General features: G+C 39.8%; 2 protein-coding genes across 2 annotated transcripts; one reads left to right on the plus strand and one right to left on the minus strand.

Moving 5' to 3' along the window:
• Positions 1 to 415: 415 nt before the first annotated feature.
• zanl (zonadhesin, like) lies at positions 416 to 69,937 on the plus strand. Its single transcript, XM_055156233.1, is given in 57 exon segments — positions 416 to 436; positions 1,273 to 1,463; positions 1,831 to 1,856; positions 5,314 to 5,463; positions 7,077 to 7,342; positions 9,703 to 9,787; positions 9,895 to 10,044; positions 11,010 to 11,035; positions 11,037 to 11,178; positions 11,252 to 11,349; positions 11,436 to 11,514; positions 11,616 to 11,796; positions 12,091 to 12,437; positions 12,581 to 12,730; positions 12,814 to 13,007; positions 14,173 to 14,314; positions 14,858 to 15,099; positions 15,780 to 15,928; positions 17,020 to 17,148; positions 18,116 to 18,251; positions 20,725 to 20,866; positions 22,145 to 22,338; positions 23,565 to 23,703; positions 25,664 to 25,780; positions 27,015 to 27,139; positions 27,857 to 28,002; positions 29,024 to 29,167; positions 30,078 to 30,185; positions 32,105 to 32,274; positions 32,775 to 32,977; positions 35,154 to 35,298; positions 37,325 to 37,572; positions 38,630 to 38,804; positions 38,974 to 39,082; positions 39,159 to 39,253; positions 39,346 to 39,522; positions 40,523 to 40,731; positions 40,808 to 40,952; positions 41,567 to 41,664; positions 41,744 to 41,890; positions 42,339 to 42,503; positions 42,922 to 43,049; positions 43,159 to 43,430; positions 45,448 to 45,656; positions 45,880 to 46,024; positions 47,732 to 47,979; positions 48,821 to 48,950; positions 51,017 to 51,218; positions 55,810 to 55,971; positions 56,635 to 56,765; positions 58,324 to 58,526; positions 59,959 to 60,094; positions 61,362 to 61,490; positions 65,500 to 65,593; positions 67,131 to 67,175; positions 68,697 to 68,737; positions 69,824 to 69,937. Coding segments are annotated over 57 exon segments (8,442 nt in total). The 3' UTR covers positions 69,886 to 69,937.
• Positions 69,938 to 80,871: 10,934 nt separating this feature from the next.
• Positions 80,872 to 96,456, minus strand: gal3st4 (galactose-3-O-sulfotransferase 4). Its single transcript, XM_055156234.1, has 4 exons — positions 96,218 to 96,456; positions 94,973 to 95,089; positions 82,888 to 83,182; positions 80,872 to 81,837 (listed from the first exon to the last, which is right to left on the minus strand). The coding sequence occupies exons 1-4, from the start codon at positions 96,238 to 96,240 to the stop codon at positions 80,872 to 80,874; spliced, it is 1,401 nt and encodes a 466-aa protein (XP_055012209.1). The 5' UTR covers positions 96,241 to 96,456.
• Between the last annotated feature and the right edge of the window lie 10,362 nt (positions 96,457 to 106,818).

A 106,818-nucleotide genomic window follows, 5' to 3' on the forward strand; every position in this document is an offset into this window, starting at 1 on the left:
TGTGTTTTTAATGCAATGAATAAACATGCTTTTGTAATAAATGTTTTTTTTTTTTTTTTGAAAGATTATTAAAATTGAAATGGAAGATGACATAATATATTCATTTAAAGAACATTTAAAGAAGTGGAAGTTCTGCCACCTGCTTCTCTCCTGACCTCTCACTGGTCTTGGTGGTTATCACGGGCTCATCTCCATGGAGACAGGTAAAGTTAGTGTTGTAGTACTCGAGACCGGTCTTGTTCTCGAGACATTTTTTTTTGCAGTCTTGGACTCATCTCGGACTTGAAGGCGTTTGGACTCGTCTTGTCTCGGTGTCGAGGTCTGACACTTGATGAGTGATAAAATGGAGATAGATATATATAAACATTGATATATATAAACACACACACATATATAGCATGGTATATGTAGCAGGATGGCGACAAAGAGAGGGAAGGTAGTCCACACAGAGGTGGTCTCACTCCCAGAGGGAACAATAGCAGATGTAGACAGTTACAAGTACCTTGGTATCCCACAAGCAAATGGCAACCATGGAAAGGAAAGCGGCTACGGCCAAATACCTGCAAAGAGTGAGACAAGTCCTAAGAAGCAGCTCAATGGAAGAACAAGGTGCAGACAATCAACAGCTCCGACCTGCCAGTGATCAGATCCCAGCAGGACTCATGCACTGGCCAAAGGAGGAGTTACAGACCACAGATGTTAAGACACGAAAGCTCCTGACCTGCATGGAGAGTTCCATCTCAAATCCAGCACCTTGAGACTGTACACAAGCCGGAAGGAAGGAGGCCGAGGACTAGTGAGTGTGGGAACCACTGTCCAGGATGAAACATCCAAGCAGATGAAACATCACAATACCAAGCGATGGTAATATCAGGAAAAAGGAACACGAGAATCTAGAGAAATACCAGGGGCTCAAGGAGGAGCTGGAGAGAGCCTGGAAAGTGAAGGCATTAAAGTCAATATTCTTGCAATTGCCTTCCTAATTTTTCACATTTGTCTGATGATTCATTTACCTTTGTATATAACCATCATGAGGCTCAATTATCAGTAAATTACTCAGTCATATTTTATCAAGTTATAAAAATTAATAACAGTAAGCGTGACTGCTATTTGCCACGGATATACCATAAGACGTGATACATTTAGAATAATAAAAATAAATTACAAAATGTTACAAAATGTGCTGAAAATCTACATAAACGATGACATCAAATAGTACAGAAACCAAGTCAAAGTCAAACTGTCGTGTCTGTGGAAATTTAATTTCCATAGACACCTCAGCATAACCTTCAGGTTTTCATCCACCCTTTCTCCACCCCGCCCACTGTCGCCTTTATAAGGGCCCTGGGTCTGAACCTTGGTCCTCTCATGCTAGCACGACCAGCGCTGGCCGTGATGGATGGATTATTGCGAATTTTAAGTGTGGTGTTTGTTCTGAGCACCTGTACAACACAAGGGCATGGGTGAGTCTGATTTTTTTTGTCATTTTATTTATGATTTGTCATAATATATAATTTTACATTATTATTATTATTATTATTATTATTGTGTTCACTTGTGCTTTTGTGTAACTCTTAAAGTTTTTTGATTTGTAACAAGTCAATATAACAAAATCAATATACTTTTTGAATACTGAAAAAGTGTATCAAGTATCAAGTGTCAGTATCAAGTGTCTTTTTTTTTTTTTTTTTTTGATTTCATTATATATAAATTATCATGGTTTTTTTGTATTTTATATATTTTAAAAAATATTTTCATTTATTTATTTTGTATTTTTTCTGTTCCAAACCACATATCCCTGGCTAACTTTTGTGTCCTTTTCTTTTCCAGCCTCCAGGACACACTTGCAGATGGAGGTAGGCTGTGTTTTCCATTGAACAGAAAGTGTTATGTTTGAGTGGGTTTTTGTTTATAGTGATAAAGGATGTGCTGATCTGATTGAGTGGACTTTAGCGGCTCGAGCTGTACACCTATACACCATAAACATAAACATAAATTATTAACTCAGAGTCATTCAGCACGTGTGGATATGGATTTTCAGTAAACACCCATTATTTATATAACGTAGATTATCATAATGTCTTATTAGGTTCATATCAGCCTCGTATCAGCGTCTTATCAGCGGCACTGGGGTGATACTACACTTCAACAGTAGTTAGAGGTGATCTGATACACCTTACTCACCTCAGATACTAATATCAAGAATATGACTCCTTCACTGCAAAAAACTAAATCCAGCCAAGTTAAGATGACTTGAATTAAGAAAGTTTGATCATGATTTGAGTACATTTCACTTGACAAATAAAATGATCTGCCAGTAGAATAAGACTTTCTGTACTTAAAATATGAAAATACATCTTGCTGCATGTAAAATAAGAAAAACAACAACTTTTTGCACTTAAAATAAGAAACTAAATCAAATGTTGCTTGAGTTAAGAGAAACAGACTTATTCCATTGGTCGATCATTTTACTCATCGAGTTGAATCGACTCAAATGAAGTCAAATGTTCTTAATTTAAGTCATTTTAACTTCATTTTAACTTACCTAGATATTGTTTTTTTTTTCCCAGTGTTGGCCTTTCTGTGTGAGTTTGCATGTTCTCTCTGTGTCTGAGTGTCTGTGTTCCTCTGGGCACTACAGTTTTCCCCATCAACCCAAAACATGCATCACAGCAAAGGTTGTCCCAGTGGCGCTGGATAATAAATGGGTCAAATGTAGAGAATGAATTTCCCTCTCAGGAGATTTTAAAAAGTATACCATAACAACACTGGAAAAAAAAAATCTAGTTAAATTACAATGAATTAAATTATGAACATTTGACTTTATTTGAGTCGATTCAACTTGACAAGTGCAGCTGTCTAACAATGGAACAAGTGTGTTACAAAGAGTTGTTTTTCTTCTTTAAAGTGTAGTAAGATGTATTTTCATATTTTAAGTACAAAAAGTCTTGTTCCACTGGCAGAAAATTGTATTTGTCAAGTGAAATTTGCTCAAATTATGATCAAACTTTTTTAATTTAAGTCATCTTAAACTGGTTAGATTTTGTTTTTTGCAGTGTAGTGATGCACCGGTTCGATACTGGATATCAGCACCGATAATGAAATACTTGCTCGATTGGATATTAGCTTCCATATGTCTGCCGATATTGTGGTTGGACAGATAAATGGATGTAATTAGACTAATTACTGGGTGGAGTTGGCCTTGAAAGTCTTATAATGTTTGAACTTTTATTCATAGAATGTTACTTGAGATAAATAACAGATACAAAACACTTTTATTAATTAAATACAGTTTTCCGTCTCTGACCAAATGACAGTCGGTATCGAGTATCAGCAGATAGTTGGAGTATAGTCACAGGTGGCACTACCATTAGGCAAAAGTAAGTGACTGCCTAGGGCCCCATCCAACTGCCATCAGTGAGTGCGTATACATGCACATCAATAACCCGGTTATTAGCCATACCCCGGTTATGTCAGTATTCGGGTTACTGTGTATTACATGCGCACTGAGAAACCGGGATACTCATATTCGCGTATACATGATCAAATGGAGTATCCCGGTTTCTTGACATAATCTTACAAATGCGCAGGCGCAAAAATGAACTTAAATCAATTTCATAAACCAGGAAAAACACAAACCGTGAGCTCCTTTAGCATAAGATGCTAAGGAGTTACGAGATCTCCCACAATCCACTGCGCAGATTCTTCATTAAAATCTTCTGCATAAATAAACTCAACTTTACAACATATAAACCATAAAGACTATAGAGCTACATCAGCCAGTTTGATCATATAATTCAGCTGTGATCACATTTGTTTACGTTTTACAGAAACGAAACTTAAGACCGTAGGCTAATTAGCATAAACTGTTAGCGGCGATAAAAACAACTTGCTCCTTGCGCCGCTGATGCGATCAGTTTCTTTGGGACTAAATGACACGACTCTGTGGATTATGTGTGTTATTTCTGTGACAGAAGAGGTGCTAATGATGGTAAGTGTGTTCCGTGCGTATACAGTATAGGAGATAGTTCATGTTTTAGCTTTTCAGCGTCACACGAGTGCAGGTAGTACGAGTGCAGATTGTACGTGTGCAGGTTTAGCGCAGCTCTTTATTTTACAGTCATTTCACTCGTTTGGTCACTTTATTTATGTTGGTCAATTTATTTATGTGACTACTGTTGTGGTGAAAGGCTGGAAAGTGTCTTTTGGACGCATGCGCACTCAACTTTATGTTGCAGTAACCGGGGTACTGCGTATACATGCCACAAGTATCCCGGTTACTATCGGAATAAACCAGCTACAGTAACCCGGTTTCTAATAACCGGGATACTGCCATAACCGGGTTACTGAAACCGGGTTACTGCGTATACATGCACCATCAAGAAACCGGGATACTCAAAAAACCCGATCATAACCGGGTTATTGATGTGCATGTATACGCACTCAGTGTGACTAATGGCCGAGGCTTCAGAGCAATTTGATTTTGTCTCAATACATGACATTAAATAAGAGTGCAACAATAATCATAAGAAAAAAAATTATAATCATGTGTAATGGATGTAAACAAAAAAGTAATTGTACTAGCAAAAAAATAAAACTTCTTTCAGTTCTGGTTATCTAATAGGCTTCCTAACTAATAAGTTTCCAATCCACCATAATTCAAAATAAATAAAGATGTGCAGGTTTCAAGAACAATGGAGCAAAACAGACAATAAATATAAAAAAAAGAAAGAAAACAAAACTGAAAAACGGTGCTTTATAGTGAGGGCCCCAAAGTCAAGATCGCTCAGGGCCTCCAAATCACTGACTCTGCCACTGGCTATAGTATCAAAAACAGTATCTGTGCAACTCTAATAACCTAATAATAACCTTAAGTGCCAGTTATAAAACAGTTTAGCTTTATAAACCATTTACCATTTGTTTGCTGTCACGATACTGTAAAAGAGATTTCACTTGCTGCTCAAATTTTCTTGAATGTTTTTAAAAGAATTTTGATTTGAAAAGAAAATAGGTTATGTAATTGTTTTTGTCTGAGTTGTGCTTTATGGTTACTCCATAAAGTGGTTACTTCATAAACTTAAGTTTCCTCCTCCCTGTAACCTTATCAAACATTATGGCCGTTATGCTATATTCACTTGTTAATCATTGTTTTTTCCATTTTATTTTGAATTGTCTTATGTTTGCTATAAAATGACAAACCCAAATCTATTAAAATGGAAGCCAGTTGTGCAAGACTTAAATCAAATTTCAAACTCTTCAGATAGGCTAATATAAAATGTCCTAACCTGAGTTGGTTTTTGATCGTCTGTTCAGGAGCAGAGCTGACCTCCTGTGACTTTAACCAGGACAGCACCCCCTTCTGTCAGTTCACCCAGGACACCACCGATGAGGGAACCTGGATTCGACACAAAGGAGAGACCCCCACCCCCGGGACAGGGCCCAGCGGGGACTACCCAGACGGAAGTGAGTACCCGTATCACACAAGAGGCTTTGGAGAGCAGAGCCTGAACCTGCACACAGAACATACAGTATATCTTATCTCTGTTTTCATTTAGTTTTATCATCACAAACAGAGCTGGAGTTGTGTTTTTGTTTCATTCACACATGTTAAACTCACAAACTCTGAAGATTTAGGCTTTATTTTCTCAAACATAAAACACTCTGTCATGTCATGTGGTAATACAGAAAGTGATCCACTGTGTTTTTAAACTCCATACACCTTCTCTAGAGTCATATGGATAATTTCAGCTCTGGAATTGCCAGTCTTTACTGAACGAAAGGTATCAATTAATGTGAAAACTACCACTTCATGACATCACAAGTTGGAACAGAGCATTTTGAGCTTTGGAAATGTAAACAGACTAATCCAGATTACTCAAAAATGAGTGAATGAATTAAAAAACACAACTCCAGGTCTGTTTTTGAGGAACATGATTCTAACATGACTGAGGTGTTAATCTGCGGAACAGTCTGGATGAAACATTAAAAGGCTCTTAAACTATTTACACATTTAAAAATATGTATAAGACCAGAATTATAGAGAAATACAGTAAGTCATATTTTACCTCATGGAATTTACAGATTAACTATAACACTAAATTGTATGAAAAGTATTTTTAAACCAATAGGTATAAATATTAACATGTACATGGTCAGTGTGTGTGTGTGTGTGTGTGTTGTTTGTGTGTGTATGAACATCAATGTATATTGGTTTGTGTTCTGAATGTGACAGTCTTTTGTGATGTCACTAACTTCTGGAAATTGCAGAGGCCACTGGAAGCAGAAGAAACTTAGATTTAGGCTTTTTGACCTGAAATCTTCAAATTTGTCTATGGTAGTTTGCACTAAATTTGCCAAAATAACCAAGAACAGTAGATAAAGCTATTCAAACACCATATTCCACTTTGATTTGCCCAACAGTTCCAAAATGGTTCTGCATGCCATTTTCACGACTTATCTCTTTTTGAAAATGAGGAGAAAAGTGAATAATCTTCTTGCTTATAGGGGGATACTACATCTACCATGAATGTGACAGTCTTTTGTGATGTCACCAACTACTGGAAATTGCAGAGTGTACTGGAGGGCAGACTTAGATTTAGGCATTTTAACCTGAAGTCTTCTCATGTACCTACAGTAGTTTGCACAAAAGTAGCCAGTAGATAATGCTATTAAAACATCATATTTTACTTTGATTTGTCCAGTGTTTCCAAAATGGTTCTGCACACCTCTTTCACGACTTATCTAGTTTTGAAAATTAAGAGAAAATTTTATGAAACTTCTTACTTATAGTGGGGTACTACATCCACCATGAATGTGACAGTCTTTTGTGATGTCACCAACTACTGGAAATTTCAGAGGCCACTGGAAGCAGGAGTTAGATAAAAGTTAGATTTAGGCGTTTTGACCTGAAATCTGCAAATTTACCTGCGGTAGTTTGCCCAACATTTTACAAAATGGTTCCGCGTGCCTCTTTCACTAGTTTAGTTTAGTTTTGACCTGAAATCTGCAAATGTACCTTGTTTGCACTAAAATTGTCAGCAAATGAAATCAATGAAAATCAATCTCCTTGCTTGTAGAGGGGTACTACATCTACCATGAATGTGACAACGTGCCAAACAAAGGGAAAGCGCGAGTCCTGAGCCCCGACCTGTCGCCGACGGCTCCCCAGTACTGTATCCAGTTCCGGTACTACATGTACGGCAGTGACAGCGAGAATGCTCTCAGAGTTTTGGTGAAACAGGGCAGCAGTGAGACAGAGGTGTGGAAGAAGACGGGCTTCCAGAGTCCCTCCTGGCTCAAGGGTGCGATCACTGTGGCCTCACCCGGCAGTGGGAGTGTCAAGGTAAGTGTAAACTTGTTTTTCTCATTTGTCTTTATTCATACATACAATGAGAGTACTAGTCTTTTTTATGACCTCTGTCGATTTCCCATTCATTTTTCCCATAGACTCTTTGTAAATTTCTAATATTATGCTGTGTAACGTTTCTGGAGAAGGCCCACAGCTTATTTGTAATACTGCTCATGTTATATATCGTCTTTCTTGTCTTTGTCCAGAAAGTTTTTTTCTACAGTGGCCAAATTAAAAGGCGCATGAGAGATTGTTTAGTTGAGCACTAATATGCAACCAGAGTAAAAAACCGGGGCTACCCAATGCAGAGTCCTGCACCTGTCTGCACCTGCGCAGTACAGCAGCACATCCGCCCTTTAACTCGTGATTATATCAAAGTTAAATCCTCACCCGCCCAGACTCGTTAACATTCCATCTGTGCCTATGATAAATTACCACTCGGCAACTTAACTTTTTTCTTGTTTGTCAGGCTCATGCTCCTCAAACCATGAATGCCGGGGAAAATTGCCACATATAAGTGACGTAGGCTTTAGTTGAAATATTGTAGCCCCCTGCAGACGACTGAACGCAATTACTACAATTTGTACATGCACTCTAATACAATGTTTCCCAAACTTTTTTTTTTTTTTTCTGGGGAGCCATATTTTAAAAGTCACAAACCTTCAATAGACATTTTTCATAAATCACAAAATAAAGGTGGATTTGACCATTACCAGTGTTGGGAAGGTTACTTTTTAAATGTATTCCCCTACAGATTACATATTACATACCTCAAAATGTAGTTTGTAACATAATCCATTAAATTACTTAAAGTGAGTAATGTAATCTGAATACTTTGGATTACTTGATTTGCTGTCGAGAAGCAAAGACGAGGAAATCTTCACATAAGATGTTTTGTTTGCTAAAAGAAAATAAAAAGCCCAGACTTTACTCAACCAAATTAAAAAATATTACTGGTTTTAGACCTGGTTTTAGACCTGGTTTTAGTCCTGGTTTTAGACCTGGTTTAGTCCTGGTTTAGACCTGGATTTGATCTAGTTTAGACCTGGTTTTAGTCCCGGAGTAGTCCTGGTTTATTTCAACAAAGTAATCCAATTACCTCTCTTTGAAACAGTAACTGTAACTGAATACAGTTACTCATAATTTGTACTCTGATTACGTAACTCCGGTACATGTAATCTGTTACTCCCCAACACTGAGCATTACTGAACATTCATGAGGATACTTTCTTGTGGATTGAGTGTCTCTGAACAATTAGTATCACTCAAGTTATAAACTATGAAAAACAGTCACTGAAGCAGCAATAAAAGGTCACAGAAGTCATGTATTTGGACTTTAAATGCAGAACATTTCATTTTCTTTTCAACATTCAATTGAACCAGCAATATTGGAACAAAATAGTCACTCACTCTCTCATGTGTCAGAACTGTATATTACAGACTTGCATACAGATAGAGACAAGGCGACCCCCAAAAAAATCTCTTGCGACCCACCTGATCGTTGCAACCCAGTCTTTGGGAAACAGTGGTCTATATATTTGTATAATATATATTTGATTCACTTGACCTGCCCATGTGTAATCACTACCCGCCCATAAAATTCCAGAATGTTAAAACCCGCCCGTTTAATTAAGCAACTATGGTGCAGGACTCTGACCCAGTGGCTCGACATTTTTGTGAAAATCATAATAGCACTGACCCTCTGCTTCACATATTGAACACGTGAAAGCACTGGTAAGAGGTGGAGAGGCTTCAAAAACTGAATCAAAGAGAAGCTGGATTCATAAATTAAGAGTATGTGAACCCTGGTCTGAATGAGTACTGTGATTTGTTTGATTTGTTGCATGTCTTGTACCTGCCTTCTTTACCTCTACTTATCATCTGTCCTGACCATTGGCTGGTGTGTATTTAAAGGCCACACCCATGCTTCAGATTTTGACCTAAGCCCTCATGAAGACCAATCATGGTTGGTTTAAATAAAGGCTTTTCAACTGCACTTTTCCTCGTGTGACGTTTACTTTTTTGAGTGCCTGGATTTCGTTGAGTCTAAAGTTTTGATCCTTCTTCCAAGATCGAGAAGCAGGAAACAGCCACTTTTTTCTTCAAGGTCCACAACCTATTTGTCTCCACGGAGATTCTGTGTGGAGTTTACATGTTCTCCGTGTGTTCTTTGGGTTCCCGCGCTAATAAAAGCATGAATGTATTGTGTTCATAAATTGTGTAGTGGTTGATACCAGCGCAGCACTGTGGGTTCGCTTCCCTCAAGAATTTAAGTGGGGCTTTCCTGTTGACAAAATGAGAGTTTAAAAAGTTGATTGAGTGGTTAATAAACATGTCTTTTTATCTCCGTTCCAGGTGGTTTTCGAGGCTGAGAGAGGCTTTAGTGATTCCTGCGACTCTGCATTAGACAACATCGTGATCTCAGAGGGAGCGTGTCCTTGTGAGTCAGCGTTCTATAGCTGGATTATTGTACACAGATAACATGAGATAAGATAATCCCCCCTTATTGCCCCAGCGCTCTGTTCTAACATGTGTTTTTCTCTGCAGCGTGCCTGGCCGGTTGTGATTTTGACATTTTTGATAATCTTTGTGGATGGCACGTAACATCACATGTCGACATATTTGGATTTGAACAATGGACTGGGCCAACTGAAACTCCAGACACTGGACCTGAGGATGACTACTCTAAACCTGGGTGTAAGATTTTAGATCAGGGGTGTCAAACATACCGCCCGGGGGCCGGATCCAGCCCGCCAAGACTGTCTTCTGGCCCTCGGCTGATTTTCTACTAAAATATTTTAATTATATTTTCTATAAAAATATTGGTAATTTTCTGTGCCACTTAGCATAGCAGCGTCTCCAGTGGCCCCTCCCACCAAAAATAACAAAAGTGGACGCTGGGTGCAGGATTTTCCAAGAAAAATTTACTTCCTATTTGCATACTTACAATTGCATTTTTATTAAGTTTCAGGTTGTTCATAATATTATAATATTTTGTGAAAGAAAGAGTTCATCAATTAAAAAGTATTTCTGTAATAGATTTGTGTTTCTCTGCACAGATATTTGAACTCATTGTTATTTTTGGGGTTTATATGCCATGAGTTTTCTGATCCGCCCCCTTTGGGATACGGCCCCTGGACCAAAATGTGTTTGACACCCCTGATTTAGATACTTCCTGTACTTTTAAGGCAAGACATTTCAGGTGACTGGTAAAAAAAATATAAGGGACAACTTAAATGTAAGTATCATATTTTGCAGAACTGAAATATGAAGAGCCAGGTAAAAATCTTTTGGCAATTTTTATGCAATGTCAGGTTCTAGGGTTATAATGATGTTTTGGATACCATATTTAGTCTTTGATTAAATTGAAATGGTCATTAGATGGGTTAAGTCTCAGAGTGTAAGAAACAATAGTTACAATTGGCTTCGCAGGGAATCAGTCAGTGCTTTCTACACCGCCCTTTGGCAGTCATGTGGGAATAGAACATGTTTCTGCATTTTGACAAACTTTAAAATGACACATGAATGTAAAAAGAGAAAACTGGCAAACCAAAATTTAAAAAAAAGAAAATGTTGCCTGTAGTATCTTGCCTTTTTATGTATATTTTATTTGTAGAAAACATTCACATGGTAGGTTGACATCTGACCTTTCCTATCTCCAGTTGGCCACTATATGCTGATGGATTCTGGCGATGACCATACCTGGAGCTCAATCCCAGTTACAAAGCCCAGTCCTGACCCCCACCACTGGGTGCCTGGAGCTCTCCTTCTTCTACTATCTGTACGGCACCAGCACCCAAATGCAGATTAGTGTCCACGCCATGTCCACAGGTAGAAGACTAGCCCAACTATGACTATATAATGTATGGTATAACTTTATAATGAATGGTACTGGACATTTCAGCTGGAGTTCTTGGGCCTGCTCTCTTCACTTTGAGAGGAAACCGGGGTCAGGGGTGGAAACCAGCAGAAGTCCAGTATGTAGGTTCTGCACCTATAAAGGTAAAAACAAACAAAACAAAACAAAAAAAATCAGATAATGTGTCTCCGTGGTTACCTGCTTCTTCATACTCCTAATCATGTTTCAGTTTGTGATCGTGGGCACATATGGAGAAACTCCTGAGACCGATATTGCCATTGATGCCGTATGTGTCTTGAGCTGCCAACGTAAGAAATAGTCCAAAATTTTACTTAGTTAATAATACTCTGTATGATGGAAACTGTCTGACGCAAATTATCATTTTTACTTTTTTTTTTTTACTTCACAGCACCTTCTCCAACACCCAGCACGCCAAAACCACCTACACCAGGACCTTCTACACCAAAACCACCTACACCAGGACCTTCTACACCAAAACCACCTACTCCTGGACCTTCTACACCAAAACCACCTACTCCTGGACCTTCTACACCAAAACCACCTACACCAGGACCTTCTACACCAAAACCACCTACACCAGGACCTTCTACACCAAAAACCACCTACTCCAGGACCTTCTACACCAAAACCACCTACACCAGGACCTTCTACACCAAAACACCTACACCCAGGACCTTCTACACCAAAACCACCTACTCCTGGACCTTCTACACAAAACCACCTACCCAGGACCTTCTACACCAAAACCACCTACGCCAGGACCTTCTACACCAAAACCACCTACGCCAGGACCTTCTACACCAAAACCACCTACGCCAGGACCTTCTACACCAAAACCACCTACGCCAGGACCTTCTACACAAAACCACCTACCCACCTTCTACACCAAAACCACCTACGCCAGGACCTTCTACACCAAAACCACCTACGCCAGGACCTTCTACACCAAAACCACCTACGCCAGGACCTTCTACACCAAAACCACCTACGCCAGGACCTTCTACACCAAAACCACCTACGCCAGGACCTTCTACACCAAAACCACCTACGCCAGGACCTTCTACACCAAAACCACCTACGCCAGGACCTTCTACACCAAAACCACCTACACCAGGACCTTCTACACCAAAACCACCTACACCAGGACCTTCTACACCAAAACCACCTACACCAGGACCTTCTACACCAAAACCACCTACACCAAATCCTACTCCTGGACCTTCTACACCAAAACCACCTACACCAAAACCTACTCCTGGACCTTCTACACCTAAACCACCTACTCCTGGACCTTCTACACCAAAACCACCTACTCCTGGACCTTCTACACCAAAACCACCTACACAGGACCTTCTACACCAAAACCACCTACACCAGGACCTTCTACACCAAAACCACCTACACCAAAACCTACTCCTGGGCCTTCTACACCAAAACCACCTACACCAAAACCAACCACACCAAAACCAACCACACCTAAACCAACCACACCCAAACCCCCAAGTGAGTACCCCTATCAACCACACTGGTCAGCATTGTTAGAAATTAAAATGACGTTTTATTTCGATTCTTCTTCTGGCCCACAGTCACTTGCCCACCTAATGCTGAGTACATCGAGTGTGGTCCAGCTTGTATCCCCACCTGTCAGGATCCCTCCACAAACTGCACGGGCTCCTGCATCACTGGCTGCTTCTGTAAACCTGGATACGTGTTTAAGGGACGTCGGTGCGTGCTTCTGGAACAATGTGGATGCCTGGACGATAAGAACAACTACTATGAGGTAGTGGTTACTCTATGTTGTCATCTAGACATTCTAAATTTTAAGTTAAGTTTAAGTTTTGCTTCTTAATTCTAACAAGCTTCTAAGTGTACAAAAAAATCCTCTTTATATTTGCATACACACAATAGGCTACGGCAAGTGCACTCATGATTCAATTATCTACGGAACTACAACATGTTCAGGGACGTCTAGTAATTTAGCACTAGCGGTAAAGCTTTGTAACATACCCCTAGCACAACTTAACACATCACAACATTGGCAATATTTATCTATTTCTACAGAGAGAAGCAGTAAAAGCAGCAAAGTTGGTAACAATGCATTGCACTTCCCAAATAAAATCACCTGTTCTTGAATACATGCAAGATGAAAAAGTTTAATGTCATACTATGGAACATTCCAGGCAAAACAATAACTCCACCAGAGAGGTTACGGTTCCATGCTGCTATTTCGACATGCCACTATTTAGATATTGACGTGTAATTGTCAGAGTAGCGGCATGAACATTATTTTTCAAATGTCACACCATTTCAACGTTTTTTTGCATTGTCGGAGTAGCAGTGCTTTACTATTTTTCAAACATTCTGCTTTTCCGACATGAATAATGTGATAGTCTATTATACTTGGCGCAATCAAAAAGCATTTGATCAGAGGATACTTCAGGCACATAAGATATCAGACAATGGAAAGATGTCCTAACTGATAGTCGTAGGAAACAGTCATGCATAATAAAAAGGGGCATAGGCCAGCCTTCAGGAAACTATCTTATCTAAAACAGAGGCTGCATGGGCCCTTCGTGCTTCATTCATTTCGTCATGTAGGCGGCCTGCGAAGAACATGACGTGTTGGAATAGTGATACTAAAAAGTGTTGGGAAACTGGCACATCTAAATAGAGTCATGTCATCATACCGTCATGTATAAATAGAAACATGACATAATGAAGGGATGTCGGGATAGGCGGCAGACCCCAGGGGTTTACCTTGCACCTTTAAAATTTGTGTTTTGTGGCCTTAATTAGCAATTGTACTGCAGACTGTGAACCACTGCTGTTACATCCGCTTTTGAGGTTTTGAGGCTAGTCCAACATGACACATTTTTCATCAAATAGTTATGTTAAATCATATAATTATGTTAAGTATTTCTTTGTGGTGTCCATTTCAACCGTAGCCCGGTGAAATTGTGTTTGGCGATGGCTGCTCTAAGCTCTGCCGCTGTGCTGGGAACTACACACTGACATGTGTGGACAACTCCTGTGACCCAACAGAAGAGTGTCGGGAGGTCAACGGTGTGGCAGGATGCTATCCTAAAGGTACATTAAAGGACACATGCCAATTTTACAGTGGCGTGAGGGGGGAGGAGGGACGGGGTCTTATAAAGAACAGTCACAGACACTTCAAACTCCGCCTCTGCAGCCAGGAATTTGTAATCTGAAACACTTGGCTGTTATCAGGACAGTCCTGAGTGATGTCACATAGTACTTTAAATTGCAGTGACCCTTGGAGGAAGCACATTGTGAGTAGTTTGATTTAGTGTTTAGTCTCACTTTAAGGTTTCGCTTTTACAATGATAAGCTTAGTTTCATTTCGATTTTTTTTTTTTTTAAAAAGGGATTTTATTTTATGTTTTCAAATGGTTATACAGAATGAAATGCTGAATGAAAAGACTTTTTTTTTTTTTTAATTTATTCACACTTTTGCTATAATAGTCCTATCAACCTCCATTGGCCCTATGGTTCTCCCACAGTGACTTCAAATTTGTCTTGACGCTTTAATGTAAATGTAAATTATACTACGTAGCCTAGGACGTCACATTAGCTTAACTGTAATATGTGCAACATTTGTCATTTTCCTAGATACTTCCACCTGCATTGCTTCCGGAGACCCCCACTACACCACGTTCGACAAACTCAAGTACAACTTCATGGGTAACTGCAGTTATCTGATGTCTGCTCCCTGCAATTCAACTGGTCCATACTATGAGGTCCACACTGACAACGAAAAGCGCTGGAACAATCCCTCCATCTCCTACGTCAAAGCTGTCCACACTCATGTATACGGGATGAAGATCTCGATCCTAAAAGGAGGCACTGTACAGGTAAAAGAGCCTGTTAACATGCATCAGTAAAGTCTATAACCGTGTTTCAGCTGGTTTCATCTGGAAAGTAAATTGTACCCGCCCATTTGAGGATTCCAAAGTCAATGGCCATGGGGGGTACTAGCCTCCAAAAAGATCTGGCTCTAACTTAAAGAGTAGCTGTTTTTTTTTTTAAGGTTCTCCAGATGCATTTGGTTCAAGACACATGAAAATTTCCACCCAATAGGGTCTATACTATAACATAGTGAACCAAATAAATAAGGCGTATTCAAGTAATTTGTCATTTTATACTGCAAACACAAACTCAAACTTGCATAAAAATGACTTAGAAAGTCCATAAAAAGTGACTTAGAAAGTCCATCTCCACTGTGTGTTTGTTGGCATCACTAAAGATGTGCCTGTGTCTTTGACACCTGCAGTAGATCCTGTTTCTGATCTTCATTCTTTTTTTGCGAAGGCAACTTCTATGTTGGCTACCACTCGTCTTAAGCTTCATTGCTCTTCCATTTCTGTGTTCCTGTTTTGTGATTAATAAAACATGTTTCATAATGCAGTGTAGATTTTTAAATTTTTTCTACAACAAATTACTGCTTTTACAATATACTATTTTCCACTATTGGTTTACTAAAAGTTCAGATATTGTTGGGTAAAAGTTGATTATATGTGTGCTTGCTCACCAGATCAACGGGACCAATGTGAATGTGCCTGTGAACCCTGCGCCTGGTGTGTCCGTGTTTAAATCGGGGAAGTACTACACCGTGACGCTGGACTTCGGTGTCACTGTGAGATATGATGGCAACCACTACATGGACATCAAGGTCACCAAAGAGTAAGACCACACTGCACGATGCCAGTCCAAGTAGCCTCTCTTGAAGTCCTCAGAGTCATTGTTTTATATGAAGAAGCACAACCAGTGACCTTGTCCTCTTGTGCAGGTTTGATTGGTTGGTACTAAAAGGGAATGGTTAGTCATTCATAAAGGTAAAGAGATTAAATTGTCTGGCACAGCATTTAAACCAAGGATTGTTACTGGTAAATCCAGCTGAAGTACAAAAGTAGAGCTCTAAGATCATCAGGAAAGTGTGAATAACCAACATGGAAAAGAACTTTTGCATGTTCTAAAGAATTATGATTTTGAAGTGTTTTCAATATTATCAATGTATTTGGAACGCATTACTAGGAAAATTGTGAATCAAGATGAAAGAAATTGCTGATAGCCTGCCAAATGTCATTACAAAAAAATGGTGAAAAACTTGAACTTTGTACAATCTGACGAAGAGAAGTTTTGGACGGTGGTCTGGATTGTGGTCTGAATGGTGGTTTCGTTCTGGGTGGGAAGTGAAATGCCTTGATCGGGGAAAAACAGTGTTCAGATGACTACCGTTGAAACCTTCTCTACATCACATTGTAGAAAGTTCAAGTTTGCACCATTTTTTTGTAATGGCATTTGGCAGGCTCTCAGCAATATTGGTCATCTTGAGTCACAACTTCCCCAATGATGCGTTCCAAATACATTGATAATACTGAAAACATGTTGCTCCAAAACCATAATTCTTAGAACAATGCTGTAATTCTTTTCTATGTTGGTTATTCATGCATTTGTGATGATCCTAGAGCTCTATGTTTTGTCCTTCAGCTGGACTTGTCAGTAACAATCCTTAGTTTAAATGCTGTGCGACGCAATTTCATCTTTTTACCTTTAGGACTGACTAACCACCCTCTTTTAGTACCAACCAATCAAATCTGCACATGAGGACAAGATCATTGGTTGACTCATCACATTGTATCATTGCCATTTCTACAATATGATCAATGTTGATATAATGATGAACAGTCCTTGTGAATCCGAACAAGGACACAATTACTATTATTAATTTGATTTTAAGCAAAAACAGTTGAAATTCTCCCCGTCATGTGCAGCTTCAAGAGCAAACTGTGTGGCCTGTGTGCGGACTACGATGGAGACGCTTCTGACGACTTCAGGAAACCGGACGGCTCTCTGACCAAAGACCCCAACGAGTTTGGGGACAGTTGGAACACCGACCCACTGTGAGTCCAATAAACTTTTGAAAATATTTTCTTGGAGCCAAATAACCATTCAGAGTTGATCACAATTTGTGTTCATTGTATTTTTCTTTTGTTTGGCATCTGTAATAGCTTCTTCTGAAAGTTCACACTTACCTGCATTGATGGGAAGAATACTTTGATAATGTATTTAGTTACAGAATACTTAATACCTGCTTTAAAGAAGGTATTTTATATTTTGTATTTTTGTAACATATTTTGATATATGGTCCAATCAGAGTACTGTATTCTGAATACTTGGAATACTTTCACGTAGAGTTGCATTTAAATTATCGTGTAAAAAACACAACATAGTATTATTTTTTTTTTAAACTTTATATTTGGTTTTCCATTTGTTGTGCATTTTATATCACTAACTGGAGAAGGAAACTACATGCACACGCTATAAGAGTATTGTTTTCTATTTTTTTCTCCCTAATTCTGTGCAGTTTAAAGCCTAAATTATGATATAAGTACAGGCAAACATTTCTTAGATTGATTGCTGGATGTATTCTAAATACCACCAAATGAAAAAGTAACTGTACCAGTGATTCAGAATTAGTATTCTGAATATGTATTCTAGGTACATGTATTCAGTTACTTCAGTTACTACAGTACTGAATCACAATCTGACCAAAACAGTAGCCCAGTCTGAATGCAATCTAAATTTATGACCTTTAGTTTTAGTTTAGTTTATTGTACTCATTTAGTGTCATACACCATTTAGTTGGTGCTCGCTTGGGCTTATAAGACACATAAAACAATAAGCAGACAGATCACACATTAAACATAAAGTGTCCTTTTATGGAGGTCCCAGGCTTTCAACACAAACTGAGCCAACTTGAAAACATTACATTTAAACAGATACTTCAGTCTCTCCTCATCAGACATAGCAAACCAACAGTAAGACACGTTATGACCAGTTTTCAATGTTTTCATGTTTTGTTCACAGCTGTAATCTCAAACCGAACGTCACCGAAGAATGTACCGATGACGAGAAGGATTTGTACGAGTCTTCTGGATTCTGTGGAATTCTGCTCGACAAAGACGGTCCTTTCGCTAAATGCCATGGCAAAGTCAATCCTAATGTAAGATTTCACACGCAAGCATCTACAATTAGAAGAAACCTCAACAAACAGTACATCATACCCTTTAATGCGTTTTCTATGGAGGAATTGGCATGCACAAACCAACAGAGAAATATGGCTTTAAAGGTTGTATAGAGGATGTTTTTGTTTTTGTTTCAATGAAAGTTCCAAATAGCATTATAGAGTTGCAGTAATTACTGTACTGCAACTGTAATTATGATGACCAAAAAAAAAGAATGAAAATCCATGAACCGTGGACGTGGTGGGGCCAGATAAACTTCAGTCAATAGATAACAATTCTACCTCATTATCTATTGGCTGTTGGGTTGTCAGTCAGACTCCCTATGTTTCTAGTGTAATTGACTCGGGGTCTAAAGACTGACATGTTGGCCGTTGAATGATTTCTGGCCTGGAAACTTCAACAGCAATTCGTTCTGAACTCGCACCGGCTGTAAACAAATATGATTTCTAGTGTAAGGAGGAGGTGGGAGGAGGCGTTTCTACATAGAAAGCTGTGAAGGAGGGGAAAAGGACAGTCCCTGTATCTCACTTTCCTTTGAAAATCCTCTAAACAACCTTTAATAGTTAACTTGAGCAAGGTTTGATTCATTACTTTAGACTGTACTTAATTGTGCAGTAGCTTTAATTATTAGCCAACTAATCATAAACATTACAACTAGAAGTCTATTAATTAGTGATGGGCGAATGGAGCCTCGTGAAGCATTGACACCTCAGTCGCAATATTGTCTCAAATGGTTGGACATGTCTGAGGCCTCAGAGAAACACTGACCTCTAGTGGACAAATTTAACCATTGGCACACAGGTGTCTCAGCATCGATGAAGTATTGTTAGTGTAAGACAATACTTGTGTGCAGAGCGACACCGTACCTAACAACAACAATAATAATGACGATTTCAAATAATATGTAAAGAGCAACATAAATAACATGCTGTAAATAAGAAAATAGGTGTTACCTTGTTAGGTGGAATTAGATCAAAGTGATCCCAAACCATGGATCGCTTTTTTCCGCTTGTAGATGCCATCGAAAATGAAACCAATGCCAAAAGTCGCCAAAAGTCACCAAAATCACCACTAACGTCACACAATACTCCTCACTACCCAACATGTTTAAGAAATATTGGTGCATCTTTTATACTGTAGCAGTTTAGCGCTTGTCAAACCACAGAAGTGCACTGAACACTCTGAAGTAGTGATGTGACGTTCCGTATCAAGGCTTCGAAGCATGTGTCGAGTAGGGGGGCGTTTCCGCGATGCGCGTATTGAGGCTCGCTTCATGTAGGGGAGGGGCTGAAAATGATGACGTCCGAAGCCTCGCTGCCCGGCTGTACCATGTGACTGATTCAGGAAGTGGTTCGGATTTTGCTGCGATTTCCATTTTTATCATTTTCAAATAATAATTTTCCATACTGCCAGTATATAGATACACACTACACTGCCATCACTACAATATGCATGTTTTGCATACTTCTTTATTTTGCTGACAGTTTTATTCACAGGTTTTCTTCCAAAATGTCACACAATTCAAATCCATGTCAACTGATATTTTTGTGTCCAGTAGATGTCCTGTTAGAGCAAATGAAGCTTCAAGAAGCTTTGTGCTAGAGCAGGGTTGTCCAAACTTTTTTCATCAAGGGCCACATAGCTAAACACAGACGAAGCAGAGGGCCAATTGTAGGGCTCAGTACAAGGAATAATTGAAATGTGTGCATGTTTAATACATTAGAATGAGCCATCAGTCTTTATTCATGCTAAAATCCTTAAAACCACACACTAAATATTAAATATTAGCTTTATCAAGGTAGATTTTCAAAAAACTTGCAGTAAAAATAATTTTTCAATTGATGCAAGGTAATTTGGGCCAATTCACCTGGAAGTCTGAGGGCCAAGAAAAACTTGTCTGAGGGCCACATTTGGCCCCCAGGCCATAGTTTGGACATGTCTGTGCTAGAGTGAACCAATTTAATGAAAGGCTTCAATGCGTCACGAAGCTTCATTTGCCCATCACTACTCTGAAGCACTCTGAACCAATCGCAGAGCGGAACATTCGCTGAGCCAATGAAACGCTTCGATACACTGAAGAGATTGACACGCAGAGCGAAGCAGTAGGGGGAGGGACCCACACTTCCACACTTTGGTCACGTGAGCGGCTGCTGCGAGACGAGCTCAGAGGCAGTGCTTCAGAGCAATTTGTTTCAGAAAGAACGAGACGTGCTCCAGAGCTCCGACTCATTTGCCCGTCACTACTATTAATCCTCATCCTCCCTATCTGCTTTAACTTGGTTTGGTCTCCGTGAAGGTCAAAATTGAATAGCAAACTGTAATAACATCTCCATGAAGAAAAAGGTTTGACAGGCCCTCCACCGGAAAAGTGACACAACGCAGCTGTAATTCTCCATAAAGTATTAAGTAAAAGTAAAGTGTGCCTTAACCTTACCCATTCTCTTTCTCCAGAACTACTTTAAGGACTGTGTGTTCGACTTGTGTGAGCTGGACGGAGCCAAGCCTGTGCTGTGTGAGGCTATCGAGGCCTATGCCAACGAGTGCCAGGACCGCGGCGTGGAGATCGGAACCTGGAGGAACGAAACCTTCTGCCGTGAGAAGCATTTTTATCATCAACAAAACTCTCCAAATGTTTGTCGGGTGGTTTACTGAGGGTTGGTTAGGTTTGTTTGTGAGTTAACTTGTTTGTGTATGTATTAGTTGTAGTTGGTCAGTCGTTTGGTTAGTTACAAAGTTCAAGTTGGTTGTTGATTATTTGATTATTTGTATTGGAGTTACCGGTGGTCTTAAAAAAAAAAAAAAAAAAAAAAAAGCTATAGCCTTTATATTGTACCTTTTGTCAAAAAAGCAGCAAATAATTTACAAATAAAAGAAAACAATCTTAAATGAATTAGTTAGAGTTAGACTAGTTGGGTAGTTTGTTGGTTAGCTGGTTGGTTAGTATGTTGGTTAGTTACTTGGGTAGTTTGCTGTGTGGATGTTTGGTTCATGGCTAGTTTTGTGAGTTGCATTTGCTGAATAAAGAGTTAGTTGGCAATACTGACAAAAATGAATATACAGGGTGCTCCAAAAAAATTTACATAATTTCGCAGGTCAATTATTTTAGCAATTCTTGTTGAAATAACCTCAAATTTTCACAGAATGTACAGACACAGATCAAGATTTTATATTTAATGTTTTATTTTTGTTTGCTCACACACACTCACCCAAGATTGTGCAGCCTTTGGACAAACTTCACCAACCAGCAAACAAATTTGGACTTGGACTTTGGACCAAAAATGTAAAGAGTTGGTAGACCAACATCAAAAGAGAATGTCGAGCAAGTTTGTGAAACCCAGATTCCTCGAGGGACGGTTTGGCGTACCAGATCCTTTGGCCCGACATAAACAGCCTTTCTCTTTACCTTTTTGGTAACAAGTCCAAATTTGCTTGCCAGTTAGTGAAGTTTTTCTAAATGTTTCATTGAAAGCTGCACAGTCTTAGGTCAGTGTGTGCAGCAGATTCCAAAACACAAAATGACTTCTCTTTGGGACTGAATGGCTCAACCTGAAAACAGAACAAAAAGAAAACATTAAATATAAAATCTTGATCTGTTTCTGTATATTTTGTGAAAATATAAGATTATTTGAACAAGAACTGACAAAATTATTGCCCTGCAAAATTATGTCAAATTTTTTGGGACACACTTTATATTTAACAGTGTTCCAAGAATGGGCAAAAATGTACTTAATATTCTAACTTAGTATACCTTCACAACAATTGCAATTCATCCATTTCTAAATATATCTTTCACCTCTATAAGATTGTAAGTGTGTCTTCTGTTAGCTCTGTGAGTTAGTTTAATAACTTATTTCTTTTTCTGTCCCCTCAGCCTTGAAGTGCCCACCGAACAGCCACTACGTCCCGTGCGCCAACCCCTGTCAGGAGACGTGCTCAGGCACCCCCACAGGCTGCAGCGGCCCGTGCACCGAGGGCTGCGTGTGTGACCCCGGGTACGTCCTCAGCGCCGGCAAGTGCGTGAAGAAGAGCTCCTGCGGCTGCCAGCACAACGGCCAGTACTACGAGGTGAGGAACGGCCTTACACCGCCCCCTACTGACCACATCGCTCTGTGCAGGAGTAGGCAGGCTGTGTCTCTATGGTGGAATGTTCAGCAGTTACTATGGTGACACAATACAAACAGTACCAAAAAAACTAAAGAAAAAGTGTTCACGCTGCAGGTGGGGTGTGATACTGAGGAGAGTCAGTAAGGTGTTTGTAACCAGAAATTCCTGGCTATAATCAGGGCAGTCCTGTGTGATGTCATGTAGTACTTGAAATTGCAGTGGCCAGATCTTTCACACTTAATTATGAATTTTCTCTGCTCTAAAAATGCAAGCTAAAGGTCCTATATTATGCAAAACTGACTTGTAAGCATTAAAGCATGTCAGAATGTTGTGAGTAATCCTTTTATTATTAGTCTGCCTACATTTCCAAAGCTCAAAATGCTCTCTTCCACCTTGTGATGTCACGAAGAGGTAGTTTGGTAGGTTTTAAGTTAACCTCTACCTTTTATCTTTAGTTCAGTAGAGAATGGCAATTCTAGATCTGAAATTATTAGAGGTGGGACTTGATATAAAAAAAGCAACATTTATTTTATGTGAAGTAATTTTAGTGGATGACTTTAAATAATCCACACAGACACTTTTAAACTCGAGCGCTTTTAATGTCTGTAAAAATGGAAAAAGCAAATTGCATTTCATGTCAAAATAGTAGACAAAGGTAAAGTCCATGTTCAAAGCTGAAGAGACTAAACTTAAAGTCCCATTTTTCTTTAAGTTGTTTTCTTCTGAGCGTAGTGTACATCTTGCAAACTCTTTTCGCCTTTGTCAATACTTCCATCGGGTCGGTTTTTTTAACAGATTTACCGATACACTTACCGTCCAGCAAACCTAGAGCTTTTTCATGCTCCATTGTTGTAGTCAGAACTGTGTGCGTAATTGCTTAATCATAATTAACGTGTTAATATCTCATGTCTACAAATTATCTGAATGATTCTATTGAAGGTGTTTGGAGTTTGAAATCATAGTGGAGCACTTTCTGTGGGTGGAACAGTTTTGAGTTTGAGAGAAAAACCTAGAAGAACTTAAATGTGCAGGGTTTGTGTGTTAAACATGTGTAAATAAAACAAAATACAACTCCAGGTCTGTTTGTGACGAGGAAACAACATTAGAACATTGATCAGAAAATTGCATCATATGTAAACAATCGTAGTAATTGTTGCGTCTTGGAATAACTCTGTGATGTGTTGCAGCCTGGAGACGAGTTCTATGTGGAGAACTGTGAGCTCAAGTGCACATGCAACCCTCCGTTTGTCTCCTGTAAAGCCACTGAATGTCCACCCGCTACAGAGTGCAAAGTACAAGAGGGAGACCTGGGCTGCTACCCCACCGGTCAGTTTACACCAAATATACCAAATATTACACTAAATATCACATCTGACATGTTTTTAACCCTCATACGCTCATAGTACATTTTTGTACATCACAACTTTTCTTTTCTGCATAACTTTGGCTATATTACACCAAACAACACCAAAATTGGCCAGTTTATATATTTTGTGATGTATTTTTAATTTCTGTGTGTGTTTTTTTTTTTTTTCCCAAGATCACATTAATTAATTATTATTAATTATTAATTAACCCTCTCAGGCTCAAATTCAATTTTAGTAAAAGGAAAAAATCTGATATTTGGGAAAATGATCATATAGGGTAGTAATATACAATCCTGACTTTTTTTTTGAGAGACCTTCACATCCAGTGTGTTCTGGGATGTTGCAGATTTGCAACATTGGTCTGGTGTGGTAAATTAACACTGAAGACTGAAAATGATATGAACACTAACTTTATTTGTAAACCACTTTTCATAACAATGAAAACATAAAGCAGAGTGTAACAGCTTTACAGTGGCAGAACAACATCACTTTTTCGTGTGGTTCTCCAAGAAACAATTTTTATCCTTTGTAAACAACAAAAGTACTTTGCACTTCTGGCAGGTCGTTTGTGTGTAGTCATTCTTGCACAGTCTGCATCATCCATGTTTATCAGCATGGATGGGAAAAAAGGCTCCTGAGTAAAAAAAGCTCATAAAATATGGATTTGGAGTAAGTAGGTAACTGGCATTCAGCTGTTGCAAATCTTCAACGCCTGCCTGGAGAGGGTTAACAGTCTATAATCAAAATATTTAGACGCATTTTTGTCCCATTTACTTTTTTTTACTGGCATAACTTACTTACTTACTTTTTTATTTATTTATTTTTTTTATTATTATTATTATTTTTTTTTTACTGTCTTTTTGATATTGATATTGATATTGATATTTATATAATGTGATTTTTTAAATATTTTTTCTTTTTACTGTGTATCTTCCATTGCAAGGTCATATCAAAAGAAAGACATTTGTACATATGAGTCCACACTGAAGGCCTGTTACGTAGATATTTGAGGTTAAAACGATCTGGGTGTGTTCTAGAGGAGCCCCAGAGTGCACTGAGTGTGTTTGTTTGAGACTGTGTGTGAGTTTGTGCGTGCCTGTGCGTGTGTATTATTTATTATTTCATATGTATGATTAGGACAGAAGTAAATGAAAACACTGATATAAAAAAAATTGACAAAAATCTGTATTGTGTAAAAATATTGTGATATTACTTTCCTGTGTATATTTTTGTCATGAATTACCACAGGTGTGATTATTTAAAGGGGTGGACGAGGGTTTAATCGATACATTTGAAGATGTAACATTATTGGAAACACTGTGATATCAAAACGTTCACAATATTACAAAGCTGGAGGCGTAGTTTGGAGATGGTGATAAATACTGGAGAGCATTGACATTTTTAGGTCTTATACATTTATATCTACTCAAGAAAACCATCTGTTGTTGCTTTGTTTGTTTTAAAGTCCGCCAGAAATGCCCCAGAAAAGTATGTGGTCTAAAAGTTAGTCCAGTGAGGTTCATTTGGTCTTCTGATAATTATAAACAGATTCTTTAATAAAAAGGCTTAAAAGTGATTCTCAAGTTGTTAACAGTAGGTATCGTTACATCTGTTATAGTGTGCCGCATCAGTAGGAGCATAGTGCCGTTTAGTGGACAAATGTGTGTACTACATCTTTTTCAGTGATCATCTAAACACAAACAGGTGGGCAGTTCAAATACCACTCAAACAAATATACTGTCAGTGAAGTGTCTGTGGGCAAGACACTTTACCCACCATTATCCACCATGACAGGGAGTCATTACACACGTCCTCCATGTTTTTAATACCGTAATAGTAATGTACTATGAGATTAGAATATTCCTAAACATTTGTTCAGTAAAATATTGGTCACATTTCTGTTCCCCACTGTCCTGTAGGCTCTGAGGACTGCATCATCTCCGGAGACCCTCATTACAACACATTTGATAAGAAGTTCTTCAGCTTCATGGGCACGTGCACGTACACTCTGGCCCGCACCTGCAAGAACGACACTGGTAAGAGGGACTGTTTTCTCTCTATGTCAGAAATGTGGGAGTGAGAGCATCTTGTTTTGCCCTTCTCCCATATTTAACTATTTTGACGCATTAAGTCAAAAATGTGTGAAGAATCCCTCAGTCGTCCAGGTAGAATCCATGGTGAGGAGAAAATTCAGTTTGTCAACTGGACAAAAGTTAGTTGGTTGAAGATGTTTCGCAGTTCATCCAAGCTGCTTCTTCAGTTCTGGTCAGACGCTGGTGGACACTTCCTTATATCTGCAGGGAGGAGCTAACTACACTGAATGTATATTATTTTTAAAAGTTTAACTCATTCATTCCATACCTGATGACATAAACAGTATGTGAGTGCATGATGGGACATGTCCAGACATATTCTTGGACTCTTGGGCCACACAGCTCTTTGGTTGACTCTGACCGGCCCATTTAAGTTCATTTGGAATTACAAAATAAACATATTTTATAATTTGACCTCATGCATGGACTAAAGCTGCATTGCTTTTATTTTAGAGGTGTTTTTTTTTTTTTTTTTTTTTAATTACACTTTTTGTTCGGCAGCCTCACTTTTTCATTGTTTAGTCATAACATAAATTCTCCCCAGTCTGACCAGCTTGTCAAAACAATCATATTTACTGCTTTTTTTTTTGTTTTTGTTTTTTTCTAATAAAGAAATACAGTTAATAGTATGCAGAACTGAGTTAAGCATTTTGGCCTCCACAATATGTTCTGTTTCTCATGTGGTTCCATGGAAAAAAATAATTACCCACCCCTGGTTTATGGTCTGGTTTGGGTTTGAAAAGTGGAACTTGGACCTATATCCCCTTCTATCTATACTTTATTCAGCAAAAATGTGTAATTTCAGTGAACAAACATGTGCTTTTATGTGGGACAACATGTACCACGACCTGGCCCCAGATAAGAGGAAGAAAATGGATGGAAACATGACATATCAATATTTCAATATTTTTACACACCCCTAATCTCTACAGGGAAAATTATACTATTATATAATGACAATAAAGGCTATTCTATTCTATTCTATTCTATTCCTTTGTGCTTTCAGTCATAATTTAAATAAACGAAAATGTAATTTTAGCATAGTCTTAATGATTACTGTTTATTTCAGTTCTTTATTTTGTCAGTTAAAAAAAATGTCATTAACAAAAACAATGATGAAATATTTTAGCTGATAAAATGAATGGTGGTTTTAATGACTTGACTGTGTCTGGTGCAGGACACTGGTTCTCAGTGGAGGGGAAGAACGAGGAGAGAGGCATTCCAGGACTGTCCTACCTCAGGAAACTCTACGTGACAGTGGACGGCGTCACCATCACTCTGATGAAGAGCCGACGAACGCTGGTCAGTGAACGCAACACAGCAAAAACTCAAAATGTAGATGGTGACAGAAATATATCGCACAAATTTGATGAGAGTTTGGCTTCAGATGTCTACATATATCATAAAAAAGTTCAGCATGTTTTGTCACTCCTTTCAGAAAGACAAACCTGTATTTATTTAGACTTATTATATACAGAGTGAAGCTTTCAAGCCTTTATTTCTTGACATTTTTTTGAATGTGCCTACAAATAATGAAAATTCAGTGTCTCAGAAAAGTAGAAAATGATCATTTAACTATTCTTTAACTAGTTTTCATTAATTTACTTTATTTAAACAACTTAATTACACTTTTTATTAGTTGTTGCCTTAGTCCAATTTCTATTAAAGGTCAGTAAAAGTGATGAAGCTCATTTAAAAAAGTATGATGAACAGTACCAGTACATTTTTAATCTCAAATATAGTTTTCCTTTCATAGGGCACTTACTACTTTAAACATACAAAATACAAATACAAGACAGATATTTAACTGTCAACATGCAATGGTGTATATAGGTCTGTTTCGATGTAGTTTGTCTGTGAATGTGTTGCCATAGTCTAGACCCCATGTCTGGTTAAGATTAGGCACAAATCTTTAGTCGAAACTGGTCAAAAAGCAGTAAGGAAACACGTCCTATTCTCCTCAACACACAACTGGACTGATACAAATATAACCCACAGTATTTGTTTTCTGTTGTCCAGGTGAACGGCCGTCGCGTGGCGCTCCCTCACTCGCTGCCCCCTCAGGTGACCATCAGTCTGGCCGGACAGTACGTCACTCTGCAGACGCGCTTCGGTCTGGTGGTACGCTGGGACGGCAACCACTACGCCCAGATCACCGTGCCCAGGTGGGTCAAAAACACACTCTTTCCCCTTTAATAGAGGAGCTTATGGTTCCCTCGATATATTCATTTTTTCTTCCCCCTTAGTCTAACAAAAAAAGTGTAAATTGATAGTACAAATGAATGATACTTCATGATGGTAGTATTGTCATAAACGTGTAGAAGTAACTGTATTCAATGTATGTATAACAGTGATTTTGAACAGTAGAGAATATGGTGCAAAATCAAATCAACATCAAAATCGGCATCAAAATCACAACACAATCAATTTCAAAAACAAATTAAATCAAATCAACATCAAATCATAATCAACATCAAATCAAAATCAAATTAAAATCTAATAAAAATCAACATCAACCACAAAATCAAATCAGAATCAAATCAACATCAACATCAACCGTAAAATCTAATCAAAATCAAATCAACATCAAAATCATCATCAACATCAACCACTTTATCAAATCAAATTCAAATCAAATACAAATCAACATCATAATCAAATATGGGTTGATTTTGCTACTATATGAACTTTTGGGAAACAAATCAAAATCTTATAAATCTCATTTTTGTTTTTTTATTTTATTTTGTGATATTATGTTATCACCAAGGACATCTCCAATTACACCAACAGATTTATAGACAGACAAGGTTGATAAAGTGTCTCGCCCAAGGACACAATAACAGTACAATGATAATGGGCACTGAACCAACAACCTGCAGGTTAAACATGTCCACAAGCTTTAGTGCATTACACCAGATCATGAAGAATAGTTTTTTTCTTTAACTGCGTATTAAAAATTTAACAATTTCTGGTCAAACATTTTTTATTCCTATGCTTTTTTGTTATTTTTCTTGTATATAACATTCCAAAATAATGATTAAAATAAGATACTATGAAATATAACATAAGATTTGATCAGATTTTTCATCAAAACTGAAATTATGAATTCAAAGTTTGAACATACATTAGACTTAGAACATATGTTTATCTTTTGACTCCTAAAAGTACATGATTCTCTGTCTTCAGCTCGTTCCAGGACCAGATGTGTGGTCTGTGTGGAGACTACGATGGAAACCCCAACAACGACTTCACCAAACCGGACGGCTCTCTCACCCCCAGCGTCAACGACTTCGGCAACAGCTGGCAGACCGACAAGGACGAAGACAAAGTGTAGGTTCTCCTCGTCTTCACTGCCTTTACAATCTGACTAAACCATGTAAGGGACAGTTTGTGCAAAAATGTGATATTATTTAAAGGTGCACCCTGTAACTTTTTGTTTGGGGGTTTGTCACCTTTTTGTTTCTATGGAGATGTCATTGCTTTGCCTGGAATGTTCCACAGTATGACACTAAACACATCTACCTTACATTTATTCAATTACAGATGGTTTTATAGCTCAAAAATACCTAGAAAAACAGGCATTCTGACTGATCGACCGCTTCCTCAGATTTGACCTATAACTTGGTCTGTTTTGGTCTTCATGAAGATAAAAAAGGTTTAATGCCATACTGTGGAACATTCCAGCTAAAGTAATAACATCTCTACAGGGAAAAGCACATAATGCACCTTTGAATGATGATGAAAATGCTCTGTTCCACATTGTGATGTCATGAAGAGGTAGCGATCAGTTACCTTTTAGCTTTAGTTTAGTATAAATTCCTTAAAATTCTAGGTCTGAGCACTTCCCGTATTACCCCGTGAACAAAAAGCTCGCTCCTTGTGCTTATGCGGTTCAGCTTCTGTCAGACTTACTCCAGGAGGCTCCTGACTCCGGTAGCCATAATGTTCTGACAATCCATCAAGCAGTGCGGTCAACTTACCAAAGTCGTACCAAAACATTTTGACAGATTTTTGAGCGGCGTGTACCACATAAAATTTGTTTGAGGTCAGTAAGCACAACTAGACTGAATACATAAGGCGCACTGTCCATTTTTGAGAAAATTAAAGGATTTTAAATGCGCCTTATAGTCCAAAAAATACGGTACAAATAAAGTAAATACAAGAGCTTGAAGTAAAAACAGTGCAAAGATGATATAATGATAGACGTTGTGATTGATGCTGATGTTGTGTTGTGTTCCAGCTGTACTCCCGGGACTGGGCCTGATCCAGACTGTGACCCGTCTCTGGAATCCGAGGTGGTTAAACCAGAAAAGTGCGGAAAGCTCAAGGACCCCGCCGGACCCTTCAGGTGAGACAGAGGAGCAGGCTTTTTATAATACATATCTACTCACAAACCTACTTGGAATTTTTTCCCACTCAGTCCTTGTGAAGAGATATAAAACATAATACATACAACTTTTAAGAGCTTTTAAAGGTCCTATATTACACAAAATTGACTCTTGTGAGCTTTAAGACATGTTAAAATGCTGTTGCCTTGTGTGTTAAACTTGTGAATGAAACAAAACACAACTCCAGGTCTGTTTGTGACGAGGAAACAACATTAGAACAGAGATAAGAAAATAACGTCATGTGGAACCTTTAACCGTGATATAAACTTCCTCTTGGTTGGAATGTTTTTGGTCTCACTCTAACTCTTATGAGATGTCATTTAGATAAGACAGTTTACAGACAGCTGGGTTGTGATGGCTGTGCGTTTGCTGTTTGTGCTTTAGGATGTGCGAGTGTTATGTAACAGTTCGCTGTGTTCCTCGTGAGTGTGTCATGATCCTGCAGTAAACATGAGTCACAGGGGAACTCCTCCACAGCCTGCTCGCCTCAGCACCTGTTTATCTGCTGTGCGTGTCAGGACAAAGGACATCCACCAACACTCTCCATCACACTTATAAACAAACAGCCTTTCCATAGTTACGACTGCTCATATTACCATTAGCTCTTTTTTTTAAGAGTTAAAACGTTAGGTGTTAACTTGGATGTGCGATGTCAGCTTCTTCATTCCAATTCGGTTCCAATTAATTTCAAGGCTGGAATTAACAAAACCAAAACTGATTCCAAATATCAATCATACATATATTATACAGGTATATGTCTCATTATTTCCTCCTGTGCACTGTAAACCTGAATAAGTTATCAGAACTCAAAAAGTTTAATCAATCGATTGCCTCGGTTATTTTAAGTTGATGAACATAGAAGTCACAATCTTCCCGAACTTAAAAGATTGGACAGCTACTTGTACCTTTTGAAAACATCTGAATTAAAAGTGTTAATTTAACTCAACTCAAATATTTATAGTTAGAGTTTTCAAACCACTGGAATAATTTAATACATTTTCAGTTTTGTATATAGTTCATGATTTTGTACACACATTGTACACACAATCAAATACATCCAGCTGTAGTACTCACATTATAGTACACATATAGACACATCATAGTATACACACATTATACACACCCTAGGAGCGGGATTTGAACCCAGGTCTCCCATGTGAAAGATTTACTAATCTAATCAATATGATATAATATGCATATAGTTTAAAACACATACATAGTTACATATATTACACTTTATACTATACACATAGTACATTATACACACATTACATATTATTTTTAACTACTTATTTCTACTAAGTTGTACCTCATCTATGTTTTTAAGTTACCCTCACATATACCCACAGGAAATATTAGTTAAAATTACTCAAAAAGAAGAACACGTTAAAGCAGCTTAACATAATTAATGACATAATTTGTAGGACTATTTCTAAAATTATATATATATATATATATATATATATATATATATATATATATATACATATACACAACTAAATTACTTTGAACACTCAGGTTACAAAGTTAAAAACTCTTAACAAACTTAACAACTAAATTTACTTTTTGTTTACTAGAGATTGGCAATTCCTGGTCTGAATTATTCAAATGATTTAAGTGAAGGTGTGTGAAACACAGTGAAGTACAATGGAATGCTTTTAGTTTGGGAGAAAAGAAGAAGAACTCAGTCTAAATGTGCAGAGTTTGTGTGCGTTAAACATTAAACGTGTGAATGAAACAAAACACAACTCCAGGTCTGTCTGCGATGAGGAAACATTATAACATAGATCAGAAAATGGCCTATCATTACTCTTGTTTCCATGACAAAAGCTTCATTTTGACAATCTAAATGATCTTTTTGTGTCTGTGTGTATTCTAGGGAGTGCATAGGTGTGGTGGACCCAACCCCGTTCTTCCAGAGCTGCGTGTACGACATGTGTCAGTTCAACGGTCAGCAGCATGTGCTGTGTGACCAGCTGCAGGCCTACACCGACGCCTGCCTCAGCGCCGGAGCCAAGGTCCACCAGTGGAGGGCGCCAGACTTCTGCCGTAAGCACACACAGAATCTTACGATATATCAAGAGGAGAGGGTCAGAGGAGCAGAGGAGAGGGTCAGATTTATCAGAGGAGCAGAGGAGAGAGTCCGATGGAACAGAGGATGTAGAGGACAATGTCAGATTTATCAGAGGAGTAGAAGAGAGGGTCAGAGGAGCAGAGGATGTAGAGGGGAGGGTCAGATGGAGCAGAAGATACAGAGGAGAGGGTCAGATGAAGCAGAGGAGAGGGTCAAAGGGTCAGAGGAGCAGAGGAGAGGGTCAGATGAAGTAGAAGATGCAAAGGAGAGGGTCCAGTGGAGCTGAGGATGCAGAGATGGTCAGTGGGAGGAGAGGAGATGGTCAGAGGAGCAGAGGAGAGAGTCAGATGAGCAGAGGAGAGAGAGTCAGATGAGCAGAGGAGAGGGTCAGAGGAGCAGAGGAGATGGTCAGATGGAGCAGAAGATGCACAGGAGAGGGTTAGAATCATAATTATGTCATTGTGGTGTGTTCCAGCGCTGGCCTGCCCTCCCAACAGCTCTTACTCCCTGTGCGTGAGCTCGTGTCCGGAGACCTGCCTGGGCATGGTGGGGCCCCCCGGCTGTGAGGACAAGTGCGTGGAGGGGTGCGAGTGCAACCCCGGCTTCATCCTCAGCAACGACCAGTGCGTGTCGGCGAAGGACTGCGGCTGCGTGGACCCCAACGGAAGCTACCATCCCGTGAGTACAAAGAGGACACCCGGAAGAAAATATGAGCTGTCAATGAGCACACAAAATATTCCAAAGTAAGTTTAAAATCTGAGTAAAACAGGCTACAAGATCAGGAATCAATGAGCAATTCCTTTGTCGTCATTGTCATATAAAATAACAACGGAATTACAGTTAGAGCATCAGACAGACTGCAGTGTTTTAAAATGTGCAGTGTAGTGTGGAGCGCCCCCTTATGACATGACCACGTAAACATGACACCCACTGTGTGAACATTAGAACACAGCACGAGAGATAATCTCAGAGCAGCAGAAAAGACGCAGATCAACATCACAACAAAACAACCAAAAGAGCTGGGACATCAGGGACACGTGTACCGTATTTTCCGCATTGTAGGTCGCGCTCTTAAGCCTCTAACCCCATCAAAAAATGACAATCCAGAGCACCCTTTACACGAATCCACTCGGGTGTCCCAGCACGACTTCAGTAAACTACAAAGCCGCACCACCCTCAGCGCACACAAACACACACGGAGCAAAAACACACCCACAGACACACTCATCACTCCACGCCGACGAGGAACGGAACAGAGGAACGAACCGAAAAAGCGAGTGCAATGTGCCGCTTCTAGACACAACTGAACAACTGAGTCACTGCGAACACGACAACAATCCAGTGGTCCCAGACAGCACCCTCCCTACACGCCACAACTGAACAAAGCCCAGAGTCACCGTGAACGCCACAAACAAACAAAACCACTGACACATCCAACTGTTGTGTTTCGTTTAAAGTCCGGTGCGGTTTATTTGTGAAAAAAGTTTGAAAATAGACCATTAATGACACCTTATTGAATGCACCTTATAATCCAGAGCACCTAATAGTGCGGAAAATACGGTATTTAAATGTTTTCAAATGTCCAAAGCAAAAGTCCAGTTCACAGTTCTTGTACTGGGTGGAGGTGGTACAACAGGGGTGTCAAACATACTCCGGATCCGCCCCTCCACGACCTTTAATCTGTCCCTTGGCTGATTTTCTACTAAAATATTTCAATTATATTTTAAAACCTGAAGACAGATTTTGCAATTTTTCGCACACCATTCACAGTCAGAACCTGTGATGTGCCCGCAGACATGCAACTAGAAATTATAGATGTACAGTGACTACCTTTCTCACTAATGAACATTAATAAAACAAAGCTGCACTCAAAGCTGAACATAACACACAAGCACCTGAATGAATTTGAATTTATTTGAATTTATTTGTGTGGAGGATAAGCCCCTTGAGATGTGTCACCATCTCGTTTTCAAGGGGGTCCTCAATGACATTCTGAAAACAGTAGCTACTAGGGGTGTGCAAAAATATTGACATATCAATATATTGTATGGTTTAATGTGATTATACAGTATCAATATCATGGGCTGCTGTATCGATATAATGGGGTATATTTTCAGTAATTATTTTGTTACAGCTACAGTTTTGTTGCTTGTTCAGAGGAAGGAATCTTTTTTATGTGACACATTTGACATTTTCACTGTTTTGATGATTAAAATTGGCATTTTCCAGATGAACTTTGCACAAGAAATGGTTTAACAAACACTTTTATTATCAGAGCCATGATTTAGCTTTTGTTTTTTTATTGAACCGTATCGAATCGATTTGAAATATATCGTATCGAACCAAAAGTGCAGTGTATCGAGATATGTATCGTATCGTGGTCTGTGTATCGAAGTATGTATCATATTGGCAACTTCTTAATGATTCCCATTCCTAGTAGCTCCTCAGGACATGGTGCCTGATACTGATGCACTTGTGCAGAATAAAAGATGCCAAGTTTCAGGAACAAAAAGAAAACATGACTAAATTCTATGAAATGCAAACAAGTTCATGTTAAAACATTGTGTTGAAATTGCATTTTGCTTAAAGTTTCAGGTTGTTCATAATATTATAATATTTTGTAAAAGAAAGAGTTCATCAATTAAAAAAGATTTCTGTAATAGATTTGTGTTTCTCTGCACAAATATTTGAATTTATTGTTATTTCTTGGGTATATATGACATGAGTTTTCTGATCCGGCCACTTTGGGATGAAAGTAGGTTGGATACAGCCCCTGGACCAAAATGAGTTTGACACCCCTGGTCTAGATGAATGTCCCTCTGGTTGTCCTCACCCTGGTGTCTGTGTCCCTCAGGCTGGAGACAAGTGGCTGGTGCCGGGCTGTGAGCAGAGCTGTCAGTGTCTGAGTGGAGGGCTGATCCAGTGTCAGAACACCAGCTGTAAACCCACCACCGAGAGCTGCCAGCTGCACGATGGGGAGTACCAGTGCAGGCCTCTAGGTACAGTCTACTACCACAGACATGTCCCCACACTCACTGTTTGTCACGCCGTTAAGAATGTGGTCCCTAAAAAGCTGAAGAAGATAATACTATTTCTCTCTTAACTTCATTACCTGACCAGCCAGAATATCACGCTTTGACTTTGAGGGCATGATTTCAAAATTACTTTCTGAAAATAAACTGTACAGACTTTCAATAATTTAACAAATTTGACACGAATTTGTTGAATTTATACTATACTTCTTGATACTAAAACTAGTACTGAAACTAGATACTAATTTTTCATAGGTATCGATACTAAAATTAAATTTTAATGTCTTTAGAATCATGTTGATCTGTATCAGAACAAGTAGAAGAGCACATAGACTATTATACACACATGAACCAACATGAACCTACTGCACCACTGAGGATTACACACATATAAGACACATGGGGATACAAAAGAAAGTACTACCATTTAAGGCTGAAAATCGCATTCTATTGTCTAAAGAAAGTGTTTTTTGTTATCATTGTGATATTGGAATCAGTATTTAGTATCGAGACTTGTTCCTTAATTGAAAAAGCCGCTCTAAGTGCAGCTATTGACTCATTTATTCAATTTATTATTGCTCAAATAAATGGCAAATTACACATCTTGGTGTGTGCAATTGTGCACCCCTTGCTATTTTTATTTGAGAGGTTTATTTCATTCCAATTGTCCAAATCCAAATGTAATAAACCCCATGGAAATGCAGGGAGTGATGTGGCTCTGTGTTCTGGGCACCAGCTGTTTCCACGACTGACACCAGTCAAGTCATGGGGACATCGCACTTTTGTTTTGAGACAATAAGGATATTTAGAGTTTACTTACAGACTTGATATTTTGTACTTTTGAAGCTAAGATAACATTTTTTATGTCCAAAATGTTGTTTATACATGTTTGCCGTGTGTTTTATATAAAGAGTGTATTTATTTTCCTTTTTTTTTTCATTTGTATTTCTGGTCCTGTAGTTTTTATTGCAGCCATATGACAGAATTACAGCAGCAGATTGTGAAATAACAGGCTGTACTGAAAAAAAGGATGTATATCACTTCATTAGGGGGCAAAAGGGCGAGTTTTAAATGCAAGTTAAGAAACAAGTCAGTTGAGAAAAAATATACTAAAACTGCCCTTAGGTCTTGAAGAGTTCATTTCAAAATGTCAGTATAACAATATAAGACAGAATATTTATTTAATTTAATTTTTTTTTTTTTTTTTGAGACAGGGACAGCGCACAATTTTCGCATTAACCTTGACGGGAGAGATGCATTGTACATCAGGTTGTAGCATCAGTGCTAATTTCCACCTGTCGTCCCTGGACAGGTTCATTGATTGATTGTATTTAACTGACCTTGAATATCAACTGTTCTGGAGACCTGTAACATGTTTTGGGTTGATGGGGGAAACCGGAGCGCCCGGAGGAAACCCATCCAGACACGGGGAGAAACATGCAAACTCCACACAGAAAGGCCCTGGGCGACCTGGGGATCGAACCCAGTTTTGAATTCTTAATTTCTATAGCAAATGTGCCCTTTTTGTATCACTCTGAAATGTTAAAGTTGAAAAGATGTATTTCATGACATCATCTTGTTTGATTTGTTGTGACTGTCAGTCTTCCCCCATTGAGTTCAACATACTTCCTCTTTACATAGAAAAGGACAAAACATCCAAACTGTTTATTGTTCACTCAGGCCATGGACTGTATAAAGAAGGAACTAAGAGAGTGTGACATCATCCAGTCAAGTGAAGCTCACCAAGGCTGGCAGTTAAAGGAGAAAATTTGAGCAGAGTTCCATATTAGGAATAACAACTGATTTACAGGCAAAATAGCAAAATAAAAATGGTGATCATGTAGAGAGGGCTAATAGATACAAAACATTTTCAGATCAAAATGATGAGGCTCACTGCAGTCTATGTGCATGCTTCGTATTTATATATTCATAGACCGTTCATTCATTCAATTATTTAACCTTTCCTGCATGTATTTATCTATTTCTTATGAAGGAACTGGCATCTGCTCAGTATCTGGCGACCCCCACTACACCACGTATGACAAGAGGACCCACCACTACATGGGGGCGTGCTCGTACACTCTGACCGAGCCATGTAACGTCACCTCCGGGCTCCCGTACTTCAGCGTGTACACCCAGAATGAACACCGGGGAAGCAACCGCAAAGTGTCCTACGTCCGAGCTGTGGGCATCACCGTCAACAACATCACCGTGGTGCTGGGCAAGAGCCGGACTGTGCAGGTGAGAGCTTAGACTGAACTTTATTAAAGAGTAATCCTTCATGCTGTGACTGTTTAGAGCTGGAACTATACAACCTGTTCTGCGTCATCCCTACTGTCCACCAGAGGGCACCATTTACACAGATTTTCAGAGAACCATAGTTACATTTGTGACTTTGATTTTCTGTGTCAGGGTTCTCCAACCTTTTTCGTCCGGTGAGCTACCTTTACAAAACAAAAATGCCAGTGAGCTACTAGTTTTAGTGGTCACAATAAATTTAGTATATAAAAGAACTACAGCAAAGATAAAGTACAGTTAGATTAGAGTGATTGGATGTCCCTATTTATTCGGGACAGTCCCAGTTTTGAGCCCTGTGTCCCCTGTCCCAGCAGATTTATTCAAAACTAGTGATTTGTCCCAGTTTTATACAAGAGATGTCCCAGGTGTCCCTATTTTTGACCAAACTGATGCCCGCCAACAGTAAAGCGAGGAATAAATAGTCTTTTGTTTAGGTAAAATACAGAAAAGCTGCTTAAAAACAACCAAAACACAAAGAAAATGTGACTAGTCATGAATGGGCTGAGTGCAGAAACGTTTTCCTTAATTGCGCACTCATTTCAGAATTGTATTATTACCAACCACCCAAACCAGGGATGTCCCAGTTTTGATTTTGAAAATCTGGTCCCCCTAAGTTAGACGCCTATAAAATATAAACCATTATTCATTTATTAGTGTACAAAGTAAGGCATCAAAATGATACATGTACAATGGTAAAGGCATTTAATGAATTAAATTTTACTTATTCAACACAATACATATAATTCAGAAATCCCTTGGTGAGCTACTTGGAAGGGAATGGAGAGCTACTGGTTAGAGACTTCTGTATTATATATTTAAATCAGCTGTGTCTTTTTTTTTTAGGTCAAAGAAACCAATTCTGACATGTCTAATGAAACACTTCAAATATGTTTCTAATAAATTAATGATTAAAAACTAATCAAACAAGTCAGATGTGTACTCAAGTAGCAGTAATAAGTATTATTGTCAAGTATTCCTCAGTGTGTCTTCTTCCTCACAGGTGAATGGGCGTGTTGTCATCCCTCCTGTCTCAGTGGATGGGATCCAAATTTATCTCAGTGGAAAGTTTGTGGTTCTGGAGACCTCCTTTGGTTTAAGAGTGCGCTTTGATGGAAACCACCACGCTGACGTCACCGTGCCCACCTCCTACAACGGCCTGCTCTGCGGCCTGTGTGGTACGTACCGCAGCTGGACTTCTGATGATGGAAGTTTTAGAAGAAGGTCACTGTGGTTGATTGTGTGTATGAATTTCCATCACTTTTTGTGTTTGTGTGTGTGCTTGTGAAAACAAAACACACAAAAAGATAGTGCAGGTAAAATATTGTTACTGCTGACTCCTTACAGGAAACTTCAATGGAGACCCCAAAGACGACAACCTAAAGCCAGACAAAACTCCTGCCGCTAACACCAACGAGCTGGGAGACAGCTGGGAGGTGCCCGACCCTCGGCCTGAGTAAGTCTAATGCTCCTCATACTGTCACAGCTGGGGGGCGCTGTGCTCTTCTTCATGAACCACTCTGTTCTTTCAGCTGCACCAATGGAGGAGGACAGGAAGACTGCGATCCAAAGGTGGAGGAGGAGGCCAAGAAGCCCACCAGCTGTGGCATGATCACTGACCCCACTGGTAATAGAGGGAAAAGCAGAGGAGCACTGAGCAAGGCAGGACACTGGGCTAAATAAACCTGGGTGTTTTTTTTTTGTTTGTTTGTTTTTCAGGCATTTTCAGTCCCTGTCACTCTGTGATTCCTCCCGGCCCATTCTTTGAAAACTGTGTGTACGACATGTGTGCCACTGGGGGCCAGACGGTGGCGCTGTGCCAGGCCATAGAGAGTTACGCAGACATGTGTGCTGCTGCTGGAGTGCCCATCGCCTGGAGGAACAGCACCTTCTGCCGTGAGTCTGTCCACTGTTTGAACTCATGTAGTGTCCACAGCGGTCTACACCTGTCCTGTGTTATCCAAAAGGAAATACATGAATGCTTTAACAGCTGTCTTAAGTAGGCCTGTCACGGTAAAAAAAAAAAAAAAAAAAAGTGATGAAGTAAATATAGCTCAGATACATTCAAAATGAGCTACAATAAATAAATGTCAGATATGAAACACTACTGTATCTATGTGTCATAGAAGATAATCATTCAACATTTTTAGCTCAAACATCATCATAATACAGAAAAATAATACAAATTTCCCCACAAGTACAGTGATGAAGTACCCGCTTATAGGGCTGTAACGATATTCAAGTCTCAGGAAATGATATCGTCAAAGCTCATGATATGGTGGAGAGGCTCAGGATGAGAGATGTTAGAATATCCAAATCTCTCTGTACAATATTTTCATGATATACATCTCACGGTACGATATTTATTGTGATATTTTGCGGAGATTAACAAAATTGATAATGTGCTACTTTTTCCTCTTAAAATGCCTTGACTTAAACCAAAGAACTAAGACTTAAAAGTGTTAGAACTGTTATTTCTTCTTGTCGTCTTCACTGAAAGAGAGCAAAGGTTTATGGTCTATGTAGTTCCTTCTGTCTTTTTTTTAGCTATTGCTGCACTATAAATCTTCATTTAAACAAAGAGACTTGTGATTCGATATATTGTGATGATCCATGATATTGTTGTGAGAACTCTGACGATACGATATCACGATATTTCGGTTATTGTTACATCTCTACCCGCATGTAAATATTGACCCTCAAAAATTATTATTCCAACTATTATTTATTGTACAATAAGTCGATATAGTAATGATAGTGACAGGCCTAGTCTTAAGATGGTAGACCTACACATATGAACTAACAGTTTGCAGCCTCAGAATGCCAAAACTGGTCATTATTTGAATGAGTACAATAATAATATCCACTAATGTGCTATTTCTCTCTGTGCACACAGCTCTGAAGTGCCCCTCTGGCAGTGAGTACAGCCACTGCACCTCAGCCTGTGCCCAGCCCAGCTGTCAAGATCCCGCGGGCACCGGGGGCCCCTGTCATCTGCCCTGTGTGGAGGGCTGTGTGTGTGCCCCTGGCCTGGTGCTCAGTGGAAGCAAGTGTGTGCCCCTCACTGAGTGCGGCTGCACAGACGACGACGGCAAGTACAGACCGGTATGTGACATTTTCACCTTTAATCACCTTGTTACTGAAACATAATCGTGACACAGTGACACTGCGCCCCCTGCAGGTGGGAGACAGCTGGTTCAGTGAGTTGGACTGCTCGGAGCGCTGTAAATGCGTCGGTAACAACAACGTGACGTGTGAGCCGTGGCAGTGCAGCCCGGCTCAGGAGTGCAGCGTGCAGGAGGGCGTGCTGGACTGCCACTCCACAGGTGAGCTCCACTACACTTGGAACTCTGGATCTGTGTTGAATATGGACTCAGGGATCAAAGCATATATATCATTGTGCTAAAATGTGACATCACAGCAGTTTAAAAGGTTAAAAGTTGTTTTTAAAAGGAGATGGAAAACTTGACAAGAAATGTGAAATGAATAGTGGTTCTATTTAGGCACTGTGCTCTGGTGGTCAGTAGGGGTTTACAGAATCATAGTTTTATTTGTAACTCTTGATTTATTTTGTTGTAATTACCGAACGTATGAACTGTGTACATTTCAGTCAGTTAACCCTGATATAGTAAGACTGTTGTGACCCACAAAAGACTGAACTCTGATGCATTTTCAGTTTGGAGATTTCTTTTAAAATTTGACTCATCATCATGTGCAATAACATGGACATGGTTATTACACTGTTGAGCTGTTAGTGTTGCGCTGGCACAGCATTGCAGTGTAATCAATAGCAGCGTAATCAATTAAGTTGTGCTGCTGTGCTGTGCCAGGCCGACACTGCCAGCTCACCAGTGTAATGTCTTTATCAAACATAAGTTAAGCAGTTTTCCTGTGACTCTGTTCCCCTGGTTCACTGTTGCTCTGGTGCTTGTCCCCTCAGGTAAAGGCGTGTGCCACGTGGCTGGTGACCCTCACTACTACACCTTTGATGGGGTCATGCACACCTTCATGGGCACGTGCACCTACACTCTGGTGGAGGTGGGTACTGTGTCTTGTCGTTTCAATAAGACTTCTTATCTTTATGCTTCCTGCACATCACACTGTCTCCATCTCTCAGGTGTGTAATACCACTAAGGTCACTCCCTTTAAAATCGTGGCTAAAAACGAGGAGCGCGGGCAGCCTGGGGCATCGTACGTGCGCTCAGTAAAGGTCTACCTGCCCCATGACACAGTGGTGGAGCTGCAGAAGAGCCGCAGGGTTATGGTAAGTCCACAGAATTATTAATGACAGATAATACAAGAATCCCACGCTTTTGTTTAGATGTCTAAACTACAGACATAACCAGAGTTTTGTTTACAGAGGACATTTTATTATCTAAACAAGTGCGCTGCTTGTGTTTTGATAATTACACCAACTGAAATAGCAATTTAGTAGCAAAAGTTACCACCGCAGTAAATCATTTATTAATGTGGACTGGATGAATCCTGACTACAGTGTGCACTTTGAGAGCCTTGTCAAACTTTTACAGATTTAAAGTTTGAATTGAAGTACTACAATATACAATTATACATGATCATAATTATTATTAGAGACAAAGAAAACATGTTAATAATTCTGCTTTTTCAAGCGTATAGTACATATTTTGTAACTGAAAGAAGAAGTGATGGAGTTTGAGACAGTGCTCCCCCTGACTCTGTCCTCTGTGCTGTAGCTGAACGGGCGTCGCGTGAGGACCCCTCTGACCATCGCCTCCGAGGGGGCCCGGGTGATCACCAGTGGCTCCTACAGCCTGCTCGACACAGACTTTGGGCTGCAGGTCAAGTTTGATGGAGTGCACCACCTGGAGATCACAGTGCCCGGAGACTACTTCAACAAGGTACTGCAGGTTTACAGTACTTTAACTCTTTGTATAAGACACAGCCATAACAGATTCCACCATTCAGGCCAGACAATAGAGATGAGAAGGATTTTCTTTACAGTGAATTATAACTATGATATCAATCAGGGAAATGGGTTTGCATGTAATTAATACGTACTTCTAATATCAATATAATGTTATGTTAAAAAAATACTATTTTTCAATATCATTGTGATTATTTATTATTCCACATTTAGAAGTTCTTGCTGTTTTGGTTCGATGATATGATTTTTTACATATACACATATATACATATATATAGATATAGCTATAGATATAGATATAGAGATAGATAGATATAGTTTTAAATGTAGTGCCTGCCTGTGCTTTTCTGCTCTCTGTGCATCAGTCAAGTGTATCTGTAATTTTGGTGTAGCTCTGTGGCATGTGTGGGAACTACAATCACAACTCTTCTGATGACAACCTGATGCCCAACAAGAAGCCTGCCAAAGATGTGATCGAGCTGGGCAACAGCTGGAAGTCTGATGGGGACAGCGACCCAGGGTCAGTGAGGAAATCACTCTATAATCACATGTCCATACTGGCCTTTACACATTTACTTTTTCATAGAACCCGAGTCACACTAGCAACTTCTGTTTTTCCTCTCTTCCAGCTGCCAGCCTGACACGCGTCCAGACATCCACCCGAACTGCACCGCCACGGAGGAGACGCAGTACGAAGCCCAGTGCTCTGGAGCCATTCTGTCCGACCGCTTTAAGCCCTGTCATGCTCTGGTGCCCCCAGAGGCCTTCATTGGGAACTGCATCTACGACATGTGCGAGTACGATGGCATGCAGCGGACCCTGTGTGATAATGTGGAGGCGTACGCTCAGGCCTGCCAGAGCGCCGGGGTCACCATCAGCTGGAGGAACAGCACCTTCTGTCGTAAGTCTGCTCTATCAGATGTCAACATCCAATCCCAGGATTTTTTTTAATTTTTTTTTTTTTTTTTGGGGGGGGTGTCGCATAGACAGATTGGTGACAGACCCTCCACTCTGTCTGCACACTTACACCTGATGCACTTACACCTGATGCACTTACACCTGATGCACCAGACACACAGGGTTTTGGAGTCTGTGTCTCTCTTTTCTCTCGACCTCCTCGTCTTCATCTGATGTCTGCAGTGTTTCATTCAGTTTCCCAAAGAGCTCAGTTCAGTGACTGAATAAGTTTATGTCATGTTCTCAGTTCTCACGTTGTTTAGGATTTCCCACTCTATGCACACTGATTTAAAACATCTGATTACAGAGAACATTAACTGAGATGAGTGACAGGAGAGACAGACATAGACAGGTTATTGGTTGTGCATGCTGGGCTTGCTCGTTTGAGTCCAGTGCTGACCCAGTGCCAGAGAAGAACAAGTGTGAATAGTTTTACAGCCCTTGCATCACTTGGGACTTCCACGTATAGTCAATGGGAACATTCCAGGTACTCACAATGCACAATGCACAATAAAGACGTAACCCGCATGAACATAACCTGCTTAAAATAATAATGGTGCACAGTAAAGACGTCAGAAATAATTAATTTGAAGTGAAGCAGTTGATAAGGTGGAACAGGGCATTTTTGGCGAGTGAAAAGTGTGATTGTTCCAAATGCGACTCCAGACATGTTTTTCATATATGATTATTATTATTTACTATTAGTATATTATTAGTATTTATTAATGTAAACATATATAATTTAAGAAGCCTAAAAGAAGCATACTGTATTTTCCACACTATAGGACACTCTGGATTATAAGGCGTACTGTCATTGAATGGTCTATTTTTGAACTATTTTCACATATAAACCGCACCAGACTATAAGGCGCATTAAACGAAACACAACAGTTAGATAAGTCAGTCAAACTTTATTTAACATGTTCACGATAATTCTCAACTTTGTTCAATTGTAACACGTAAAAAAAATACTGTCTTGGTGAAAGCTCGGACCACAATTTATACTGATCCTTAGTCCAGGCGTCTACGATCCCTTGGCAGATCTCTGTCTTGGTGAATGTGTGTTCTCCTTCTCTCATCCACTGCTCCCACGCAGCTCACACTTTCACTTTATAACAGCCTTGAGTTTAAAGTGGGCGTTGTAAGCGTGTCTCTTGACAGGTGCATTTTGATATTAAAAGGAATCACAGTCTGTATTACTCTTGATTCTCCTGTCTACAGGAGCCGTAATGCTGCAAGTGAAGCTTTGTAGTTTACTAAAGTCGTACTAAGGCACCCCAATAAATTCATATATGTCACTCTGGATTATAAGGTACGCACTCGTTTTTTGATTAAATTAAAGGCTTTTAAGTGCGCCCTATAGTGCGGAAAATATGGTAATATGTTTCATTTAACTATAGAACACTTAGACTTTAAATTTATTGATCCACAAGGGAAATGATTTGGACACAGTAGCTCACACATCACAATATAATATAATAACAATGAGCAAAAATTTAAATGGTAATAATAAATTCTAAATAAGTAGCATAAAGAGCAAGAGACAGATGTCAAATAAGACATAATAATATAACTGTAAACGTAGAAGTCCAAATAAAATAGAAAGATATGTAATAAATATAAAATCTCAGAAAAATACAACAGGTCATAGGACAGTGCAACAATGATATGATGACAACAACTCATCCGTTACAAAAGGTGAGTGGTTGTACAGTTGTAGGGAGTATTATCTGTTACATAAAGTTAGAGTATGTATGGATTATGGTATGAATGTAGTTCTGTATCCATTCTAGGTAAAATCCTGTAGTCCAGATCAAGATTAGCTCAAGATCTGGAGGTGGGTCTGTAGGGAGGGATGGGTCTAATGCAGAGGACCGTTTTACGTGATTCGCTTCAGATGCGTTGCAAATCACAAATACATTACAGTGCTTCTAATCCCTCTTGTTGTCTGGCCCCCACAGCCAAACCCTGCCCCGTGAACAGCCATTACTCAGACTGCACCGCCCCCTGCCCCCCCACCTGCTCGGACCTGTTCCCCCTGCTGTGTCACCTGCCCCCCAGCGCCTGTGTGGAGGGCTGCCAGTGCGACGCCGGCTACGTGCTCAGCGACAACAAGTGTGTGCGCCTGGACCAGTGCGGCTGCATGGACTCCAACGGGGAGTACCACGACGTGAGTACCACCACCACTGCACCACTATGCTCAAGGGACACCATCTGCTTTTGAGTCTTGGTCGCAGTTGTTATGTTCTTTTGGACAGCATGTGGATTGTGTTGAATCTAGACTAAATACCGTATTTTCTGCACTACTACGCGCTCTGGATTAAAAGGCTAACCAAGCTAAAAGGGGAACTGATGCGTTTTACTCAAACCAACATTACTGTATTCTTGTGCAGGTCGGAGACTCGTGGCTCACAGACAAGTGCACTGAGTCGTGTCAGTGCCTCGTGGGGGGTACGGTCACCTGTAAACCGCACAGTTGTGGAGACAACACTCTGTGTGATCTGGACAAGTACGGAGACCTGTACTGCAAGCCCGCCAGTAAGACCCTCACAACACTGGATCAAACCAGACACATGGCTACTTCTAATACTTCTGTTTCTATTGTTACTGTCACTGATTCTGACTCGCTGATTCACTGCAAAGATAGGTATAAATGGTCTTCAGTTATTGTGCTTTTGAGGGGGTCGGCTGGTATGGGCTCCCTCTCATCTCCTGATTTAAGTACAAAACTGAATCAAAATGTTGGTAATATCCAACTGAACTGGTAGTGGCTGTAGCAATAGTAGTTCCAATAGTAGGAGTATTAGTGGTAGCAGTAGAAGTAGTTCTAATACCACCATTTGACCTCTGCTAATGGTAATGAAAGATTAAACGCAATCGAAACAGTATCGTCATTTCAATGAACGTGATTAGCAAATCGCATATAGGTCTGTACAAATGTGTTCTCAGATGTGATTCTTGTATTCGTTTGTCAGTTAGTATTTGCGTGTTTTTGTCAGTACTTCCTGACGCATTTAAAATGTGAAGTTTGAATAGAATAAGAACAAAAACAGACCTGGAGTTGTGTTTTGTTTCATTGATGCATGATGTGATATGGGAATACAGGAAGTGCTTCATTGTGTTTTTAAACTCCATACACCTTCACTAGAATCTGGAGGTGGGGACTTGCACATTGTGACTTGAACTTGACTTGAGTCACTATTTTTAGGACTTGAGACTTGACTTGATGAAATGGACTAAGACTTATGACTCGACTTGGACTTGAAGGTCAGTGACTTGGGACTTGACTCAGACTTGAGGCCTGTGACTTGAGACGACTTGATGCTTCTGCTAAAAACATATGTTTTTAGAAAATACTTTTCTCTTTACAGTTGTGGTGCTGAATTTTAAAGGAACAAACTGGAACATGTCCCTCCCACTTTTCTGTTTACTTTGGATGTAACTGAAGTACTGTGATGTGGTATGCTCAAATGTACTACAGTAATACACAGTACAATACAGTAAAACAGAGGGAACTACATAGAACTACTTGGCAAAATAAGTGTTATTAAGCACATTTAAATCTGAATTCTTTCTGTTCTGACTGTAATGATTCACACTAACATCTTGTCAAGACATTTAAAAAGGAAAAAATAGTATTTCTACAACTCTTATAGAAATACTCATATATAAATATACCATGACTTTAAGTATAGTGTAGTTTAAAATTCATATAAATTGCAAAAATCAAAGATGTATATGGTACTTTGATTTAAAGACATGAAATGACTTATAGCTCAAAGCAAATGACTTGGACTTGGCTCGGACTTGAGCTCAAAGACTTGAGACTTACTTGAGACAAAACAAAACAACAACTTGGTCCCACTGCTAGAAACATTTCAAATCTAGAATTGCCAATCTCTACGCAACTAAAGGTACAGCACCTGTTAACTTGAAAGTGGAACATTGTGTGTGGAGCATTTTGAGCTTTGGAGATGTAGACAGACTAATCATGCAGGATTACTCAATTGTGTGAATGAAACAAAACAACTCCAGGTCTGTTTTTGAGGACGTAACAACATTATAACATGGCATAAAGTTCACAAGAGTTAGTTTTGTGTAACATAGGACCTTGAAGCATAAATCGCAATTCCAATCACAATCACAGGGCTTGTCAGAAAAATGTATTTGATATTTTCCCCAAACTGTTCAGCCCTAACACACATCTAGTTCTGTATTATAGCCTACACTTGTATGTTTTTGCAGAGTTCGACAAGTGCAGTATCTCTGGAGACCCTCACTACCGCACGTTCGATGGCTTCGCCCACCACTTCCAGGGCGCCTACACGTACGTGCTGGCCCAGAGCCACAACGCTCCACAGGCCCTGGAGGAGATGGTCATCAGGGGCAAGAACATCCGCAGAGGAGGCAACCGCAGGGTCTCCTTCCTCGACGAGGTTTACATCGACGTCTACAGGGTCAACGTGCGCTTCCTGCAGAAGAAAGTCGTCCTGGTAGGTGCTTTTTGTGTGTATTGATATTTTTGCAGCTGGGAGTTTAAAAAAAGTGTTGAAAGTGTCTGTACAGTTGTAGGGAGTATTATCTGTTACATAAGGGTGAGTTGTTGTACAGTTGTAGGGAGTATTATCTGTTGCATAAGGGTGAGTTGTACAGTTGTAGGGAGTATTATCTGTTACATAAGGGTGAGTTGTTGTACAGTTGTAGGGAGTATTATCTGTTACATAAGGGTGAGTTGTACAGTTGTAGGGAGTATTATCTGTTACATAAGGGTGAGTTGTTGTACAGTTGTAGGGAGTATTATCTGTTACATAAGGGTGAGTTGTTGTACAGTTGTAGGGAGTATTATCTGTTCCATAAGGGTGAGTTGTTGTACAGTTGTAGGGAGTATTATCTGTTACATAAGGGCAAGATGAGCAGTTGTAGGGAGTATTATCTGTTGTATAGTGGTGAGTTGTTGTACAGTTGTAGGGAGTATTATCTGTTACATAAGGGTAAGATGTACAGTTGTAGGGAGTATTATCTGTTACATAAGGGTGAGTTGTTGTACAGTTGTAGGGAGTATTATCTGTTCCATAAGGGTGAGTTGTTGTACAGTTGTAGGGAGTATTATCTGTTACATAAGGGCGAGTTGAGCAGTTGTAGGGAGTATTATCTGTTGTATAGTGGTGAGTTGTTGTACAGTTGTAGGGAGTATTATCTGTTGTATAGTGGTGAGTTGTTGTACAGTTGTAGGGAGTATTATCTGTTACATAAGGGTAAGATGTACAGTTGTAGGGAGTATTATCTGTATCTAGTCATCTGTAATAGTCACTTGATCTTGTTGTGGTTGTCCAGGTGAACGGAGAGCGCGTGGCCCCTCCCCTCAGCCCAGCCGACGGCGTCACCATCACCATGAACTCCAGACAGGTGCAGCTCACCACAGACTTCGGCCTCACCGTCAGGTTCGACGGCAACCACCGCGGAGGTCAGTCACGCCGCGTTTTACAAGTTTATGTCACTTTGAAAACCGCAAAGGTTCTGGAAGTACAGTTTTCATTCATTTTTTTCCATCAGCTTTTCAGAAAATTCAAATATTAAGATTTTGAAGGTGGGTTGGGGCTTGTTTCTGTAGAGATGTCATTGCTCTGCCTGGGTTGTTTCACAGTATGGCATTACTGTAGAATCGATTACATTTATTTAATTACAAGTGGTTTTATTGCTCAAAAAAGACTGTGAGCGGGGTCGCCTCTCAACTGATTGATTGTAACTTGGTTTGGTTTAATCTCCATGAAGATAGAAAGGTTTAATGCCATACTGTGAAACATTCCAGACAACGCAATAACATCTTCACGGAGAAAAGCTTTTGACGGACCCCCCACCAGAAAAGTTACACAATGCACTTTTAAAGACGCGACGAAAGCGATACACCTATGTTCTAACTTGTGTCTGTAATGAGGTCGTTTTAAGATCAAAATCTGACTCTTCACCAGAAAAGTTACACGATGAAAACCATGAAAACACCTGCAAACGAAAAACGCTGCATAAAGAGTCACCACAACGGAAGAGCTCCAAACCTGCAGGGGGCGCTCTCAGTGGAGACACACTGGGTGGAGAGAGAGAAAACCATGGCTCTTTTAAAATAACTGGAGGGTGTTGCTGCTTGTATCTACCTCCAGTTGACGTAGTGACACTGGAACTTCAGCGAAAAAATCCCATGGGCTGAGAAAGGATTTTTCTCACAGAGCGAATGTAATCACAAACTGCTTGTGTTTGGCTGACAGGCACCTACAACTTTCAAAAATATCGGATTTGTTGGCGATTTTTACCTACTTTTAGATCATAAACTTTTTCTTAGCTCAGCAGTCTTACAAAACGCTTTATAATCGTTCGCTCCGGCTCCGCTCTACTCCGCTCTAGCTCCTCTCGCTCTGACTGCACATGCTCGGAAGTACCTCGCTGGGCTAAACACTAATCTAGAATTATGCGCCATTAAGCTCGGCCCACTGACTTGAATGGGCGGCCGTTTTGAAACCCTGGTTCTTGGAGAAAACGACCAACTGACGATAAACTACAGCGGGAATAAATGATTGTTACGGCTCATCGACGTGCAAATGTGTCTGTGTAAAGTCTGGAGTCAAATACAATCAAACAAACATCACGTGATGTACGAGGTTCTACAGAGATATTTTTATTATTTTTAAGCACAGTATATAAATATAATTAAATAAAAGCCACATTACTGTTACAAACATTGAGCTGTTCCACTGAGAGCGCCCCCTGCAGGTTTGTACAGTTGTAGGGAGTATTATCTGTTATAAAAGGGCGAGTTGCACAGTTGTAGGGAGTATTATCTGTCACAAACGTGTGAGTTGCACTGTTGTAGGGAGTATTATCTGTCACAAACGTGTGAGTTGCACTGTTGTAGAGAGTATTATCTGTTACAAAAGTGTGAGTTGCACAGTTGACATAAGGGCAAGATGAGCAGTTGTAGGGAGTATTATCTGTTACAAAAGGGGGAGTTGCACAGTTGAGAGGGAATAAATGATTGTTATGGCTCATCGACGTGCAAATGTGTCTCCATAAAGTCTGGAGTCAAATACAATCAAATAAATTTCACGTGATGTAGGAGATTCTACAGCTATATTCATATAATTTTTTAAAAAACAGTATATGAATATAATCAAATAAAAGCCACATTACTGTTACAAACATTGAGCTGTTACACTGAGAGCGCCCCCTGCAGGTTTGGAGCACTTCTGTTTTTTGTTTGCAGGTGTTTTCTTAGTTTTCATTGTTTTGTGTTTTGCGTCATTTCTCTATTTGCGGCACATTTGATGATGACACATTTATCTTTGTTTTTGTTTTTTTCATTTGCACCATGTTCTTTGTTTGTACCTTGTTTAAACTTGTGTTTGAGTTTGTGAATTTGCATCGTTTCTTTGCTTGAAGCTGTTTTCTGTAACTGAGACGCACTGGGCCGTTGCATCATTATATTATCACTGAAGCGCTGTTTATTTATTTTGGCTTGTAACTTTTGGTGTCTCTTTTCAGAAATCATCCTCCCGAGCACTTACAAGAACCATGTGCGGGGACTCTGCGGAAACTACGACGGAATCACCAGGAATGAGTACATGAAGCCGGACGGCACCACCACGTCCAACCTCAACGTGTTCGGAGAGAGCTGGAGAGTGAGCGACAGACAGGGAGGGCTGAGGAGCTACGATGCGCCCCCTGCTGTCCACCATGTGCGCAGGTATGAGAGGACCACTGTGCGAAGGGTCCATATTCTGCTGCCCTTTTTTTTTTTCCACAAATATACTTAGAGTTGCAGTTTGTATTTAAAGGTTGTATAGAGGATTTTCCAAGGAACGAGAAATCCAGCGACTGTTTTTCAAATGTTGCGCATGCGTGAAACCACCCCCCCTCCCCTACAGCTCCCTACGTAGAAACGTCTCCTCCCGCCTCCTCCTTACGCCAGAAACAGGTTTGTTTACAGCCGGTGCGCTGCACATGACTTGTAAACAACTAACTACAGTGTTGGTTAGGCAAGGTGGAGAAGTGAGGAGCACCTTTGCCTTGAAAATAACGTTTTCAGACATAGGATATCACATCCGTGTCCTGAAAAACGTTTGTCTAGCTCTTGGAAATAAAGTACGTTTTCATAATAAGCAGAAGTTTCCTGCCCAGGAGTAATTTGGCGACCAGTGCGTCAGTCTTTAGACCCTGCGTCTGCTTCAGTTGCGCCATCGCTGGAATGAATCTCCAAGAATCACCTTAGTTTGGCTTCGCTGCTTTTCCCCTTGTCTTCTTCTTTCAGCGAGCTCAAAAAAGGACTTTCTTTTGCAGCAAACTTCTTGTAGATTCTTGTCGCCATTGCAACAAACTTTGTGCGAACTGCAAGGAAAATATAGGTCAAAAAAGCCGCTAAGAACTGTTGCGTTGGTGGAGTAAACAGCGTCTGTCCGTCTTGCGTCTGTGGACTGCGTGACAGACGTACGTAAACCACGTAATGGCAGTGCGCAGGCAAGTCAGTTATGCTAGAAACGTAGGGAGATTGATTGACAGCCTGTCAGCTCACAGATAACGAGGCAGTGTCGTTATCTATTGGCAAATGTTTAGCCCCACCACGTCCAGAGTTGATGAATTTTTATTCTCTTTTTTTTGGTCATCATAATTACAAGGCTACTGCACCTCTATAATGCTATCATTGACAAATTGAAACAAAAAAAATCCTCCATACAACCTTTAAAGGCTTAAATGCAGGAAAAATATTATCTAATCCACTTAATTCTATAGCACATTTTATAAACATGACAGTTTCCAAAGTGTTGCACAGACAATCCCAAATAAAAACAATAAATAAAAAGCATTAAAATACATAAAGCTAAAAATTAAAACTATAAAAGTAATAAAAAGTTAATTCAAATTAAATTAAAATAAATAAAATACACAAATTGCCGTATTTTCTGTACTATAGGGGCTCTGGATTATAAAGTGCACTGTCATTGAATGGTCTATTTTTGAACTTTTTTCACTTATAAACTGCACCAGATTATAAGATGCATTAAACGAAACACAACAGTTAGATAAGTCAGTCAAACTTTATTTAACACGTTCACAATAACTCTTAACTTTGTCCAATTGTAACGTGTAAAAAAATACAATAAATACGAGACGCTAAATTGTTGGTGTATTCACAATAAGTCATAATAGTTCAAACAGTTGGGCGATTCCGGCGTCCAGCACGTCCACATCCCTCTCATCATTATCCGAGTCAGTGTGGTTACTGTTACCTGGCAGTTCAGTGATTCAGATTCAGTTCAGTCTTGGTGAAAGCTCGGACCACAGTTGATACTGATCCTTAGTCCAGGCCTCCATGATCCATTGGCAGATCGTGGTAAGTGGCTCGGCGCTGTCTCTCTGTCTTGGTGAATGTGTGTTCTCCTTCTCTCATCCACTGCTTCCACACAGCTCACACTTTCACTTTATAACAGCCTTGAGTTTAAAGTGGGCGTTGTAAGCGTGTCTCTTGACAAGTTTGATATTAAAAGGAATCACATTATGTATGTTGTCGTACAGTTTTAGGGAGTATTATCTGTTACAAAAGGGCGAGTTGCGCAGTTGAGAGGGAATAAATGATTGTTACGGCTCATCGACGTGCAAATAAAACACAGTATATGAATATAATCAAATAAAAGCCACATTACTGTTACCAACATTGAGCTGTTCCACTGAGAGCGCCCCCTGCAGGTTTGTGTTACTCCAAGATGCTCCTGATTACGGTAGCCATAATGCTGCAAGTGGAGGCTTTGTAGTTTACTAAAGCCATATTAAGACACCCCAATAAATTCATATATAAGGCTCTCTGGATTATAAGGCGCGCAGTCCTTTTTTGATTAAATTAAAGGCTTTTAAGCAGCACCTATAGTGCGGAAAATACAGTGCATAATTTAACAGCAGAAACTAAGAATGTCCTGATGTGCCTGATGATATACTGAATAAATAAAGCTGCTAAAACCTTGAGGAATGAAAGAGATTAAATTTATTTGGCCTCTGCGGACCATTTGAGAGAACGAGGAATTTAAGCTAAATCGGGCAGTGTTTATGTTCATGGGACAGTGCACATTACTAAACATGTGTTAGTGCAGCATGTGACATGCCAGAGTTTGTCATGCAGGCACATTTTCATTCGTAGTCCCACAGACGGGATGATGGCAAGATAAAAAACAAGACAGAAGCACAAAACATTCAGTCCATCACACATGACAAAGACATTAAAGCGACAGTCTGGAATTTTAGACATAGGGCCTCATTTCCTAGTGAACCAGAGTGTTGGCGACGTGTGGAGACACTTTTTTGAAATATTCATGCACTAGCCTAGCTGGTGCTAGCTAGTGCATGTCAATGTCTTACCCACTCCACAAAACACCCGAAACAAATCTATTATTACACCAGACTGTCCATGTGAATGTCTGTGTTGATAGAATAATGTTTGAAATAAAAGTAACCTTGCATCACATGAATCGTCGCATGTTGAGGGACTATTTTCCCAGCAGCTGCAGAATTTTTCTTTGCCAGTAAGACAGGTGCTAGGTGATATCAGTCGCTGCCAAACTTTCTATCAGGAAGTACAACTCACTGCTGCTGCTCAGACAGAAATCCTTCAAATGTAAGGTTGGTTTTACTTCTGAAAGTTATTCCATAGATTCTTTATAGCTTTTCTTCGGGTGTTTTGTGGAGTGGGTAAGACTGTTTTTAGTGGCAGGATAACTATGGCCATGACTTGCGCTAGTCTAGCACCAGCGATCTCTGCAAATACAAGGACTGAATGGAATATTATATTATATATTATATAAAAAGTGTCTCCACATATCTACAGTATTCTGGCTCACTAGGAAATGAGGCCCTATATCCAAAATTGTGAACTGTCCCTTTTAAGTTCTGTTGTGTGGACAGATGTGATTGTCCAATAGTCACGATTTAAGTTGGGCAGAGGAGCTGAGTGTAGCAGCTCACGTACAGTGTCTGTGATGGTGTTTCAGGTTTGAGAGGCGCGGAGAGAAAACACAGTCTGTCCAAAGACACTTTTCCTTGATGGTTTTATACATTCCCTCTGGAGCTGCTCTTGTTGATTTGTTCAGATTTTTTTTAACAAATACTTGCAGTGGGACACGGGTCAGAAATCTGTGTATCATTTGTTCATTTGTTTTTTTAAATATAAAACCAAAAATAAGAAAATGAAAAACCAACAATTTCTTCATTATTTGTCTCCAAAACCAAAATGAAAAAACAGATAAGTTCAGTTTACGGCCGTTTCCCGTTTACATGACTTCCTCAACTGCGATGCCGGAGTTTTGTGCTGCATACGGACTGACCAGAACCAGACCTGGACTGAGACCTGGACTGAGACCGGGACTGAGACCGGGACTGAGACCGGGACTGAGACCGGGATTGAGACCGGGACGGAGACCGGGACCAGAGCGGGACCAGAGTGGACTCCAAGTTTTGACTCCGGCCTCCGCGGGGTCCGAGCCTCAGCTTCGAGCTCCGGTCCTGCAGTGGGCTCTGAACCTCTGGTCTGGTCCCGGTAAACGGGAAGCGGCCGTTATCCATTTTTTCCATTCTTCATTTAAACACAAAATTGAAAACTGAAAAAATGAACTATTATCCATTTTTTCATTTTGTTTTTCGAGACAAATAATGAAGAAAACTGTTGTTTTTTCGTTTTCTTATTTTTGGTTTTATATTGAAAAACAAATGAACAAATGATACACGGATTTCAGACCATGTCATATTTTGTACACGAGAACAGTCTCCAAATTTGATCATGTTATCCCAGCCTAATATGATGTGTTTTTTCAAAATAATGCAGTGATGGTGAGTCTTTGGCTTTTTGTCTAGAGTGAGTTTCAGTTGGTTTCAGAGTGGTGTGCATGCTGAGGCCCAGCTTGTCCTGCAGTATGTCATGTGAGAAACAATTATCGCATTGAAATATTGCTTAGCTGCTTCCAATGTTTGGTGGTCTTTTACTTATGACCTTTTATACTTCCATGGTCACTGGAAAGATGTTGTTGCCAGGTTATAGCTCCGTAACTATAGCTCCATAATTTACACCTGTAGTCCCTGAGTAGGTTGGTGCACTGGAAATATTAGTACAGTACAATACAGAAGAGTACAAAAACACTAAACAGATCCTTTGGGAGATGCTGTTGTCACTCCAGTCGTCTCCATACACACTACAAACTCTTCATATATTACACAGAGTTACATCATCCAAATATTATTCTGAAATTTATGCCCACACACATAAACACCATCATTCTCCTCTCCCTTGTGTGCCGTAGGCGTGCGACAGAATCTGATCCGGATTCCGGCTTCGAGACCTCGGACTGCTCCAAGGCCCAGCTGGATCTCTACAGCAGCGCCAGCCAGTGTGGAGCCATATCGGACTCCCTGGGGCCCTTCGCTGCCTGCCACGGCCTGCTGAACCCCAAGACCTTTCAGGAGTGAGTGTGCACCACCAGGGTATAACATGTACATGACTAAAATGAAGGGTGGACGTTCAGCTCTCACTTTTGGTATCATGTCCTTGGGCAAGACACTTCCCCCACCTTTTATGTATGAGGGTGAAGGAATATTGTCCGTATGGAATGGTTTAGACCTGGTTTAGACCTGGTTTAGACCTGCTGTTATATATAGACCTAGTCTGGACCTGGTTTAAACCTCTTATAGACCTGGTTTAAACCTGGTATAGTTCTGCTGTTTTAGACCTGGTTTAGATCTAGTTTAGACCTGGTTTTGACCTGTTTTAGACCTGCTTTAGACCTGTTATAGGTTTGTTATAGGTCTGTTATAGACCAGGTTTAGACCTGGTTTTGACCTGGTTTAGATCTGCTTTAGACCTGTTATAGGCCTGTTATAGACCTGGTATAGACCTGGTATAGCCCAGAGAGCAGAGTGGTCACATTTTATGCAGAACTTAAGTAGACTTTTTGTCATTTGTTTAATCAGGTGAGGAGCCAAACAAAATATCAGCCTGTGCAGGAGATTGAAAGTCCATACGCTAAAAAGTGCAAATATCAGCCACTCAGTACTGAATATATGTACATGATTAGAGATATACTAGCACACAGTTCACAGTCCTCGTGTGTGTGTGTGTATGTGTGCAGTGACTGCGTGTTCGACCTGTGTGCGGAGGAGGGCAGTGACGCTCTGCGCTGTGCCAGTTATGAGGCGTACGCCGTTTCCTGTCAGGAGGCAGGGGGCGAGCCAGGACCCTGGAGGAAGAACCTGGGCTGTGGTAAGAACTCGAATCTCATGAGGAATATTATGACAAATCACATGTACTGTTAGAGCAATGGCAGTATGGAATGGTTTAGACCTGCTTTAGATCTAGTTTAGACCTATTTTAGACCTGGTTTAGACCTGGTTTAGACCTGGTTTAGACCTGGTTTAGACCTGGTTTAGACCTATTTTAGACCGGGTTAGACCTGGTTTAGACCTGGTTTAGACCTATTTTAGACCTGGTTTAGACCTGGTTTAGACCTGGTTTAGACCTGGTTTAGGCCTGTTATAGACCTGGTTTAGACCTGGTTTAGGCCTGTTATAGACCTGGTTTAGACCTGGTTTAGGCCTGTTATAGGCCTGGTATAGTCCTGATATAGTCATGGGTTAGACCTGTTATAGGCCTGGATTATACTGAGTTTAGGCCTTTCCACTTGCTTAATCCAGTTCTAGACTACTGTACTTTCATTTGCTTTATGCTCCTGCTTTAGTCCTTTTATAGTCCAGTGTTTAGTCCTTTTATAGTCGCACTCCCGACTCTTCTTGCTGTCTCCCTATTTAGCATTGTGTTGTGAAGGTAACAGCACATATCTGTTCTGTATGACCTCCTGGTTTAGTCCTGGCTTCATCCTGGTTTAGTCCTGGTTTCATCCTGGTTCAGTCCTGGTTTAGTCCTAGTTTCATCCTGGTTTAGTCCTGGTTTAGTCCTGGCTTCATCCTGGTTTAGTCCTGGTTTCATCCTGGTTCAGTCCTGGTTTAGTCCTAGTTTCATCCTGGTTTAGTCCTGGTTTAGTCCTGGTTTAGTCCTGGTTTAGTCCTAGTTTAGTCCTAGTTTCATCCTGGTTTAGTCCTAGTTTCATCCTGGTTTAGTCCTAGTTTCATCCTGGTTTAGTCCTGGTTTCATCCTGGTTTAGTCCTGGTTTAGTCCTAGTTTCATCCTGGTTTAGTCCTGGTTTAGTCCTGGTTTAGTCCTAGTTTCATCCTGGTTTAGTCCTAGTTTCATCCTGGTTTAGTCCTAGTTTCATCCTGGTTTAGTCCTGGTTTTATCCTGGTTTAGTCCTGGTTTAGTCCTGGTTTCGTCCTGGTTTAGTCCTGGTTTAGTCCTGGTTTCATCCTGGTTTCGTCCTGGTTTAGTCCTGGTTTAGTCCTGGTTTCATCCTGGTTTAGTCCTGGTTTAGTCCTGGTTTAGTCCTGGTTTAGTCCTGGTTTCATCCTGGTTTAGTCCTGGTTTCATCCTGGTTTAGTCCTGGTTTAGTCCTGGTTTAGTCCTGGTTTTCCTGGTTAGTCCTGGTTTAGTCCTGGTTTAGTCCTAGTTTTCATCCTGGTTTAGTCCTGGTTTAGTCCTGGTTTAGTCCTGGTTTAGTCCTGGTTTAGTCCTGGTTTAGTCCTGGTTTAGTCCTGGTTTAGTCCTAGTTTCATCCTGGTTTAGTCCTGGTTTCATCCTGGTTTAGTCCTGGTTTAGTCCTGGTTTCATCCTGGTTTAGTCCTGGTTTAGTCCTAGTTTCATCCTGGTTTAGTCCTGGTTTCATCCTGGTTTAGTCCCACCATAACCCTGCTCTCTGTGTTGTTTACAGCTCTAGAGTGTGGAGGAAACAGCACATACTCGTCCTGTATGACGCCGTGCCCCGCCTCCTGTGCCGACCTGGCAGCCCCAGCAGAGTGTGACAGTGACACGTGCACAGAGGGGTGCCAGTGCGCGCCCGGGTTTGCCATGAGCGAGGGGCTGTGTGTGCCCTTCTCCGAGTGTGGGTGCATCTTTGTCGACAGATACTACCCCGTAAGTCTCATGTACTCAACTATAGAGAAGAACTAACTGCATCTCCAGGTACAAGGTTCAAATCAAATATCAAATCAAACATCACTCTTAGTGGTAACAAATGTAATGTCTATTTAGTCTTAATTAATTACAAAAAGTTGTTTATTTTATAATTTGTTGTTTTAGTTCTCAAAACCATGATCCAGTCAGAAAGCAGAATGAGCCTCACACGAGTGTCATTTGGGTTGCCAGTTCCAAAGCTCAAACCCAGCTGGTTTAAGCCTAAAATGTCTCTGTCTGATCTGAACAGTCACTCCCCAAACCCTAGGACCAGCAGCAATCCTGAGTCAGTGCTAATGCAGCTTCTGCAGCTCAGGGAGGGAATTCTGGAGTTTCTGAGCTTCACATGAGGTGGTCGCACCAGTCAAAAAATTCATATTGAAGAAGAAAAATAATATATATAAGTCTCACTTTTTTGGGGAAATTTATGTTATAAAATCAGAGACCAGGAACCGACATTTCCTGTGTAAAGTCAAGTTCTAGTAATAACAATAGAAGAGAGAACAACAGACTGTTAACGTCACATATGAACAGTTCTTCAGATAAACTATAACATAAACAACAGAACAGAACAAGTTTACCAAACTCTCCATCTCACTCCAAATCACTGAATCCATTCAATTCTTCGTCCTCGGTGTCACTTCTGAACAACTCCACGACCTCCGGAGGTAAACAGAGCGCCGCTTTCTCTTCTGTGTCGCTGTCGTCAGATTCATCATCAGTTCCAGTTAGAATTATTCGGGCCTTTCTGAATCCCAACAGGATGGTTTCAGTGTCACTGAAGTCCAGACTTTGTCCATCCATCCAGTGACTTCAGGACAGTTTCATGGTGCATCCTCTCTGCGTCTGTTTCTCTCTCACTCCAAACTTTCTTTCTGCTGCTTGATTTCATGACTTGCAGCACTACAGAGGCTCTTTCTGCAGGAGACATTCACAGTATTGCAAAGTGACAGTGGTACAGGAGTAATAGAGTAATAGTAATAAAAGTCGCACCAGAGTATAAATCGCAGGAAACACCCAAACCATGAAAACAGTGTGACTTATAGTCCAAAAAATACAATACTCATACGCCCGATTGACTTCACTGTATTCAAGGTAGTAGAGCATATGTGAAATTGCTTTAAAAATGTGCTTTAATTTTGGTCAAATTGGATAAATTGAGCCATGTGAATGAGAACTTTGCACACTGATTTCATGAAGATGGGTGGGTAACAGGAGGGGAAGTAGCCCAAAGGAGCAGTAGCAGTCAGTTGCTAAACTGAATTCCCCAAAATGGTGATCCGGTTTTAAAAAACATGTTTTTTAAAATGTTTTCTCCAATTCAGGTCTTACATGAGGAGATGTGTGCGACTGTAGTTTTGAGTGTCCTAACAGTTTATCCTCGTGTCTGCAGCTGAAAGAGAAGTTTGTGACAGAGGACTGCTCTCAGTCCTGTGAGTGCACCACCACTGGAGCTGTGTGTCAGACCAAGACCTGTCCCGAGAACCACGTGTGCACCATCTTCGACTTCAAACGAGACTGCTTCAGAGGTCAGATACCACACATGTACTTTCTGTCATTTACTGTTACAAGAGACTGGAATTAAACAACAAGAATTCAAAAGAGGCACCAGAAACACTACCAAACTGTCCTGGTTACAGACAGTGGGTTATTTATGAGTTATAATGAACTAACAAATCCATCCACACCACGACACGGTGACGTTATACTCACTGGTAAATACTGTAAACATACCAAGGTGTTTCCTGTAAACATGAACATTAATTGATGCTGGAAGCTGCGTTAAACTGTAATGTGTAACAGTTCATTGACTGTGACGTCTGTAACCAGGACAGTTTGGTAGTGTTTGGTGTAAACTGGGACATTTCAGCGTCCCGAGGAACTTTTGGTCCCATTTCATGTGAGAAATTCAGCTGAGATGAAGGTTAAGACTGACTGATGCTCGCTGTGGCTGTAGTCGTGAATGTTTTAATCTAAACATACAGAGAACAGTGATATTTGTTAATTATCCCTGGGATAACGTTACATCTGATGTTGCCAACTGGCTCCACTGTGTTTCTACTAAGATCTAGGTGCAGTTTCCCGTTCAGAGGAGGTGTTTCTACACAATATCACACAGCAGCGTTCAGTTCCTGAATTCAATGTGGCAAGACTAGACATTTTTACAATAAATTTGAATGAACCCACTTGTTGGTCGCTGTTGTAGCTCCATGTTGTGTCATTACTCTGTTTTTACTCAGATACAAACTTAAACATGCACAGACTTGATCTTGATCGATGTTTCTTCTGCTCAATAAATAATGTCTGTGAAGTGATGATGTATTTTTCACAGTAAAGTCCCGTCTGTGAATTCGTATTCGTACTGATGAAAGCATAATCGTAAATTTTTCATTTGGTGATTATAATTCTTGACGTCGTAACTTTTCAATTTGTATTCTGATAGATAAAATACACACGATATATTTTATGTACGACTGGATTCATTTGAGAGTTTACATATATTTATTTTATGCACAACTACAGCCAAATATGCACTGATTTCCCAAATACACACAGATTTCTATGTTATGCGCTCTATACACTCTATACAGAATTAGGCTTTAATATAGAACTCTAAGGGAGGAAATACCCAAACTTCTGATCCACTGTTGAGCTTTGTCAGGTCCTCCAATCACATGTAACAAGAAGCTGAAAGTCACAAATTAAGTGCACGTTTCACTATTTCGGCACACTTGGGTCTAGTATTTGTAATGTTTTGGAATTGTAGACATTAAATCTTGGTTGTATGTTTTCCAGCGAGCCCGTGCCTGAGCTCCCCCTGTGAGAACGGAGGCACCTGCATGGAAGTGGACGTCACATCCTACAGCTGCAAGTGTCCAGAGGGCTTTACAGGAGTCAACTGTGAGAACGAGGACACCTCCAGGGGTACTTAGAATATATTTATACTCTACTCATGTATTATATTTTATTTTATTTAGCCATTACTTATTGATTTACTTTACTTTTTAATAAGTCATATAATAGTTAGGAGGAGGAGTCCATGTCCACTTTAATACAAAAACATATTTAGACTGAAGCAGAACTGAACCAGGTCTAAACCAGGACTAAGCCAGGAATAAAACAAGACTAAACCAGGTCTAAACCAGGTCTAAACCAGGACTAAACCGGGACTAAACCAGGTCTAAACCAGGTCTAAACCAGGACTAAACCAGGAATAAAACAAGACTAAACCAGGACAAAACCTGGACTAAAACAAGACTAAAACATGACTAAAGCAGGACTGATCAGAACTAAACCAAGACTAAAGCAGGACTAAAACATGGCTAAAGCAGGACTAAAACAAGACTAAAACACGACTAAAACACGACTAAAGCAGGAATGATCAGGACTAAACCAAGACTAAAGAAGGACTAAAACCTGACTAAAACATGACTAAAGCAGGACTGAAACAGAACTAAACCAGGACTAAAGCAGGACTGAAACAGAACTAAACCAGGACTAAAACAGGACTAAAGCAGGACTGAAACAGAACTAAACCAGGACTAAAACATGACTAAAGCAGGACTGAAACAGAACTAAACCAGGACTAAAACATGACTAAAGCAGGACTGAAACAGAACTAAACCAGGACTAAAGCAGGACTAAAGCAGGACTAAACCAGGACTAAAGCAAGACTAAAGCAGGACTAAAACAGGACTAAACTCGGACTAAACCAGGACTAAAACAGAACTAAAACCGGACAAAAGCAGGACAAAAGCAGGACTAAACCCGGACTAAACCCGGACTAAACCGGGTAATATTTAGCAATTTGCTAAATAATCTTTGAAGTAGTTTAGGTTTATTTGCACACTTTTTCAGACTTGTTAGAGCTTTAACCATGTCATAGTTGTTTCCCTTCTTTTTTACATCATGAATGCAGCTATTGTCTGTCAAGGATTAAGAAAATAAACCTGGAGATAAAGTGAGTAATGACTTATGAAAAGAAACAATTAAAAATACTCAGGCATAAATCACTCCAAGTACAACATCAGGTGAATAAATGGTGAAGGGAAACAATTATAACAATCATAACAATTATAACAACTATAACAACTTTAATTATAATATAAGCTCTGAAAAGTCCATGTCCACTTTAAAACTAAAACATATTTAGACTGAACCACGACTAAAACAAGACTAAAACAGGACTAAACCGGGACTAAACCAGGACTAAAGCAGGACTGAACCAGGACTGAACCAGGACTGAACCAGGACTAAAACAGGTAATATTTAGCAATTTTTTTCAGACTTGTTAGAGCTTTTAACCATGTCATAGTTGTTTCCCTTCTCTTTTACGTCATGAATGCAGCTATTGTCTGTCAAGGATTAAGAAAATAGTAGAGTAATGACTTATGAAAAGAAACAATTAAAGATACTCGGGCATAAATCACTCCAAGTACAACATCAGGTGAATAAATGGTGAAGGGAAACAATTATAACAACTATAACAACTTGAATTATAATATAAACTCTGAAAAGTCCATGTCCACTTTAAAACTAAAACATATTTAGACTGAACCACGACTAAAACAAGACTAAAACAGGACTAAAACACGACTAAAACAGGAATGATCAGGACTAAACCAAGACTAAAGAAGGACTAAAACCTGACTAAAACATGACTAAAGCAGGACTGAAACAGAACTAAACCAGGACTAAAGCAGGACTGAAACAGAACTAAACCAGGACTAAAACAGAACTAAACCAGGACTAAAACAGGACTGAACCAGGACTAAAACAGGTAATATTTAGCAATTTTTTTCAGACTTGTTAGAGCTTTTAACCATGTCATAGTTGTTTCCCTTCTCTTTTACGTCATGAATGCAGCTATTGTCTGTCAAGGATTAAGAAAATAGTAGAGTAATGACTTATGAAAAGAAACAATTAAAGATACTCAGGCATAAATCACCCCAAGTACAACATCAGGTGAATAAATGGTGAAGGGAAACAATTATAACAATCATAACAATTATAACAACTATAACAACTTTAATTATAATATAAGCTCTGAAAAGTCCATGTCCACTTTAAAACTAAAACATATTTAGACTGAACCACGACTAAAACAAGACTAAAACAGGACTAAAACACGACTAAAGCAGGAATGATCAGGACTAAACCAAGACTAAAGAAGGACTAAAACCTGACTAAAACATGACTAAAGCAGGACTGAAACAGAACTAAATCAGGACTAAAACAGGACTAAAACAGGACTAAAACCGGACAAAAGCAGGACAAAAGCAGGATAAAAGCAGGACTAAACCCGGACTAAACCAGGTAATATTTAGCAATTTGCTAAATAATCTTTGAAGTAGTTTAGGTTTATTTGCACACTTTTTCAGACTTGTTAGAGCTTTTAACCATGTCATAGTTGTTTCCCTTTTTTTTTACGTCATGAATGCAGCTATTGTCTGTCAAGGATTAAGAAAATAGTAGAGTAATGACTTATGAAAAGAAACAATTAAAGATACTCAGACATGAATCACCCCAAGTACAACATCAGGTGAATAAATGGTGAAGGGAAACAATTATAACAATCATAACAATTATAACAACTATAAACAACTTTAATTATATATATAAGCTCTGAAAAGTCCATGTCCACTTTAAAACTAAAACATATTTAGACTGAACCACGACTAAAACAAGACTAAAACAGGACTAAAACACGACTAAAGCAGGAATGATCAGGACTAAACCAAGACTAAAGAAGGACTAAAACCTGACTAAAACATGACTAAAGCAGGACTGAAACAGAACTAAATCAGGACTAAAACAGGACTAAAACAGGACTAAAACCGGACAAAAGCAGGACAAAAGCAGGATAAAAGCAGGACTAAACCCGGACTAAACCAGGTAATATTTAGCAATTTGCTAAATAATCTTTGAAGTAGTTTAGGTTTATTTGCACACTTTTTCAGACTTGTTAGAGCTTTTAACCATGTCATAGTTGTTTCCCTTCTTTTTTACGTCATGAATGCAGCTATTGTCTGTCAAGGATTAAGAAAATAGTAGAGTAATGACTTATGAAAAGAAACAATTAAAGATACTCAGACATGAATCACCCCAAGTACAACATCAGGTGAATAAATGGTGAAGGGAAACAATTATAACAATCATAACAATTATAACAACTATAACAACTTTAATTATAATATAAGCTCTGAAAAGTCCATGTCCACTTTAAAACTAAAACATATTTAGACTGAACCACGACTAAAACAAGACTAAAACAGGACTAAAACACGACTAAAGCAGGACTAAAGCAGGACTAAAGCAGAACTAAAGCAGGACTAAACCAGGACTAAAGCGGGACTAAAACAGGAATAAAACAGGAATAAAACAGGACTAAATTAGGACTAAATTAGGACTAAACCAGGACTAAAGCATTACTAAACCAGGGTTAGTCCAGGACTAAAGCAGGACTAAACCAGGACTAAAGCAGGACTAAACCAGGACTAAACCAGGACTAAACCTGGACTTGAGAGTGAGAGAGAGAACGCCCGTGTCCACAAAGCTCAATTGGGTGACGGCTGTGCTTAGCCCGTTTTAGTTCTGGTTCAGTCCTGGTTCAGTCCTGGTTCAGACCTGGTTCAGTCCTGGTTCAGTCCTGGTTCAGTCCTGGTTCAGTCCTGGTTCAGTCCTGGTTCAGTCCTGGTTCAGTCCTGGTGTCATCTCAGTCTCTCAGGTCTCTCTATAGGACAGTAGTGCAGACATCATGAGCCTATGCAGGTTGTTTTCACCATTGCCAGTAGCTCCGGTTTGACATTTAAGTTTAGGCTGTTTAATATTTGTTATTTTTCATATTTCACGTCGGGGGAAGTGGGTGGACGGCGCACCCCCACGTACCACGCCCACTACACCCCTGAATAAAGTGTTTGTGCTGTTGTTGCAGATCACACCGTCCTGATTGCCGTGTTGGTGTCTGTGCTGGCGGCCGTTATCATCGTCACCATAATCTCTGTGTGCATCTGTAAACACAAAAACAAGTAAGTCTTCTGTCAGGACACACACGTGAGCAGGGCCGCACCTGTCCTCCTCCTACACCGTCCTCTCAGCTCCAGCGGGTTTGCTGCTGCAGGGTGGAGCTTTGTACTGTTCTTATTGGGTTGTGTAGAAAAGAAGAGACAGAGTAGCAGTCTAACTTGAGTTTTACACCTTTATCAATCTGGGATGGCTAATCCTAGAGACTTCTATGGCCAGTTATTGATTTGTTCTGCTGTTTATTTGTTGCAGCTCAGGCCCTTTCATCAATCAATCATTAAAGCACATAAAAAGTGAAATGCAATAATAATACACGCATCAAGAATGTCGGACTTACGGTCATTGCACAATTCATACTGGGAAGGATTCTCAGAAAAAGTGAGGATCAAACTGCCATGTTTGTTTTCCCAGTGGGATGTGTCTATTGACAAAGTCGATCTTTTCTAGTTTTTTGAACCATATCACTTTTGTTTCTGGTTCTGATATTATCATATTTTTGTTTTGGGATTCAGACATCGTAATTGTGTGGTTGTTGGATCCTAAAAGCGGAAAACATCTTGAGAAATTAGTTTGTGAACTCCATAAATGCAAAAGGGAATCAGATGTGTGTGACTGCAAACCTCCGTTCAAACTATTTCTCTTCCCAACGGAATTGAAATCCTGAGTTTGCAGTGAACATTTTATATGTGGAGCGTCATCAAAGCGGGATCGTGTTTGTTAATCGAGAGGTGCAGAAGACAAACAGACTGAGCTGCACTTTCTTGTTCTTGTGGTTTTACAGCAACATCACGTCTTGGTCTCTTTGCAGTGGAAGATGTTTCTTGGTGAACAGTTGGTGCCTTTCGCTTTGGCGTTGACTTTTTAAATTCGTAACCAAGGTTGAGCGAGGGATCGGGATTTTGCTTTGTTGTCTCTCCACACACAAAATGTTTGCTGCAAACTCGGGATGTCAAAGGCAGTCAAAGGTTTCCTTTTTCGTCTTTCACGTGGATCAATCCTGCCCATTGCCATCGCCTTCACCTTTCACTATTTTTCTATTCTGTTTGGAAGAGAAACAGTTTGAACAGAGGTTTAAGTCACACACATCTGATTCCCTTTTGCATTTATGGAGTTCGCAAACTAATTTCTCAAGCCATTTTCTGCTGTTAGGATCCAACAACCACACAATTACAATGTCTGAATCCCAAAACTAAAATATGACAATATCAGAACCAGAAACAAAAGTGATATGGTTCAAAAGACTAGAAAAGATCGACTTTGACAATAGACACATCCCACTGGGAAATCAAACATGGCAGTTTGATCCTCACTTTTTTGGAAAATCCTTTCCAGTATGAATTGCGCAGTGACTGGAAGTCCGAGATTCTTGATACATGTACAGAAAAGCAAACAAAGTCTCAGTGCAGCTCAGCAGGTAGAACCATCAGATCCAGGGCAGTGTGAGGGGAGCAACAGCCCTCAGGACAAATGTGTCCCTTCTCTGTCTCCTCTGTGCCCTCTGTACTGTGGGTGGCAATGCGTTTCATCTGGTTCTTCTTCCAGGTCACAAATTTATGTAATACACTCGCTGAAGCCGCGTCCTAGTGGGTGAGACAAAACTCAAAGTTGTGGTATTTTTGGGCGATTTCTGGGAGCATCCTGTACCGGTGTTGGGATGATCCATACTGTAATACTGATAATAATAAGGTTGTGGCACTTACTTTTTGGGCAATTTCTGGGCACATCCTGTACTTGTGTTGGGATAAACCATAAAATAATGATAATAATAATGTTGTGGCACTTACTTTTTGGGCAATTTCTGGGCACATCCTGTACTTGTGTTGGGATAAACCATACTATAAAAATTATCCACTCTTTTACTACTCACCAATTCACCAACCATGTCGCATACTGTTGTCTCACTGTCAGTCGTGTACTGTGTTTTTTTTAATTGTGTTTACGACTAAGTGCGTCCTATCAAGTGAGCTTTGTGTTTAGTGAGGCTACATGTGAGTAAACGGCACATTTTCAGGAGCCTGTGATCAATACAAATGTTCATGGTCCTGTTTAGGAGTTTGAATTTCAGATGAGAGAGACTGAAAATTGTAGGTTAATACTTAATAATAAAGGATTACTCAAATGTGCATGAATGAAATGAAACAAAACACAACTCCACAATTCGTGTATCATTCGTTCATTCGTTTTTCAATATAAAACCACAAATAAGAAAACAAAAAACAGCTATTTTCTTCATTATTTGTCTCCAAAACCAAAATGAAATTAATGAAAAACAATCTGTTTTTGTTTTTTTGTTTTTTTTCTTTGTTTTATTTTGTGTTTAAATAAATAATGGAAAAAATGGATCATGTCCGTTTCCTGTTTCTGTGACTTGAACTGCGATGCCGGACTAAACCAGGACTAAACCAGGACTGAACCAGGACTGAACCAGGACTAAACCAGGACTGAACCAGGACTGAACCAGGACTGAACCAGAACTAAACCAGGACTAAACTAAACCAGGACTAAACCAGGACAGAAGCAGGAGTGTGGAGAGTGGCCCGGACAAGTCGGGTAATCAGGAAACCGGGACCAGACTAGGATCAGACCAGGACTGAAACCGGGATTCAGACCGGAACTGAGACTGGGACCAGACCAGGACTGAGATCTGGTTTAGTCCTGGTTCAATTCTGTTTTAGTCCTGGTTTAGTCCTGGTTCAGTCCGGCATCGCTGTTTAAGTCACGAAAACGGGAAACAGACATTATCTGTTTTTTCCATTTTTCACACAAAATTAAAAAATGAAAAAAACAAATTGTTATTCATTTTCTCATTTTGGTTTTGTTTTTTTTTTCATTTTGTTATTTTTGGTTTTATATTTAAAAACTAATGAACGAATGATACACGGATTCTCCACGTATGTTTTTGAGGAGGTAACAACATTATAACATGACTTATACATAACATATCAGAACATGATTTTGTCTAATATAGGACCTGAATTTGAGTAACAGAGATTCAAACTGAGCAGCTTCACAGGTTATTTTTTGAATAATGGCTCACTTGATAGTACGCACCCATGTTTGTGTCGAACACTGAAGGCTTCATAGTGTCCCTCTGTGTCCTCTCCACAGGAAAAAAGACAACGACAAACTGCTCAGCCTCAAGACCACAGGTAAGGAGTGAAAGTGGATATTTGGATCCCATTAAAATACTTTATAACTCTGTATTTCATAGTTAATGCATCACATGCATTATAGATTCTTACTGAAGACACCAGAACTATGAATGACACAAGTGGAATGTAGTGAACAAAAAAAATGGTAACACTTTATAATAACTACACCTTATTTAGCCTTAATAAAGCATGAACAAAGACTTAATTAATAATGATTCACACTTAGTAACTACTTAATTACTACCTGAATTAGCACTTAATTAGCACTTAATTCACCTGTGCTGTAAATAGTTACTCATAAGTATTTCTTACTTAATTACTCATGAACTAACCATTTGTGTGTGCATTTGTAAATGTATATTTAAGTCCAAATTTGAGCATTTATTAATGATTAGTAAACCATGAGAGAATGATTTACTAATAATGCATTATTGTTTCTCTGGAATTTGACCAACCTTAACAAGTGCTTAATAAAACATAATTAATCTTCACTTTAGAAAAGCTCTCAGAAAGACTTAACTAACAGATAACAGCTGCCTGAATGATCATTGTATTGCATTATTAGTAAATCATTCTCTCATAGCTTACTAATCATTAATAAATGCTCAAATTTGGACTTAAATATACATTTGTAAACATGCAAATGGTTAGTTCATGAGTAATTAAGAAGTTTTGAGTAACTATTTACAGCACAGGCAAATTAAGTGCAAGTTAAGTGCTAATTCAGGTAGTAATTAAGTAGTTACTAAGTGTGAATCATTATTAATTAAGTCTTTGTTCATGCTTTATTAAGGCTAAATAAGGTGTAGTTATTATAAAGTGTTACCAAAAAAATTAATTCCTAGATAACTTTTAGATGGAAAAAAAAAAAAACATTCAAAATAGACTTTAGCCTTTGCTTTACACCCTAGTTTGCACTTTTGGTATTTTTGACTCTGACGCAGCTGTGAAGTGAAAACCATTTCAGGAGACTTCAGAGGCTAGATACAGTTCCTTTCATTTCAAACGACACTATTATATGAGTTTTACATTTCCAGAACCATTTTTATTCTGTAATTTGAATGTATGTTTTCCTTTTCTCAGATCACCCTTATTCCAACATGGCCGAGGAAAAAGACGACAAGGAAAAGGTGACGCCCATGTGAAGAGTGACCCCTCCCCCTCTGTACTAAAGACACAATAAACGCCTCATGTTCATCCTGCTCCATTATTTATTATTGTGTGTGGATTGTGTGTGCCTGATCGATGCATATTAAAATATTGTTATAATATTGTCTGTTAAATCATCTCTGCGTTTTTCATTGTGTAGAAGTCATTGAATGTAACATGAATTCTGATGTGTTTATATTGATTTGAGTGTTTTTATTGTTATTTAATTAGGCTACATTTCGGATAGGGTTGTTAAAAGTATAGAACATCAGATACTAATTGATACTGAAATTAGAGAATGTTTAGGCAGGAATCAGTATTAAAAAAGTCCCGTTGACAGGACAGAAATGAGCGTTTGAAGAGCTTTAGAATGATGTTGAGCTGTGTCAGTATGGAAGTATAAGAGCACAGATGGTCCAGGAGCCAGACCCCTCCACCTCCATTATTTGACTTTTTCTCACTATGATTTTCCTTGAGTCACGTGAGGTTGGGACCTTCTGTTTCGACTCAGCCCCGTTCAGTCTCAGGACCTAAAGCCCCTTCTGTTTGACCCACCTAATGTGCAATATGTGTTAAAAGTGCTGCTATAGTCACATACACAATCACATAGTTGTGAAATTTGGAACAAAGGATCCTGACATTATTAGGAATACAACAATATAACCTTACAGGGGTTTATGTATATCTGTTTACAGTTATTAGACCATATAGAAATAAATATTTATAAAAGCATTCTCAAGGACAAATCCTCTCCACAAATTATTATAGTCAGGCTGGTGCCACCTAGTGCCTCCGCTCAATTTCCATTCTCTCCAGTGACTAGGTCAGGAATCAGAATACACTAGATGGTTCGCAAAAACCCCGGAAGTGTGAGTTCGGGCACCAGCCAATCAGTGAAGACACATACTTTCTGTGTTGACAACGACTCCCGAGATCAATGATTTAAAGCCAAAACAAAGAAAATGGTGAATTTGATCAAGGGGAAAGACGTTATTGTCCTTCTTCCTACGGGATTTGGGAAAAACTTAATATACCAGTTAGCCTTGTTAGTGGTGCATTACATATGTCATGACCAAACAGCAGCGACTGGTTAAATAAAAAAGTACCCGCCTACTGTCAAGTGAACGAATCCTAATGTTGTGAGGTCAGACGGTTTGTATGAAGTGAAACTGGCTGATGAATCAGGCTAATGGAATTACACTTTCATATGTAAGTAGAAAACTGCCTCAGTTTATCATCTTCAAATGAAGCCCAAGATGAGCTGTGTGTCTCCAGCAGACCACCTGCTCTAACACAAATAATGTTCCACATCCCAAAACCCACAGAGAGAATGTATGCAGATTCAATAGAGAAACTGGCACATTTCAGGATCAAAATTCAACTTCACTTTCATGGATTTGACTCAAACTTGGCACTATTCATGTTCATATCTGAAAGGTTATCAAAGTGAAATTTGTGTATCTTTTATACTTTTTATACAATATCAAGTCTTTTTTAGACAATATGTTATGAATGTGTAAGATGAATGTAAGACATGTTCATTCACATCATTCTATTACAGTTTAATGACTTGTTATTTATCAAAATCACACATAATTATGTGTATTTTCATTTCATGTGCTCCTGTCTTAGGTGTAACTCTGTTATCTGAACTACAGTGAGTAATAATGTTGTAAACAGCTCCTTGTGTTAGATGAATGAACGGTGAAATGTGCCATAAAACCTTTGATTGTGATGTGAGTCAGTCACCATCCTCCAAACACAAAACAACAGGATGGCCATTCAAACTGGAGCCGCTTCACTCTGACTTCAGATGGTGCCTCCATGCACACGCACACTTTGTGACACGATTATGACATTTGGTTCAAGTGATCCTCACAGGAGGGGTAGGATAATCTCTTCGTGACATCAAAAGGCTGAACAGAGCATTTTGAGCTTTGGAGATGCATAAAAAAGACAAATAATAAATTATAAAACTAGTGGCTAATGCTCACGAGCTTGATTGTAATTTGATAACTGACAGAATAGACGCATCAAGAATCTCGGACTTCTGGTCACTGCGCAATTCATACTGGGAAGGATTTTCCGAAAAAGTGAGCATCAAACCTCCATGTTTGTTTTCCCAGTGGGATGTGTTAATTGACAAAGTCGATCTTTTCTAGTCTTTTGAACCATATCACTTTTGTTTCTGGTTCTGATATTGTCATATTTTAGTTTTGGGATTCAGACATCGTAATTGTGTGGTTGTTGGATCCTAACAGCGGAAAACGGCTTGAGAAATGTGTTTGCGAACTTCATAACTGAAAAAGTGAATCAGATGTGTGTGACTGCAAACCTCTGTTCAAACTGTTTCTCTTCCCAACGGAATTGATAAATAGTGAAAGGTGAAGGCGACAGGCAGGACTGATCCACGGGAAGGACCAAAAAGGAAACCTTTGACTGCCTGAAATAAATCATCCCGAGTTTGCGGAGTCCCGTTTGTTAAGTGAGAGGTGCAGAAGACAAACAGACTGAGCTCACACTTTCTTGTTCTTGTGGTTTCACAGCAACATTAATTACATTAACGCAATATTAATGCTTTGGCATTGACTTTTTAAATTCATAACCTGAGGTTGAGCGAGGGATTGGGATAATGCTTTGATGTTGCTCCACATACAAAATGTTCGCTGCAAACTTGGGATGATTTAAGCAGTCATAGGTTTCCTTTTTGGTTCTTCCTGTGGATCAATCCTGCCCATCACCTTCACCTTTCACTATTTTTCATTTCCGTTGGGAAGAGAAACTGTTTGAACAGAGGTTTGCAGTCACACATATCTGATTCACTTTTGCATTTATAGAGTTCACAAACAAATTTCTCAAGCCGTTTTCCACTGTTAGGATCAAACAACCACACAATTACAATGTCCAAATCCCAAAACTAAAATATGACAATATCAGAACCAGAAACAAAAGTGATATGGTTCAAAAGACTAGAAAAAGATTGACTTTGTCAATAGACACATCCCACTGGGAAAACAAACATGGAGGGTTGATGCTCAGTTTTTCGGAAAATCCTTCCCAGTATGAATTGTGCGATGACCAGACATCCGAGATTCTTGATGCGTGTATTATTTAACAGTAAAAACCTGCTCACCTTTCTGGTCAGATTGTGTTCATTAAAACTCAGATTAAAGTCTAGTTTGAGTAACAGGGCTTCAGACAGAGCAGTGCAATTTTGCCAAGTTAAGCAAAACATAACTCCAAAACAGATAAGCAGTATGAGCAGGAAGTATGTAGTTAGCATACTAGTTGTTGTTGTTAGCTTTAGCGTCACAACAAAACTCCGCTCTGGGCTCTGAAAGTTGCCAAAGTTGTGTTCTAAACTCACTTCTAAACTTGAAACCAAGAGAGATGCAACATGGGAAATGTAGTGTTTTACATTGATTTATTTTTTGTTATCTTTTGGACAGAAGAGCCCACCGTCCTCCTGAAACGAGAGCAGAAACAAAGTCCAAACTCAAGTGGTTCCACATGAAATTATTACAATCCCTTCAATCGGTCCAAACGTGTGACGATGGAAAAACAAGTCATCAGTTCATTTAAAAGGAGACATGTTATGATGTTTTTAGCAGTTTGATCTCAGGTTTTAGGTGCGCTGTACGTGAAATGCATGTTTAAAGGGCTCATATGAAGCTATTTTCAGAGCTGTTATAATGTAGGTTTCGTCATCACGGTCTGTTTTTTTTTTCTTTTTTCTTTGTTTTAAGTCTAGATTTTTTATTCTTTTTTTTGTATTGATTGCTTATTTCATTTTATTTAATTTCTTTTTTTTTTTTTCCTTAATTTGTTTTTCACTTATTTAGATTATTATTATTATTATTATTATTATTATTATTATTATTTTAGTCTCAATTTTTATTTTCTTGATGTTCTTGGCACTGGAATTTCTCCGTTTTCCCTTTCACAAACCCTGCACATTTAGGCTCTCAAACTGAAAACACTCTGTTCCACCCTGTGATGTCATATGGTAAAGAAGTGCAGAGTGTTTTTAAACTCCATACACCTTCACTAGAATCATTTGGATCATTTCAGCTCTAAAATTGCCAATCTCCACTGAACTAAAAGGTACACAGCAAAAACTGGAGTGTTTAAATTTCAGAGTAAAATATTTCAAAATTTTAACACAAAAAGTCTTATTTTAACTATTTGAAAGTTAAATGGGGGTTTGAGTTGGAGATAGTTCATATGGTTGAAGTTAATTCAACTTCCATAGTGATACTTTAACTTCCACTAGTGTTAATTCAACTTCCACTAGTGTTAACTTAGCTCCTCCCACCAACCACTTCAAACTCTCGTGAGATAAGACCAGTTTGAATCAGTTTTTTTCATAATTTCATCTTAAATTAACTCAAATTAAGTGTAACAATAAAACACCTGTGTGTTGTTTAGTTAAATCAGGATAACTCTACAAAGTGTTATCCGTTTACTCTCAAAACATTCATATAACTCTTGATTTTGGGGTTAAACAGGAACTTTGGTCCAGCGTTACTTAATTAACATTAACAAATTGTTAAATTAATTCTAGAACAGACTGGACTCATATAAACCCTGAGAAAATTGATTCTGTAAGAGTCAATTTTAACTCTCCACTTTTTGCTGTGTAGCTGTTCGCTTGAAAACTACCACTACATGACATCACAAGGTGGAATAGAGCATTTAGAGGTTTGGAGATGAGGAGAGAACAACATTATAAGCTCACATGAGTCAGTTTTGTGTAATACAGGAGCGTTAAAGTCACTAAAAATGTGAAAATGAGTGAATTATGGAACTTTTCACTTGTCTCCATGGCGATGTTATTGTTTTCCACAGTCCGGCATTAAACGTATCTATCTTGCTTTCACTCTGTTGTAGGTAGTTTTATTCCTAAATAAATAAAGTATCAGTTCTTGGCTCACCTCTCCACAGAGGTGACCTATAACTCGCTCTGGTGTCGCCTGCTTGTCTCTATGGAGATCTACAAATAAATGCCATAGTGAATATTCCAGGTGCAACAAAATCATCTCCGTGGACACTAGAGGACTCAAGAAGAGTTCCACAGCACTCGAGACCCCCGCCTTTCTTCACTCCCTGTGCTAAGTTGTTCCCCCTTCAGAGCTCTATCGCATGAGCCGCTAATGAATCTACTGAACATCGCGTCAGGTTTGTGAAGTTGTAGTTTGCAGTTTTGTATCATGTTTTTGCACATTTATGGAAAACTGTCGAATTGGGAGGTTGGGTTCGAAAAGGACCAAAGAGAGATCGCTAGATTACTCAGATTTGCATGGATGACATCTAAAACCGCTCCAGGCCTATTTTGTTGAGGGAGTAACGTTAAAACATGGTAGAAAGCTACAAAACACTGCTAATCCAGGTAGTTTTTTGACAAGAACAATGTTTAAATGTTTCAAAAATGCATTTCAAAAACCATAATATGTCTCCTTTACGATGACAATACTGAGTGGTACCGTGTCAAACCGACGTACCTGTGTTGAATTCACAATAGTCAAAAGGCAGCTCCGAAAAATATTGCAAATACTAAACATAAAGTCCACAGACGCAAGGCTCCGGCAGAAGTTCTACCATGAAGATCTGCCAAAGGACAACCCCAAAGTTCTCCTGACCTTCTGAGAGGAGCCTGCGCAAACATCTGCACGCTCCATGGGCCCAATCCATGAAGCAGGAGTGAAACTAAGACTTCAGTTTGTTATTCGTAAAGCACATGAGAACAAAATATGCCCTTAAAAGTAAAACCTGGTCGAAAGCAAGCTTCACATTATGTTTGGATCAATTGATACTTTGCAGTGACATCGAGCTGGGGGTGTTCTGCAGGTGCGTGTATGGCGGAATGTTCAGCAGTTGTCGTAGTGACAGTTTTATAATCATCATTCGTGGTCCTGTTGTAAAGTTATAGGCGAGTTTCATTGTTGACAAAAGCGTGCGTTGCATGCGGGGAATTATTTTGGTCAGCGGCAAGAAACATTAATTCAACATGACGGACGGAGGGAGAAAACACGTAAAGGGTATTGATCCCGGTTATTTATCCACTCTAACGGCAGAGGACCCAAGACCATTTGACCAGAAATTGGTCATAAGCATCGACGGAGCCAAATCACCCTTTTCAACCCCGACAAAAGGTGGACCAAACCAAATTTCTGGTCAGAATCGCCAACTACCTGGACAAATATTCACTTGGGCGACATCCACAATGACTTGGTGGAAACTCCTGGGTCATTCACAGCAGAAAAGATGAAAACCTCCAAGAGTCTCGATGTGTTGTTGAACTTGTTGGAGTCCACGGTTTGTTAGGATCTTCTACGTTTGCTCTGCAGATGTTTGAAAACCGTTTAATTCACCGTTAGCGGTTCTTTTCACTCAGAATACGAAAAAGACATTTTCCTTCTTCCGTGCTTCTATTTGTGCATCTGATAATGCAGCAGGAATTTACCATTATCAGGGATAAATATGTGAGGTTACGCACCGTGTTTGACCGCTATCGTGTTTCTTGCCTCCAACCAAAATATTTCCCAGCATGCAACGCGGGCTTTTAATAACAATGACGTCAGCTGAAACTCGCCTATTTGAGAGAGACTTGTTCAAAGGTCCAATATGTAGTTTCCTCATTGGCTTAAAGCTCACAAGAGTCCATTTTGTGTGATACAGGACCTTTAACAGTATAAAATCTTCTCAGCTCCAACTAACTTCGTACTTTATGGTCAGACTGTGTTAAAACAAAGCTCATATTAAAGTTTAACAAAGCCTCAGACAGAGTAGTGCCTTCAGTTAGCATCGCACCCCCAGGGAATGTTGACGACATCAGCTGCAAAAGATCAATAGGTTGCGTTCGCGCGACATCACAAGGTAAAATGCCCGGGTTAAAATGGAGCTGGAGGACAGGGCAGAAGTCCGTTTTGGAATTCGCGGTTTAAATTATAAAACGGCTCGCGTCAGAGGTGGGACCAAGTCGTGGTTTTGCAAGTTTCAAGTCTTTGACCTCAAGTCAGAGTCATGTCCGAAGTCAAATACAGGCGAGTTCAAGTTGAGTTTTGAGTCTAAGTCCAAGTCAAGTCCAAGTCATCTGCTTTGAGCTTCAAGTCATTTCAAGTCCAAAACCAAAGCACTTAGATTTTTGCAATTTATACGACTTTTAAACTAAACTGTTCTTAAAAAGTTATGGTATATTTCTATATGAGTATTTATATAAGAGCTATTTTTTCCTTTTTAAATGTCTTGACAAGATCTTAGTGTGAATTATTACGGTCCAAACAAAAAGAATTCAGATTTGAAGGTGCTTCATAACAGTTATTTTGTCATGAAATGGATGGATTATATTCTTTGTATGCTTTTAGGTTCTTTTTTCAGACCAAGAGTTTGTTTTCATACCTGACACTAGCGCTCTGTCAGGTAAGAAAACAAACTCTCGGTCTGAAAAAAGAACCTAAAAACATCAATGATCAGAAGACAGAATGAACGTGAAGAATGTTCTACATAGTTCCTCTGTTTTACTGTATTGTGCAGTATATAGTACATTTGAAGATACCAGATGTTTCAGTTTGTTCCAAGTGTAAAGAGAAAAGTATTTTTGAAAAACATATTTTTTTTAGGAAAAGCGTCAAGTCTTCTCAAGTCACAGGCCTCAAGTCCGAGCCAAGTCCCAAATCATTGATCTTCAAGTCCAAGTTTCAGTCCCAGGTCTTAGTCCATTTGGTTAAGTCGAGTCTCAAGTCTGAAAAAGTCCAAGTCCCCACCACCATTATATTTCAGACTAAAAATGTTTGTCTAGTCTCTTTTAGTTTTGTCACTTTGGGTGAAGATTACAATTTTACTTCCTGTTTGGACACGGACCAGAGATGTGACACACGTAGAGGTAACAGTTACCAAAGTACCTAGCAACCATAATGTAAACAAGGGCCAAAATGTGTCTAAATTACACACTAGTTATGATATGTGCTCCTTGTGCGTAAATTGTCCCTGAATGTGAACGTTGTGGAGCAGATCCCAAATAAAAAAATGAGAAGGTTCAACATTTGTGGATCAGAAGTTTGGAGAATCTTTGAAAAATAGTGAACACAGGCCACTGCCCTCCATCTGAAATCATGAGGTCAAATTCAAGAACGGGAACGCAACCTTACACAAAATTATACATTAATACATTAAAAGTGAGAACAAACGCAGAAAATATTTGGCTTCATATGTATGTTCCACCAAGACAGAAGCTGGACTAAACTAGAACTAAACCAGGTCTAAAACAGTACCAAGTTGTATTTGTACCACAGTTTGAGAACCAATTATTATTTAAAGGCTATTATTAATTTTCCATATAATGCCCCCAACCCAAATAACATGTCCCTTCACACACTCTGGTCACTCATAGACTGTATATTTAAATGGACTCTTTAGAAGTGTGCATGGGTGCAAAGTGTTTCCTTTGAGCTTTGGTTGCAATTCACGTTTTATTGAAATATCTTCGCCCCTCTCTCTGTACTGTATTTTTCGGACTATAAGTCGCACTTTTTTCATGGTTTGAGTGGCCCTGTGATTTATACATTAAAATGTTCACACTCCAGTCTCGTGTGTGAGTATCTGCTGCTCCTGTTCCTCCTGTACCACTGTCACTTCACTCTACTGCACATGTCTCCTGCAGAAAGAGCCTCTGTCCTGTCTGTATCATGTCAGTCGATCACATCATTACTTCTGTACCACTGAACAATTTAACATTTAAACTAATTTATAAAGACGACTGAGAAGATTGAACATAAATGCCCCAAAAAGAAAATCATATTTTGCAGATTACAAGCTGCAAGTCGTGAAATCTGCAGCTGAAAATGGTAATTGAGCAGCAGAAAGAAAGTTTGGAGTGAGAGAGAAACTTGTGACACTGGGAGGATGCACCATGAAACTTTCCTGAAGTCACTGGATGGACAAAGTCTGGACTTCAGCGACACTGAAACCATCCTGTCAGGATTCAGAAAGAGGTCATGGAGTTGCACAGAACTGAATGGATTTAGTGATTTGGAGTGAGATGGAGAGTTTGGTAAACTTGTTCTATTCTGTTGTTTATGTTATAGTTTATCTGAAGAACTGTTCATATGTGACGTTAACAGTCTGTTGTTTTCTCTTCTATTTTTATTACTAGAACTTGACTTTCAACATGAAATGTCGGTTCCTGGTCTCTGATTTTATAAAATATATTTTCCACAAAAAGTGCAACTTATAGTCTGGCACGACTTATATACGTTTTATCTTCTTCATTACACATTTTTTGGTTGGTGTGACTTATAGTCTGGAGCAACTTAGTTCGAAAAATACAGTAACTGGTGCTATCAGGCTCATCATTTTGGTTGTAAAATGTTTGTATCAGTAACAATTTAGTTTGATATGAACATTAGGAACAGACCAATCCCGTGCCTTCTGTCTCAGAAATCTCTCCCGCTAGCATTACCAACAGGTTGATTGACAGCCTTGTTGCTAAGCGCCCACGGGGTGGGGTGTGTACTTTCTACAGCCTTGCTCCTGATGGGCTCTTTGGGACCACGCTTGTATTTCCAACTATGGTCGCTATAACTGCAGGCCTCGATGAGCTTCATTTGATTGCAACCAAACGCTATGAGTGACACTCTGAGTCCACGTCTTTATACAGTCTATGGTCACACTTAAGTGATCCAGGATTACAGAACAAGCCTGGATAGAGCGGAGTGATCCAGACTTGGAAGAAGGGGCTTTCTGAAACAGACTCTCAGCCCTCAACCCTGCTTACTTCCACCACCACACCACCACCACACCACAGTATGTTTTACGTAAAGGATTCAACAGGATTCATCTGGGTTCAAAAGGCTCTACACTCACCTTAAAAGCCAAAGCTTCTAGAATCGCACTTAGGAATTAAGTTATTACCAACTTGAAATTTTACTTTGCTCAGACGTTGTTTCTTTTTTATGAGACAAATTCAAACTAACAAATGTTTTTAGTAAAGATAGAGCTGGACAGATAGAGACGTTAATGCCAACTGTGGAACATTCCAGGTAAAGCAATAACATCACTGTGTAGTCAAGCAAGTGGTGGACCTTCATCTAGAAAAGATACATAGAAGAAAAATCTGCGTGTCATTTGTTCATTCATTTTTCAGTATAAAACCAAAGAGAGAAAATAAGAAAATGAGAAAATAAAAAAAACAACAGTTTTCTTCATCATTTGTGTCCAAAACCAAAATGAAAAAACAGATAACAATTCGTTTTTTTCAGTTTTCGATTTTGTGTTTAAATGAAGAATGAAAAAAACGGATAACGACCGGTTCCCGTTTACGTGACTGAACCAGGACTGATCCAGGTCCGGGACTAGGCCGGGACCAGAGCAGGACTCTGAGCTTTTACTCCGAGCCTCTGCAGGGTCTGAGCCTCAGCTTTGAGCTCCGGCCCTGCCCTGGGCTCTGAACCTCCGGTCTGGTCCTGGTCTTGTCCTGGTCTCAGTCCCGTTCTGGTCTTGGTCTCAGTCCCGGTCTGGTCCCGGTCTGGTCTCGGTCTCAGTCCCGAACTGGTCCCGGTCATTATCCGTTTTTTCATTTTGGTTTTGGAGACAAATAATGAAGAAAACAGTTGTTGTTGTTTTTTTTGTTGTTGTTTCTGTTTTTTGTTTTTTCGTTTTCTTATTTTTGGTTTTATATCGAAAAACAAATGAACGAATGATACGCGGATTATGAAAATTTGTAATCAAAACCGTGACCCACATTGAACCCTTTGACTTGAGAAAACAGATCAAGTGGAAGTGCATAGGGCGAGGGGGAGCAGGAGGCCACTTCAGAAACGACCTCCTGTAAACCCGGATTAAAGTGGAGTGATAGAGGATCGCGAGAGTTAAGTGCGCCTCATGGAAGACCCGTCTAAAGGTCACCACGCGCTCACAAACACACGACTTTGAGTTCGCCCATGACAGAACAAAAAAAAAAAAGACCTGCTTCGTTCATTTGTTCATTATCTCAATTTCACCGGCTCCTGTTTCAAATGGCTGCCATCCCCGTCCCTGACCCCTCCCCCCTCCCCTTGCCCCGCCCTCGCCCTGGAGTCTGGCGGGGCCGGTTGCGCTGGTGCCGTCACCCTCGGAAACTGCTTGACGTCCAGTAGGTCTTTATACTGGATCTCCGGGCGTATCATCCGGAGACATGCGGTCCGGGTGGCGTTGTCCAAGTGCGGTTGCAACTCGTAACCCAAGATTTTCACGACGCCGCTCTGAAACGGGCGAATCGTCTTATCCCGAATCCGTTGCCCCTCCACCGGCTTCCCACCGTCTCTCAGACACAACCTCGCCAGCTCTTCGCGCCGCATCCTTAGCAGCGCCACCTCGTGGTCCATTCGTGTCGTACCGAACTCCTGAATCTTCTCCCAGAATGTTCTATTGAAGGCCTGGTACAGAGCCCAGTCCAGAGCGTTCCAATCCCTGAGCTTCTCGCGTTGTTCATCTGTGAGAGCAAAATTCGAAGGTGTTTTAGCCTGCGTCGTGGCTGCTTTCGCCACCCAGCTGCTGCCGCTGCTCTGATCGGGCTTCTGCTGCCTTGCGTTCAAGCTAAATGAAACTACGGCGTCCAGTGGCCAGCAGAGGGCGTGCCGAAGTAAGATCATGGACTGGTCGAAGTACTCGGAGACCAGGATGAGCTTGAAGACCTGCTTGATGACTTTCTCAGCGTAACGCGCCAAGGGGACGGAGAAGTTGGCATTGTGGTCCATGCCGAAGTCGAACCAGAGGAGGTTGCGAGCATAGTGGTTGTTGCGGAGCCTCGGGTCGTAGAATTTTCGCGGGTTGTCGGCAAATTCCCCCAGAGTCTTGGCTTTGCGGAAGGCGGGGGCCACCTCTTTGTAGTAAGCGAAAGAGGACTCGGCCAGCGCCACCGGGTCGCGGACGATGGAGAAGTAGAAGGTGTCAGAAGGCATCACTTTCTCCACCTGGAAGACACAGGAGCACGGGTCAGGAGTGTTAATGAAATAAATAAAAACACAACACCAAGTATGTTTTTGACAATGTAACTATTCACACGTGGTAAGTACAACCTGAGGACGTGTGGTAATTTACTGCCCCACCTCTGTGTTACTTGCAGCAGATTCACACAGGATAAGCAAAGTCCATAAATGACTCTATTTTACTGACACTGACTGAGATTAAAAGAGAAAAGAACACGGAAAGAAAAGAAAGAGATAGAAAAGGAGCAATTACAACAACAAACACTGAGATGCAGATTCACACGGACATGTTTTATCAACGGACGTCTGTGTTTGGTGAAATACAATAGGTAAGGTTTCACTTTACAAATGACAGACATGGTGCATTCATACAGGATTAAGATCTCAGGCATTCTCCACAATTATTAGAAATCACCAAAGGTCCACAGGTCATACTAATGTGTGTGAATAAGGGTACTGTGGCTAAAAGCTCAGAGTTGTCAGTTTGCATAATGTAGGACTTTAAAGTGCAAGTCAGACTTGCCTTGACAAATGGATTAACCTGTCAAATATGGATTAACTAATCAGAGACACACGTGCTCTGTTCACATTAAAAACAAGTATGACTGCTCACACACAGAGCATGGGGAAAAAAAAAAAACATTGTGAAACACTGTGGAACTTTACAGAATGAAAAATCAAAGCACCAAACTCTTGTCTCAGGAAAAATAAGTGTTATATTTAGTTTTGAGTGTTACAAGAATTTTGGAGATGTCTTCTGCATTTAAGAGATAAGTGCAGCTGTGGGTGGATCATCTCAAATGAGGATGGAGGTTTTTCACACTGTGGTCTGATTCCAGATTCTTCTGGATTCTAACTGAATGTAGAAGGGACTGGCTGCTCAGGCAAGTGATGCTGTGCTGTCACAGTAAATGTTCTTCACTCTGTCATGTACATGTGCGTGCGTGTGTGTGCGTGCATGTGTGTGTGTGTTTGTGTGTGTGTGTGCGCGTGTGTGTGTGTGCGGGTGTGTGCGTGCGTGTGTGTGTACTGTACCTCTGCTCTGTTGAAGCGCATGTGGTTGCCCATGATGTGGAAGTCACTGGCCCCGGGGCCCTTGTAACCTTTGACCCGGTGAGCGTTGAAGGGCAGTGGGTAGCCCAGCTGGTAGCCCAGTGGCAGGGCGAAGCGCAGTCCCCGCTCCTCCCCAAAGCGGTAGAGCATGTTGAGCACGGTGCTGCTGGCCGTCTTATGGGTCTTCAGGAACATGATGTGAGTGTGGGGCTGACAGGAGCCCAGGGACGGGCCCTGGTCAGGGGCCGAGAGAATGGAGAGACCCGCTGAGGGGACACTGAAAATACACACACCACAGGGAGTTTAGACATGACTCCGCTCTTTAGACTTGTCACTCTGTTAGTACATTTTAGTGCTCGGAACAATGTGCCGGTGACTCACAGATGATGCAGAGTCTAAAAGTAGCTGTATGTAGCCTGCTCTCTTACTCTTTTCAAAAACTATTTCACAACTGAGCCTGTATTACCAGTGTCTTAACCCAGGCCTGATACACGACTGGCTGCAGGAGCTGGGGTTTAGGCAGTGACCACTCACATCAGACTTTATTTACATCATGATTCACTGGTGTCATAGATTAAAACTATTAGGGATGCAACGTATTTGATATAATATCAGATACTGGTATCACAATTCAATGCAGATGTTTGGTCGATATGCACGTGTCCCTCCATGCACGCTGTGATGTCATTTATTTTGGTCCAAACAGTTATCGCAACATCCTCCTCAGATGCAGCAAAAAAACAGCTCCATAGAGACTTACAGCTGAAATATTCTAACAGAGGTGGATTTTATCTTTCAGTAATTTTTTATTTTATGTTGATAGACCCAGGAATGACAAAGATGAACTTTTAAGATGAACTTTTAAATACTTTAGAATCATTTTTACACTCATATGCACCGGTGATGTGACTTGTGATATACAGAATCTATTTCTCAGATTCTATCTCATAAGTTTTCCTCAGAAAACGGTCTGTTAAGGCATTTCTATGTAGTGTTCAAAGAGAAGATAGTAGAGCACAGTGTGTGTAAAAACTGCAGGTCAGTGTGGGAGGAGCTACTGTCTGTCTCTTCTGCTGGAGACGAGGCAGAGGGAGGAAAAAGGAAAAGAAAACATCAAATCATCATCAAAAAAGGAAAAGTCTGAGTTTAATTTTTAAATTAAACATTAAACAGTAAATTAATAATTTAAAAAGTATCAAAATCGAATTGATATCGTGACCCATGTATCGAGATACATATCAAATCGTGGGAAAACTGTATCGTTGCATCTCTAATAACTCTATAACAGACACAAAGCCAATACACTCTATTCACACCTATGTCACAAACCAGGAAGTCGTTGGGGAAGATGTGATTAGAACTTCCGGTTTAGTTCCCGACACTGGGCTCTCCTAACATGGATCTATTAAAACCGACTGTGATCAAACCCACAGAAGTAAATATGATCAGTGGTAAAATGAAGACTGCAGACGTATGTGATGTTTGGAATCATCTGGAATTTGCAGCCTCATCTCTTCTAATCACATGTACCCAGTGCACTCGGAGTTGTGTGTCAGTGTGGAAATGATAAACCTGAGGTAAGGTTCTAACTGTTGATGAGCCGAACATAACAGAATGCTACAATGACATGGAGATGAAGAAAACTGGGCCTGGGAAATTGTCAACGTGTGTTTCCAAACGTCTTCCTGGTTTGCACTGTTGGGCAAGTTACTTCAAAACTGTAATGTGTTATTTATGACTTGTTACTGTAATTTCAAAGTAATTTGTTACATTACAATATTACTGTATTTAAAATGTAAGGCATTACATCACTATTGCTTTACCTTTAAGTTACTCTCACCAAAATAACTGCTGAACTTCTGCGCTGTATATGGACTGAACCAGAACTGAACCAGGACTAAACCAGGTCTAAACCAAAACTAAACTAGGTCTAAACGAGAGCCAAACCAGAACTAAACTAGATCTAAACCAGGACTGAACCAGAACTAAACCAGGTCTAAACCAAAATTAAACCAGGTCTAAACCAAAACTAAACCAGGTCTAAACCAGGACTAAACTGGGATTAACCAGGACAAAACAGGACAAAACAGGACTAAACCAGACAGGGTGTCTGCAAGGCGTGATCAGGCGTCACCTGTGTTTAGCCTCACGGAGCGTGGAGTTTTGCGTCGGTCCTTTCGCCTGCGGTTACCTGACAATCTAAGCGAGCTCGTCTCCGGCATTTCACCGCGGCTGATATCTCGCTGATTTTAGTGAATTTGCCACATTACTGTGTTACAGCAAAAAGCAACTTATTACATTAATTCATTACTTTTAGAACGCGTTACTCCCTACACTTCTGGTTTGTGACGTAAGCGTGAATAGAGTCTTTATACCCTTCTTTCCTTGTTGCTTAAAAAGAAACATTTCCAACGAATATCTAGCACCTAATCAAGCCTCACAATTTTCAACCACAAAATCTGATCACAAACAGGTCATGCTTGAGTGTGTGCTGCTGTTTTCTCGCAGGTGTGGGATGGTCACAGGTTAAGAGACAGAGCAGTTTACACATTAACTGTAGTACTGTAGTATAGTACTTCAGAGTGGTACTGCGCGAGTATGAACACTGATATCGTCTCTGAGTGTGTGGTCCTTCAAACTTTGAAACCTACAGAGAGTTCAGGCTCAGGGAGGAGTCAAGTCCACACAAATGCACTTTAAACATTCCGATTTTGCGTCATTTGAAGTATAGAAGATGGTTTGGGCATGTTGGGCAAAATTGGTGCTCTTCAGACATTTCGATCAAGTTTATAATTTTACGTCCTAAAAACGGGCAGCAGATACTTTGGTACTTTGCAGCTCATGTCATCAACATTCCCTGGGGTTGTGACGCAAACGCTTAAACAGGACCACAGGCTCCTGAGAACGTGCTCTTTGAATCCATTTTGTGTTTTTTCTTGTGTTTTACAGACGACCTAAAACCTTATCTTCCTTATCAGGCTGTGTTCGCTCATGTGTGCACTGTGTCACTACGGTAACGGCCGAACATTCCACCATAGACATACAGAGCACCCCCGAGCGTGATGCCGTCGCACAGTATCAATCACGGAATTCCATAACTGTTAATTAGCAACCATAATGTAAACAAGAATGTTTTCCTTTTGCGGAAATTGTTACCTGAAGTTGGCCCCATCAAACGCACGCCTACACAAAAACTATGTCGCTCGTTTGTGCTTCGTTTGTGCTGCAAAAAGTTTAGTTTGTGCTGTTTTAGTTTTGGAAATATTAACGATCCTTTTATAGGTCAAATTGGGGTCAGCCAGCCCCCAGGAAGCTTCAAAATGCTCTAAAACGTCCCAATACGGAGTCAGCCGTTTGTGCTGCAAAAAGTTTCATTTGTGCGATTTTTATGGAAGATAATTTGTTCCATCAGATTTTGAATTTTAATCACAGAATTTCTCACTTTGAATTTTTTTAAAAAGAATTTAATGATTTTTATTCTGAATTTGGGTTGGTGAAATTTTAAGTATACTCTTTACAATATATTTCCAATAAATAAAAAAAATAATAAAATTCACCTTTTAAACATCCAGCACAGATATTTTCAAGCCCTCAAATTCAAAAGTTAAAATTCAAAGTGTAAAATGTGCAGTGAAAAATTTCACAGCAAAGATCCGAGATGCCAAGGCAGAAGTAATCGATCCTGTGTGAGTGAGGAGGAAAGAGGCTGTTTCCTATTGGCCCTTCTCATCTGTGGGCGGGGTTTACACTTAACAAATAAAAGAGATGAGGTTTTGATGAGGCGAATTCTGACCAATCAGATCACATCACTGCACCATTTCCTGCTTGTTACTAAGTTAGATCGGATCACTTTGGATCGATTGCTTCTGTCAAATTTCACACTCTGAATTTTGACTGTTGAATTTGAGGGCTTGAAAATATTTGCGCTGAATATTTAAAAGGTGATTTTTTATTTTTTTTGGAAAATGTATACTTAACATTTCAGCAACTACAATTCAGAATAAAAAAATAATTCAAACTGTTTTTTTCAGAGTTAAAACATTCAATGTGAGAAATTCAATGGCATTGAAAATTCAAAATCTGATGGAACAAATTGTCTTCCATAGATTCTGGTTCTTAAGATATTAACTGTTTTATTTTGGGCTGATGATGTCGTCCAGCCCCTCAAAATGTGAAACAGCTTCAAAACATCAGAACATTATATGAAGCATTTGAATTTCATTTGTGCTGTTTTGTGCTGTGACAATTTTCATTTGTGCGAGTATATTTCTAAAATTATTCATTATTATTTTTGACGTATATATGACGTCATTTCCGCTCAGCTGACGGTGGCGGCTTTAGCAAAACTCCTCAAAATTAGTGAAGAGAAACGATCTGAGGCTGTGGAAAAGTCTCTATCTTTAGTAACTTGCTTTGGATTCATATTTTATATAATGATACAGACTTTTCCACAGCCTCAGATTGTTTCCCTTCACTAGTTTTGTGGAGTTTTGTTAAAGCCGCTGTCATATAATTTCTGCAAAATAATAATCCATAATTTTAGAAATATACTCGCACAAATGAAAATAGTCACAGCACAAATGAAATACAGACGTTTTGTATCTTTTGTTTCTGTCTGTTTTGAGGCTGTTTAACATTTTGAGGGGCTGGATGACGTCAACAGCCAAAAATAAAATTGCTAATTTCTTAAGAACCAGAATTGCACAAATGAAACTTCTTGCAGCACGAAACAGCACAAACAATTGACTCCAGGTTGTGCTGTTTTAGAGCATTTTGAAGTTTCCTTGGAGCTGACTGACCCCAATTTGACCTATAAAAGAATCGTTAATATCTCCAAAACTAAAGCAACACAAACTAAACTTTTTGTAGCACAAACAATGATATAGTTTTTGTCCAAGTGTGCGTTTGATGGGGGCCAACTTCACGCAGGTTGGCCGGAGGTTCAAGAGGTAGAGCCTGACCGATATGGATTTTGCTGTGGCCGATATGAAACCGATATAATGGGAGTTTGAGCTGCCGATAGCCGATATAATCGCCAATATTTTTAGTGACGTAAAAATTCACTGTAAATGTTGAATTGTTTAAAAAACTTAGGTTTGGCTCTGGTGGATTTTAAATTGGGTTTATTTAGGCAACATTTATTGTTATTCTGCCTCTGTACATCATATTTACAGACAGTAGGTCGGACTAATGGCATTTCTGCATCACATTCTAGACACTAGTGATGGGTATTCCAGTTTTTTTTAGAGAACCGGCTCTTTTGGCTTGGCTCACTAAAAGCTGCTGGTTCTTTTGGCTCCCAAGCGGCTCTTCAGATTGTTTTGTTGCAAGCAGGACTAAAGCACGTTTAAAGCAGGACTGAACCAGGTCTAAACCAGGACTGAAACAGATCTAGACCACGTGTTAAACAGGACTAAACCAAAACTGAACCAGGATTGAGTGTCGGGACTCGGTCTCAATCTCTCGCCATCTCTCGTGCCCAAGATTAGTCCTGGTTCATTTATTTTATGCTAAACTACAGCCAAATATGCACTTTTTTTATCCTATGCATAGGCATAATTCTGAAAGTTTCGTTTTTAGCCGCTGCCGCTGTCAAACTACCACGAGTCTGCACACGGCGTGAAGAGAAAAAAAGTGAGAGAAAGAGAAAACACGGCTTCCAATAAGGATCAGGCTCCCGTCGTTCGCTTTAGAGTCGGCTCTAAGAGCCATTTAGTTCGTGACAGACCCATAACTAGTAAAGAAACTAGTGCTATTACACCTTTAGCCGTACATACATGCGCCGCAGTAATTAATTATATGTGCAAATGTCATAATTCACACGTCTATTCACAGCTCATTTACATATCAATACAGGTTCAGTAACAAATATACAGACAATATAGTCACTTTACAATAGACCAATAGAAAACAGTCTGTTTATGTGTGGGAGCTACAGCAGCTAATCAATAAAAAATAACCAAAACCAGCTTCAAAGTCGACATATTTCCAACACTCACCGCTCACACAGACTCCTCCCACATCACAAGTCTGCACTAATAAATGTCCTTTTAATCCAGACTCAAACCGATTGTCTGTAAAAAGAATATAATCTCAGTTTTTGGATCTATGTCTGCGAGTGTAAACAAACACACGTGACTCTGTGGTGTGTTCAGAGACAGTATGGACACAGACACAGACAAATGACTCCGTAGATAAATACTGATGTGGAGCCACATAGTAGGACATTTATCTGTCTGTAAATTGGATTAAATGAACAGAATGTAGAGAGTCTAAGATTTATAACGATGTATCACATGCCCACGTGAAATATCGGCCCCTATCAGCAAGCATACAGATAGCCAATATGCCCCCAGGTGCCCATATCGGCCGATATCGGCCAGCCGATATATCGGTCGGATCATTTAGGACTTAGCGTGACTTCCTGTGTTTATTTTCTTCAAACTGCCACTTAACTGATGTAAAACTATGATAGACATTTACCACGAGTACTATCGCACTGAACCAAGTCAAAACCGAAAAGGAGGGGCACCACCTCGTGACATCAGCAGGTGGAACAAAGTACCTGAACAGGCCCATTTTTGGTAACAAAGCAACATAACATGATTTTCAGCATGACTAAAAAAACTAAAACAAAAAAGCAAGTTTCCAAGTACTTTTGTTTATAGTCATTCTTTAGGCTACTTGACTTTGTTTACATTAAATTCACTTTCATTTCATAACTTAGGTTGTTTAGAACATTTTAATGATTATAACTGTACTAAATGTATGTACAAAGTGTTATTGGACAAGAAATACACATCATATTATCATTAGGGATGTAACTATATCAAAATCCCTTGATACGAGATTTTCATGATATGCATCTCAAGGTACGGTATAAAATTGTGAATAAGCTACGTTTTTATTTTTAAAGCCTTGAAAAGCCTTGAAAAGCCTTTGGGACTGTTGCAATATGGGTCAGTCCGTATGAAATCAGCCGCCCTCCCCTATGAGCCATCTCAGATTTGGCTGAAAACATTTCTAAAAATTTCTAAAATCACCAAATGAAAGAATCTCAAATTTTAGCTCAATCCCTTGAGTCGTTCCCGAGTTATGGCCCGTTGAAATATTGGGGCCATGCTCACTTAAAGGAAGTTAATAGTAGTTTTTATTACTTTAAACTAATCAGAATATGCCAAAGTTTCTCTGGTAAAAATTTGATCAGCATCTAACTGTGCCACATGGGGAAGCAAGGGGCTGAAAAAAGGGGCCAAAAAGATCACACTTGAATCTGTGACCATATTTGGGACTCTACACCATCCACATGAAAGCTCAGAAAAGTGTGAGATTGTTGTCAGAAATGGTCATTCTCTCAAATATTCAGGTTCAACAGTTAGTTTGTAAATATATACTTGGAGTAAATAGATCTTGGACCTCAAAAATTGAAGAAAAAAATGGAGCAGCAACAAAATTTGAAATTTTGGGGGCCCACAGCGCCCCCTTAATAAAGATACACAATATTTGACAACAGATTCAGAATCTATGACCAAGAATCTACAATAATACACATTTTCAGCTTCCTAGCTCTATTTTTGATGAAGTTCTGGTCTCTCAAACATGTTTATAAATTAAGGCTTACAAAAAAATGAGCATGGCCAAAAAGTTTCAATGGGTCATAACTCAGGAACGACTCAAGGGATTGAGCGTTAAAATGTGATATTCTTTCATTTGGCGATTTTAGAATTTTTTTGAAATTTTTTCAGCCAAATCTGAGATGGCTCATATGGGAGATTCCTTGAAAATGGCTGATTTCATACAGACTGACCCATATGAAGAATTAAAAATTTAAAGGGCTTAATAACAGTTATTCTTTCATGTAGTCTTGCACTGACAACACCAAAGGATCATGGTCTATGTAGTTCCCTCTGTTTTTGCTTTTACTGCACCAGGAAAGGAAAGGCAAGTTTTGTATTTGTATCACACAATTCATACACACAAAGTGTTTTACAGAATAAGAAAGTTAACAATTCTGACAAACGTGCAGACTGTATAATTTCACTTATTATCAGAAATGGGATATAAAAAATGAGATTAGATAAGAAATGCTTTATTATCCCAAAACACCGTTGGGCAAGTTACTTTAAAACTGTAATGTGTTATTTATTACTCGTTACTGTCATTTCAAAGTAATTTGTTACATTACAATGTTACTGTATTTAAAATGTAAAACGTTACATTACTATTGCAGCACTTTTAAGTTACTCTCACCAAAATAACTGTGAAGATGCTGAACTTTTGCACCATATATGGACTGAACCAGGACTAACCAAAACTGAACCAGAGCTGAACCCGAACTGAACCAAGTCTAAACCAGGACTAAACCAGAGCTGAACCAGATCTAAACAAGGACTAAACCAGGACCACACGAGGACTAATCTTGGACTAGAACTTGGAATCTAGGACCGCCCCTGAGAGAACCCCGAGCCCGTGGAACAGGGTGTGTGCAAGGCGCAAGTGGGCGTCAGCTGTGTTTAGCTCCGTGGAGCGTGGAGTTCTGCGCCAGCATTTTCCCTCGCGGTCACCTGATGGCCTACACAGGCACGTCTCCGGCGTTTAACCTCTGCTGATATCGCCGTGATTTTAGTGAATTTGTATGAAGAAAAACTCACCAGTTCAATCCAGGTTAAAAAAGCATTGCAACGCGCTTTACTCACATTTGTACTGAGTGAAATATTACAGTTTTTTCCCTGTAATGCCGAACATTACTGTGTTACAGCAAAAAGCAACGCATTACAGTAATTTGTTACTTCTATAACGCGTTACTCCCAACACTGTCCCAAAGAAATTCGTTCAACTTCACAGCCATCACAAATGAACTTTAACCTGCAGACAGAGACACATCTAAGTTTGTCTCATTCTCAGTTTATGTTCAGGTCTCATGTGACGCTCAGAACCACCAGAATTCCCTCCCTGAGCTGCAGAGGCTGCTCTAGCACTGACTCATGACTCGTACAGGTGCCGGGGTTTAGGGAGAGACATTTTAGGTTTAACGGTCTTACATCAGACCTGGGCATTGTCCAGCTCCCACATACAGACCATTGGTTGACTCTGACCAGCGCGTTTAAGCTCATTTGGAATTATAAAATAAACATATTTTATCGTTTGACCTCATGCATGAACTAAAGCTGCATTGCTTTTATTTTAGAGGTGTTTTTTTTTTTTTTATGACAATCTTTGTAAGGCAGACTTACTTTTTCATTGCTTAGTCATAACACAAACTCTTCCCAGTCTGAGCAGATCGTCAAAACAATCATATTTACTGTTTTTGTTTTTTTTGTTTTTTTAATAAAGAAATACAATTCATATTAAGCAGAAATGCCCAGCCTTCCACAATATTTTCACATGTGGCCCCATGGAAAAAAATAATTGCCCACCCCTGTCCTATATTTTGCTAAATCGACCCTTTGGAGCTTCATGTTACAATCAGGTGAGATGTGGGGTCTTAAAAGTTTTCAAAAGGTCTTAAATTTCATGTTCCTAAATTAAGGCCTTAAAAAGTCTTAAATTATGTTGTCCAAGTCTTATTTTTTTCACAAAGGTCTTAAATTTCATTAGCCTATTTTTTATATACTCAACCAGGCTGCAGTGCAAAGTTAAATGGAGGGAGGAAAAAAAACAACGTGAAATCATGTAACGTGAATGAAGGTCTAATTTGAAGTCTGCGCAAACAGTACTTTGGTTTCTGGCGCCGACAGTAGAGTGAAGGAAGATGTTGGATGGATCATGGGGAAGTGTACGTTTAATCCACAGTGACTTTTAGATTCTAAATTTAGTCGTTGTTTGGTCATTATTAGAATTGGGTCTGGTGTTTTTCGCTCGCATAATGGGTGCGATGTTGGTCTTAATTTTCACTGAAGTGGTCTTAAAAAGGTCTTTAAAAAGTCTTAAATTTGGGGTAGTCAAACCTGATAACGTTGTTACCCTCTCAACATCAGACCTGGAGTTGTGTTTTGTTTCATTCACACGTTTGAGTAACACTTTATTATTAACCTCAATTTATGATCATGCGTCAAATAATGTGCGTCACGATGCAGTCTGCTTTACCTTGAACCCATAGACTGAATGAAAGAAGTTTTCTAAGTGAGTGTAACGTCACCCACAGTGTTCAGCGTCGCTCAAACGAGGCTCACGATGCTCATGGTTACAGGAGAGAATCTGGAGCCAGACTCTATGTTATGAATAGGATTTTTTTGACAGACAAAATAGACAAAAAATAATAATAAATCAGGATCATCTAGAGCGAGTTAATACAAACATTTTAAGACCAAAATGACAAGGCGGAGAGAGAGAGCCACAAGATCCTAATGTAAGTCAGTACATGCATTACGAATCTCAGACTTCCGGTCATTGCGCAATCCATACTGGGAAGAATCCTCCGAAGAAGTGAGCATCAAACCACCATGTTAGATTTCCCAGTGGGATGCGTCTATTATTAAAGTCGATCTTTTAGTTTTTTGAACCATATCACTTTTATTTCTGGTTCTGATATTGTCATATTTTAGTTTTGGGATTCAGATGGAGCTCCACATACAAAATGTTTGCTGCAAACTAGGGATTGATTTCTTAGAGGCAGTCAAATGTTTCCTTTTTGGTCCTTCCTGTGGATCAATCCTGCCCATCGCCTTCATCTTTCACTATTTTTCAATTCCGTTGGGAAGAGAAACAGTTTGAACAGAGGTTTGCAGTCACACACATCTGATTCCCTTTTGCAGTAACGGAGTTCATAAATTTCCGAAGCCTGTTTCTCGAGACGTTTTCTGCTGTTAGGATCCAACAACCACACAATTAACGATGTCTGAATCCCAAAACTAAAATATGACAATATCAGAACCAGAAACAAAAGTGATATGGTTCAAAAGAGTAGAAAAGATCGACTTGATGACAATAGACACATCCCACTGGGAAAACAAACATGGTGGTTTGATGCTCACTTTTTCGGAGGATCCTTCTCAGTATGCATTGCGCAATGACCGGAAGTCCGAAATTTGTGATGCATGTATTGGAGTCGGGGTCACGACGACGTCAACCACAGCGAGCGTGCTCTGTGTTTATGGAAGTTGTCCAAACATGGACGCAGCATTGAGCACCTGGAGATTTTAAGTTCCTCTCGTACTGGGGCCAGAACATGAACAACTTACTTGTTTTAAGGAGGAGATTGAGAAGGACGAGGTTTTTGGCCGTGGTGTTTTGTGGGACAGTCGGTTGAAAGGAACGTGTGGATGTGGAGACGGAGCCAAGAGTGGTGAGTGGTGATGTGCTTCACTTCAGTGACACGGAGTTCATTAACAATTTTTGCCTACTTCAGCGCAGAATAGTGACGTTTGTGGCTTGTTGATAACATGTAGGTGGATGAATGCGCTTTCAGACTGCAGTCGCATGTCAAAAGATCGGATATGTATCGGTTTCAGGACCACATATCGAAGTGGCCTGGGTCACATTTGAAAAAATTGGATCTGTGTCGTTCAGACTGTCATTAAAAGATCAGATACAGGTCACATAGGGGCCAAAAAATCAGATTTGGGTCACTTCAGGCTGCAGTCTGAACGTAGCCATAGACCTCGACACAGACCCATAAATCAAAAACGACGGCGACAAAGGCAAAGGCGGCAGTGTGAGTTGAGTCGATGCAGAAATATATTTGGCCTTTAGTCTGTCTATATGTCCAAAGTTCTAAATGCTCTGTTCCACCTTGTGATGTCAGCTTTAGTTCAGTAGAGATTGGCAATTCCAGGTCTGAAATTATCTAAATGATTCTAGTGAAGGTGTGTGTTTTCTGTTTGAGAGAAGAACTTAGTCTAAATGTGCAGGGTCTGTGTGTTAAACATGAATGAAATAAACACAACTCCAGGTCTGTTTGTGACAAGGAAACAACATTAGAATATAGATCAGACAATAGCGTCATACGGGCCCTTTAAAGAACCCACAGCTCGACCGTTTGGACCACTCTCCTCACGTGAACTTCCTTCGGGATCAATAAAGTCTGTCTGTGTTAGTGTTGTGGCTAGAGCTGATAGAAATGGTGTACCTCTTGTTGAAGATGACCCCCAGGAGCTGTCCAGCGAAGGCAAAGGTCACGCACACGACCAGGGCCTTCCACAACCACAGGGGCCCCCAGCGCGTACACACCATCCACCGCACCATCCTGCACAGAACAGACACGTGTGAGGAGTTCAACCCACAACCACAAGCACAGTAAAGAGAACTAACTGTCCCTGTGTGTCCATGGGCTCTCATTCTGTGTAAAAACATTTTTTGTGTGTCTGTGTAAAGGCTGTAAAACCCTGTAGTTACAAACATGTTCTGAGACACATGGGACTCGTGGATTAGTTCAGCAGTTCAGATTTCAGTCTCTTCACAAGTGTTTTCACGAGGTTATTGTTCCTGATGTGGCTCAAATGTGCTTTAACTAAGCATCACTTTAACAAATGTGTACTGTGAAATCAGCATCATTAAAAACAACAACAACACAGCAGTATTATAACTACCACACAGCACTAATAACACATTTCAGAGTATGAGACTTTCTTGTGCCTCTCTGGCCGTTGGTTTGCTCTGGTCTGTGGCAGTGGGCGTGTGCTCGCTGTATCTGGGGACCCATCTGGGGTCTAAAGGTTCAGGTTTCAGGTGCTGTTCTGCAGAGTTGAGGCTGATGAGGAAACCAGACCCCAGACCAAACCAGACACACACAGGCAGAACATGCAAACTCCACACACGCTATGGTCAGGGAATCAAACCTTGGACCTGCTTGTTGAGGTCCGAGTGCTGACCACTGTGCCCCTCCGAGTCACGCAAAACAAAACATGTTTAGAGGCTCCGCGCGCAGCCCGTGGATAACTGATACATCAGAGTAAATATCGGCTTTGGGGCGCTCTTGTTCTTGTGTGTTTTTCTAGTTTTCTCGCCCACTCCGTGCGCTCTGATGCCGGAGCGGCGCGCGGCGCACTGCGGTCCGTGGTGCTTTGTGTGGCGGCGGCACATGTAGCACTAGCCGCTACACGTCCGTCTCTCCATCACCCCTCTCCCCGCGCTGTGATTTATGTTCCTGCGGTCTCCAGCGGCACATACGGCGCTCGGCTGCACGTTAAACCGAGACAATAGACGCGCACGCCTTCTTCTTGTAAACACACGCACGGACACAGAGGCCTGCGCGGTGGTCAGGAGCCCCCCACCCACGTCTCTCTGTTTTCTCCTCAGACTACAGAGTGAGCCGGGCCCGGGGCAGGCTCCTCCGCTCCGGCCCAGCGCACACGGCTCCTGCGGGGGACTGTACCTGGCTCTCCGTCTGAAAGGCATCGCTGATTCGGGCCCCGCTCTGTATCGTCGTGATGGTCCGGAGAGCCGTGAGCATCTCGAGCCTGTGGGTGCAGTTCGCCTCGGCGGCTCGGCTCAGGCTCGCGCCTGGACAGCTGTGCAGCGTTTCCGTTCCAAGCTCCAGACACGCGCCTCTGTGACCCCCCTGCGGACCCCGAGCAGCCGGCCCCAGAGCGTCACAGTCCCGCAGGGCGGAGGAGCCAGTCCCGCTGATTGCACCGCACTGTCCGAGTGAGCCCACCGCAGAAAGCACCGAGAAGCAGATTATGCACCGCACATCCGGGCACCTTCACAATAAAAGCAAACCCACTGGCCGCTCGCCTCAAGTTTCTCTGTTAATATTAGGCCCACACGATCTGAAACGTGCCTAAACAGGCCAGAGCCGCGCCTTCACATCACAGCAAGCACCGGCTCACGCTGCAAAAATCACTCAACAGACTGAGACATGAACCCACCAGACTCCACAGACTGAGACATGAACCCACCAGAGTCCACAGACCGAGACATGGACCCACCAGACCACAGACCGACATGGACCACACAGAGTCCACAGACCGAGACATGGACCCACCAGAGTCCACAGACCGAGACATCCACAGACCGAGACATGGACCCACCAGAGTCCACAGACCGAGACATGGACCCACCAGAGTCCACAGACCGAGACATGGACCCACCAGAGTCCACAGACCGAGACATGGACCCACCAGAGTCCACAGACCGAGACATGGACCCACCAGAGTCCACAGACCGAGACATGGACCCACCAGAGTCCACAGACCGAGACATGGACCCACCAGAGTCCACAGACTGAGACCCAATGATCCATGACTCAATGATTCGCAAGGTCAGGAACTAAACATGACCCTCGTCTGGACCGGGCCACTTCCTGCAGTTACTGACAGGACTTTCAGCTCTCTTATGGGATCTGAATCTTTTGGCTCCTTTCAATTCAAAGAGCCGTAAAGGTTCCCACTCTTTTTCACTGATAAAATTTCCAAACTTTTCCATGACTTTACAGCACCTACATGTGTAGAACTGATCAGACTTTTAGGTCCGAATCTGAAATATTAACTCTTTCCACTCACATTATGGTTTTGGATTATAGTTTTTAACATTCAAAATCCTCTCAGTGCATTTATTGTCTTCTCTTTTACACAAAAGGCACAGACGTTCAGCCTCATGAGAACTTAACAGAACGCTGGAGATGCGTGAAAGAGATAATAAAATTTCATGACTTTTCTAAAACTTTCATTGAATTTTCAAATTTCCATCACCTTTCCAGGATTTGCATGACCGTGGGAACCCTGAGACTGGCTCGTTTTATATTTATTGATATGACAAAAGCCATTGTGAGAACTCGTTTGAACAAACTAATCCCAGAGAGAGATGAGATTCAAATGTTTCAAACTGAGAGGAGGAGTGTTTCTGTGAAATTTAAATAGAATGTTGCACTAATAACTCACAAAAATGAACTAACAAAAAGATGCTAAGTGTGGGTTTTTTTGCGTATAGATCTCTTCTTTGTGTGTCTGTGCTGATTCTTGTGTTGGTTCAGCCTTAGTCAGTGTAAAAATCCCCAAACATTTGAAATAAAAAGATTTGGTTCTTTCAGTCATTGGTTCCAAAAAGAGCCGACTCATTCACGAATGTCACATCAACTGCAGCAGTCAGTCAGTTGCAGAAGTTGAGGTTTTCCGTCGCGTGTGTGTTGTGAAGTGAAGGCCGTGCTCGCTGCTCCACCACCAGTGTTGGGAAGGTGACTTTTAAATTGTATTCCCCTACAGATTACAGATTACATAAACAAAAATGCAGGTTGTAAGGTAATCCATTAAATTACTTAAAGTGAGTAATGCAATCTGATTACTTTGGATTACTTGATTTGCTGTAGAGAAGCAAAGACGAGGAAATCATAACATAAGAAGTTTTGTCTGATAAAAGAAAATAAAAATCCCAGACTTTACTTAACCAAATTAAAAATATTATTTATAGAATAGGAGGAGACACGTCCACACAGCATGATTTAGTCCTGTTAAATCTTGTTTTAGACCTGGTTTAGTCCTGGTTTTAGACCTGGTTTAGACCTGGTTTAGACCTAGTTTAGACCTGGTTTTAGACCTGGTTTTAGACCTAGTTTAGACCTGGTTTAGACCTAGTTTAGACCTGGTTTTAAACCTGGTTTTAGACCTATTTTAGACCTGGTTTAGTCCTGGTTTAGACCTGGTTTTATACCTGGTTTATACCTGGTTTTAGCCCTAGTTTAGACCTGGTTTAGTCCTGGTTTAGACCTGGTTTTAGACCTGGTTTATACCTGGTTTTATACCTGGTTTTAGACCTAGTTTAGACCTGGTTTAGACCTGGTTTTAGACCTGGTTTTAGACCTATTTTATACCTGGTTTTATACCTGGTTTTATACCTAGTTTAGACCTAGTTTAGACCTGGTTTTATACCTGGTTTTAGACCTAGTTTAGACCTGGTTTAGACCTGGTTTTAGACCTGGTTTAGACCTGGTTTAGACTTAGTTTAGACCTGGTTTTAGACCTGGTTTTAGACCTAGTTTAGACCTGGTTTAGACCTAGTTTAGACCTGGTTTTAAACCTGGTTTTAGACCTATTTTAGACCTGGTTTAGTCCTGGTTTAGACCTGGTTTTAGACCTGGTTTATACCTGGTTTTAGCCCTAGTTTAGACCTGGTTTAGTCCTGGTTTAGACCTGGTTTTAGACCTGGTTTATACCTGGTTTTATACCTGGTTTTAGACCTAGTTTAGACCTGGTTTAGACCTGGTTTTAGACCTGGTTTTAGACCTATTTTATACCTGGTTTTATACCTGGTTTTATACCTAGTTTAGACCTGGTTTTATACCTGGTTTTACCTAGTTTAGACCTGGTTTTATACCTGGTTTTAGCCCTAGTTTAGACCTGGTTTAGTCCTGGTTTAGACCTGGTTTCAGACCTGGTTTATACCTGGTTTTATACCTGTTTTAGACCTAGTTTAGACCTGGTTTAGACCTAGTTTAGACCTAGTTTAGACCTGGTTTTAGACCAGGTTTTAGACCTATTTTATACCTGGTTTTATACCTGGTTTTAGACCTAGTTTAGACCTGGTTTAGACCTAGTTTAGACCTGGTTTTAGACCTATTTTAGACCTGGTTTAGTCCTGGTTTAGACCTGGTTTATACCTGGTTTTATACCTGATCTTAGACCTAGTTTAGACCTGGTTTAAACCTAGTTTAGACCTGGTTTTAGACCTGGTTTTAGACCTGGTTTTTGACCTATTTTAGACCTGGTTTAGACCTGGTTTAGACCTGGTTTAGACTATAGCCCAAAATGTGAAAACAGGAAAATACCACCATGTAATCCACTTATTTCAACAAAGTAACTGTAATCCAATTACCACTCACTGAAACAGTAACTGTAACTGAATACAGTTACTCATAATTTGTACTCTGATTACGTAACTCCGGTATATGTAATCTGTTACTCCCCAACACTGTCCACCACAGCTCGCTCAGACGGTTTCAGGTCTGTATCTGACACACACTCGTTCATATTCAGATGCTGTCATATTTCATCCGTTTCATCTTATTTGATTTTTGACACACACGTTTTTTTTTTCTTGTGAGTTTTAAGTCATGTTCTAATGTTGTTCCCGCTTCAAAAACAAAAACAGACCTGGAGTTGTGCTTTGTTTCATTCACACATGTTTAGGTCAGTCAAGATCGACAACACACGCATCAAGAATGCATGCGCAATGCATACTGGGAAGGATTTTCAGAAAAACTGCTATGTTTGTTTTCCCAGTGGGATGCATCTGTTGACAAAGTCGATCTTTTCTAGTCTTTTGAACCATATCACTTTTGTTTCTGGTTCTGATATCATATTTTAGTTTTGGGATTCAGACATTGTAATTGTGTGGTTGTTTGATCCTAACAGCGGAAAACGGCTCGAGAAATTTGTTTGCAAACTTCATAAATACAAAAGGGAATCAGATGTGTGTGACTGCAAACCTCTGTTCAAACTGTTTCCCTTCCCAACGGAATTGAAAAATAGTGAAAGGTGAAGGTGATGGGCAGGATTGATCCACAGGAAGGACCAAAAAGGAAACATTTGACTGCCTAAATCATCCCGAGTTTGCAGTGAACATTTTGAGCTCCGTCTGTTTGTCTGTCTTCCCGCTTTGATGACTCCACATACAAAATGTTCACTGCAAACTCGGTGAAAGTTTGCAAACAAATTTCTCGAGCCGTTTTCCACTGTTAAGATCCAACAACCACACAATTACGATGTCCAAATCCCAAAACTAAAATATGACAATATCAGAACCAGAAACAAAAGTGATATGGTTCAAAAGACTAGAAAAGATCGGCTTTGTCAACAGATGCATCCCACTGGGAAAACAAACATGACGGTTTGATGCTCACTTTTTTGGAAAATCCTTCCCAGTATGAATTGCACATACATCCCGAAATTTGGGATGATTCAATTCCAGGGCTGATGATTCTAATGAAGGTGTTTGGAGTTTAAAAACACAGTGGATCACTTCCTGTATTACTACATGACATCACAAGGTGGAACGGAGTGTTTTACAGGGTTTGTGTAAAACAAAACAAAACAAAACACAACTCCAGGTCAGAAACGACATTAGAACAAAGCTCAGAAAAATCTAGTGGAATATGGAACCTTCTCTCTCAACGGGGAAAACGCAGTGTCAAGAATATCAAGAAAATAAAAGTAAGACTTAAAAAAGATAAAAATCTATAAATCAAAATAAGTGAAAAGTAAATAAAATGTTTTCAAAATCTAGGGGGAAAAAAATGAAAACAAAAATCATTCAATCCCAAAAAATCTTGATTTAAAAAAAAAAAGAAGGAAAAAAATTCTCTGTGATTCTCTAAAACACATTAAACATGATTAGATTTCAGATTAAATAATAACAAAATAAATAAAAAAGCATCCTGGTTAGATACAGGTCTGACATGTCGGTATGAAGCAAGCATGACTAACACTGCAAAAAACAACATGATCTACAAATGGAACTAGTGTGTTTCTCTTCATTCAAGTCACATTCGATTCTGTTTCTTATTTTATGTGCAAACCCGTGTCGTTTTTCTTATCTTAACTGTAGTCGTATGTATTTTCATATTTTAACTATAACAAGTCGGATGTCTGATGTCAGCCGGGCCGGGGCAGGACTTGGATGGAGACCAGTGGGAACTCCAGGTGCCACTGCAAAAACACCTGTTGTTGTGTCCTTAGGCAAGACACTTTACAAGAGTATAGTGTGGGGTTTGTTTCTGTTGTTCTTTCAATCCTCTCCTCATGTTTTTGCTGTCTTGTTTTTCTTAAAGGTGCGCCGGAGAGAGCCTGCAATACCTGAATTTCCTCTTCAGAAATAAAAGGCCGGTGCCACCTAGTGCCTCCACACAATTTCATTTACCTTCAACATTAAGGGCAGGAATCAAAATACAATAGATGGTTTGTAAAAACCCCTGAAGTGCCAGACATTCTGTGTTGGCAACGATTACAAAGCTCAAGGCTATAAAACAGGAACAAAGAGAATGTTTGGTGAATTTGATCAAAGGGAAAGACGTTATTGTCCTTCTTCATACGGGATTTGGGAAAAGCTTAATATACCAGTTAGCCCCAGTAGTGGTGCATTATATATGTCACCACCAAATAGCAGCTATTGATTAAATGAAAAAAAGTACCCGCCTACTGTCCAGCAAAAGAAATCTAAGGTCAGACGGTTCCCATGAAAGGAAAACGGCTGATGAATCAGGTTATCTATCTGTCTATATTTCATCCACATTAGTCTGTGGTTTGTGGGTGTGGAGTGTTGGGGCCGATGGCGCAGACTCACTGCCAGTACTGGGCTCTAAAGTGCTTTCAGTGTCTTGAAAGGTGCTATATAAATGCAATGATTAACTAACTAATTAGATAACTTTAGATAATTGTATTAGTGAATCATGATTTGAGTGAAACTGAGTCAAATCATCATAAAACTTTCTTGATTCATTCTTCATTAACTTGGCTAGATTTAAGTTCTTGCACTGTGGGAGAATTCTGTCCAAACATTTCATACAATTTACACAAGAAACACATTTTTCTGATACTTTAAACCAGTGTTTCCCAATATTTTAAAAGTCAAAATCTTCGCAAACCCAAGTTAATAAACATTATTCGTAAATCACAAAATAAATTTGTGACCATTATTGAACATTAATGAGGATATTTTATTGTTGACTGAGTGATCGTGTCTCTGAAACAATTAGTATTAACCTATTTTTCGGACTATAAGATGCACCGGATTATAAAGCACAATATCAATAATGTTGAATTCTCTCGTCTATTTTCATACATAAGGTGCACCGGTTTTATAAGAAGCAGGATGACACTTGAGACTTTTTTATTTCCTATGGACGACTCAAATATGCATTGAGTAATAATGTGTTTAATGCAGCTGTGCACATTTGTATACGTTTTACAAAAACAAAACTTAAAACCACATGGCTCATTTGCATAAACTATAAGTGCTGAAAAAACAGCTCACTCCTTGTGCTGGTGATGCAGTTCAGCTTTTGTTGGACTAAAGGACACGACTCAGTGGAATATGCCTGAAAATGGGTTTGAGGTCAGTAAACACAACCAGAATGAATACATAAGACGCACCAGATTAAAGCCAATTTATGGTCCAGCGTCAAATCGTCTGTGTCACGACGTAGAGAGTCTGCGTCGACGCGTACCCCCTACACAGAGCCTCTGCGTCGACCAACGTACATCTCAGAAATTTTCTAACTACATGTTAAAACGATGCAGACAGCAGGGGAAGCGACGACGAATTACTTTGCGGTGCACAGACCTCGATGCAGATCCATAAATCAAAAACGACGGCGACAAGGCGACGGCGGGAGTGCACGTTGAGTCGACGCAGAACTATACTTCAGCCTTTATAAAGCACACTGTTGATTTTAAGTGTGCCTTATAGTTTGAAAAAATACAGTTTTAAACAAAGAAGTTTTAAACTAGGAAAAACAGTAATCATTGTTTCCCACAGAAAACTGGTTAGGCAAGGCGGTGCTGCCGATAAAGAGAGGAGCAGTGATGTGTGGAGATGTATGTATATGTATAATGCACACTTACATGCAGATCGTGACGAGGCAGCCCCCTAAAATATCTCTTACGACCAATCTAAGGGTCACGACCCATCTTTAGGACACAATGCTTTAAACATTCAACAAAATGGCTTCCTGTGAGCTTCAGGAGAGATTTTAAATTTAAACTTCTTTTATTGGTTTATAAAGCTCTTAATGGTCTTAGTCCTATTTATTTATCTGATCTGCTTTTATCATATGAGCCTCTCGGACTCTCAGGTCCTCAGGTCTCATCTTTTAACTGTCCCAAGAGTCCAAACTAAAACTAACATGAATCGTCATTGAGCCCTCGTTTGTGGAACAGTCGACCTGAGGATCTGAGGTCTGCTGAGTGTTCATATTTTTAAAAGTAAACTCAAAACACATATTTTTAATTTAGCTTTTAATTGAAACTTTTACCAGTTTTAACCTAAATTATTATTATTGTTATTATTATATTTATTTTAAATTAAATTATCATTACTATTTTTTTTAGTCTCCATGGGATCTGAGCTCTCCATTTTTATTTTTACTATGACCTTTAGGAGCTTTATGTTTTTGTTTTATGTTTCTGTCTAAATTGTTGTATAATGGATGAAACAATGGGGGGTGTGGGGGGGTGGGGTTGCTGTTAGTTTTATTTATTGTATTGTAATTTTTTCTGTTGCACGTATAAAAAGTGCTATACAAATAAAGATTGATGGATTAATTGAAAGGTGTTTTCTTGTCATTGTGTTGTTTTCTTGTCATTGTGTTGGTCACATAATAATCACACATGAATAACATGTACAGTCAAACAGTCTGCTACATGATTGCTATGTAACATTTTTGGAATTCTCTAATGACATGACTCACAACCAGGAAGTCACATTTTAAATCAGTAAAATTGGCCAGGCCTTGAAAAGATTTGAAAGATTTTGGTGACACTTTAGTTTAGGGAGTACAGATTAATCGATAACGAAGTAGTAACTGGTTTGCTAATTAACTGTTACTTAGCTATTAGTTGGTATTAATTAAACAATTACTAAGATTAAGATTTACTAAGATTTCAGGGTACACTGTAAACCCAAATTAGTAATCATTACTAAAACAGCGCGTGGTAAGTGACGCACTGGGTTGTCTAGTTTTTACAGTATCAAAAACTAAACAAAACAAGCTCTGTTTACATAAAGTCTTCTGTCCAAGATAACCCATTACTGAAGAACTTAAGTTTCTAAAACTAATGTTTACAAGTAATTAACTAACCATTACTTGTGTATTACAGTAATCATTACTTATTTTTATCAGTATGTATTTCTCATATTTATGAGTATTTATTCATTATGTTTATTAGTTATAATAATTAGATGCAAATTATATATAAATCATAATATTTTTTAAATAATTGACATAAAATGACAATTTTTTTCTCACAAATTTATTGCAAAAATAGTGCAATAGTAACATGCTTAAACCTGAATAAAGTGCAGTCTTCTGTTTGTTCCCTGTAACAGCATTTGCTTTGTGTTTTACATTTCACAATTTAAACAAGGGCTTATAAGGGTTGTCAGCTTGTCCATAACAATTTCACCCTCAGTGATGATTTTCAGGCTTACTGGGTGAAGATCTGGTGTTGGAAGAGACACCTTCAGATTTACTAACAAGATCCCAATGTCCATTTGGCGAAAGGATTCATCACCATCCTAAAGAAAAACAACAAAATTAATGCCAGAAACATAACCATTAGTGAATCAAATTACTGAACTACAACAGACGATCAATAAGAATGACAAAACATAAATTGTATGAAATTCAATTTATGCTGACATGATAACTATTTGGTCAAGCATTTTCAAATGTTCAAACAAATATTTGAAAATTAATAATAATCTGACTTTAAGATAAATAATATTCATGGAATGGCTGGAGCTCGTAATGTATAGACTATTTGTCAGTTTTGGCATATTCAAATTATACAATAAATGTCACATTCTAAAAGTTTCACATTACAAACAAAATGTACACTTACAAAGCTAGATTTGAAGAATTCAGTGGGATTGTCTCCGAGTAAGTAAGGAAGCCCCCTTAGTGTGACTGTCCTTTTTTCAGTAGAATCCAGTGACTGTAAGACAGAAAATGGATACTGTATGATAAGTTAAAAGAAATATACAGAGATGCAAACTCTTTTGTAAATATACATTTAACCATTAACATGAACTATGTATTTTAATAAAAATGAATTATCGTTTTATCCATTTTAGATTAACTATGTTATGAACTTATGCTTTTACTGCACATGTATTTTTATCTGGGTTACAAAAGCTTTACCTGCATTTGCTGCAAAAGCTGTGCCAACTGTCACCCACGTTGCCCCTCTCAGCTTTAAAACTTTCAATAAAATGGGTACTGTGGTTATCAAGGGCAGAATAAAATTCCTGGTGCAGGTCTTTTCCCACAATCCTTTTGAATTCCAGACAAATCTAAAAAAAAAAAAAAAAAATGAAAGAAATTTGTGTTCTGTAGTGTCTGAGCAAGTAACCTCTCTTATCACAGCTGAACTCACAGTATTTACAGCTCCACAGCATGTTGGGTAGTCACCTGTAAAACACAAAATATGTTTTAGTGTTTAATTCCAACCAAAGCTTATATGCAATTTTGTGGTGATAATCTAAAAACTTGAACTCCAAACTCTCCATTTGCACCCATGGTTTTAGATTTTAGAACAATCATATAGCAAACAACGAAAACGAGTCTTGATTAAAAAAAAAACAAAAAAACACCAACTCTGTGCATTCATTCTAAAATTCTGTTTTAATCCTGGTTTTGGACGTGGGTTTAGTACTGGTTTTAGACCTGGTTTAGTTCTGGTTTTAGACCTGGTTTAGTTCTGAGGCGCGGTGCACACGGTGTACGTGAGAAGACACGGCGCCCGTGAGGACTTCTATGGGTCCATGCGTCGTTAAACCGCCACCCGCCCGAGTTTGATTAAAACAGTATTTTTCGTCGCGTGATCCGCCCGAGCAGTCCGCCCTCCGCGCGTCTCTACCGCCTCACACACCGTTAACTGTTAGCATTAGCTGTTCTCTGTTAGCGGCTAACAGATGATAGCGAGCGCAACGTGACCCACAAGTTAACATCACGTTAGCCTTATTTGGCTGCAAGCGTCAACCAATGTCACAAACTGTTCAGTCTCACGGGAACATAAACCATATTTATTCACTTACCATATGATGATAAAGCAGACTGACGTTGAATTGCAGCCAACAGTCCGAGCAGAAGTCAAATGTGGTTTGGTGCAGTTTGGGAGAGTTCAGGCGCCAAGCCTCTCCCTTCACCGGTCAAAACATATAAGTGTGAGCCGTCTCCACTCAGAGCCATTAGTACAGCAAATACTAGTTTAAAATAGTTTACAATTCACACTTTCTTTAGTAATGGTCCCGCCTTTTGCAAAA

The sequence above is a fragment of the Boleophthalmus pectinirostris genome, unplaced genomic scaffold, assembly GCF_026225935.1.
Source record: "Boleophthalmus pectinirostris isolate CB_2022bp ecotype Guang Dong unplaced genomic scaffold, ASM2622593v1 HiC_scaffold_20, whole genome shotgun sequence".
Classification (NCBI taxonomy): domain Eukaryota; kingdom Metazoa; phylum Chordata; class Actinopteri; order Gobiiformes; family Gobiidae; genus Boleophthalmus; species Boleophthalmus pectinirostris.

Coding starts and splice junctions, on each gene's coding strand:
- gal3st4 (XM_055156234.1), bottom strand. CDS start 96,240: ATGCCTTTCAGACGGAGAGCCAG. Junction 95,090..96,217: donor CCTTTCAGACGGAGAGCCAG/GTACAGTCCCCC, acceptor TGTTCTGTGCAG/GATGGTGCGGTGGATGGTGT. Junction 81,838..82,887: donor TGCGCTTCAACAGAGCAGAG/GTACAGTACACA, acceptor TGTGTCTTCCAG/GTGGAGAAAGTGATGCCTTC.